Source organism: Cyprinodon tularosa, unplaced genomic scaffold, assembly GCF_016077235.1.
Source record: "Cyprinodon tularosa strain WSP-4 unplaced genomic scaffold, ASM1607723v1 ctg958, whole genome shotgun sequence".
In the NCBI taxonomy this organism is placed as follows: Eukaryota; Metazoa; Chordata; class Actinopteri; order Cyprinodontiformes; family Cyprinodontidae; genus Cyprinodon; species Cyprinodon tularosa.
The window spans coordinates 255,001-381,495 of NW_024039738.1; the positions used below are offsets into that span (position 1 = coordinate 255,001).

The 126,495-nt window shown below is 45.2% G+C and overlaps 3 protein-coding genes and 3 long non-coding RNA genes across 12 annotated transcripts in view; 4 read left to right on the forward strand and 2 right to left on the reverse strand.

Moving 5' to 3' along the window:
* slc4a2a (solute carrier family 4 member 2a) overlaps positions 1 to 19,793 on the forward strand; it is a 33,310-nt gene extending 13,517 nt beyond the window's left edge. For all 5 annotated transcript variants that reach the window (XM_038275422.1, XM_038275421.1, XM_038275423.1 and 2 more), the window contains 13 exons: positions 1 to 9; positions 9,222 to 9,406; positions 9,485 to 9,689; positions 10,510 to 10,713; positions 10,785 to 10,933; positions 15,056 to 15,250; positions 15,328 to 15,537; positions 18,016 to 18,105; positions 18,183 to 18,349; positions 18,720 to 18,973; positions 19,052 to 19,221; positions 19,293 to 19,466; positions 19,562 to 19,793. The exon at positions 1 to 9 is cut by the window's left edge. In XM_038275422.1, the coding sequence (XP_038131350.1) occupies positions 1 to 9; positions 9,222 to 9,406; positions 9,485 to 9,689; positions 10,510 to 10,713; positions 10,785 to 10,933; positions 15,056 to 15,250; positions 15,328 to 15,537; positions 18,016 to 18,105; positions 18,183 to 18,349; positions 18,720 to 18,973; positions 19,052 to 19,221; positions 19,293 to 19,466; positions 19,562 to 19,642 (2,093 nt within the window). In that variant the 3' untranslated portion in view covers positions 19,643 to 19,793. The remainder of the gene's footprint in view (positions 10 to 9,221; positions 9,407 to 9,484; positions 9,690 to 10,509; positions 10,714 to 10,784; positions 10,934 to 15,055; positions 15,251 to 15,327; positions 15,538 to 18,015; positions 18,106 to 18,182; positions 18,350 to 18,719; positions 18,974 to 19,051; positions 19,222 to 19,292; positions 19,467 to 19,561) is intronic.
* Positions 19,794 to 27,645: 7,852 nt separating this feature from the next.
* Positions 27,646 to 42,951, reverse strand: LOC119776813 (zinc finger protein OZF-like). Its single transcript, XM_038275431.1, has 2 exons — positions 42,678 to 42,951; positions 27,646 to 28,883 (listed from the first exon to the last, which is right to left on the reverse strand). Exons 1-2 carry the CDS (start codon positions 42,739 to 42,741, stop codon positions 27,667 to 27,669), a joined length of 1,281 nt encoding a protein of 426 aa, XP_038131359.1. The 5' UTR covers positions 42,742 to 42,951; the 3' UTR covers positions 27,646 to 27,666.
* Positions 42,952 to 51,351: 8,400 nt separating this feature from the next.
* Positions 51,352 to 81,487, reverse strand: LOC119776812 (gastrula zinc finger protein XlCGF57.1-like). Its single transcript, XM_038275430.1, has 3 exons — positions 81,205 to 81,487; positions 73,926 to 74,101; positions 51,352 to 52,910 (listed from the first exon to the last, which is right to left on the reverse strand). The coding sequence occupies exons 1-3, from the start codon at positions 81,266 to 81,268 to the stop codon at positions 51,744 to 51,746; spliced, it is 1,407 nt and encodes a 468-aa protein (XP_038131358.1). The 5' UTR covers positions 81,269 to 81,487; the 3' UTR covers positions 51,352 to 51,743.
* A 16,136-nt stretch (positions 81,488 to 97,623) lies between these two features.
* Positions 97,624 to 101,326, forward strand: LOC119776814. 3 transcript variants are annotated; one of them, XR_005279832.1, is made up of 3 exons: positions 100,331 to 100,531; positions 100,673 to 100,908; positions 100,997 to 101,326. It is a non-coding gene; the product is annotated as an uncharacterized LOC119776814 (long non-coding RNA). The 3 variants fall into 3 exon arrangements; XR_005279830.1 differs by lacking the exons at positions 100,331 to 100,531; positions 100,673 to 100,908 and adding an exon at positions 97,624 to 97,690; XR_005279831.1 differs by having other exon boundaries at positions 100,331 to 100,908.
* Positions 98,875 to 99,643, forward strand: LOC119776816. Its single transcript, XR_005279834.1, has 3 exons — positions 98,875 to 99,063; positions 99,221 to 99,494; positions 99,615 to 99,643. It is a non-coding gene; the product is annotated as an uncharacterized LOC119776816 (long non-coding RNA).
* LOC119776815 lies at positions 99,819 to 100,303 on the forward strand. The gene is made up of 3 exons (XR_005279833.1): positions 99,819 to 99,996; positions 100,116 to 100,123; positions 100,220 to 100,303. It is a non-coding gene; the product is annotated as an uncharacterized LOC119776815 (long non-coding RNA).
* Positions 101,327 to 126,495: the final 25,169 nt, after the last annotated feature.

Here is a 126,495-nt window from a genome sequence, read left to right on the forward strand (position 1 = left end):
TCCTTGTGGGTAAGAACTGGATCACAGCAACCTCCCCAGTAGGGGTGGGAAATATGCTATTTAATCAGATATTATTGGGACTGTCATATAATTTTTATTAACATAAGAACCAATCAGCTCCAAGTCAAAAAGATTTCAGTTAAAAACTTTTAAACTAAAAACTAGTGAAACTCAACTACTGTGAACAAAGAGGGAAAAAATGGTCGAAAACCAGAATCAATGAAATGCTGCAATGACATCACAGTTCAGCTGGATTTATGTTTGAGAACTAAAGATTATCTGGAAAAATGTAAGATGTTTTAAAAGCAATTCACAGTGCAAAAAAAAAATTATCAGGAACCAATTCAATTCTATTCAGTTTATTTCTATAGCTCCAATTCACATCATGTCATCTCAGGTCACTTTATAGATCCAGATCAACCAGATCATCCAGTCAGATTGATTCAAAGTTTTCTATCTAAGGAAAACCAGCTGATTGCATCGACTCATTGACTCTTCAGCAATCCCTCACACTAAGCATGCTTGTAGCGACAGTGGAGAGGAAAAACTCCCTTTGAACAGGAAGAAACCTCCAGCAGAACCAGGCTCAGTGTGAGCGGCCATCTGCTGAGGCCCACTGGGGTTCAAGGAGACAGAAGCAGACATAGAAAAAGAAGCATAGATACAAAAGGCAACTGTCAACCAGCTGCACAGGCGGCCCCGTCCAGGAAACACACAGCCAAGCATATTAGTGTTTAAAGCCTAAATGAACCACAGCTTGTTTTAGCATGTTAACATGGTGTACCATTTGGCTCAAGCCTTTAGCATTTGGTTAGAAGCTGAAAACACATGAAAATAGAACAAATCAAGACACAAATAATTTAGCAAGAAACTCCCTGGAATGTTCCAGATCTGTGCGGCTCACCTCCGTCTGTAAGGCTCCAGTTTTCTCAGTCTCAGCAGCAGCAGTGGTGTTTCTGGCAGCCATCTTAGATTCAGTCTTCAGGACAAAAACTGTTATTAGTCTCAGTTGCATTTTAGTCATTAGATATGTGACAGTTTTAGGCAGTTTTATAGTTTTATGTTGCAATAAAACGTGAACCTTGACAATTTGGAATAACAAGCAGATTCTTTCCCAGACTGACAGCTCTATCCTAGATGCTACAATATCTGGGTATAGAATGCTGCCATGCAGATCATCATTACTGTTGGAAAGAAAACTTTGATTTATAGAATTCAAATAAACTTTTTATGAATTAATTCCTTACTTTATAAAAACGCATCCTATTGGTTAATATAGCAGATCTAGTTGAATGCATCCTATTGGTTAATATAGCAGATCTAGTTGAACGCATCCTATTGGTTAATATAGCAGATCTAGTTGAATGCATCCTATTGGTTAATATAGCAGATCTAGTTGAACGCATCCTATTGGTTAATATAGCAGATCTAGTTGAACGCATCCTATTGGTTAATATAGCAGATCTAGTTGAACGCATCCTATTGGTTAATATAGCAGATCTAGTTGAACGCATCCTATTGGTTAATATAGCAGATCTAGTTGAACGCATCCTATTGGTTAATATAGCAGATCTAGTTGAACGCATCCTATTGGTTAATATAGCAGATCTAGTTGAACGCATCCTATTGGTTAATATAGCAGATCTAGTTGAACGCATCCTATTGGTTAATATAGCAGATCTAGTTGAACGCATCCTATTGGTTAATATAGCAGATCTAGTTGAACGCATCCTATTGGTTAATATAGCAGATCTAGTTGAACGCATCCTATTGGTTAATATAGCAGATCTAGTTGAACGCATCCTATTGGTTAATATAGCAGATCTAGTTGAACGCATCCTATTGGTTAATATAGCAGATCTAGTTGAACGCATCCTATCGGTTAATATAGCAGATCTAGTTGAACGCATCCTATCGGTTAATATAGCAGATCTAGTTGAACGCATCCTATTGGTTAATATAGCAGATCTAGTTGAACGCATCCTATTGGTTAATATAGCAGATCTAGTTGAACGCATCCTATTGGTTAATATAGCAGATCTAGTTGAACGCATCCTATTGGTTAATATAGCAGATCTAGTTGAACGCATCCTATCGGTTAATATAGCAGATCTAGTTGAACGCATCCTATTGGTTAATATAGCAGATCTAGTTGAACGCATCCTATTGGTTAATATAGCAGATCTAGTTGAACGCATCCTATTGGTTAATATAGCAGATCTAGTTGAACGCATCCTATTGGTTAATATAGCAGATCTAGTTGAACGCATCCTATCGGTTAATATAGCAGATCTAGTTGAACGCATCCTATTGGTTAATATAGCAGATCTAGTTGAACGCATCCTATTGGTTAATATAGCAGATCTAGTTGAACGCATCCTATTGGTTAATATAGCAGATCTAGTTGAACGCATCCTATCGGTTAATATAGCAGATCTAGTTGAATGCATCCTATTGGTTAATATAGCAGATCTAGTTGAACGCATCCTATCGGTTAATATAGCAGACAGATAAAATGTCCAATAAAGGAATGATTTTATCATCAAAGGTTTCCATCCCAAAGCAAACACTTCCTGATCTACTATGAATTCTGCATTAAACACAGATCTATAAAATCTGCATTAAAAATCCAAAAAAGTAAAAAACAAAAACATTTTTCTTTCTACTTTGGTGATTTTAGCTTTATTCTGAGAATTAACCCCTCGGTTCCTGCTAAGGGGTCAAAGCAGATTTAAATTCTCAGGGTTTGATATAAAACATACAGAGAGAACCTTCATAATTAGCTTGTATTGCCATGGAAACCCAGACCTAAACTGAATGAATATGCCAAGTAAAATGTTTAAACATTTAAAGGAAACAGAGAAAAAAAATACAAGGAAACATTGACATCATATTTAAATAGAAACAAAAACAATGATATAGAAATATTCAAAGATCTATGAACCTTTTCATCTGGATCTTTATCCAGAAATAAACAATTCAATTCAATTCAATTCAATTCAGTTTATTTATATAGCGCCAAATTCACAACACATGTCATCTCAGGTCACTTTCCAGTTCAACCAGATCATCCAGTCAAATTGATACAAAGTTTTCTATCTAAGGAAAACCAGCTGATTGCATCGACTCATTGACTCTTCAGCAATCCCTCACACTAAGCATGCTTGTAGCGACAGTGGAGAGGAAAAACTCCCTTTGAACAGGAAGAAACCTCCAGCAGAACCAGGCTCAGTGTGAGCGGCCATCTGCTGAGGCCCACTGGGGTTCAAGGAGACAGAAGCAGACATAGAAAAAGAAGCATAGATACAAAAGGCAACTGTCAACCAGCTCCACAGGCGGCCCCGTCCAGGAAACACACAGCCAGGCAGACGAGCTCCGAGCCAGCTCCCATGTCAGAGGATGAAGAGAGCACATCCAGTTAGTCACAGTCAGAGAAACAGGACTACACTGGAAAACAGGCCAAGCTCCAACATCTAGAAACAAAGGTGTTGATGGCAGCAGCACAGCTGATATTTCTCTCCAGGATGGAGTCACAGCCAAACAGGAACAGACCAGATGAAGCTACTATGAGAAAAAGCAGAGAGAGCAGAACGTTAGAGATTGAACTAACAGATTCTGCAGAGTGGGAGAATAGAGATAGAATGAAGCAGAATGATGAAAAAGGGGTCCCTATGTCCTCCAGCAGCCTAAGCCTATAGCAGCAGAACTATAGAGATAGAATGAAGCAGAATGATGAAAAAGGGGTCCCTATGTCCTCCAGCAGTCTAAGCCTATAGCAGCAGAACTATAGAGATAGCTCAGGATAACCTGAGCCACTCTAACTAGAAGCTTTATCAAAAAGGAAAGTTTTAAGCCTAGCCTTAAAAGTAGACAGGGTGTCTGCCTCACGGACTAAAACTGGTAGTTGGTTCCACAGGAGAGGAGCCTGAGAACTAAAAGATCTGCCTCCCATTCTACTTTTAGAAGTTCTAGGAACCACTAGTAAACCTGCAGATTGAGAGCAAAGTGCTCTGTTAGGAACATAAGGAACAATCAGATCTCTGATATCAGAGGCCATGGAGAAAGACTTCCGCACGGCTCCGAAGCGATTCTGGTCTGCCATCCGGCGTCTCAGGAGGGGGAAGCGGTGCAGCACCAACACTGTTTATAGTGGGGATGGTGTGCTGCTGACCTCGACTCGGGACGTTGTGGGTCGGTGGGTGGAATACTTCGAAGACCTCCTCAATCCCACCAACATGTCTTCCATTGAGGAAGCTAGGCCTGGGGACTCTGGGCTGGGCTCTCCAATCTCTGTGGGCGAGGTCGCCGAGGTGGTTAAAAAGCTCCTCGGTGGCAGGGCCCCGGGGGTGGATGAGGTCCGCCCGGAGTTCCTCAAGGTCCTGGATGTTGTGGGGTTGTGTTGGCTGACACGACTCTTCAACATTGCATGGACATCGGGGGCAGTCCCCCTGGATTGGCAGACTGGGGTGGTGGTCCCCCTATTCAAAAAGGGGGACCGGAGGGTGTGCTCCAATTACAGGGGAGTCACACTCTTAAGCCTCCCCGGCAAGGTCTATTCGGGGGTGCTGGAGAGGAGGGTCCGTCGGATAGTCGAACCTCGGATTCAGGAAGAGCAGTGTGGTTTCCGTCCTGGTCGTGGAACGCTGGACCAGCTCTACACCCTCAGCAGGGTCCTGGAGGGTGCATGGGAGTTTGCCCAACCAGTCTACATGTGCTTTGTGGACTTGGAGAAGGCGTTCGACTGTGTCCCTCGGGGGGCCCTGTGGGGGGTTCTACGGGAGTACGGGGTGCCGGGCCCTTTGATACGGGCTGTCAGGTCCCTGTATGACCGGTGTCAGAGTCTGGTCCGCATTGCCGGAAGTAAGTCGGGCTCGTTTCCAGTGAGAGTTGGACTCCGCCAGGGCCGCCCTTTGTCACCGATTCTGTTCATTACCTTCATGGACAGAATTTCTAGGCGCAGCCAAGGTGTTGAGGGGATCCGTTTTGGTGGCCTTAGGATTGCGTCTCTGCTTTTTGCAGATGATGTGGTCCTGTTGGCTTCATCAAGTCGTGATCTGCAGCTCTCGCTGGATCGGTTCGCAGCCGAGTGTGAAGCGGCCGGGATGGGGATCAGTGCCTCCAAATCCGAGGCCATGGTCTTGAGCCGGAAAAGGGTAGAGTGCCTTCTCCGGGTCAGGGGGGGTGTCCTGCCCCAAGTGGAGGAGTTTAAGTATCTTGGGATCTTGTTCACGAATGAGGGAAGAAGGGAGCGGGAGATCGACAGGCGGATTGGTGCAGCGTCTGCCGTGAAGCGGGCGCTGTACCGGTCCGTCGTGGTGAAGAGAGAGCTGAGTCAAAAAGCGAAGCTCTCGATTTACCGGTCGATCTACGTTCCTACCCTCATCTATGGTCATGAACTCTGGGTCATGACCGAAAGAACGAGATCGCGGATACAAGCGGCCGAAATGGGTTCCCTCCGTAGGGTGGCTGGGCTCTCCCTTAGAGATAGGGTGAGAAGCTCGGTCATCCGGGAGGGACTCGGAGTAGAGCCGCTGCTCCTCCACGTCGAGAGGAGCCAGTTGAGGTGGCTTGGGCATCTGTTTAGGATGCCTCCTGGACGCCTCCCTGGTGAGGTGTTCCGGGCACGTCCCACCGGGGGGAGGCCCCGGGGAAGACCCAGGACACGCTGGAGAGACTATGTTTCTCGGCTGGCCTGGGAACGCCTTGGGGTTCCTCCTGAAGAGCTGGAAGAAGTGGCTGGGGAGAGGGAAGTCTAGGCCTCCCTTCTTAAGCTGCTGCCCCCGCGACCCGACCCCGGATAAGCGGAGGAAGATGGATGGATGGATGGATGGATATCAGATGGAGCTTGGCCATTTAAGGCTTTATATGTGAGAAGGAGGATTTTAGATTCTATTCTGGATTTAACAGGAAGCCAATGAAGAGAAGCCAGGATAGGAGAGATATGATCTCTCTTTTTCATTTTCATCAGAACTCTGGCTGCAGCATTTTGGATCAGCTGAAGGCTTTTAACTACAGTTTGTGGACTTCCTGATAGTAAAGAATTACAATAGTCCAGCCTTGAAGTAACAAATGCATGGACTAGTTTCTCAGCATCACCCCTGGACAGGAGATTGCTCATTTTTGCAATGTTCCTCAGATGAAAGAAGGAAATTCTAGAAACCTCTTTGATATGGGATTTAAATGACAGGTCCTGATCAAAAACAACACCAAGATTTTTTACTTTATTATCTGAAATCAGTTTAATCCCATCCAAATGAAGTGACTGACTAATCAGCTTCTTTTTCAGAGACTCTGGTCCAAAGACTATAACTTCTGTTTTGTCTGCATTCAGAAGCAGAAAGTTAAGAGTCATCCAGGTTTTTCTGTCTTCAGACATGCCTGTAATCTATGTAATGGGTTAGCTTCATCTGGATTATAGACAGATATAGCTGGGTATCATCAGCATAACAGTGGAAATTAATCCCATGCTGTCTAATAATTCTACCAATTGGGAGCATGTATAAAGTAAAGAGAATTGGTCCTAGCACTGATCCCTGTGGTACTCCACAGGTAACCTTTGAGCGTGTTGAAGATCTATCATTAACATGAACAAACTGAATTCGATCAGATAGATAAGATTTAAACCATTCTAGAGCTGTTCCTTTAATTCCAACAAAATATTCAAGTCTTTCTAAAAGAATATTCTGATCAACTGGATCAAATGCAGCACTGAGATCCAACAGGACGAGCACAGATACAAGTCCATTATCTGAGGCCATGAGAATATCATTAGTGACTTTCACCAGAGCTGTTTCAGTGCTATGATGAGCTCTAAAGCCAGACTGAAACTCTTCAAAAAGTTCATTATGGTGGAAGTGATCGCAAACTTGTTTGGCAACTACTTTCTCAAGAATTTTGGATAAGAAAGGAAGATTGGATATAGGTCTATAATTGACCAAGTCATCTGGGTCAAGAGACGGTTTCTTAAGCAGAGGTTTAATTCCAGCAACCTTAAAAGCTTTAGGTACATATCCCTGTAACAGAGATAGATTAATCACATCTAAAATGGAGGAGGAGATCAAAGGGAATACCTCCTTAAATAACCTGGTTGGAACTGGATCTAACATACAAGTTGAAGGCTTAGATGAAGACAATAATTTTGCTAATTCAGAAAGTTCAACTGGATCAAAGCAGTCTAAACCCGGTTCAGATTCCATGACTACCTCAGGTACAATCGCGGATAGAGGAGTGCTTATGATCTTATTTTTAATAAGATCAATCTTATTTATAAAGAATCCCATAAAATCATTGCTGCTAAGAGCAGGTGGAATGGACGGTTCAACAGAGCTATGGCTCTGGGTGAGTTTGGCAACTGGATTAAAAAGAAATCTAGGATTATTCTTATTCTCCTCTATTAATGAGGAGAAGTATGCTGCTCTTGCTTTACAAAGGGTCCTCTTATACAGCAGTAAACCATTTTTCCAGACTAGGAAGGACTCCCGCAGGCCTGTGGAGCGATATTTTCTCTCCAGTTTCCTAGCATTTTGCTTCAAAGTACGCAGCTCTGCATTAAACCAAGGAGCAAGCTTTCTATTTTTAACGGTTTTCATTTTCAAAGGAGCTGCGTTGTCTAAGGCAATATGCAGAGAACTAGCAACCCCATCAACAAAATCATCAACCTGTGAAGGGGAATAAGCTAAGCTTTAGCACTCTGCAGCACTGCTCAGTGACACAGAGGAGAGAGAAAGTGAAGCAGATTCTTTAAAATTTATAACTGCACTATCTGATAAAGATCTACTAAAATGTAACCTTCTTTTGGGGGAGGAGAACTCTGTTAAAGTAATCCGGAAGGTTATTAGAAAGTGGTCAGAGAGGACAGGGTTGTGAGGAAATACTGTTATTTCTTCACATTCTATGCCGTATGTCAGCACAAGATCCAAAGTATGAAGATGAGAATGTGTGGGACTATTCACATTTTGAACAAAGCCAATAGTGTCTAAGATAGCATTAAAGGCTGCTCTTAAGCTATCGCCTTCAATGTCAGCATGGATGTTAAAATCTCCCACTATGATGACCCTGTCAGTATTTAATACCAAATCAGAAAGGAACTCTGAAAACTCATCTAAAAATTCAGAGTAAGGACCTGGTGGACGATACAAACAGAAAGCAATGAAATATTTTATATAATTTAGGGATTCCTTTGGTAGAAATGAAAGAATGTTTAGCATCTCCTCCTGTGAGCTGGAAGAAATCAAATCTTGATAGTTAGACTAAGGGATTCTTTAGGCTTGGCAGAGGATGATCAGCCACATCTAGTTTATTAAGTAGCGAGAGCAGGAAGAGCCGTACTGCTGAGAGCGAACCATCAGAGCGGAGCGTAAAGCGCAGACTCTGAGCTAAGCTACGCAAAGACGCAGTTCTGCACAGCTGGAAGATCAGAGTTAGTCAGAGTTCAGCGCGCCGTACCGGATCATTCCGGATTATTTTCTCCCTGCTGCTGCCAGGATCCATCTGAGGTCATGCAGAATGAGCAGCGCTGCAGGCAGGTGGGGGCGTGGCCAAACAGGACGCAGCGGCACGGCTGATACTGCTTAGCACCTTAGCAGTGGTTTAAAGTGCACCATGATGCACTTTAAACCGCTTACAGACCAGGGAGCTGGTGTGGACAGAATTAACTAGAAGGAGCTAAGGAGGAAGGAAAGGACACTAGGGGGCAGCAGAGAATAACAGAGAATAACCAGGGGTAACAGGATAACTTAAATGAGGCTAAAGGGGAATAAAACTAATGACTACAAAATAAGGAACGACCAAGGGAAAAGTAGAGGATAAGAAAAGGAAATGGAGATAAAAGGAAAACATGACGTAAAGATATGAGAGAGAAGAACTGAAACTAGAACACTAGACAGAAATGTTGAAGAGAAAAGCAGGGAAAAAATGAACAAAGGAAACTGGAGAACCCAAAGAATAAAAACAGAAACAAAAGATCCAGAATTGTCAGACCATGACAGTCTGTTTGCTGCGATTAGTTTACGATGATCCAGTTAGCTTTGGTCAGTCTGGAGTTCTGGGCCCTTGGCATGGCGCCATGATGGTGTCTCTCCTTCTAACCATCCTGAGCTGTGATGTCTGAGTGACCTTTGACCTTTGATGTGTCTCAGCTCCCTCCCAGGACCTGGTTCCTGTGCAGAGCATGCGGATCATGTCCTGCATGCCGTTAATTTCTCCCTGTGCTGTGACTGCAGGCGCGGTGGGCTTCCTGGACCAGCCCTCTGTGGTGTTTGTGCGTCTGCAGGAGGCGGTTCTGTTGGACTCCGTTTTGGAGGTTTCCATCCCAGTCAGGTTCTTCTTCTTGCTGCTGGGCCCACCTGCTGCCAACGTTGATTACCGCCAGATCGGGCGCTCCATTTCCACGCTGATGTCAGACAAGGTGCGCTCCTGCTCCCAGACGCCTCATTCTGCTGCCGTTAAAGTCCAGTAGGTAACATTTGCTGCTTCTGTGTTGCAGCACTTCTCTGAGGCAGCGTACCAAGCAGAGAGCCAGCAGGATCTGCTGACGGCCATCAACCGTTTCCTAGAGCGTAGCGTGGTTCTCCCCCCATCTGAGGTCAACAGCGATGAGCTGCTTCCCTCTGTCCCTCGGGTCCAAAGAGGAGAGAACGATCAGAGCAGCAAAGTCCAGGAGAAGCAGATCTGCTTACAGCAGGACAAAAGTGAGTCTCAGTCTCAATGAATGCATGAATCTGTGGTGGTTTTTAAACCCCTCAGAGGGAGTCTGGCAGTCCTCAGAGCTCCATAAACCTGAGGATGAATGGGTTCAGAACCACTGAGTCTGGTTGGCGCCGTTTGAAGCTGGTTTGTGCTTTAGAGGCAGTCGTGATGTAAATGAGCGTATCGTCAGCGTATTGGTCAAACATCCTTTTCAGCATATTGGTGAAACATCATTTTCAGCGTATTGGTGAAACATCATATTCAGCGTATTGGTGAAACATCATATTCAGCGTATTGGTGAAACATCATTTTCAGCGTATTGGTGAAACATCATATTCAGCGTATTGGTGAAACATCATTTTCAGCGTATTGGTGAAACATCATATTCAGCGTATTGGTGAAACATCATTTTCAGCGTATTGGTGAAACATCATTTTCAGCGTATTGGTGAAACATCATATTCAGCGTATTGGTGAAACATCATTTTCAGCGTATTGGTGAAACATCATTTTCAGCGTATTGGTGAAACATCATTTTCAGCGTATTGGTGAAACATCATTTTCAGCGTATTGGTGAAACATCATTTTCAGCGTATTGGTGAAACATCATATTCAGCGTATTGGTGAAACATCATTTTCAGCGTATTGGTGAAACATCATTTTCAGCGTATTGGTGAAACATCATATTCAGCGTATTGGTGAAACATCATTTTCAGCGTATTGGTGAAACATCATTTTCAGCGTATTGGTGAAACATCATTTTCAGCGTATTGGTGAAACATCATTTTCAGCCTGGTGACCTCGTGCTGATGTTCTCTCTCAGACTCTCTGGTTCCGCTGAAGTCCAGTGAAGCTCCGCTGAAGCGTTCGGGTCGTCTCTTTGGAGGTCTGATCACTGATGTGACACGGCGATACCCTCAGTACCTGAGTGACATCCGGGACGCTCTGAACCCTCAGTGCATGGCGGCCATCATCTTCATCTACTTTGCTGCCTTATCTCCTGCCATCACCTTCGGCGGCCTGCTGGGTGAGTGACACGGGCGGGGCAGGTGAAAGGAAGCCGGCTGGGACACCTCTGACCTCTGTCCTGTGATCCAGGTGAAAAGACGGAGGGTCTGATCGGTGTGTCGGAGTTGATTGTTGCCACGGCGATGCAGGGCATCGTGTTCAGCGTGCTGGGAGCTCAGCCTCTGCTGGTGATCGGCTTCTCTGGACCGCTGCTGGTTTTTGAAGAAGCTTTCTACACAGTAAGGAAGTGTTTGCATGCACCGTAAGCCCCGCCCCACATAGCCCCGCCCCCACATAGAATACCTCACACCAATTCAACAACACAAAGAGTTCCCGCCAAAGTCAGGTTTTCATAGCTCCTCAGGTCGCTTTACACGGCATCTGGCGCCGCCCCCTCTGATTAGCCGGCAGTTCTGCAGAGAATGCCGCCATCTTAACCGCTGCCTCTGCATGGCGGCGCAGAGGGAGCAGATCCTTCTGTTTCCATTGGACGCCTGAGCCAGGCTGCACTAAAGAGACAGAAAACCCACCAACAGAACTCCCGGTGGAGGCCAGGACCCCCTAGGGCAGGGTAACCAATTAAAAATCAGACGGGTCTGAATAAATAAACATCAGCCAGTAAAGGTCTGCAGACATTTTTCATTATTGTTGATTCTGTTCATGGTGGAGAATCCTGCTTCACAGCAGCAGGTTGAGCCAAACATCCTCTAAATGTTCAGGCTCCGCTCCGGTCCGGCCAGGTCAGGATCCTCTAATCGCACCAAACAGGAGAAAGAACGGCGAGAAGATCCGGTTTGTCAAATTAAAATAGTAACAACAGATCAGTAATTAGAGCATAATTCTTCTATATTTAAATAAACTAACCGCGTTTATTTCAAAGATTGGATGCAAACTATTGGTCCTTCAACAGACCAGGAAGCAGATTTCTCATCTCCATCAGAAACTGAACATCTGCTGGATGCTGATGGGGATTATTTAATCTGTCAGATTAAATTAAGCCTTCATTCCTGCATGTTTTGCTCCTATTAATTTAATGATAATATGGCGCATGCTCTCCTGGAGCTCTGAGGATCAGTCAGAGCGCAGTGATACGGGAGGAACAGCGGAGGCTGGAGGCTTTGCTTTGCAGGAGATCTGGATGCTGCGGGGCGGAGCTGAGCGCTGGGGGGTGGGGTGCTGCGGGGTGGGGTGCTGCAGGGCGGAGCGCTGCAAGGTGGGGTGCTGTGGGGTGGAGGATGTGAGATTTCGGGGTAACAGGAGAAGCGGCGCAAGTGATGTTCAGACACTGTCCTCAGACAACATGCAGTAATTTATAAATGTTTTAAATCCGGTTGGGTCCGGATCAGCCAGCAGGTGGATCCGGATCCGCTAACCCGTGACCTTTGACCTGGGGTGTCGCCACATCCTCTATTTACACACTAGTGATGCGATGTCTGAGGTATAATGAAAACCAAAATAGATCATGAAATGTTCCCACCTGGATGGACTCCAGTTAGCAGCAGATCACCTCAGATCACTCTATAGATCTAGATCAACCAGATCATTCAGTCAGGTTAAAGATTCAAAGTTTCTGTCAGACTAAATCCTGATGGTTGAAATAAATAAATGTAATGAAATTGGGAAATGGAATTATAATCCAACATTAAATCGTTTAATCTCATGACATTTCTGCAGTTTCTCCATGTTGCGTTTCTATCCTCTGAGGATGTGAAGAGGATGAGTTTAGATCTGTTCCAGATACTGAGGCTCCCTAAAGGCCTCCAGCTCAACCTGAACCCCTCTGGCTGTCAGACAGGAAAGATGTAGAGCAGAGAAATCAGGACAGTTACAAGGTTTAATGTCATCTTACAGTCCTATTCTATTCAGTTTATTTCTATTTCTATGGTGCCAATTTACAACACATGTCCACTGCCAGCAGAGATGGCAAAAGTACTCACTTTCCGTACTTGAGTAAAAGTACAGATACTTGTGTTAAAAAATACTCTGGTAAAAGTGGAAGTACTGATTAAACTTCTTTACTCAAGTAAAAGTAACAAAGTACAGGCTTGTAAATTTCTTAAAGCTACAGTGTGTAATAATTACAGGGATATACAGTCAGAAATGTAATATATTATACATAACTACCGTAAATTCTCTAATATAGGCCCGGGCCTTTATTTCACTCAAGTGCATCGCGGTTCAGGCCTTTATTGGATAGAGGCCAGTATTAGAGACAGGCCTCTATTGCTATTTGAGCAAAACAGACTACCAGTGGAATGAATAAAAATGAGATTTTGTGTCTATTTGAACCTATAAAACACTAGGTTCATTTATTGAAAAAGTACAGTTACCATGTCTCGCTTGGTTTGAAGTAAAAAAAAAATATATAAAAATCCTCCAATTCTGTTTAATTCTCCTCCTCAGTTTCCTCCTCCTCTTCATCTCTCCCTTTATTCTCCTCATCACTCGCGCTGCTCCTCCTGTTCTGCTGCGTGTCTGTTCTCTTCATCGCGCAGACGGGCAGCAGCAGGGCTTGTCGTTCAGCTGCGCAGGGCTGTGGTACTTGTATGTTACTTACTACCACAAGTATAATGTTGAGGTATGCCCAGAAAAAACGTTTATAGCCCCGGCCTGTATGAGAGACCGGCCATTATTTACCTCCTCTGACAGCGAGACCGGCCATTATTAGAGACCCGGCCGCTATTGGAATACAGGCCAATATTAGAGAATTTACGGTATTATACATAACTATGTTATTTATCATCATCTACGAGCTCAGCCTCTTAACCTTAATATCTGCGTTGCCTTAGAATTCGTTATTTATAATTACATAGGAGCGGGTCTCGCAGCCATGGAGGCAGACATCTTTGCGCTACGGCAGCGCAGAGCCAACAAACTAACGATTGCGAGATCTCCCATTACGATAACACGCTGCGTGATGATGCTGTTCCTCTCCAGTATACTTATTCAGCAACGTCCCTGACGTTTCACAGGTAATCATTCAGTGATTTTCTGTAAAATAATTTTCTGGATATATACCTCGGTTACTTCTCTCCGGCTCCTTTGGAGATCTTCAAGCCTTTCCTCCTCTGCTCTAGTCACCCCGCTGGCACCCCTCCCTCGCCTGGCCCTGGCTGCACACCCACCCCGGCCTCTCTGCCCTCTTCCTCGCCCTCTTCCTCTCCCTCTTCCTCGCCTTGTAACCCCCGTGCCACAAACAAGACTTGGACTCTGTAAACGGGAAATATATATTGTTCATGTTGCTGTGGTCTGCAGTCTGGACGTTAGATGTAGCTGAAAATTACACACTGTAGCTTTAAAGTATAAAAGTAAAAGTAGGAACCACTTTTTTCCTGCCGTTGCCTACATTTTAAATGGATGTCTGCCAATAGGACTAGATCTCCGTTGTGTTCATTTTCAATCATCTCGTCGTCCATGCTACTATGCTAACGCCACCGCCACCAAGCTGCAATGATTTGCCGTTTCCAAGATGAATCTGTCGATTCATCTTGGAAAACTTGGAAACCCCTTTGATGGAGGAGGAAGAGGCTGGATTGGTTCATCACCCAAGCTGAAGTCAGCCAGCTGGTCAGAGAACGGAGTCAGGGGCCTCTTCACTGGGGGCCATCCAGTCCAATCAGAGCAGGGCTGCCCTCTGGTAGCGGATATGTAGCTGAGGACCAGAGGGGGTCTGGTTCAGGGACCGGTGGATCTCCACCCTCCCACTCTAGATGATGTGGTTCCCTCCGGCAGACCTTCAGCTGGGAGGTTCACAGCTGAGAGTGAATCAGCTCCTCCAGCTCTGGTTCTGGTTCTGGACCAGAAAAAGGAAGAGAAGACTTCCATTCTCCAGTAGCCTGGGCTCCATCAGTTAGGAGAGACTGGAGGTGGGGATCTTTAGACGGTCTATAGACGCATCTATAGATGCGTCTATAGACGGCTCTATAGACGCATCTATAGACGGCTCTATAGACGCATCTATAGACGGTCCATAGACTGATCTATAGATGGACCCATAGATGGACCCATAGACGGTCTATCGACGGACCCATAGATGGCTCTATAGACGGGCACGAACACGATCAGATCAATCAGATAATCTCACGTCTCTTTATAGATCCACATCAATCAGATAACCTCAGTTCACTTTATAGATCCAGATTAATCAGCTTATCTCAGGTCTCTTTATAGATTCAGATCCAAGATTCTCTCCTACTGGATGAGCAGGTATAGATGGTAGATATTGACTCTTCAGCAATCCCTCCCTCTGAGCATGCATGCAGCGACAGTAGAGAGGAAAAACAGGAAGAAACATCCATCAGAGCCTGTTTTGGTCTGCAGAGTAGGTTTTAATGACCAGTCTCTGTGTTCCTATGTTTCAGTTTTGCAAAGACAATGAGATAGAGTACCTGACCGGCCGCGTCTGGATCGGCTTCTGGCTGGTGCTAATCGTCATCATCACTGTGGCCCTGGAGGGAAGCATCCTGGTTCGATTTGTTTCTCGCTTCACTCAGGAGATCTTCTCCTTCCTCATCTCCCTCATCTTCATCTATGAGACCTTTGCCAAACTGGTGAAGGTGAGTTCAGGGACCTGCAGGTCAAGAATGGCTAAAGCTCTGATCCCCTCCATCACTTCTTCTCTCTTCTCTTTTAGATTTTTAAGGAGCACCCACTCCAGACCTGTTTCCATGGAAACGGCACCTCATCTCCTCTTCTATGCAACCACTCCATGACTGTGGGGGGTCCCAGTAAAACCAGTGGGGAGCCCAACACCGCGCTGCTGTCACTGGTCCTCATGGCGGGAACATATTTCATTGCCTTCTACCTGAGGAAGTTCAAGAACAGCTCCTTCTTCCCAGGAAGGGTCAGTACCTACCTGGACAGAACCAGGTCCAAACGGACGCCTGTAGAGCCCAACACCTGATTTAGTCTCAAGCAGCCCCACAGTAGCTCCTAAATGTTCAAACAAGTTCTGATAACGTGATTAGTGGTGAGATGAGGGGCCTAAAGTCCTCAACCAGAACCAGAAACTGATGGCTCAGTTCAGACACCTGGGTCAGACATGGTGTCCCCCAGGAGCAGCAGGTCCAGCTTCCTGTTCAGAGACCCTCTGAGTTCTGAAGAATTTCCTTCCTTTAAGGCTGGTTAGGGTCCAGGAACAGTATGCACCAGTATGGACCAGTTGGGACTAGTTAGGAACAGTATGGACCAGTTGGGACTAGTTAGGAATAGTATTCACCAGTTGGGACTAGTTTGGATCAGTATGGACTAGTTGGGACTAGTTAGGAATAGTATGGACCAGTTGGGACTAGTTAGGAATAGTATTCACCAGTTGGGACTAGTTTGGACCAGTATGGACTAGTTGGGACTAGTTAGGAATAGTATGGACCAGTTGGGACTAGTTAGGAATAGTATGGACCAGTTGGGACTAGTTAGGAATAGTATTCACCAGTTGGGACTAGTTTGGATCAGTATGGACTAGTTGGGACTAGTTAGGAATAGTATTCACCAGTTGGGACTAGTTTGGATCAGTATGGACTAGTTGGGACTAGTTAGGAATAGTATGGACCAGTTGGGACTAGTTAGGAATAGTATTCACCAGTTGGGACTAGTTTGGATCAGTATTCACCAGTTGGGACTAGTTGGGATCAGACTCAGCTGTTGACATCATTCAGGTCCATCAGTGAACATGACTGTTCTCTTGACCCGGTCTAAAGACCTTGAACCATGTGGGCCAGTCAGAGGAACCATGTGGGCCAGTCGGGGGAACCATGTGGGCCAGTCAGAGGAACCATGTGGGCCAGTCAGAGGAACCATGTGGGCCAGTCAGAGGAACCATGTGGGCCAGTCAGAGGAACCATGTGGGCCAGTCAGGGGAACCATGTGGGCCAGTCAGAGGAACCATGTGGGCCAGTCAGGGGAACCATGTGGGCCAGTCAGAGGAACCATGTGGGCCAGTCAGAGGAACCATGTGGGCCAGTCAGGGGAACCATGTGGGCCAGTCAGGGGAACCATGTGGGCCAGTCAGAGGAACCATGTGGGCCAGTCAGGGGAACCATGTGGGCCAGTCAGGGGAACCATGTGGGCCAGTCAGAGGAACCATGTGGGCCAGTCAGAGGAACCATGTGGGCCAGTCAGAGGAACCATGTGGGCCAGTCAGAGGAACCATGTGGGCCAGTCAGGGGAACCATGTGGGCCAGTCGGGGGAACCATGTGGGCCAGTCAGAGGAACCATGTGGGCCAGTCAGAGGAACCATGTGGGCCAGTCAGAGGAACCATGTGGGCCAGTCAGGGGAACCATGTGGGCCAGTCAGAGGAACCATGTGGGCCAGTCAGGGGAACCATGTGGGCCAGTCAGGGGAACCATGTGGGCCAGTCAGAGGAACCATGTGGGCCAGTCAGAGGAACCATGTGGGCCAGTCAGAGGAACCATGTGGGCCAGTCAGAGGAACCATGTGGGCCAGTCAGGGGAACCATGTGGGCCAGTCGGGGGAACCATGTGGGCCAGTCAGGGGAACCATGTGGGCCAGTCAGAGGAACCATGTGGGCCAGTCAGGGGAACCATGTGGGCCAGTCAGAGGAACCATGTGGGCCAGTCAGAGGAACCATGTGGGCCAGTCAGAGGAACCATGTGGGCCAGTCAGGGGAACCATGTGGGCCAGTCAGGGGAACCATGTGGGCCAGTCAGGGGAACCATGTGGGCCAGTCAGGGGAACCATGTGGGCCAGTCAGAGGAACCATGTGGGCCAGTCAGAGGAACCATGTGGGCCAGTCAGAGGAACCATGTGGGCCAGTCAGAGGAACCATGTGGGCCAGTCAGGGGAACCATGTGGGCCAGTCAGAGGAACCATGTGGGCCAGTCAGGGGAACCATGTGGGCCAGTCGGGGGAACCATGTGGGCCAGTCAGGGGAACCATGTGGGCCAGTCGGGGGAACCATGTGGGCCAGTCGGGGGAACCATGTGGGCCAGTCGGGGGAACCATGTTGGCCAGTCAGGGGAACCATGTGGGCCAGTTAGGGGAACCATGTGGGCCAGTCAGGGGAACCATGTGGGCCAGTCAGGGGAACCATGTGGGCCAGTCAGGGGAACCATGTGGGCCAGTCAGAGGAACCATGTGGGCCAGTCAGGGGAACCATGTGGGCCAGTCAGGGGAACCATGTGGGCCAGTCAGGGGAACCATGTGGGCCAGTCAGGGGAACCATGTGGGCCAGTCAGAGGAACCATGTGGGCCAGTCGGGGGAACCATGTGGGCCAGTCAGGGGAACCATGTGGGCCAGTCAGGGGAACCAGGCGGTTCTTCACCACTGGTTCTGCTGAGCATTAATGTCTGTTCTGTTTCAGATCCGGAGAATCATCGGAGACTTTGGCGTTCCCATTGCCATCCTCATCATGGTTCTTGTGGACTACAGCGTGGAGGACACCTACACCCAGGTGAGTGGAGCTGGTCGTCATCCCTGGTTCTGAGGCCGGTTCTCCTGCTGATCCGCCTTGTACCTGCTGGTCCCCAGAAACTCAACGTTCCCAGTGGGTTCTCGGTGTCCAGTCCAGAGAAGCGGGGCTGGATCATCTCTCCACTCGGTTCTGACGGACAGTTCCCAGTTTGGATGATGGGAGCCAGCATCCTGCCGGCGGTTCTGGTCTTCATCCTCCTCTTCATGGAGTCCCAGATCACAGCGTACTGAACTTCCCTTCCCTCAGATAAACACGCTGCCAGTACCTGGACCAAAACCAACAGCCCCAGTAAAGGTTCTGACCCAAAGCTACTGTCCATTTAAAACCTGCCTTTAAACCAGTTTTAGAACTGATCAATCTGGACCGGGACGGTTCTTTGCAGTACTGTGGTTCTGTGAGATTTGGATCTAAATCCAGGTCTTGATTTTACTCTGAAATTTTACTCTTGGTCTTTTTAAGGAAAAGCAGCTTCTGTTCTAAGTCTTTTTGAGTTGACTTGGGTCTTAACTGGGTTCTGGACTCTTGGTTTTGGTCTGGGGGTGAGTGGAGGTCTTTTACGGATGTTCTTCTGTTTGGGGTCTTTTTGCCTTCAGGCTGATCGTCAGTAAAAAGGAGCGGATGCTGGTGAAGGGAACCGGCTTCCATCTGGACCTGCTGATCATTGTGGTGGTGGGCGGAGTCTCTGCCCTCTTTGGTCTGCCGTGGTTGTCTGCCGCCACGGTTCGCTCTGTTACCCACACAAACGCCCTGACTGTCATGAGCAAATCCGTTGACCCTGGAGACAAGCCTCGGGTGCAGGAGGTCAAGGAGCAGAGGGTGACTGGGTTTTTGGTGGCGGTTTTAGTGGGTAAGGCGGTGTCCGGGTGCTGGCTGTCGGGTCGCCTACGGCGTGCTGTAAATTCCTAACAGGTCTCTGCTCCGTCAGGTCTGTCCATCGTTATCGGGGACGTTCTACGCCAGATCCCGCTGGCGGTTCTGTTCGGTATCTTCCTCTACATGGGGGTGATGTCCCTGAATGGGATCCAGCTGACGGAGCGACTCATCCTGCTGCTGATGCCACCAAAGTACCACCCGGACCACAGCTATGTGCGGAAGGTATGACCCGGTCTCAGCGAGTCTGGGTCTCTGCTCATTCTGGAACTGAGCCGTTTCTCTCCCTCTACCAGGTGAAGACTCTGAGGATGCACCTGTTCACCCTGGTCCAGCTGATCTGCCTGTCTCTGCTGTGGGTTGTCATGGCGACGGCAGCGGCGCTGGCTTTCCCCTTCATGCTGCTGCTGACCATCCCCCTCAGGATGCTGCTGCTCCCCCGCCTCTTCAGCCCCAGAGAGCTACTGAGTGTGAGTACCCCCCCCCCCCCCTTCCCCACCCCCTCCCCCCCCACGGCCCTCTATGGACCGGTACCGCCCTCTGACCTCTGACCTCTGACCCACAGCTGGATGCTGAGGATGCAGAGCCCCATCTGGAGGAGAAGGAGGGTCAGGACGAGTACTCTCACCTGCAGATGCCTGTATGAGCAGCTGCTGAGTGAACTGGATCAGAACCAGACCATCTGGACCTCATAAAGGCTGCTTCTTTCATCTGGTTAATGCTCCTGTAATATTTCTCTGTAAAGATCCAAAATGACCAGAACCTTCAGCTCTGAGTAAAACTGACTCCATCATAAACGTCTCTGTCTTTTATTTGGACTCATGTTGCTCCAGAATCTGCATTTTAATAATAATCCAGGTTCTTCTCCAGATGAACCGGGTCGAGTGGTTTCTCACCTCCTCTTACTGCAGAGAGACTCACATTTGGACATTAAACCCGACTCCCACTGGGTTCTAGCTCAAACCATTCAGGGTTGTGACCTCTGACCCTGCACAGAGTTCCTTTGGTTGGACAGGGTTTCTGTCTCCTGTTGAAGGTGACTGGTCACCGATGGCTCCCGCCCTCACAGAGTGATGCCTCTGGATCACATAAAGGCTAAAGGCCTGGTTATCGTCCCGCAGCAGAATGTCACAGTTAGCATGTCGAAGGTATGATGCAGATATTTTTGATTTATGCCCAATATTGAAGCGTGGTCTGCGCTCTGTTATTCCACGCCACAACGCCAGAGGGCCAATCAGGAACTAGCTAGGATTGTGGGTGTCCGTGTGTCGGTTTGATGAGCTTGTTCAGCGTCTACAACCCCTCATCCAACGTAGAAGACACACAGTTCCCCCCTGAGTGTTTCCCAAAGACCGGCCGTGGTGCTGCGTGTTTGGTCTTCGGGTGCAAACCAGCAGACCGTCGATCAGAGCTACAAACTAGCGTCCTGCACGGTGTCTGGGATAGAGTCCGAGGTGAGCCAGGCGCTGTGGACGGCACTACAGCCAGAGTTTCTGCCATTAGGGACCAAACAGGAAACAGTGTATAGCGGAATGAGAACTGACCAATCAGAAGCCTCCTGTCTGCGATCACCTACAGTTTTGGAGAGGTGCAACAGAGTGTCTGTGGAAGGATAGTGGGCTTACCTTCGTTACCTGAGATGCTTAAAGCAGCCTTATTAATGAGTGTAAAACCTCATTAATAATGTTCATTATTAATGAAGTTTTATTAAAGATAACCTTTATTTTAACCTATAATTTAGTTTGTTGCAATGATTTTACAGTTTGAAGAAATAGAAAATGACACCACATGCCAACCGTCACCAGGATGAGCATGACAAGGACGGGCTGTATATACTGCATGCATCATCTAGGTAGTAAACAATGGATTACTGCTTGAGAGTTCTTTACTGTCACAGGTAGGAGCTTCAGTGTTCGGGCCGGGATGATTTAAACACACTGAAATTAGGACCGGTATCACAGATTACCAGCCTGGACTGATGGAGGCCCTCCCCCGAAATCCCACATCCTCCGTCACCGCCCCGCCCACGTACGTCATGCGGAGTGCTTGTCTGTCATGTTAATCAATGACAACTGTTCCACATCCACCGCTACTCCTCCGCACGTCTCCCTCAGGTCCCCAACCAGGAAGCAGATTTCTCATTAAAATATCTATTTTATAACGAGGGACTTAAAATTTAATCAAACCAAGACAGAAGATACTTCTTATTGCAGGAATGGATGAAGAGATGCTGAGTTTGGGAGTAGAGAACAAACAAAGTTCATTAAAAAAAGCACAAAAATCTACAACAGAATATTTGGGCAGAAACTGAACATCTGCTGGATGATGGTAGGATTTTTTTAATATGTCATAGTAAATTAAACGTTCACAGGGTTTATTCAGGAATGAGTGACTCTAATTTAATGCTATTAGAAATGATTTTAACGCCATCAACAAGAACCATGAACACAAGTTATTACATGAAATATGAAGGAGCTGTAAGCGCAGTTCCATGACTCCTGTATGTATGTAAACACACACACACACACACACACACACACACACACACACACATATACATATATTTATATTCTCTAGCCTTTTCTTCGCCTCAAGCTTCCTTTCCGAACATACGGCTTTATGATCAACTGCAATTAGTTCCACGCAAATTAATCGCGATATAATATATCTGATGAAATAGTTTTTTGTAAAACATTTTTAATAAAGAATTATAAACGCCACGATAAACATATTTCATAAATTTTAGTGCCAATTAAGGCCTTAAGTAAAAAAAATTATTTAATGACTTTTAATGATTTTTAATGATCCGCGGAAACCCTGGTTCATTTCTGCATGTTCTGCTGCTTTGAATTTAATAAAATCACCAACTCTCTTGTTGTGATTTTATGTTCTTTTCTATTCCCAGCCCGCTGGGAATTTATGTTTCTGATACTTTATGATGTTTATTGCCCTCCCCTGTAGGGGTGGTAAAATATCTTATTTAATCAGATATTATTTCAGCTGTTATATACTGTTTATGACACACAGTCCTACTAACTGTGTGTTAGAACAATAAATGAAAGAGTGATTCGAGCACTAATCATGGTCAAACAGTTATTTCTGCACATTAATGGAATAAATTCACCACAACTTCTGTTCAAAATATAAGATTTTATTAACAAAAATCATTCAGCTCCAAGTCAAACGTATTTCAGTTTAACACTCTCAACTAAGACTAGTAAAACTCAACTAAACTAAACTAACTACTATGTACAAAGATGAAGGGAAAAACGGTTGAAAACCAGATTACAGTTTAAGATGGATTCTGTGTTTGGAACCAAAGCTTATCTGGAAGACTTGCCTGTGGAGGCCTTTGCTGAAACGGGGGTTGTTGCAGAGATTCCACAGCTGATTCCACATCATCCTGTCAAGATGAAATTTGGACACTGGTTCCCAATGTCCAAAAACTATGATCATGGCATATGGCACAACACTCTCCTTAAACTCCGAGGAGGTGGGAGAGTAGCAGGACAGGAGGAACAGCGGAGGCTGTAGGCTCTGCGCCGGTGGTCTGGAGAGCAGCGGTGATGGAGGATGAGGGATTCTGGGGTTAGTCCTTGGCTGATCCGGGTTCAAATCCAGCCTGTGGTCCTTTGCTGCATGTCTCCCTCTCTCATCCCCCTTTCCTGTCAGCCTACTGTCAGAAAAACGAGCCACTAGTGCCGTAAAACAACAAAAACTGTCAGTTTGAAAATTAATTAAACTTATAAATAAAAACCTTTGTTTGGATTCCAGATAATTATTGAATACTAAACAACCCCAACGTTAAACCTGATGAAGTGTACTGTGTTTTTGGTCCACTAGGGGGCGTGTTAGAGCAGCTGGGTGGGCACTGAATGTCCTGGGACCAGCTGGGTTCATGCTGGAACTTTTTCCCACCTTATAATAATCTGACATCCCAGCAAAAACCGACCGAAATTCATTTAGAAATATCAAATTAGAAATGAAAATGTGTTAGCAGAAAAACATTTAGATTTCAGGGCTGCATGTTTTCTCTCAACAATCGTTGAAACGGTGGCTGCTTGTGAGACGTGACTAAAAACTACAAGCTTTTGGTTTTTATGCTCAGCTCTGCAAAAACTAATTAGTTTGAATTCAGTTTTAATTGGGAAACATTAAAGCATAAAGCTGCCAACACCTTTACCTTAACAAGGAAAGAAAAAAGAGGAAAATAAAGTTATGTAAAATGTTTCCCGCTCATCTCTGATGATGGCGGATTCCTTAGAGACGGCCGAACATTTTAGATCGGAAGTTAAGCTGTAAAATAAAACATTTCAGTTAGACAATTAAAATCAAGGAAGTGGATAATCTCTATTAGAATTTAATCAAAGCCTGATTCATTTCCCTTCCTTCCAGATAAAACCAAACTCATTAGGAAGGTAAATGTTCAAAGTTTAGCTGAATTTTTGCTGACAGAGGGATGCTTCCCCCTGCTGTATGCAGGGTGTCATTACTTTATCCTCTCCTCTGCTGTCCAATCTCTTTATTGAACAACAATCAGAAACTCTTTGATAACAGAATTAGAGTAGTTATGTTTTTTTTTTTTTATTGTTTTTTGAAGAGCTGCCAGATTTCTAAAACTCTCAGATTCTTTCTTAGAAACCAGACAAGTTTACTCTCATTCCTGGAAGTTTATCCCATCGTTTGATCCCATGAAGAAGGAATCTACGTTAACTTCTCTTATAAAAGTTGCTTCTGGTCATTTCTTCTCTGGATGTTCAGATTGTGCGCTGAAGCTAACGGCTCTGTGCTGAAGCTAACGGCTCTGCGCTGAAGCTAACGGTTCTGCGCTGAAGCTAACGGCTCTGTGCTGAAGCTAACGGCTCTGTGCTGAAGCTAACGGCTCTGTGCTGTAGCTAACGGCTCTGTGCTGAAGCTAACAGCTCTGCGCTGAAGCTAACGGCTCTGTGCTGAAGCTAACGGCTCTGTGCTGAAGCTAACGGCTCTGCGCTGAAGCTAACGGCTCTGTCCTGAAGCTAAAGGCTCTGCGCTGAAGCTAACGGCTCTGTGCTGAAGCTAACGGCTCTGTCCTGAAGCTAACGGCTCTGTGCTGAAGCTAACGGCTCTGTGCTGAAGCTAACGGCTCTGCGCTGAAGCTAACGGCTCTGTCCTGAAGCTAAAGGCTCTGTGCTGAAGCTAACGGCTCTGTGCTGAAGCTAACGGCTCTGCGCTGAAGCTAACGGCTCTGTCCTGAAGCTAAAGGCTCTGTGCTGAAGCTAACGGCTCTGTGCTGAAGCTAACGGCTCTGCGCTGAAGCTAACGTCTCTGTGCTGAAGCTAACAGCTCTGTGCTGAAGCTAACGGCTCTGCGCTGAAGCTAACGGCTCTGTGCTGAAGCTAACGGCTCTGTTCTGAAGCTAACGGCTCTGTGCTGAAGCTAACGGCTCTGCGCTGAAGCTAACGGCTCTGTGCGCTGAAGCTAACGGCTCTGTGCTGAAGCTAACGGCTCTCTGCTGAAGCTAACGGCTCTCTGCTGAAGCTAACGGCTCTGCACTGAAGCTAACGGCTCTGCGCTGAAGCTAACGGCTCTGTGCACTGAAGCTAACGGCTCTGTGCTGAAGCTAACGGCTCTGCGCTGAAGCTAACAGCTCTGTGCTGAAGCTAACGGCTCTGCGCTGAAGCTAACGGTTCTGCGCTGAAGCTAACGGCTCTGTGCTGAAGCTAACGGCTCTGTGCTGAAGCTAACGGCTCTGTGCTGCGTCTGAGGCCAGGCGCCTCTACAGTCACATCAGGAATAGTTAAACACCAGGTAAAACACAATCCCTCACACCAATCATGCTTGTAGCGACAGTGGAGAGGAAAAACTCCCTTTGAACAGGAAGAAACCTCCAGCAGAACCAGGCTCAGTGTGAGCGGCCATCTGCTGAGGCCCACTGGGGTTCAAGGAGACAGAAGCAGATGCAGAACATCAATGAAATACGTTCTTTGGCGCTCAGTAATATAGTAATATGTAGATCTATACATCCAGAATGTTTATTCTAGATGTGAAGGATGTCATTTCGTTTGAAATGGTCATTTGGACAAAGATATCAGGGATACATGTTTTGTTAAACTAATGAATATCAAACTGCTTGCCATAGAGTGCTGTGACCGCGATACGTTGCAGAATTATTTCTATAATGGTCGTAGATCAATGCATCTATTTAGGTGACATCATCTGGCAGCAGGTGAGGAATGAAAATGTTCTAATAAATAGAACCTGTTCATCATCTCATGGGTTCTTTAACACAGTAAACACTGAGTGGCTGTTTGCAGCCGCTCTGGATGTTATCATCCTGATAAATGGTCGTTCTTAGACAGGTTTTAGTGGTTAGTATACCTTCCATATAATTATATAAAAATAAAATGATCCTCATCTCACTCATATTAAATATCATCAGTAATCTCCTCTCCTGTCGCTGAGCTGTAAAATCCTCTCCCTATACGCCGATCATTCTTTAATAAGATCCTCGTCAAACAGACATGCAGTGTTTGTTTTTAAACCTCATGTGTCTAACGGACCTAGAGAATGATTTACACATTTTTAAACACCAAACTCTGCCTAAAATCAGACTAAATCAGGAACTAAAGCAGCGTGATCGGCTGTAAGCAGAGCGGAGACAGAGGACACTGAGTTTACTGAAGGAAACCTGCTGCTGACCAGGTTAGCTCTGGGAGGATGTTACTATGGCAACAGAGGATGAGGAAAAGTCAGAGTTTCCCTGATTTCTGGATAAGAAAACGTAGATTTTCCAGTAAACCTGCTTGATGGAACGGACCCTGCCTGGTCTGGAGTGGATCAGCAGGTCCTGCAGGAGGAAAGCAGACAGTGGGATTATATTATCAGCAGATTTAATCAGAATATTTCCTTCATTTAGATCCAGGATGTTACACACGTGCTTCCTTTATGTTATGAGCCGTGCATTTTAAGTGAGGATTATTATTTATATATTTATATAAATTATATATTTATATTATATATAAATATATATATAATAATTTATATATAATTAGATTGTCCCTCTTATGGTCGCTGCTTATTCAATGTTTATAGACTAATAAAACAATTTATAACAAAGATCTGGGAAATAATGTGAAAATGTTTACACTATGCGTGTGAAGCATCAACCGGTTGACCTTTGACCTTTTAGGACTAGTTATCTTAGATCAGGGACTTGAGTTCCTGACCTGCTTCAGCGTTCACTTTAAAGGGGAACACTGTTTTTTTCCATCGGTTCCTTGATTTTCCATTATTCCATCATGTTCTACTCTCCCATCTGAGTTTAGTGTCATTTGGAGCCGTTCTGAAGATATTCCGTTAGGTTATATCCAAGTAACGTCTTCCTATGGGCAACGACTTGAAGGCACAAACTAAACTGTTCATCATTTATTCTTTATGGTACGCCAGCATTCAGAACATGGAGGCCAATCACTGGCCCCCAGACATCCACCGTTAGATTTTTATATTTCTTTAAAACAAAGCGGCGTGTTTATGACGTCATCGGCGTGCTGGACTGTAGTAGTGCCAGGCAGCCCGGGCCACAGGCAGCTACGCTCTACCCCTTCTATTCATTCTAGCTCATCTGAATCGTTCATCTGGAGAGCGAGATCATCTGTGGTAGCAGCACTAGACATCTTCCAGGCATGAGAGGAAAACTAGCAGCAGTTCAGCTACAGGATGAAGGAACGGTAGCCGGCGCACGCTGATGATGTCATACACGCGCCGCTTTTATTTAAACTAAATCTGAAATGATTCAATTAACCAAACATTGGAAATAAGATCTGAAGGCAGGTTCCTTTATCAACCTTTGAACATTTTAATCCCATTAAAAATATGAATTAGAGATAAATATCAGAGAAAACATGGAAAAAATAGAAATGATGTTCCAGAAGGTTTTTATTGCTGCCCAGTTCATTAGTCAAGACATGATTACAGTATGAAAAAAATACCCAGCAAAAAATAGTGCAATCATAAAAAAATGGTGTAAAAAACATTCAACAGCTTCCTGTAATCATGTCAGGTAAATAAAACGTGTAGCAGAGAACGAGTTCTGGGAAATTACACCAGAACAAGTCTTTAAAAAGCAGAGATATTAAACTTTAAAGAAGCATCAGACTCTTTAAAAATGTTAATCCTAAAGGTTTTTAATAAGTCAAAGTTTGTTTTAAACTGATCTGTAATTTCAACCTTAAATCAAATGAAACTAAAATCTTTAATCTAAATTAGTTTTTCAAACATGTTTCAGTGATTTAGGGCTTCAGGTTAACAGTGAACTACAGACTCCAGTTCTTCTCTTTGTTTAAATATTTACCAGGTTTACAATATCAGACCTTATCTGTTCTAGTTTCCATGGAAACAGTCAACCGCTGCCCTTTAACCTGTGACTTTCTCATTGTCACATTAGGTAGACATGGAAAAGGTCTCCTATTCCTTCCTGTGGTGTCTAACAGTGTTTTTCACCCCACACTGCCCTGTACCTTATTCAGATGATTGTGTTTCATCAGTTATCAGGTGTGTGAAAGCTGGAAACATCTAAGACGCGCAGGGCGGTGAGCCCAGAGAGCAGAAATGGAAAGCACTGGTCTAACATCTCCGAGTTCTCATCTTTTTTTAAATATAACTCGTTCCACATGCTTTGCATAAAAAACATTTCTAACCGTGAGCCGTCATGTGAGAGGAAAGATTACTTTTACGAGTAAAACTTTTACCACAGATTTTACAGGAGAAAGGTTTTTCCCCGGTGTGAGTTCGGATGTGTCGATCAAGACTGCTTTTCTTAGTGAAATTTTTTCCACAGGACAGACATTTAAAAGGTTTCTCACCTGTGTGAGTTGCCATATGTATATTTAATAAAGCTCTTCTTTTGAACATTTTTCCACAGGTCTTACATGAAAAAGGTCTTTCATCTGAGTGAGTTGTCCTGTGTTGAGTCAAACTACCCTTTTCAGTAAAACTTTTACCGCAAATCGTACAAGAAAAGAGCTTCTCCCCTGTGTGAATTCTAATGTGTCTGCTGAGAACAGATTTCTGAGCAAAGCTTTTTCCACAGAACAGACATTTAAAGGGTTTCTCCCCTGTGTGTGTTCTCATGTGGTCGGTCAAGCTGCCTTTTTCAGAAAAACTTTTTTCACAAATCTTACAGGAGAACGGCTTCTCACCAGAGTGAGTTCTCCTGTGTTTGTCAAGATTAGTTTTGTTAGTAAAGCTTTTTCCACACAACGGACATCCAAACGGCTTCTCCCCTGAGTGAGTTCTCATATGTTCATTCAAAACATCTTTTCTTTTAAACATTTTTCCGCAGGTCTTACAGGAAAAAGGCCTTTCACCAGAATGAGATGTCATGTGATGAGTCAAGTTACGTTTTTCAGTAAAACTTTTACCACAGATTTTACAGGAGAAAGGTTTCTGCCCAGTGTGAGTTCTGATGTGTGTATCAAGATAAGATTTCTGCATAAAGCTTTTCCCACAGGACAGACACTCATAAATCTTTCGTCCTTTGAATGTTTTCTGACATCTCTGATTCTGTTTGGATCCTTCATCTGATCCGGAGTCTTTAGGATTCATTTCTTCTGGTTCCTGGTCCTGAAGGCCACTAAAGTCCTGACAGATGACTTGGTTCCTGATTGGTTCAATGTGGTCCCTTTCTGTCATAAAGGTCTCTCCTTCCTCCTGCTTGAGGAGCAGCTGCTCCTCCTGCTCACTGATGGGGAGCTCCATGGTTTCCTCTTTAGTCCAGGGATCTTCTGGCTTTAGCTGCTCTTCTTTCATCTGCAGAGGTTCTGGTTCCTCTTGGTCCAAACTGGAATTCCTCTCCTGTTTCCAGAGCTGCTGCTCAGAGAAATCCTCCTCTTTTCCAACCTGCAGGAGGTCTGGAAAGACAAACACAGGAGAAAGACGTAATGTTACTGCAGACTCACCACCGCTCAGTGAAAATGTTTTAAATTAATGTGTAAATCAAATATGTGTAATCATATTACAGATAGTCTAGATGCAACTATTTGTGTCTCTGTAGCATCAAGCTACATCTATAGCTAAGCATCTATAGCTAACTTTAGCATGCTACTGGACAGTAAACAAGCTATGCTCTAGCAAGACTTTTTATTTGTGCAGTGTCAGTACTAGCCGACAGGGAGGGGGAGGAAGCGGTAGGGCCAGCTGTAGGGGCAGCACTGGGGCCAGTGGCATCAGGTGGTTCCTACCTATGGTTCCTAGGCTAGTGTCTCCAGGTAGCCTGATGAGGGCAGCGTTAGTATCAGGTGGTTCCTACCTATGGTTCCTAGGCTAGTGTCTCCAGGTAGCCTGATGAGGGCAGCATTAGTATCAGGTGGTTCCTACCTATGGTTCCTAGGCTAGTGTCTCCAGGTAGCCTGATGAGGGCAGCGTTAGTATCAGGTGGTTCCTACCTATGGTTCCTAGGCTAGTGTCTCCAGGTAGCCTGATGAGGGCAGCATTAGTATCAGGTGGTTCCTACCTATGGTTCCTAGGCTAGTGTCTCCAGGTAGCCTGATGAGGGCAGCGTTAGTATCAGGTGGTTCCTACCTATGGTTCCTAGGCTAGTGTCTCCAGGTAGCCTGATGAGGGCAGCGTTAGTATCAGGTGGTTCCTACCTATGGTTCCTAGGCTAGTGTCTCCAGGTTGCCTGATGAGGGCAGCGTTAGTATCAGGTGGTTCCTACCTATGGTTCCTAGGCTAGTGTCTCCAGGTTGCCTGATGAGGGCAGCGTTAGTATCAGGTGGTTCCTACCAATGGTTCCTAGGCTAGTGTCTCCAGGTAGCCTGATGAGGGCAGCGTTAGTATCAGGTGGTTCCTACCTATGGTTCCTAGGCTAGTGTCTCCAGGTAGCCTGATGAGAGCAGCGTTAGTATCAGGTGGTTCCTACCTATGGTTCCTAGGCTAGTATCTCCAGGTAGCCTGATGAGGGCAGCGTTAGTATCAGGTGGTTCCTACCTATGGTTCCTAGGCTAGTGTCTCCAGGTAGCCTGATGAGGGCAGCGTTAGTATCAGGTGGTTCCTACCTATGGTTCCTAGGCTAGTGTCTCCAGGTAGCCTGATGAGGGCAGCATTAGTATCAGGTGGTTCCTACCTATGGTTCCTAGGCTAGTGTCTCCAGGTAGCCTGATGAGGGCAGCGTTAGTATCAGGTGGTTCCTACCTATGGTTCCTAGGCTAGTGTCTCCAGGTTGCCTGATGAGGGCAGCGTTAGTATCAGGTGGTTCCTACCTATGGTTCCTAGGCTAGTGTCTCCAGGTTGCCTGATGAGGGCAGCGTTAGTATCAGGTGGTTCCTACCAATGGTTCCTAGGCTAGTGTCTCCAGGTAGCCTGATGAGGGCAGCGTTAGTATCAGGTGGTTCCTACCTATGGTTCCTAGGCTAGTGTCTCCAGGTAGCCTGATGAGAGCAGCGTTAGTATCAGGTGGTTCCTACCTATGGTTCCTAGGCTAGTATCTCCAGGTAGCCTGATGAGGGCAGCGTTAGTATCAGGTGGTTCCTACCTATGGTTCCTAGGCTAGTGTCTCCAGGTTGCCTGATGAGGGCAGCGTTAGTATCAGGTGGTTCCTACCTATGGTTCCTAGGCTAGTGTCTCCAGGTAGCCTGATGAGGGCAGCGTTAGTATCAGGTGGTTCCTACCTATGGTTCCTAGGCTAGTGTCTCCAGGTAGCCTGATGAGAGCAGCGTTAGTATCAGGTGGTTCCTACCTATGGTTCCTAGGCTAGTGTCTCCAGGTAGCCTGATGAGGGCAGCGTTAGTATCAGGTGGTTCCTACCTATGGTTCCTAGGCTAGTGTCTCCAGGTAGCCTGATGAGGGCAGCGTTAGTATCAGGTGGTTCCTACCTATGGTTCCTAGGCTAGTGTCTCCAGGTAGCCTGATGAGGGCAGCGTTAGTATCAGGTGGTTCCTACCTATGGTTCCTAGGCTAGTGTCTCCAGGTAGCCTGATGAGGGCAGCGTTAGTATCAGGTGGTTCCTACCTATGGTTCCTAGGCTAGTGTCTCCAGGTTGCCTGATGAGGGCAGCGTTAGTATCAGGTGGTTCCTACCTATGGTTCCTAGGCTAGTGTCTCCAGGTTGCCTGATGAGGGCAGCGTTAGTATCAGGTGGTTCCTACCTATGGTTCCTAGGCTAGTGTCTCCAGGTAGCCTGATGAGGGCAGCGTTAGTATCAGGTGGTTCCTACCTATGGTTCCTAGGCTAGTGTCTCCAGGTAGCCTGATGAGGGCAGCGTTAGTATCAGGTGGTTCCTACCTATGGTTCCTAGGCTAGTGTCTCCAGGTAGCCTGATGAGGGCAGCGTTAGTATCAGGTGGTTCCTACCTATGGTTCCTAGGCTAGTGTCTCCAGGTAGCCTGATGAGGGCAGCATTAGTATCAGGTGGTTCCTACCTATGGTTCCTAGGCTAGTGTCTCCAGGTAGCCTGATGAGGGCAGCGTTAGTATCAGGTGGTTCCTACCTATGGTTCCTAGGCTAGTGTCTCCAGGTAGCCTGATGAGGGCAGCGTTAGTATCAGGTGGTTCCTACCTATGGTTCCTAGGCTAGTGTCTCCAGGTAGCCTGATGAGGGCAGCGTTAGTATCAGGTGGTTCCTACCTATGGTTCCTAGGCTAGTGTCTCCAGGTAGCCTGATGAGGGCAGCGTTAGTATCAGGTGGTTCCTACCTATGGTTCCTAGGCTAGTGTCTCCAGGTAGCCTGATGAGGGCAGCGTTAGTATCAGGTGGTTCCTACCTATGGTTCCTAGGCTAGTGTCTCCAGGTAGCCTGATGAGGGCGGCGTTAGTATCAGGTGGTTCCTACCTATGGTTCCTAAGCTAGTGTCTCCAGGTAGCCTGATGAGGGCAGCGTTAGTATCAGGTGGTTCCTACCTATGGTTCCTAGGTTAGTGTCTCCAGGTAGCCTGATGAGGGCAGCGTTAGTATCAGGTGGTTCCTACCTATGGTTCCTAGGCTAGTGTCTCCAGGTAGCCTGATGAGGGCGGCGTTAGTATCAGGCGGTTCCTACCTATGGTTCCTAGGCTAGTGTCTCCAGGTAGCCTGATGAGGGCGGCGTTAGTATCAGGTGGTTCCTACCTATGGTTCCTAGGCTAGTGTCTCCAGGTAGCCTGATGAGGGCAGCGTTAGTATCAGGTGGTTCCTACCTATGGTTCCTAGGCTAGTGTCTCCAGGTAGCCTGATGAGGGCAGCGTTAGTATCAGGTGGTTCCTACCTATGGTTCCTAGGCTAGTGTCTCCAGGTAGCCTGATGAGGGCAGCGTTAGTATCAGGTGGTTCCTACCTATGGTTCCTAGGCTAGTGTCTCCAGGTAGCCTGATGAGGGCAGCGTTAGTATCAGGTGGTTCCTACCTATGGTTCCTAGGCTAGTGTCTCCAGGTAGCCTGATGAGGGCAGCGTTAGTATCAGGTGGTTCCTACCTATGGTTCCTAGGCTAGTGTCTCCAGGTAGCCTGATGAGGGCAGCGTTAGTATCAGGTGGTTCCTACCTATGGTTCCTAGGCTAGTGTCTCCAGGTAGCCTGATGAGGGCAGCGTTAGTATCAGGTGGTTCCTACCTATGGTTCCTAGGCTAGTGTCTCCAGGTAGCCTGATGAGGGCAGCGTTAGTATCAGGTGGTTCCTACCTATGGTTCCTAGGCTAGTGTCTCCAGGTAGCCTGATGAGGGCAGCGTTAGTATCAGGTGGTTCCTACCTATGGTTCCTAGGCTAGTGTCTCCAGGTAGCCTGATGAGGGCAGCGTTAGTATCAGGTGGTTCCTACCTATGGTTCCTAGGCTAGTGTCTCCAGGTAGCCTGATGAGGGCAGCGTTAGTATCAGGTGGTTCCTACCTATGGTTCCTAGGCTAGTGTCTCCAGGTAGCCTGATGAGGGCAGCGTTAGTATCAGGTGGTTCCTACCTATGGTTCCTAGGCTAGTGTCTCCAGGTAGCCTGATGAGGGCAGCGTTAGTATCAGGTGGTTCCTACCTATGGTTCCTAGGCTAGTGTCTCCAGGTAGCCTGATGAGGGCAGCGTTAGTATCAGGTGGTTCCTACCTATGGTTCCTAGGCTAGTGTCTCCAGGTAGCCTGATGAGGGCAGCGTTAGTATCAGGTGGTTCCTACCTATGGTTCCTAGGCTAGTGTCTCCAGGTAGCCTGATGAGGGCAGCGTTAGTATCAGGTGGTTCCTACCTATGGTTCCTAGGCTAGTGTCTCCAGGTAGCCTGATGAGGGCAGCGTTAGTATCAGGTGGTTCCTACCTATGGTTCCTAGGCTAGTGTCTCCAGGTAGCCTGATGAGGGCAGCGTTAGTATCAGGTGGTTCCTACCTATGGTTCCTAGGCTAGTGTCTCCAGGTAGCCTGATGAGGGCAGCGTTAGTATCAGGTGGTTCCTACCTATGGTTCCTAGGCTAGTGTCTCCAGGTAGCCTGATGAGGGCAGCGTTAGTATCAGGTGGTTCCTACCTATGGTTCCTAGGCTAGTGTCTCCAGGTAGCCTGATGAGGGCAGCGTTAGTATCAGGTGGTTCCTACCTATGGTTCCTAGGCTAGTGTCTCCAGGTAGCCTGATGAGGGCAGCGTTAGTATCAGGTGGTTCCTACCTATGGTTCCTAGGCTAGTGTCTCCAGGTAGCCTGATGAGGGCAGCGTTAGTATCAGGTGGTTCCTACCTATGGTTCCTAGGCTAGTGTCTCCAGGTAGCCTGATGAGGGCAGCGTTAGTATCAGGTGGTTCCTACCTATGGTTCCTAGGCTAGTGTCTCCAGGTAGCCTGATGAGGGCAGCGTTAGTATCAGGTGGTTCCTACCTATGGTTCCTAGGCTAGTGTCTCCAGGTAGCCTGATGAGGGCAGCGTTAGTATCAGGTGGTTCCTACCTATGGTTCCTAGGCTAGTGTCTCCAGGTAGCCTGATGAGGGCAGCGTTAGTATCAGGTGGTTCCTACCTATGGTTCCTAGGCTAGTGTCTCCAGGTAGCCTGATGAGGGCAGCGTTAGTATCAGGTGGTTCCTACCTATGGTTCCTAGGCTAGTGTCTCCAGGTAGCCTGATGAGGGCAGCGTTAGTATCAGGTGGTTCCTACCTATGGTTCCTAGGCTAGTGTCTCCAGGTAGCCTGATGAGGGCAGCGTTAGTATCAGGTGGTTCCTACCTATGGTTCCTAGGCTAGTGTCTCCAGGTAGCCTGATGAGGGCAGCGTTAGTATCAGGTGGTTCCTACCTATGGTTCCTAGGCTAGTGTCTCCAGGTAGCCTGATGAGGGCAGCGTTAGTATCAGGTGGTTCCTACCTATGGTTCCTAGGCTAGTGTCTCCAGGTAGCCTGATGAGGGCAGCGTTAGTATCAGGTGGTTCCTACCTATGGTTCCTAGGCTAGTGTCTCCAGGTAGCCTGATGAGGGCAGCGTTAGTATCAGGTGGTTCCTACCTATGGTTCCTAGGCTAGTGTCTCCAGGTAGCCTGATGAGGGCAGCGTTAGTATCAGGTGGTTCCTACCTATGGTTCCTAGGCTAGTGTCTCCAGGTAGCCTGATGAGGGCAGCGTTAGTATCAGGTGGTTCCTACCTATGGTTCCTAGGCTAGTGTCTCCAGGTAGCCTGATGAGGGCAGCGTTAGTATCAGGTGGTTCCTACCTATGGTTCCTAGGCTAGTGTCTCCAGGTAGCCTGATGAGGGCAGCGTTAGTATCAGGTGGTTCCTACCTATGGTTCCTAGGCTAGTGTCTCCAGGTAGCCTGATGAGGGCAGCGTTAGTATCAGGTGGTTCCTACCTATGGTTCCTAGGCTAGTGTCTCCAGGTAGCCTGATGAGGGCAGCGTTAGTATCAGGTGGTTCCTACCTATGGTTCCTAGGCTAGTGTCTCCAGGTAGCCTGATGAGGGCAGCGTTAGTATCAGGTGGTTCCTACCTATGGTTCCTAGGCTAGTGTCTCCAGGTAGCCTGATGAGGGCAGCGTTAGTATCAGGTGGTTCCTACCTATGGTTCCTAGGCTAGTGTCTCCAGGTAGCCTGATGAGGGCAGCGTTAGTATCAGGTGGTTCCTACCTATGGTTCCTAGGCTAGTGTCTCCAGGTAGCCTGATGAGGGCAGCGTTAGTATCAGGTGGTTCCTACCTATGGTTCCTAGGCTAGTGTCTCCAGGTAGCCTGATGAGGGCAGCGTTAGTATCAGGTGGTTCCTACCTATGGTTCCTAGGCTAGTGTCTCCAGGTAGCCTGATGAGGGCAGCGTTAGTATCAGGTGGTTCCTACCTATGGTTCCTAGGCTAGTGTCTCCAGGTAGCCTGATGAGGGCAGCGTTAGTATCAGGTGGTTCCTACCTATGGTTCCTAGGCTAGTGTCTCCAGGTAGCCTGATGAGGGCAGCGTTAGTATCAGGTGGTTCCTACCTATGGTTCCTAGGCTAGTGTCTCCAGGTAGCCTGATGAGGGCAGCGTTAGTATCAGGTGGTTCCTACCTATGGTTCCTAGGCTAGTGTCTCCAGGTAGCCTGATGAGGGCAGCGTTAGTATCAGGTGGTTCCTACCTATGGTTCCTAGGCTAGTGTCTCCAGGTAGCCTGATGAGGGCAGCGTTAGTATCAGGTGGTTCCTACCTATGGTTCCTAGGCTAGTGTCTCCAGGTAGCCTGATGAGGGCAGCGTTAGTATCAGGTGGTTCCTACCTATGGTTCCTAGGCTAGTGTCTCCAGGTAGCCTGATGAGGGCAGCGTTAGTATCAGGTGGTTCCTACCTATGGTTCCTAGGCTAGTGTCTCCAGGTAGCCTGATGAGGGCAGCGTTAGTATCAGGTGGTTCCTACCTATGGTTCCTAGGCTAGTGTCTCCAGGTAGCCTGATGAGGGCAGCGTTAGTATCAGGTGGTTCCTACCTATGGTTCCTAGGCTAGTGTCTCCAGGTAGCCTGATGAGGGCAGCGTTAGTATCAGGTGGTTCCTACCTATGGTTCCTAGGCTAGTGTCTCCAGGTAGCCTGATGAGGGCAGCGTTAGTATCAGGTGGTTCCTACCTATGGTTCCTAGGCTAGTGTCTCCAGGTAGCCTGATGAGGGCAGCGTTAGTATCAGGTGGTTCCTACCTATGGTTCCTAGGCTAGTGTCTCCAGGTAGCCTGATGAGGGCAGCGTTAGTATCAGGTGGTTCCTACCTATGGTTCCTAGGCTAGTGTCTCCAGGTAGCCTGATGAGGGCAGCGTTAGTATCAGGTGGTTCCTACCTATGGTTCCTAGGCTAGTGTCTCCAGGTAGCCTGATGAGGGCAGCGTTAGTATCAGGTGGTTCCTACCTATGGTTCCTAGGCTAGTGTCTCCAGGTAGCCTGATGAGGGCAGCGTTAGTATCAGGTGGTTCCTACCTATGGTTCCTAGGCTAGTGTCTCCAGGTAGCCTGATGAGGGCAGCGTTAGTATCAGGTGGTTCCTACCTATGGTTCCTAGGCTAGTGTCTCCAGGTAGCCTGATGAGGGCAGCGTTAGTATCAGGTGGTTCCTACCTATGGTTCCTAGGCTAGTGTCTCCAGGTAGCCTGATGAGGGCAGCGTTAGTATCAGGTGGTTCCTACCTATGGTTCCTAGGCTAGTGTCTCCAGGTAGCCTGATGAGGGCAGCGTTAGTATCAGGTGGTTCCTACCTATGGTTCCTAGGCTAGTGTCTCCAGGTAGCCTGATGAGGGCAGCGTTAGTATCAGGTGGTTCCTACCTATGGTTCCTAGGCTAGTGTCTCCAGGTAGCCTGATGAGGGCAGCGTTAGTATCAGGTGGTTCCTACCTATGGTTCCTAGGCTAGTGTCTCCAGGTAGCCTGATGAGGGCAGCGTTAGTATCAGGTGGTTCCTACCTATGGTTCCTAGGCTAGTGTCTCCAGGTAGCCTGATGAGGGCAGCGTTAGTATCAGGTGGTTCCTACCTATGGTTCCTAGGCTAGTGTCTCCAGGTAGCCTGATGAGGGCAGCGTTAGTATCAGGTGGTTCCTACCTATGGTTCCTAGGCTAGTGTCTCCAGGTAGCCTGATGAGGGCAGCGTTAGTATCAGGTGGTTCCTACCTATGGTTCCTAGGCTAGTGTCTCCAGGTAGCCTGATGAGGGCAGCGTTAGTATCAGGTGGTTCCTACCTATGGTTCCTAGGCTAGTGTCTCCAGGTAGCCTGATGAGGGCAGCGTTAGTATCAGGTGGTTCCTACCTATGGTTCCTAGGCTAGTGTCTCCAGGTAGCCTGATGAGGGCAGCGTTAGTATCAGGTGGTTCCTACCTATGGTTCCTAGGCTAGTGTCTCCAGGTAGCCTGATGAGGGCAGCGTTAGTATCAGGTGGTTCCTACCTATGGTTCCTAGGCTAGTGTCTCCAGGTAGCCTGATGAGGGCAGCGTTAGTATCAGGTGGTTCCTACCTATGGTTCCTAGGCTAGTGTCTCCAGGTAGCCTGATGAGGGCAGCGTTAGTATCAGGTGGTTCCTACCTATGGTTCCTAGGCTAGTGTCTCCAGGTAGCCTGATGAGGGCAGCGTTAGTATCAGGTGGTTCCTACCTATGGTTCCTAGGCTAGTGTCTCCAGGTAGCCTGATGAGGGCAGCGTTAGTATCAGGTGGTTCCTACCTATGGTTCCTAGGCTAGTGTCTCCAGGTAGCCTGATGAGGGCAGCGTTAGTATCAGGTGGTTCCTACCTATGGTTCCTAGGCTAGTGTCTCCAGGTAGCCTGATGAGGGCAGCGTTAGTATCAGGTGGTTCCTACCTATGGTTCCTAGGCTAGTGTCTCCAGGTAGCCTGATGAGGGCAGCGTTAGTATCAGGTGGTTCCTACCTATGGTTCCTAGGCTAGTGTCTCCAGGTAGCCTGATGAGGGCAGCGTTAGTATCAGGTGGTTCCTACCTATGGTTCCTAGGCTAGTGTCTCCAGGTAGCCTGATGAGGGCAGCGTTAGTATCAGGTGGTTCCTACCTATGGTTCCTAGGCTAGTGTCTCCAGGTAGCCTGATGAGGGCAGCGTTAGTATCAGGTGGTTCCTACCTATGGTTCCTAGGCTAGTGTCTCCAGGTAGCCTGATGAGGGCAGCGTTAGTATCAGGTGGTTCCTACCTATGGTTCCTAGGCTAGTGTCTCCAGGTAGCCTGATGAGGGCAGCGTTAGTATCAGGTGGTTCCTACCTATGGTTCCTAGGCTAGTGTCTCCAGGTAGCCTGATGAGGGCAGCGTTAGTATCAGGTGGTTCCTACCTATGGTTCCTAGGCTAGTGTCTCCAGGTAGCCTGATGAGGGCAGCGTTAGTATCAGGTGGTTCCTACCTATGGTTCCTAGGCTAGTGTCTCCAGGTAGCCTGATGAGGGCAGCGTTAGTATCAGGTGGTTCCTACCTATGGTTCCTAGGCTAGTGTCTCCAGGTAGCCTGATGAGGGCAGCGTTAGTATCAGGTGGTTCCTACCTATGGTTCCTAGGCTAGTGTCTCCAGGTAGCCTGATGAGGGCAGCGTTAGTATCAGGTGGTTCCTACCTATGGTTCCTAGGCTAGTGTCTCCAGGTAGCCTGATGAGGGCAGCGTTAGTATCAGGTGGTTCCTACCTATGGTTCCTAGGCTAGTGTCTCCAGGTAGCCTGATGAGGGCAGCGTTAGTATCAGGTGGTTCCTACCTATGGTTCCTAGGCTAGTGTCTCCAGGTAGCCTGATGAGGGCAGCGTTAGTATCAGGTGGTTCCTACCTATGGTTCCTAGGCTAGTGTCTCCAGGTAGCCTGATGAGGGCAGCGTTAGTATCAGGTGGTTCCTACCTATGGTTCCTAGGCTAGTGTCTCCAGGTAGCCTGATGAGGGCAGCGTTAGTATCAGGTGGTTCCTACCTATGGTTCCTAGGCTAGTGTCTCCAGGTAGCCTGATGAGGGCAGCGTTAGTATCAGGTGGTTCCTACCTATGGTTCCTAGGCTAGTGTCTCCAGGTAGCCTGATGAGGGCAGCGTTAGTATCAGGTGGTTCCTACCTATGGTTCCTAGGCTAGTGTCTCCAGGTAGCCTGATGAGGGCAGCGTTAGTATCAGGTGGTTCCTACCTATGGTTCCTAGGCTAGTGTCTCCAGGTAGCCTGATGAGGGCAGCGTTAGTATCAGGTGGTTCCTACCTATGGTTCCTAGGCTAGTGTCTCCAGGTAGCCTGATGAGGGCAGCGTTAGTATCAGGTGGTTCCTACCTATGGTTCCTAGGCTAGTGTCTCCAGGTAGCCTGATGAGGGCAGCGTTAGTATCAGGTGGTTCCTACCTATGGTTCCTAGGCTAGTGTCTCCAGGTAGCCTGATGAGGGCAGCGTTAGTATCAGGTGGTTCCTACCTATGGTTCCTAGGCTAGTGTCTCCAGGTAGCCTGATGAGGGCAGCGTTAGTATCAGGTGGTTCCTACCTATGGTTCCTAGGCTAGTGTCTCCAGGTAGCCTGATGAGGGCAGCGTTAGTATCAGGTGGTTCCTACCTATGGTTCCTAGGCTAGTGTCTCCAGGTAGCCTGATGAGGGCAGCGTTAGTATCAGGTGGTTCCTACCTATGGTTCCTAGGCTAGTGTCTCCAGGTAGCCTGATGAGGGCAGCGTTAGTATCAGGTGGTTCCTACCTATGGTTCCTAGGCTAGTGTCTCCAGGTAGCCTGATGAGGGCAGCGTTAGTATCAGGTGGTTCCTACCTATGGTTCCTAGGCTAGTGTCTCCAGGTAGCCTGATGAGGGCAGCGTTAGTATCAGGTGGTTCCTACCTATGGTTCCTAGGCTAGTGTCTCCAGGTAGCCTGATGAGGGCAGCGTTAGTATCAGGTGGTTCCTACCTATGGTTCCTAGGCTAGTGTCTCCAGGTAGCCTGATGAGGGCAGCGTTAGTATCAGGTGGTTCCTACCTATGGTTCCTAGGCTAGTGTCTCCAGGTAGCCTGATGAGGGCAGCGTTAGTATCAGGTGGTTCCTACCTATGGTTCCTAGGCTAGTGTCTCCAGGTAGCCTGATGAGGGCAGCGTTAGTATCAGGTGGTTCCTACCTATGGTTCCTAGGCTAGTGTCTCCAGGTAGCCTGATGAGGGCAGCGTTAGTATCAGGTGGTTCCTACCTATGGTTCCTAGGCTAGTGTCTCCAGGTAGCCTGATGAGGGCAGCGTTAGTATCAGGTGGTTCCTACCTATGGTTCCTAGGCTAGTGTCTCCAGGTAGCCTGATGAGGGCAGCGTTAGTATCAGGTGGTTCCTACCTATGGTTCCTAGGCTAGTGTCTCCAGGTAGCCTGATGAGGGCAGCGTTAGTATCAGGTGGTTCCTACCTATGGTTCCTAGGCTAGTGTCTCCAGGTAGCCTGATGAGGGCAGCGTTAGTATCAGGTGGTTCCTACCTATGGTTCCTAGGCTAGTGTCTCCAGGTAGCCTGATGAGGGCAGCGTTAGTATCAGGTGGTTCCTACCTATGGTTCCTAGGCTAGTGTCTCCAGGTAGCCTGATGAGGGCAGCGTTAGTATCAGGTGGTTCCTACCTATGGTTCCTAGGCTAGTGTCTCCAGGTAGCCTGATGAGGGCAGCGTTAGTATCAGGTGGTTCCTACCTATGGTTCCTAGGCTAGTGTCTCCAGGTAGCCTGATGAGGGCAGCGTTAGTATCAGGTGGTTCCTACCTATGGTTCCTAGGCTAGTGTCTCCAGGTAGCCTGATGAGGGCAGCGTTAGTATCAGGTGGTTCCTACCTATGGTTCCTAGGCTAGTGTCTCCAGGTAGCCTGATGAGGGCAGCGTTAGTATCAGGTGGTTCCTACCTATGGTTCCTAGGCTAGTGTCTCCAGGTAGCCTGATGAGGGCAGCGTTAGTATCAGGTGGTTCCTACCTATGGTTCCTAGGCTAGTGTCTCCAGGTAGCCTGATGAGGGCAGCGTTAGTATCAGGTGGTTCCTACCTATGGTTCCTAGGCTAGTGTCTCCAGGTAGCCTGATGAGGGCAGCGTTAGTATCAGGTGGTTCCTACCTATGGTTCCTAGGCTAGTGTCTCCAGGTAGCCTGATGAGGGCAGCGTTAGTATCAGGTGGTTCCTACCTATGGTTCCTAGGCTAGTGTCTCCAGGTAGCCTGATGAGGGCAGCGTTAGTATCAGGTGGTTCCTACCTATGGTTCCTAGGCTAGTGTCTCCAGGTAGCCTGATGAGGGCAGCGTTAGTATCAGGTGGTTCCTACCTATGGTTCCTAGGCTAGTGTCTCCAGGTAGCCTGATGAGGGCAGCGTTAGTATCAGGTGGTTCCTACCTATGGTTCCTAGGCTAGTGTCTCCAGGTAGCCTGATGAGGGCAGCGTTAGTATCAGGTGGTTCCTACCTATGGTTCCTAGGCTAGTGTCTCCAGGTAGCCTGATGAGGGCAGCGTTAGTATCAGGTGGTTCCTACCTATGGTTCCTAGGCTAGTGTCTCCAGGTAGCCTGATGAGGGCAGCGTTAGTATCAGGTGGTTCCTACCTATGGTTCCTAGGCTAGTGTCTCCAGGTAGCCTGATGAGGGCAGCGTTAGTATCAGGTGGTTCCTACCTATGGTTCCTAGGCTAGTGTCTCCAGGTAGCCTGATGAGGGCAGCGTTAGTATCAGGTGGTTCCTACCTATGGTTCCTAGGCTAGTGTCTCCAGGTAGCCTGATGAGGGCAGCGTTAGTATCAGGTGGTTCCTACCTATGGTTCCTAGGCTAGTGTCTCCAGGTAGCCTGATGAGGGCAGCGTTAGTATCAGGTGGTTCCTACCTATGGTTCCTAGGCTAGTGTCTCCAGGTAGCCTGATGAGGGCAGCGTTAGTATCAGGTGGTTCCTACCTATGGTTCCTAGGCTAGTGTCTCCAGGTAGCCTGATGAGGGCAGCGTTAGTATCAGGTGGTTCCTACCTATGGTTCCTAGGCTAGTGTCTCCAGGTAGCCTGATGAGGGCAGCGTTAGTATCAGGTGGTTCCTACCTATGGTTCCTAGGCTAGTGTCTCCAGGTAGCCTGATGAGGGCAGCGTTAGTATCAGGTGGTTCCTACCTATGGTTCCTAGGCTAGTGTCTCCAGGTAGCCTGATGAGGGCAGCGTTAGTATCAGGTGGTTCCTACCTATGGTTCCTAGGCTAGTGTCTCCAGGTAGCCTGATGAGGGCAGCGTTAGTATCAGGTGGTTCCTACCTATGGTTCCTAGGCTAGTGTCTCCAGGTAGCCTGATGAGGGCAGCGTTAGTATCAGGTGGTTCCTACCTATGGTTCCTAGGCTAGTGTCTCCAGGTAGCCTGATGAGGGCAGCGTTAGTATCAGGTGGTTCCTACCTATGGTTCCTAGGCTAGTGTCTCCAGGTAGCCTGATGAGGGCAGCGTTAGTATCAGGTGGTTCCTACCTATGGTTCCTAGGCTAGTGTCTCCAGGTAGCCTGATGAGGGCAGCGTTAGTATCAGGTGGTTCCTACCTATGGTTCCTAGGCTAGTGTCTCCAGGTAGCCTGATGAGGGCAGCGTTAGTATCAGGTGGTTCCTACCTATGGTTCCTAGGCTAGTGTCTCCAGGTAGCCTGATGAGGGCAGCGTTAGTATCAGGTGGTTCCTACCTATGGTTCCTAGGCTAGTGTCTCCAGGTAGCCTGATGAGGGCAGCGTTAGTATCAGGTGGTTCCTACCTATGGTTCCTAGGCTAGTGTCTCCAGGTAGCCTGATGAGGGCAGCGTTAGTATCAGGTGGTTCCTACCTATGGTTCCTAGGCTAGTGTCTCCAGGTAGCCTGATGAGGGCAGCGTTAGTATCAGGTGGTTCCTACCTATGGTTCCTAGGCTAGTGTCTCCAGGTAGCCTGATGAGGGCAGCGTTAGTATCAGGTGGTTCCTACCTATCCGGTGTAAGATGATCTGGGGGATCCTGGTGAAATCCAGCAGTCTGTGCTGATCATCCATCTTCTCCTCCTCGATCTGATCTAATCTTCCTTTAAACTCTGGGAATGTTTCTCCAGCAGGAGTTAACTGCTCGCTGACAAACTCTCCTTCCAGCTGGACTCAACACATTCTCACTGCAAACACTCACACATTAGCAGCCTCTCTGCTAGCACACGGAAGCTAAAGCTAATGCTAACAGTCCGGCTTCTTGTTGTTTTCTTCTTCTTTGGTGGAGGTTAATGGCGGTCGGGAAACAATTTAAAGTTCTCATTACCGCCACCTGTCGGTATGGACTCTGGAAATAAATGATCGTACTCTAACCAATATATTTATCTTTCTTATATCAATAATATAACAATCAAATATTATTTATTTATTTAATATAATCACTATTTAATATTAACAATATAATTTATGTTTTATTCTTAATAATGAATATATCCTCTTACTGTCTATTATGTGTATATCAATTTTATTTAAAATTCTCTCCTATCTATATTAATGAAAACTTTACCAGTTTACTATCAAACAGCTTTAGTTCTTTTTAACAACCTTCTAACTTTATTTTCCAAACTAACTTCTTTGATTCCCAGAAACGTTTCATCTCATTGATGCTGATATTGTTTTCTGCTCTGAGCAGAGATTAGAAATAAAATCAGTTTCTCTACTGTTGGAGTGAAATTATCTTCTCTTTCTTCTTTATTCTGATCTTGGTTCATGTCTCCTTCCTTTGCCCTTGAACTTTCTTCCCTGCTTCTGCGGAGCTTCTAGTTGTTGTAGTTCTATCCTGTTGTATTTCTGTGCTGGCCCTGCTGCCATCATTTCTTCTTCTAGGTTTTAATAAAGTCTCTGGATGCTGTTAACAAAGCCTCCAGTAATGTTTCTCTCTAATTAATCTAAATCCTGGTTAATTGGTATTCCTGTTATTACTCCTCTCATTGTTTTATTCTCTCCTATGACTTTTAGATCTACCACCTCAGTGTTTAACATCCACGCTTTGATTCTTTGCTTCTCATTATTAAAAATTACCAGAACGTTTCCATCAATCAAATCCTTCTTGATTTAACTTCCACAATTTTCTTAATTATTTCTCTTGAAATCAAAATCGGGCTGAAATGACTGTTTATCACTGAATCCAAATATTATTTTTATTTCTTCTCTATCACCCTTCCTTCTCACATCGAACCCCAGTGGGCCTCAGCAGATGGCCGCTCACACTGAGCCTGGTTCTGCTGGAGGTTTCTTCCTGTTCAAAGGGAGTTTTTCCTCTCCACTGTCGCTACAAGCATGCTTAGTGTGAGGGATTGCTGAAGAGTCAATGAGTCGATGCAATCAGCTGGTTTTCCTTAGATAGAAAACTTTGAATCAATCTGACTGGATGATCTGGTTGTTCTGGATCTAGAAAGTGACCTGAGATGACATGATGTGAATTGGAGCTATAGAAATACACTGAATAGAATTGAATCTCTTTGAGCTGCTTTCTGACAATTCCCGTTTATTTCCTTCATTCTCAGACCAACTTTCTCCTCTTCTATTCCTCTATCTCCCTCTTTGCTATTTGAATCTGTGGTCCATCCTTCCTCATCCTCATCTTCCTCACCTCCCTGACCCGCCATGTTGTTCCGTCCAGCAGGTAAACAGACTGACAGTCTGTCAGCCAGTCTATCAGTCAGTCTGTCAGCCAGTCTATCAGCCAGTCTGTCAGCCAGTCTATCAGCCAGTCAGTCAGCCAGTCTATCAGCCAGTCAGTCAGCCAGTCTATCAGCCAGTCAGTCAGCCAGTCTATCAGCCAGTCAGTCAGCCAGTCTATCAGTCAGTCTGTCAGCCAGTCTATCAGTCAGTCTGTCAGCCAGTCTATCAGTCAGTCTGTCAGCCAGTCTATCAGCCAGTCTGTCAGCCAGTCTATCAGTCAGTCTGTCAGCCAGTCTATCAGCCAGTCAGTCAGCCAGTCTATCAGCCAGTCAGTCAGCCAGTCTATCAGCCAGTCAGTCAGCCAGTCTATCAGCCAGTCAGTCAGCCAGTCTATCAGTCAGTCTGTCAGCCAGTCTATCAGCCAGTCAGTCAGCCAGTCTATCAGTCAGTCTGTCAGCCAGTCTATCAGCCAGTCTGTCAGCCAGTCTATCAGCCAGTCTGTCAGCCAGTCTATCAGCCAGTCAGTCAGCCAGTCTATCAGCCAGTCAGTCAGCCAGTCTATCAGCCAGTCAGTCAGTCAGTCTATCAGCCTGTCAGTCAGTCTGTCTCTAAGTCCAGCTCAGCAGCAGCAGCTCTTCCTCCTTGCTTTCTTCAATCACTCTGCTATCGACCGTCTTCTTCTCCTTTATTGTTGGATAACAAACAGCTTCATTTCGCCCCCTGAGTGTGCAACTTCTCAGTCTTTGCTAACTAGATTCTTTTTGTTTTAAATTGTCTAATGTAATTATATAAATTAATACGGAGCCCCTCTGGTGACATGGGCAGAATTCTTTTTTAAAGACGTTAAGGAGTGGCCACGAAGATAGATAAGTTGTGGCTACGTGTTACTAAGGCGTGGCCACAACTTACTAAGGCGTGGCCATGCATTTCAAATACTGTTACCATACATTGAAATAGCAGAGCCAGTTTCAGAGAGGAAAGGTAATTGTGTGCTAAATAGATTGAGTATGGTGTCTTGTGAGAAACTCATGCAGTGGGATCTGTGGTCTTTATTCAATGGGGGGGTCATTCTTATTTAAGGAAACGCGTGTTTTGGCACATTGTGGCATCATGTCTGACACCATTGTGGACTTCTGAAGGTTCCTACACACTGAGCCTAAACGTTTCGGGTCGAGCGACAGGATTTCCATATGAGTCGGTTTCAACACTGGAGCTACGTGATGCTCGCAAACTCTGAGAGGCCACAGAGGCAATCCTAGTGACGCAATACTCACCGTTTTACACAAAATGAAAAACCACAACTTAACAACGCAACGAATCAGACGCACACACAATGACAATCGAACATAAAGAGATGTCCCTTTCCTCACTGCAGGATTGTCTCGGTAACTTTTCTGACCCACATGCAGAAAAGACCCCCACAGGAGCTGTTTGCTTTTAGAAAAAAGGTTAATAAGAAAGTAACCGGTTACTCTAATGAGGACTTTAGGAGAAGGGGCCAGGAGGCATGCAGGAGTCACAGTTATTACTGCAAGGAGGCATGCAGGAGTCACAGTTATTACTGCAAGGAGGCATGCAGGAGGCATGCAGGAGTCACAGTTATTACTGCAAGGAGGCATGCAGGAGTCACAGTTATTACTGCAAGGAGGCATGCAGGAGTCACAGTTATTACTGCAAGGAGGCATGCAGGAGTCACAGTTATTACTGCAAGGAGGCATGCAGGAGGCATGCAGGAGTCACAGTTATTACTGCAAGGAGGCATGCAGGAGTCACAGTTATTACTGCAAGGAGGCATGCAGGAGTCACAGTTATTACTGCAAGGAGGCATGCAGGAGTCACAGTTATTACTGCAAGGAGGCATGCAGGAGTCACAGTTATTACTGCAAGGAGGCATGCAGGAGTCACAGTTATTACTGCAAGGAGGCATGCAGGAGTCACAGTTATTACTGCAAGGAGGCATGCAGGAGTCACAGTTATTACTGCAAGGAGGCATGCAGGAGTCACAGTTATTACTGCAAGGAGGCATGCAGGAGTCACAGTTATTAATGCAAGGAGGCATGCAGGAGTCACAGTTATTACTGCAAGGAGGCATGCAGGAGTCACAGTTATTACTGCAAGGAGGCATGCAGGAGTCACAGTTATTACTGCAAGGAGGCATGCAGGAGTCACAGTTATTACTGCAAGGAGGCATGCAGGAGTCACAGTTATTACTGCAAGGAGGCATGCAGGAGTCACAGTTATTACTGCAAGGAGGCATGCAGGAGTCACAGTTATTACTGCAAGGAGGCATGCAGGAGTCACAGTTATTACTGCAAGGAGGCATGCAGGAGTCACAGTTATTACTGCAAGGAGGCATGCAGGAGTCACAGTTATTACTGCAAGGAGGCATGCAGGAGTCACAGTTATTACTGCAAGGAGGCATGCAGGAGTCACAGTTATTACTGCAAGGAGGCATGCAGGAGTCACAGTTATTACTGCAAGGAGGCATGCAGGAGTCACAGTTATTACTGCAAGGAGGCATGCAGGAGTCACAGTTATTACTGCAAGGAGGCATGCAGGAGTCACAGTTATTACTGCAAGGAGGCATGCAGGAGTCACAGTTATTACTGCAAGGAGCATGCAGGAGTCACAGTTATTACTGCAAGGAGGCATGCAGGAGTCACAGTTATTACTGCAAGGAGGCATGCAGGAGTCACAGTTATTACTGCAAGGAGGCATGCAGGAGTCACAGTTATTACTGCAAGGAGGCATGCAGGAGTCACAGTTATTACTGCATTATGCTGCAGTGCAGACCTGCACAGCAGCATAGACTTTCTGTTAATAAGGCTGCTCCTTCTTGGCTAGCAGTATGACATCAGAATAACGCATTAATAAAGAGAAAGCAAAACTGCATTTAGAGTTCAAAGTAGATATGAGCAACTAGATTCCCCTGAAATAGATCAAAACATGGGAAATCTAAAAATAGTCAACATTTAGATTATATTATCCTTCTTCCTGAGGTTCCTGGTGCTCAGCTGTTATTATCAACATTCTCTCACTATTATTATTATTTTCTATCCATGTTAAAGGAAGTTTCTTTCCGTCTGTGAGATATTTAGGATCTGAGCTGCATGTAACAGTAGCTCATGACTGTTAGCTGACTGTGTGCAGTGTGCATGCATGCTACTTGCTGTGTATTTCAAATCCTGGGGGGGGGGGGGGGTGGGGGGGGGGTGTATTCGTTGTATTTTATCTTTGTTTGTTTTTATCTGGAGGACATTTACTGTAGAAGAATAAATAACCCTTTTGGATTTAATGAGAGACATTTCATCCCAGCGCTGCGTGTCCCGTGACATCATCAATGACCCCTCACCCCCCCACCATGGACTGTTCTCCCTGCTGCCCTCTGGGAAGAGGCTTCACAGCATTCAATGCAGGACCAGCAGGTTCTGCAGCAGCTTCTTCCCCACCGCCATCAGGCTGATGAACTGCTGGGTAAACTCTGAATCACTCTGATGAAACCAAACCAGCAACACTGCATATTTTCACCGTATATATCAATCCTCTGAACTTCTACATTAATGCATTTTTTGCACCATGTTTTTCTCCCAAACTGTTTACCTTTATGGATGGAAATGTTCATTTACTGTCTGAAAGCGCCACTAAACCATATTTCTTTATGTGTACACTCTGTGTTTTCAGTCCTCTCTCTCTCCTAATTATGCTGCCATTTCCATTACAGTAATATATACTCTCATTTATGTTTATGTACAAACTAACACTGATTTTTCCCCACTTCTCTATAGACTGTCACCTCTCTACTCATGTTTGTATTTTATTTAACTCTCTTCTTTGTCTTCATTCCATCTCTTCTGCCAGATTTCTTCTTCTTTCCTTTTCATTGTGGATTCCCCTCCCCTTTCCCAGGAGGAATGATCTTCACCTCCTCCTGCAGTGACACCCAGCAAAGCTGTACATCTGCTCCACCAGAGGAAATCTAAACACATAGATCCTATAAGTTCATTCCCTCTAGATTCCTTTAGACTGAATACTTTCTATTACTGCCTTGAATCTGTAAACACCCCCCAGCCTGACCTCCTCCACCCACAGCTGACTAATAATGACTGCCACAATCTCTGCTGTTAAAACACAGGAATTATCTGATATATATATATATATATATATATATATATATATATATATATATATATATATATATATATATATATATATATATATATATCCCTATTCTTTATATTATTAGAGCCATATTTGTTATTCTCCAAGTTACTATATTAACTATTCAATTCTATTCAGTTTATTTCTATAGCTCCAATTCACATCATGCCATCTCAGGTCACTTTCCAGTTCACCAGATCATCCAGTCAGATTGATTCAAAGTTTTCTATCTAAGGAAAACCAGCTGATTGCATCGACTCATTGACTCTTCAGCAATCCCTCACACTAAGCATGCTTGTAGCGACAGTGGAGAGGAAAAACTCCCTTTGAACAGGAGTGGCCTCCACGTCCCTCTATGACCTCCCTACAACACCTGGCCTTCTCCCGATGAGGAGGACGATGTCCTCCGTGACCGCCTGCCCCTCCCCACCCCACCCCGTCCCGCTCCAGACCGCCTGCTCAAAGCAAAGCCTCCAGCCTCCGCTGTTCCTCCCGTTCTGCTCCTCTCAGACTCCCTCTGAGCTCCAGGAGAACATGCTTTATATTATCATTAAATATATAGGAGCAGAACATGCGGAAATGACAGATTAAATAATCCCCATCAGCATCCAGCAGATGTTCGTTTTCTGCCAGATATTTTCCTATAGTCGTGGGCTGTATTAACAGAGATAACCAGGATCATCCGCGGTTCAGATGAACTGTTTGTTCTCTGCTTCCAATCTCAGCCTCTCTTCATCCAGCCTGACGTCACGTTTGCTCAGAAGATGTCAGATTTGCTCTCAGAAGCCGTTTAACTGGATTTGATTAAACTTTTAAGCCTCTCAATATAAAACAAATATTCTGTAGATGAGAGATCTGCTTCCTGGTCTGTTGAAGAACTGATAGTTTGCTTCCAATAATTTCATTAAACGGTTTTAGGGAATATATTATGCTCTAATTTGTATTTACTGATCCAGTTTTACTATATTTTAATTTGACAAACCGGATCTCCTTAACGTTCTTCTTCCTGTTTGGTGAGATTGGAATTGCTGATCTTGACCTGGCCTGTGTAGGAACCAGATCTGCTCGGGGCCCCGCCCCTTCTTATGATGTCATCACATGGCATCTCTACTCGGACAAACTCTATCGCACCTGTTTCCTAAGGATCAACATATTATTCCTTATATTTACTATTATTTTACATTTAATCAGTGATCTAAAGTAGCTGAAAACAGAAAACAATCATCGTCCGTCTGGAAGGAAACACTGACTGAGCTCTATTTAATGAGGAGACACTAAAAGTCTGTTTATTTTATCCTTTTTATTAAGATCTGAGGTCAGAGGACAAATGGAACATCTTAGAAAATGACTTTAGAGATTTTAGACAAACATTTATTCTACTTGTAGAAAACAAACAGTTGTTGTTGACAGGAAGTTAAAAGGAGTGTAGCTTAATGTGGCTAACTGAGCGAGCTAACAGAGGCTAACCTGTTAGCTACTGCTAGCGCTCCTCAGCTCTTTATATCACAGTCTAACATGCCTTCATCCTGCAAGAACTGCTGAGCCCCTCCAGCCTCAGCAGCAGCTGGCCGCACCACTGGGGGTGCGTTCAAGAAGCAAACAGTGATGGAAAACATTCACCACAACTTCCAGTTAAAATAGAAGACTTTATTAACTAAGCATTATGTTTACATTTCCAGGACAACCAGGACTAAACCAGTCAGACTAAACCAGTCAGACTAAACCAGTCAGACTAAACCAGTCAGACTAAACCAGTCAGACTAAACCAATGAGACTAAACCAGTGAGACTAAACCAGTCAGACTAAACCAGTCAGACTAAACCAGTCAGACTAAACCAGTCAGACTAAACCAATGAGACTAAACCAGTGAGACTAAACCAGTCAGACTAAACCAGTCAGACTAAACCAGTCAAACTAAACCAGTGAGACTAAACCAGTGAGACTAAACCAGTCAGACTAAACCAGTCAGACTAAACCAGTGAGACTAAACCAGTGAGACTAAACCCGTCAGACTAAACCAGTCAGACTAAACCAGTCAAACTAAACCAGTGAGACTAAACCAGTGAGACTAAACCAGTCAGACTAAACCAGTGAGACTAAACCAGTCAGACTAAACCAGTCAGACTAAACCAGTCAGACTAAACCAGTGAGACTAAACCAGTCAGACTAAACCAGTGAGACTAAACCAGTCAGACTAAACCAGTCAGACTAAACCAGTCAGACTAAACCAGTACGAACACAGATGGAAGGCAAAGAGTTTAAATCCATTTAATCCTGTTTATCCTTTGAAATGATTTTTTCACCAGTCAGTGAATCAGAGGTAAAGAAAACATTTCATTCGATGTTATTTAAGCTACCGTGTCGCCTGCTGCTGAAGATCCTCAGTCATTCAGGTCAGTCGCTCCAAAAAAGGTCAACAGTTTGAAGACGTTTCTCTTCCCATCCAGGAAGCTTCTTCTGTTCAGAATGTCTGTGAGAATTACAGCGATTTCCTGATAGAAATTATATTTCTGGATGTTATTTATCATCGTCTGTGAACTGAAAGTCTTTCTGTTGCCTTAGAAACGGCATTTACAGTTGCATAGGAGCGGCTCTCACATTTAGGGAGGCAGACACCTACGGCAGCACAGAGCGGACAAACTAGTGACTGCAGAGATCGCCTCCATCACAGCGTACAATCTATACCCTACACAGAATAATAGCATCAAATAAACAGAATGGAATGGAAACAGAAGCCATGCTGTACCTCTGTTACTAGGCATGGCTGTAAATGACACGTAGCGTTAAATGACACGTAGCGTTAAATGACACGTAGCGTTAAATGACACGTAGCGTTAAATGACACGTAGCTTTAAATGACACACCGTAGCTTTAAATGATCCATCATTCAGCATTTACATCAAGATCTTTCATTTTCTGATTGTTCCTGAGCGAATGGGAACAGAGATCCAATCCATTGGAATTCAGATCGTTATTCCTAAACGTACATACTATAAAAATACAATAAGAACCTAAAAGAAAATCTCTAAAAAAAAACACAAATAAATGTTACATATCAAGGCACAAAGTAAACGGTTCAACATTTGAGTCCGATCGGTTTCCGATGTCAGCGATACGCTCAGCCCAGGCATTGGAACAACCTGGATCTCTAATTTGATCGGATTCATTCAACATGTGACGCCTGGAGAAGGAAGCTCCAGAACAGCTTCTCACCAATCTGAAGAAGAGACGTATTACTGAATCTCTCTCCACTGGGAAGAGTTTTTCTTTGCGTGGTTCCTCGTGTGTTTGCTGAATGAAGCTCTTGTTTTGAACCTGTTCCCACAGGTGTTACAGGAGAAAGGCCTTTCATCTGAGTGAGTCGTCATATGTTCAGCCAAACCAGATTTCTGAGTGAAACTTTTCCCACAGAGCGTGCAGGCAAACGGCTTCTCACCGGTGTGGATTCTGGCATGTCGATCAAGGTTAGCTTTATGAGTGAAGCTTTTTCCACAAGACGGACATTTGAAAGGCCTCTCACCTGTGTGAGTTTTCAGGTGTTTATTCAGTAAAGCTTTTATTTTAAAGGAATTTCCACAGATCATACAAGAAAAAGGTCTTTCGTCTGAGTGAGTTTTAATGTGTTCATTCAAATGACCTTTCTGAGCGAAACCTTTTCCACAAACGGTGCAGGAGAACGGCCTCCCGTCTGTGTGAACACTGATGTGTTTATTAAAATCAGATTTGCTAATAAAGCTTATTCCACAGTACAAACATTTAAAAGGCTTCTCCCCCGTGTGAATTACCATGTGTCTGTTTAAAAAGGTTCTTCTTTTGAAGGTTTTCCCACAGCTCTCACAGGAAAAGGGTCTTTCATCCGAGTGAGTGGTCAAGTGAGAATTCAATTTAGCTTTTTTGGAAAAACTTCTGCCACAAACGGTGCAGGAGAACGGCTTCTCCCCTGTGTGAGATCTGATGTGATGAACCAGATTGTATTTATTAGTGAATCCTTTCCCGCAGGAAAGGCATTCATAGATCTTCTCCTTTGTGTGAGTTCTCATGTGTTCGTTGAAATGATTTCTTCCCTTTAACGTTTTTCCACAGATTTTACAGAAGTAATGCCTTTCATCCGTGTGGTTTCTCATGTGATAAGACAAACTACATTTCTGAGAAAAAGTTTTGTTACAAATGGAACAGGAGAAGGGCTTCTCTCCTGTGTGAGTTCTGATGTGTCTGTCAAGAATAGATTCATAGTGAAAGCTTTTCCCACAGGTCAGACATTCATAAATCTTCCCACCTGAGTGACTTTTCACATAAACCATCAAAAGGCCTTTTTTTAGAAAGCTTTCTCCATAAGTCAGACATGGGAACGGTTTCTCTTCCACGTCTCCATCCTCCTGCTTGAGAAGCAGCTGCTCCTCCTGCTCAGTGATGGGGAGCTCCATGGTTTCCTCTTTAGTCCAGGGATCTTCTGGCTTTAGCTGCTCTTCTTTCATCTGCAGAGGTTCTGGTTCCTCTTGGTCCAAACTGGAATTCCTCTCCTGTTTCCAGAGCTGCTGCTCAGAGAAATCCTCCTCTTTTCCAACCTGCAGGAGGTCTGGAAAGACAAACACAGGAGAAAGACTTTATATTACTAAAGCATAACATCCTTTGATTTATTGTATAAATGATTTAGTTTTATATAGAAACGTCTAAGCAAATGATAGCAGAGGAACCAGAGTGGATGAGCCAATCCAAGAAGCTTCCAGTGATTGAAATACAGAGAAGGAGCCATGCAGAGAAAACCAAACATGTTCATTTTAATCCTGTTTATTAGCTTGGCTGGAATCACTGGAGGCATTGCTTGTGCATCTTTTCAAGGCTGCCATTGGCTGCTAAGGCGAATGACATCACTTCCTGTTTTGGTTGTTGTTCCTTGGTGCTTCTCAGGCTCTCTCCTTTTGGTCAATTCACCAACTTACTCCAAGTGTCCAGAAGTACTTTGAAAACCAGCTTCTACTGCTGAACTTTTCTGGTAGGAAGGAGTAGCTAGCCCAGGCTAGCGCTACACACACACACACACCCATGGGGGTGTGTGTATATATAGATATATATACAGAAGTTATTTAACAAATTAGCAGTGTTGCACAGACAGACAGCTCCCACATTAGGGTCACCTCAGCACTGAGGAATGGAGAAGACGAGCTGGACAATCAGTTTCCTCTCCTGGACTGAATGAAGACACTCGGGGTCTAATAAGCAAATGTGAAACATGTCAGACATTTAGAAAGAAAGAGAGCAAAGAACCATTGATAATATCTGATATTCCAGCATCAGCATGGCTGGAGGTGGGAATGGATTGGTTTCATTTTAAAGGTAAAGACTATTTAGTGATTATTATTCTGACTCTTTGGGGCTGCCTCTGTTAGCTATGAGGTCATTAACTGGGTCATAGCGCGTGCTAAACCAATCTTTGCAGGGCATTATGGTGACTGACAGTGGACCATGGTTAAGTTACAGAGAACAGCAGAAGTTTGCAGAACGGGAGATTTGAAGCAGGTAACATCATGAAGCTGAATGGAAAAGCAGAGAAAGGAGTTCATGTTCTAAAGCAGAAAGCAGCAGATGGTAACTCTGACCCGTATTTAGCTTTATTAAGGTGCATTTTCACCTGCCGAACCTTTGATGAGTCACAAGACCCACAAAACTCTGCACCTGGTTCATTACTGGAAAAGACATGGTCAAAGGTGGAGTAAAGAGAAGATGGAAGGAGTTCTGAGATGAAATCATCTCCGTCACGAGAACAGAGCAATGAATAAATGTAAAGAACAGGACAACAGAAGCACAGTCTGTGAGAGACCTGGCTGATGAGATCCATGAACAGAGACTGATCATTATCTACACGTTTATAACTCTGAGTTTTATTCATTCAGACCTCAGAGCTGCAAGGCAGACGGGTCTAAGAGAGAGAATCTATTCTAGAAAATAAATACTTCTCATAACATCCAGACTGTTTCTCAGGGATTATTCCATCACTGTCTGTGTTTTGGGTAACGTTTCTGCAGGGCTGAGCTCCACGCTGAGAGACAGGGCTGCTGGTGTCTTCTTCTCTGTTTACTTTGCAAAGTTAAATAAAATGCCCACTGAATGAAATCCATCAATCTCTATTTATTTGACTTTTTCCAGCAAACACTGAACATCAGATGAACCACTGATCTCGGGAGCGGGGTGGCCCCTCCTCCACCTCTTCATCCAGTTAGCTCCCACGGAGCTGCAGCTGCGCTGCATATAGCACCATTACAGGAGCATCCTGACATTCAGGCAGCCAGGTTTCAGTTAACAGAGCAAGATGAGGGTCCATTAGAAAATCATTGATTGGAAATCATTTTCTGACACATCTAATGGTCCATACAGTCAGTTAATGGCTGGTGGTCAGACCAGCATACCCATAGTCAATCCCTTTAGTTCAGAATGAAAACTGCCTCAGCAGGCATGTATACCTTTAGTCCTTTACAAAAAATAACTATTTACTTACTTTTTGGTGTTTTTTGAAGCGTATGTCGATCTGACCTTAAATTGTTTTTTTGTATATGACTAAAGGGAAACACGTCCACTGAGGAAGCTTAAAGTCGTAGAGAAGCGGCTGTTCCAACCGTTACATTTCTGAATTCTCCTGATTGGTGCCCAACTTTACACCAGTGAATAAAGTGAATGTGATTGGTCGATTATCAAGGGGGCGGGATTGTTGTGGCGGAAGGTTCGCAAGCAGGTTTGGTTGTGGCTGGTTTGTGGGAAGCATCATGCTAACCAGTTAGCATCTTAGTGCTAGCAGGTTCCCAATGGGAAATTCCATTGGGACCAAGTAGCACTAAATTGGTGACTTAGAAACGACGCTGTCAAGGAACGCTATGGACAGCGGAAACATGCAAGAGGAGGAGAGTTTAGTGTCGGAGGTCGTGGATGAGTCTCCTCCGTCATCCATTTTTTATTTAGAGGAGGAAAGCGGGGACGAAGATGTTGTGGAAGAGGACGCCAGGGCGGCAGAAGCTTGGTTTGGTGTAGAAGGCTTCCAGCCGTACATGTTTGAGCCCTTGCCTCGCAACGCTGCCAGTTCTGTTAGCTCTACGCCTGCCGAAGACACAGACGTCCATCCCCGTGAACACTGGGACGCAACTCAATGGGAAAGGAAAGGATTCTGGTTTCAACCGTTGCGTATATTAGCTGCGACATATGAATCAAGATGCTATGACCGAAAACATTTGATTGACAGATGACCGTTGATATATGATTGGATGAATTTAGGTGTTCAGGCTGACGTAGAACTAACTGGCCTGCAGAAGATAACGGAAAAAAAAGATTTTAATGATCTAAACAGCTGAATGGTCATCCTGAATGATGTAATGCCCTCTGAGCTAGATAGGTGGCGCATGTGCTTTATATAACAGCCTAGTGTTGAACATACAGATGTATAGTGCAGTATGAACACAGTTGTGTACGCCTGTAATACGAGTTTCCAGGTTGATTAGATAAACCCCGCCCCCTTCAAGTACCCATGTGTTTATTGAGGAACCCACAACACAATATAGTCATTTTCTAACTTTCTAACTATTTTTTGTGCAAAACTAAAGGAATGCTGGAATCCCAACAGGAAATATCCCTACGTCATTCAGGTTTAAATCCAAGAGCGGAAAGGAAATCGGTCTGTTTCCTTGGGTTTCGCCGCCTATCTGCAGGAGGATGCCTTTGCCCTCCATAGCCGTAAGAATCCTTCCTGGCTTTTTAAAAGCCCATCAAGGTCCTCTGCTGCAGCATCAGACTGATCTAACCCCCCCCTCCTTCCCCGGGCTGCTAGTCTCAAAGTAAAACCCATCCACTTTTCCATTTGACGCTTTAATGAGGTGCAGCTGTCGGGTGAAAGAGAGAAATGTTGATCTGATGCTGATGTTTAAGCTGTGCTGGTTAGAAGAAATCTGCTCTAATGGCTGAAATATGATGCTGGGAAAGCTGAGGGAGACATTCCTTCTTTTCTTTCCTTCTCTGCTCTAAGGTTAGTTCATAGTGAACGTGGTTGAAAACAATCTATTGTTACACTCTGACCCCCCTCCCTGTTTGCTGAATGAGCTTCTGCTGCTGCTGTTAATGCATTTTAGCCATTTGAAGCTGAATGTATTTATGTTGTTTTAATTGCACTGTTATCATCACACCTGCTGCTGTTCTAACAGACATTATTGAGAGTATTAACATCTGGCCTATCCTGGACAATCTCAGACGCCAGTTAAATGGACTCTTAGGGTTTGATTCTTTTTGTTTCTTAAAACTAGTCATTAAATCTACCACGCCTTTATGTTCTAATAGCATGTAGTGTTTGGATAGATGTTAGATCCTGAATTATTAGAATAAATAACATTCTACTAACTGGTAGTGGTTTGTGATTCATATATACGTAGGGCTGGGTACCGGTTCCTGAACGATACTTTTTTCGATACCAGTTTTATAATATCAATTCGAAGAAAAAGAAAATTACACAACATAATAACGTACAAATCTTGAGTTTTATTTTAAGCTGATTTTTCCGTTTACATTTTTCCTCTTTTTTTTTCAGTGAAGAAGAACAGCTGCAAACAAGTCAGTGTCTAATATTCACTGTTACATTGTGAGGACCTTTTTACTCAGCAGTTTTCCTTTAGAAAAATGAACATGTCTGCTTTCTCAGGAGACAAACGAGCCCGTTGAATGGGATCCTACTGACAGCGACCCGCTGGGATGGGGGGGTCTGAGCGGCTCCCACAGAAATATTGGAAGGCAGGATGAACTGACTGCACTGATTAAGTTTTCAGGTGGATTTTCTCACTTAAAAAGATAACAAAACTACTTTATTCCCACTGATCACAGCAAATATAGCTGCAAGGCAGAGAAAGGATAGAGTAGCTCCGCCCAACGCGCGTCAGAGCTACTTTTCGACCGCGCAGCCAGAGCAGCAAAGCTGCTTCAGCCGCGCATCAGAAGCTGGTAGAAGCAGCAAAAAGGAAGCAGCAGACGTGATTTTGCTGCTCCTGCTGCGTCCAGTTTGAAAGCAGCATGATTCACTCCGCTCTGGCTTTGCTCCGCCCACGGGCTGCTGAGAGGAGGATGGTGGCGCCGGCTGTGGTCCGCTCTTCTTGCAGTCAAACACCGAGCAACTTTCTGCTCTAAAATTGTTTCCGTGCACGATGTATTGCATTTCGCACTATTAGCATCAGTCTTAATAAAGTGAAGCCGCACTTTTGACCTGGGGGGCATTTTAAAGGGGTTCCACGACGCTGCAACCAGTTCACAACAGATACACATGAACCCTGGCTGTAGGCGGGACCACCTGTGGATTTTTCCTGGATGACGCAATCACGTTAAGTGTCACAGCCAATCACCGAAACTTGGTACCGAAAGACGAGGCATGTTTGATACTCTGTAGAACCGAAGCATTTCAGTCGGTACCATAAAAGAACCGAAGTTCGGTACCCAGCCCTCTATATACGGATGGTTTATCACTCATTTCCAGGGGCGGATCTAGACAAATATTTATGGGGTGGCGAGGGGGGCAGGAATTTTTTAGGGGTGGCAACATATGGCATTTGTTTACACTGAATTTAATCACAGTTATCACAGTTTGGTGAGAATAATATGTACAGTAATAGCGTTTCATGTGAAACAGTTCATATTAATAATACATCATTAATAATACATCGTACAATGTGATCTCACTTAATAGGAGATAGAAGAATGATAACACTACTTCTAGAGGGGCTTTATCACAGGTATTAAGGTAAGACACAGGTGCTGAGGTGCAGATGTGTGAGATTGACTGTCAGAGAGGCAGCTTTGCAGCATTTGACCAAGAAGAAACTATAGAAAGAAAAAGTTCCCCATCATAGATCTATGGACTGAGCTGTACTAAAGTGAGCAGAACTACACAGTAGAAATAAATGGGTCAAGGCACCCGAACAAGGTACCAGACATCCATGTATTGTTTACTCTGAACACACATTTACCCCATTTGTTCCTCAGTAACTACATACAGCAGTTATAGAAACATGAAAGGGACATTTCATGCATGTAGATCTGCTGTAGGTAGAGCTGTATATGGAGGACCAACTCCGCCATATTTAAAAATAAATACAGAAATAAATAAATGCTCAATAAATAAACATACAATTAATTGCCACCAAAAATACAATCAACAAATAAATGTAATTAGATATTATATTATAATGGCAGGCAGAAATGTGAAAAGGGCAGGCAGAAAGAAATAGCGGCGAAGAAATAACTAGGGTAAAAAAATACAAAGGAAGAATAAAACAGACAAAAATATGATAACATGCACATAAATAAATACTTAAAAATATAAGTAATTAAAAAATGAAGTTGAAGATAATAAATGACAAAAAAATAAATAAGGTAAATATAGAGGCTAAGCCAAAGCTTTAAGCCCCTGAGGTGGTACACCAGGGTAAAGTTGACACGCCGATTACTTAGCCGCTTAATTGAAATGAGAGCCGTCCTTGATGTTAGTGCAGGTAATCCATTTATTTCCATGACTCGGCAATGTTGACAATAACACCGCATACATTGTTTCTGCGATCCGCATAGCTCTCACTTCTGTATCGGTAGTATTGCTTTGCGTTGCGTTGCGGTCAAAAACTGTTTCCCCCTTTCGGGTGGAACACACCTGTCCTCATCAACACCGGATCATACTTATATAGACAGCTGACAGATCATGTGACCCAAACCATTTGGAATACAGAAATTCATAATCTGCTCCTACACACCGGCCCCTAATTGTTATGGCAGGCAGACGTAACAATTATATGCAATAACAATAGGAGCAAATGAATACATAACTGTTGATTTACACCCCCTGTATCAAACAAAGTTTGGTAATAGGTCTTTCAATGATATTGTTCTTTGTCTGCAGTTTTACAGATCGCACCATGCCTTTTTTATCAGAAAAAACCGATATTACTTTAGCAAGAGGCCAGGAGCCATGTGGGGCAGATGAATCCATGATGACGACGACATCTCCAGATTTCAAATTTTGCTTCTGTTGATTCCACTTCTGTCTTTCTTGCAATAGGGGCAAATACTCCTTGATCCAGCGTTTCCAAAATAAATCTGAGATGTATTGAACTTGTCTCCAACGACGCTTCACATACATATCTGACGGTTCAAACAGCCCAGGTGGTAAGGCAGGTTTTCCTTTTAGTAGCAGTAGATGATTTGGTGTGAGAGGTTCCAAGTCATTTGGCTCATCTGATAGCCTTGTTATTGGACGATCATTCAATATGGCCTCTATTTCACACATAACAGTATGAAGTCCATCGTCATCCAATCGTTGCTGTCTTAAAACGGAGTTGAGGATGCGCCTAACAAGGCGTATCATACGTTCCCAGACTCCACCATGATGGGATCCTGCTGGTGGATTGAAACTCCATTCAACTCCAGATGGCGTAAGAGCATCTTGAATCCGTTTATGATCCAATGAAGCGAGAGCTTGCCTCAACTCCCGTTCGGCTCCAACAAAATTTGTCCCATTGTCCGACCTGATGTGAACAGCTTGACCCCCTCTGCTGATAAAACGACGTATTGCATTAATGCAGGCATCTGTTTCGAGGGAGTTTGCTACTTCCAAGTGTATTGCTCTGCTCGTCATACAGGTGAATATCACACCATATCGTTTGCATTGTTTTCTGCCTTGCTTGATTTCAACAGGTCCAAAATAATCCACTCCAACATTTGTAAATGGAGGCAAATCAGGAACAAGTCTCTCTTTTGGAAGATCCGCCATCTTCTGCTCCAAAGCTCTCCCATTAAAACGTCTGCAATTGCGGCATTCAGATATGATTTTTCTCACTGCTGCATTTGCATTGGTGATCCAATATTTCCTCCTAAGAGTTGACAGAGTATGGTTTCGTCCACTGTGTCCCAACAACTGATGAATATGTTTAAGAATGAGCCTGGAGATATGCTGATCTTTAGAGAGAATAAGAGGGTGTTTTTCTTCCATGGGCATTGCTCCTTTACTTAACCTTCCTCCAACTCTCAACAGCCCATTATCCAACATAGGGTCCAGTTTATAGATGGAACTCTGTTTGCTTACTGTTCCAGTCTTGGACAGCAAGCAGGAAATTTCATTTTCGAACCTCTGCTGCTGACAATAGCGTACAATGGCCAACTCAGCTTCCAACAGATCCTTGGGCTTTAAGGCGTTGCCCTTTGATGTCACTGCAGCCTTTTTTCCTTTCACTTGCCCATTATTAAGATCAGGGTCTTTCAAATGAGCTGTTTGTCGAATGAGCTGCAACAAATGGGTTTTCAGTCTGAGAAACCAGGCAACAGAAATCTTGAGTTTCCTCCATTCGGAAAAGTAGTTAATAAGAAAATCAGTGGGCTTAATTGAATCAGTGACAGCACAGTTCACAAGAGCATCCCTTTTGAGCTCTGGATCATTGGAGTCCATCTTGTTATCAACAGGATTCTCTGGCCAGAATCCCTCAGGCTTCCAAAGAAAGCTGGGGCCCTCAATCCAAATGTGGTTAGTCAGAAAACGGGTCGGTTTGATTCCCCTTGATGCAGCATCGGCTGGGTTGTCATTGGAACCAACATGCCTCCATTGGGAAGGGCTTGAAATCTCTCTTATTGTTGAGATCCGATTTGCCACAAAGGTTTGGAAACGTTTATCCTCATTGTTGATGTATTTCAGAACTGATGTACTGTCCGTCCAAAACACAGATTCATCCAGCTGCATTTGAAGCTCTGCCTTTAGCATCACGTCCACTCTGGCAGCCAAAACTGCGGCTGTAAGTTCCAGTCTTGGGATCGTCACAGTTTTTAAAGGCGCTACTCTGGCCTTTCCTAGTAAGAAAGCTACATTAATATGATCCTTGTTGTCTTTCAACCGGATGTATGTTACAGTTCCATAGCCATCTTTACTGGCATCAGCGAAATGATGTAACTGGCAGTATTTGAGGTTCCCAAAATCTTTTGGTTTCATACATCTTGCTACTTTGAATGAAGCCAGTAACTTGACCTCCTGCAACCACTGTTCCCACCGTTTTAAAATATCCAGTGGGATGACATCATCCCATCCACAGCTCCTCCTACAGAGCTCTTGCTGCATCATCTTAGCAGGTAGGATGGCTGGAGACAGAAAACCCAAAGGATCGTATACTGAACTGGTGATGGACAGCATGCCACGTCTAGTTGGAGACTGACGTTTCATCTCCATCTTAAATCTGAAGGAGTCTGACTCAACACACCACAGTAGACCTAAAGCTCTTTCAGCTGGGAGGTCATCGCGATCCAAATTGAGCTCTTTTAAATCCTTTGCCCAGTGTTCTTCTGGGATAGACTGCAACACTGCTCGACTGTTACTGATCCATTTCTCCAACTGAAATCCACCTCTTTTACAGAGAGCATTTAGTTCATTCACCATTTTTATGGCCTCTTCCTCTGAACCCAAACTCATCAGGCAGTCATCAACATAAAAGTTTTGCTTGACAGCAAGAACAGCTTGATCAGAAAAATCATCTTTGTTGTCATCTGCAGTTTTCTTTAGCGCATAGCTAGCGCAACTTGGAGAGGAAACGGCTCCAAACAAGTGCACAGTCATTCTGTAGACTTTCAGTTCTCTGCTGATGTCTCCTTCTGGCCACCAGAGAAAGCGCAGAAAGTCTCTGTCTTGTTCTGCAACCTTCACCTGATGGAACATGGCCTGAATGTCACCCATAAATGCTACAGTCTCCTGCCTGAAGTGAAGGAGTACTCCAAGCAAGGAGCTGGTAAGGTTCGGTCCTTGTAGCAGTTCTTTATTTAATGATGTTCCTTGATAAGTGGCTCCACAATCAAACACCACTCTTAACGAACCTTTTTTTGGGTGAAAAACACCATGGTGAGGAATGTACCATACTTTCCCAACTGTACCTTTCAACTGTTGATCTGGTACTTGCTCGGCATAACCCTTTTTAATGACATCCTGGAGGCAACTTGAATATTCCTCATGAAGTCGAGAGTCATTTATAAACCTCCTTCTTAATCCAAGTATCCTCTGCTTGGCTACAGAGTAGCTATTTGGTAGCATAGCATCTGTGTTCTTAAAGGGCAGTTTAAGACAATATTTCTTATCCTGTAAAGTTGAAGAGGATTCCATGATTTCCATAAAACGAATGTCTTCTCTTGACATTTCACTTTTCTCTGAGGTTTTTTCATTGAAGTCATGGTCATACTGATTGTTGAGCAGGAACTCCAAGTTAGATACAGAGATCTTGTTCACTAGAGCAGAACGCGGCTTCACTTCAGTGCTGCTGTTATTTCCATCTTCATTCAATGGACCATTTATCACCCAGCCCAACACTGTCCTTAGAGCATATGGGCCCTCTCCACAACTGTTGACCACTTCCCAAGGCTCTAATATCTTGGGAGCGTTGGTTCCTATCAACAAGTCAACATTGGCCTTTATGGTGGGGATTTGAACCTTTGACAAATAGGGCCATCTTTCTATTTCTGCAGCAGTAACAATATTATCTGAAGTGACTGGCATTTGCTTCTGCGTAAGGACTTCTGGCAGAGGATAAAAGTTGTTTCCATTCAACCCTGATACCTCAATGCCAGACAATGAATAAGCAGTAACAACCTTTTCCTGCCCCATTGTTTTTAAGAGAAAGTTAGTCCTTTTCCCTGTGATGTTTAATCTTTGCATAAGCTGTTCTGAACAAAATGTAGCTGTACTACCAGGATCTAAAAGAGCGTATGTCTGTAGGACATTCACTCCCTTGGCTGACTTTACTTGCACTGGAATGATTGACAGAATACAGCGACTCTTTCCGGACCCTGTATGTCCACATGTCTGGGGAAGAGTTGATGGTTTAACTCCTGTTGGCTCTTTTATTGGTTCAGGCTCAGAATTTGCCTTTGGAATATGCAACACAGTTGGGTGTAGTTGATCACAAATTTCACAGATTAAACGTTTATTACAATCTCTGCTGATGTGACCAGTACACAAGCATCCAAAACAAATCCCTTTGTCCTTCAAAAGATGGATTTTCTCTCTGTGTTTCTTGTTTTTGAACTGTTGGCATTTATTTATAAGGTGAGCACATGAACAACAATGACAGTATGGCTTTTGTGTCTTTGATCCATCTTCAGAATAATCCACTGATGTTGCTGTGGTAGAAAAACTACTCCCTTTACTTCTGATCCTTGACTGTAGCTTGAAGCTGCTGGAAGACCTCAGGCCAGCTGTATGTTGTGGTCCATACACTTCAATGTCACCAAAAATTGGATCAGACAGGATCCTCACATGTTTCTCCAGAAATACAACCAGATCAATAAAATGAGCTCTGTGGTCATATGATTCCAAAATATCATGAGCAACAGCTCTCCATCTCTCTCTGAGTTTGTATGGGAGCTTGGAAAGGACCATTTTCATGTTATTTGGCATATCCAACTCCTGCATATAATGAAGTTCTTCTATCACATTGCAACATCCTCGTAGAAACAAAGCATAAGCTTGTAGAGCTTTAACATCCTCTGATTTTATTGATGGCCAGTTCAGAGCTTTGTTTATATAAGCAGTTGCTATTTTGTATTCATTTCCAAAATGGTCCAGCAGAAGACCTTTTGCTACAATGTAGCCACGTTCAGGATCCATATGTTGGCAGCTGCGGACCAGTTCCTTAGGCTGTCCTGCAGTGAATTGCTCCAAATAATACAGTCAGCTTTACTGGCTTTGTTTTCCACTCCATGTTCAAACGCTTTAATGAAAGCTTTATATTGAAATGGATCTCCTTCAAACACTGGAATGTCTCGTGGTGGTAAAGACAGTAGACGCTGTTGATGCACAAGTGCAGCAGTTATTTCATTTTGCTTATGCACAATAGTGACAACATCTCCATTTTGAACTTGATCGGTTTGATGACTTATTCTTTGTCTGGTTTGATTTTCACAAGACGTTTTTACATCATGTTGTAAAACATATGATTTTTTAAAGTCCATTTGATCATGTGCATCAAAATGCTGCTTGCTCACAGAACTTTTCATTTCAGTCCGTTTTGGTCGCACATCCATTGTTTCCAGTTTGGTTGGTGTTGGTACTGCATTTCTTTGCTGCATCACTTTGCATGCTGCAGGATAATAATCCTTTGCCATGGCATTAAGAGTTTTATCTGATGTGAGTTTCATTTTTTGCCTTTCAAAATAAGAGTTCATTCCGTCAGTTGGTGCACGGGAAAGACACTGTTCATCAGAAGCCTGCAAAACTGCCAACTTTGCAGTAGACGCAGCTAGCTCAGTTTCTAGCTCAAGCTGTTCTTTTTTCCTTTTTATCAGTTGCTCCTGTTCCTCCAGTGCATGACGTTCCTTCAAAACAGCCATTCTTGCAACCAGTGCAGCGCGCTCTGCTGCAGCTTTTATTTGTGCAGAGGAAGTTGTACTTGACCGATTGCTGGTAACACTTTTACTATAATGTTTACACACATTAGAAACACTATCATTAGGCCTAATATCATCGTTATCCAACCCATCATGATTAATATCAGCACCAATATTTAAATGACCAACACTTTCATTTTTAAGTTCATCATCTTCTTTTGATTTAACCCACCTTTTCACCTTTTCAGCAAATTCATCAGTGAACAACATTTTTGCTTTAAACCATATTTCATGTTTTTCTTTCTCCTCAACCGGCAATAAATTCATTAATGAATCATGTATGCATCTTATTTCAACACACAAGTCAATGTAACCATCAAGAAACGTTCGAACTTCTGATACCAAACCATTTTGCATCAACTCTTGTATCTTTTCCTTTAAATTGCTAGCTTTATTTAGATTAGCCTTTCTATCAGCTTGCAACCGATCTAACCGATTGGCAATTGCTTTAGCAGAAAGTTTAACCACTCGTTTGCCCATTTGTGTGTCACAACTGCTGGTCAGAAAGTCCTGTTTGTCAGCAGTAGATGGCGCACTAGCACCTGCTGGTAAATCCACGTCCGCTATGCAATCCTCCATAATAAAAGTCCGTCAGTCAATAGATTGCAACCAGTTAATTGATACAAAGTTCCTCCACTTCAGCAACCAATGCATTGGATTTATGCCATTATGTGTGCACACGTTTAGATTTAGATTCAGATGGCCATCTTACTAATTGTAGCGCTACACATACCTATTTGATGCGTGCATTTCAAATCCAGCAACGAGGAAATCCCAGGTGTCCTCCTGAACGCCGATCCTGTCCGACGTCACCCCAGGCTGCAGATGAGCTGATGCCAATCAGCTGACGCTCCGTTCCCAACACACAGGCTCCATCTGCGTCCCTCGTCGTAGACAAACGCCATCTAAAGTTCCTTCTCCACGATCAGTTCTTTTCATAAACAGTTTTTGACTTTTGTATAGAGGCTAAGCCAAAGCTTTAAGCCCCTGAGGTGGTACACCAGGGTAAAGTTGACACGCCGATTACTTAGCCGCTTAATTGAAATGAGAGCCGTCCTTGATGTTAGTGCAGGTAATCCATTTATTTCCATGACTCGGCAATGTTGACAATAACACCGCATACATTGTTTCTGCGATCCGCATAGCTCTCACTTCTGTATCGGTAGTATTGCTTTGCGTTGCGTTGCGGTCAAAAACTGTTTCCCCCTTTCGGGTGGAACACACCTGTCCTCATCAACACCGGATCATACTTATGTAGACAGCTGACAGATCATGTGACCCAAACCATTTGGAATACAGAAATTCATAATCTGCTCCTACAGTAAATATTAAAAAGGCAAAGAAATAAAGAAGCCAATTAAAAGAGTTATATACCTTTATGACTAGCTGTAAAATTTAATTTCTACTTACATTTATTTGTTGTTTGTATTTTTGGTGGCAATTAATTGTATGCTTATTTATTTATTGAGCATTTATTTATTTCTGTATTTATTTTTAAATATGGCAGAGTTGGTCCTCCATACTGCTGTATCAACAAATCAACAAAAAGGCGGGTTCTGTTTGTTACATCAAAATCTCCACAAATCTGAAAAGAAGCAACATAAAAATACATTTTGCTTGTGAGTAGGTTCATACGGGTCATTTCTGGATAGTTTCATATTATTTATACAAAAAAAGAAACAACAACACTGCTTCATATTAAGCAGGATTCACACCAGTATCACATTTTAACTTTTAACACTTTTGGTTTTATTAAAGGAAATATCAGATTTTCTCAGGTGCCAAAACAAAATGTAGCAGCTCTGTAAAGGTTCACCAGAGATCATAACATAAAGTTAACATGACTATAACAGCTGAATGCAGTGATTTCTATGTTGCTCAGCAAAACGCTTCACAACTTTATCTAGATCCAATGTCTTTTTGCGTTTTGATTTGAGTTCAACCAAACTTGATCGTCTCTTTTCTGTCATAGTTGACCGCAAATATGTCTTAATGAGCCTGAGACGTCAGGCCTAACTAACATCATAGTTAGAGAAATAACGTTCTGCAACCTGATTTTATTCATCTGTAAATCAGCATTGCAGCTATGCTAGCAACATTGTGCTTTCATTATGATTTCATTTCTCCATAGATAGTTAATCAGTTTTTACCTGTTTCATCCCGTGTCTCCTCTCCCCATCACCCCTGGCTCCCTCGCTTTGCCCCATTCGGTTTTCAAAACAATCAGTCTCAGTCGCTCTCTGTCATCTTGTGCTGCATTCACTGCAGTCCGACATTGGAAATTAGCGGTCGTAATTCTCAAATTATCCATAATTTATAAGCCTCACCACCCCTACCGCCAACTGGGGTGGCAGCTGGGGTGGCAAGGCTGTCATTTAGGGGGGCATTTGCCCCCCTATGCCACCCCAGTAGATCCGCCTATGCTCAGGTCAGATCCATCCCCTTTTTTTGGTGTGAATAAACAGAGATAAAAGGTTGTTTATTGATAATGAATAGCTCTGCTGATAACCCAGCCTGGGTCACTAGATGGTGGAGACCTGGACTTTAACAGCCGGTCCAGGAACCCTCCAGAGGTGAAACTCCAATCCCTGGTTAGTAAGCAGATTAAAGCTATAATTATTCAACTAAGAACACTAAATTGATTTTGAATAAGTTAAATAATTAACTAGTTAATCAGTTATTCATTATCTGCAGGATATCATTTTGCACAGCAAGACTTTGATGGAATCGTAGACCAGTTAAGATCTTCCTCCGCCTGTCTGGATGTTTTAACCACAGCTTTCATAAAGAATGTTTTGGTAATTTAACTCGGATGATTCATTGAATTTGGAACAAAATGATTTTGAAGCAATTCTTCCAGAGCAGGCTGCTACTGCAGAACTACAGGCTGATCTGAAACCTGCCCTGAAACCAGCTGGATTCCTCCAAATAAAACCTTTATAACAAAGACGCCTGCAGGTCAGCCTTCAGGGCTGGCCACGGCACGGAGACCCTCAGGGGCATTAGCACCGCACGGAGACCCTCAGGGGCATCAGCGCCGCACGGAGACCCTCAGGGGCATCAGCGCCGCACGGAGACCCTCAGGGGCATCAGCATCATCAGCACCGCACGGAGACCCTCAGGGGCATCAGCACCGCACGGAGACCCTCAGGGGCATCAGCGCCGCACGGAGACCCTCAGAGGCATCAGCACCATCAGCACCGCACGGAGACCCTCAGTGGCATCAGCACCATCAGCACCGCACGGAGACCCTCAGAGGCATCAGCACCATCAGCACTGCACGGAGACCCTCAGAGGCATCAGCACCATCAGCACTGCACGGAGACCCTCAGAGGCATCAGCACCATCAGCACTGCACGGAGACCCTCAGAGGCATCAGCACCATCAGCACTGCACGGAGACCCTCAGAGGCATCAGCACCATCAGCACCGCACAGAGACCCTCAGAGGCATCAGCACCATCAGCACCGCACGGAGACCCTCAGAGGCATCAGCACCATCAGCACCGCACGGAGACCCTCAGTGGCATCAGCACCATCAGCACCGCACGGAGACCCTCAGAGGCATCAGCACCATCAGCACTGCACGGAGACCCTCAGAGGCATCAGCACCATCAGCACTGCACGGAGACCCTCAGAGGCATCAGCACCATCAGCACTGCACGGAGACCCTCAGAGGCATCAGCACCATCAGCACCGCACGGAGACCCTCAGAGGCATCAGCACCATCAGCACTGCACGGAGACCCTCAGGGGCATCAGCACCATCAGCACCGCACAGAGACCCTCAGGGGCATCAGCACCATCAGCACCGCACGGAGACCCTCAGGGGCATCAGCACCATCAGCACTGCACGGAGACCCTCAGTGGCATCAGCACCGCACACAGACCCTCAGAGGCATCAGCACCGCACACAGACCCTCAGAGGCATCAGCACCGCACGGAGACCCTCAGTGGCATCAGCACCGCACACAGACCCTCAGAGGCATCAGCACCGCACGGAGACCCTCAGAGGCATCAGCACCGCACACAGACCCTCAGAGGCATCAGCACCGCACGGAGACCCTCAGAGGCATCAGCACCATCAGCACTGCACGGAGACCCTCAGTGGCATCAGCACCGCACACAGACCCTCAGGGGCATCAGCACTGCACGGAGACCCTCAGAGGCATCAGCACCGCACGGAGACCCTCAGAGGCATCAGCACCATCAGCACTGCACGTAAACCCTCAGGGGCATCAGCACCATCAGCACCGCACGGAGACCCTCAGAGGCATCAGCACCATCAGCACTGCACGGAGACCCTCAGGGGCATCAGCACCATCAGCACTGCACGGAGACCCTCAGTGGCATCAGCACCGCACGGAGACCCTCAGAGGCATCAGCACCATCAGCACTGCACGGAGACCCTCAGAGGCATCAGCACCGCACGGAGACCCTCAGAGGCATCAGCACCATCAGCACTGCACGTAAACCCTCAGGGGCATCAGCACCATCAGCACCGCACGGAGACCCTCAGAGGCATCAGCACCATCAGCACTGCACGGAGACCCTCAGAGGCATCAGCACCATCAGCACCGCACGGAGACCCTCAGGGGCATCAGCACCATCAGCACTGCACGGAGACCCTCAGTGGCATCAGCACCATCAGCACCGCACGGAGACCCTCAGAGGCATCAGCACCATCAGCACCGCACGGAGACCCTCAGAGGCATCAGCACCATCAGCACTGCACGGAGACCCTCAGAGGCATCAGCACCATCAGCACTGCACGGAGACCCTCAGAGGCATCAGCACCATCAGCACTGCACGGAGACCCTCAGAGGCATCAGCACCATCAGCACCGCACAGAGACCCTCAGAGGCATCAGCACCATCAGCACCGCACGGAGACCCTCAGTGGCATCAGCACCATCAGCACCGCACGGAGACCCTCAGAGGCATCAGCACCATCAGCACTGCACGGAGACCCTCAGAGGCATCAGCACCATCAGCACTGCACGGAGACCCTCAGAGGCATCAGCACCATCAGCACTGCACGGAGACCCTCAGAGGCATCAGCACCATCAGCACTGCACGGAGACCCTCAGAGGCATCAGCACCATCAGCACTGCACGGAGACCCTCAGGGGCATCAGCACCATCAGCACCGCACAGAGAACCTCAGGGGCATCAGCACCATCAGCACCGCACGGAGACCCTCAGGGGCATCAGCACCATCAGCACTGCACGGAGACCCTCAGTGGCATCAGCACCGCACACAGACCCTCAGAGGCATCAGCACCGCACACAGACCCTCAGAGGCATCAGCACCGCACGGAGACCCTCAGTGGCATCAGCACCGCACACAGACCCTCAGAGGCATCAGCACCGCACGGAGACCCTCAGAGGCATCAGCACCGCACACAGACCCTCAGAGGCATCAGCACCGCACGGAGACCCTCAGAGGCATCAGCACCATCAGCACTGCACGGAGACCCTCAGTGGCATCAGCACCGCACACAGACCCTCAGGGGCATCAGCACTGCACGGAGACCCTCAGAGGCATCAGCACCGCACGGAGACCCTCAGAGGCATCAGCACCATCAGCACTGCACGTAAACCCTCAGGGGCATCAGCACCATCAGCACCGCACGGAGACCCTCAGAGGCATCAGCACCATCAGCACTGCACGGAGACCCTCAGGGGCATCAGCACCATCAGCACTGCACGGAGACCCTCAGGGGCATCAGCACCATCAGCACCGCACAGAGACCCTCAGAGGCATCAGCACCATCAGCACCGCACGGAGACCCTCAGAGGCATCAGCACCATCAGCACCGCACACAGACCCTCAGAGGCATCAGCACCATCAGCACCGCACGGAGACCCTCAGTGACATCAGCACCACACACAGACCCTCAGAGGCATCAGCACCATCAGCACTGCACGTAGACCCTCAGGGGCATCAGCACCATCAGCACCGCACGGAGACCCTCAGGGGCATCAGCACCATCAGCACTGCACGGAGACCCTCAGGGGCATCAGCACCATCAGCACCGCACGGAGACCCTCAGGGGCATCAGCACCATCAGCACCGCACGGAGACCCTCAGGGGCATCAGCACCATCAGCACTGCACGGAGACCCTCAGTGGCATCAGCACCGCACAGAGACCCTCAGTGGCATCAGCACCGCACACAGACCCTCAGAGGCATCAGCACCGCACGGAGACCCTCAGAGGCATCAGCACCATCAGCACTGCACGGAGACCCTCAGGGGCATCAGCACCATCAGCACTGCACGGAGACCCTCAGGGGCATCAGCACCATCAGCAACGCACAGAGACCCTCAGGGGCATCAGCACCATCAGCACCGCACGGAGACCCTCAGGGGCATCAGCACCATCAGCACCGCACGGAGACCCTCAGGGGCATCAGCACCATCAGCACCACACGGAGACCCTCAGGGGCATCAGCACCATCAGCACCACACGGAGACCCTCAGGGGCATCAGCACCATCAGCACCGCACGGAGACCCTCAGGGGCATCAGCACCGCACGGAGACCCTCAGGGGCATCAGCACCATCAGCACCGCACAGAGACCCTCAGAGGCATCAGCACCATCAGCACCGCACGGAGACCCTCAGGGGCATCAGCACCATCAGCACCGCACGGAGACCCTCAGGGGCATCAGCACCATCAGCACCACACGGAGACCCTCAGGGGCATCAGCACCATCAGCACCGCACAGAGACCCTCAGGGGCATCAGCACCATCAGCACCGCACGGAGACCCTCAGGGGCATCAGCACCATCAGCACTGCACAGAGACCCTCAGGGGCATCAGCACCATCAGCACCGCACAGAGACCCTCAGGGGCATCAGCACCATCAGCACTGCACGGAGACCCTCAGGGGCATCAGCACCATCAGCACCGCACAGAGACCCTCAGAGGCATCAGCACCATCAGCACCGCACAGAGACCCTCAGGGGCATCAGCACCATCAGCACGATACGGAGACCCTCAGGGGCATCAGCACCATCAGCACGATACGGAGACCCTCAGGGGCATCAGCACCATCAGCACCGCATGGAGACCCTCAGTGGCATCAGCACCATCAGCACCGCACAGAGACCCTCAGGGGCATCAGCACCATCAGCACCGCATGGAGACCCTCAGTGGCATCAGCACCATCAGCACCGCACAGAGACCCTCAGGGGCATCAGCACCATCAGCACCGCATGGAGACCCTCAGTGGCATCAGCACCATCAGCACCGCACAGAGACCCTCAGTGGCATCAGCACCATCAGCACCGCACAGAGACCCTCAGGGGCATCAGCACCATCAGCACTGCACGGAGACCCTCAGGGGCATCAGCACCATCAGCACCGCACAGAGACCCTCAGGGGCATCAGCACCATCAGCACGATACGGAGACCCTCAGGGGCATCAGCACCATCAGCACGATACGGAGACCCTCAGGGGCATCAGCACCATCAGCACGATACGGAGACCCTCAGGGGCATCAGCACCATCAGCACCGCACGGAGACCATCAGTGGCATCAGTGCAGACTGTAGAAGAGCCGCAGTGCTGCTATCAGTGGACTTTAGTGCAGCTTTAGACGCTGCTGATCAGTTAACACCTTCTGGTCAATAACTGGTTTAAATCCTGTTCTTCTCGCATCAGTAGGCATCTTTACATCAGAGACCACAGAAATCTCCTTCCCAAGGGGACAGCTTATGGCTCCGCCTACAGGCCATAAAACAGCCAATCCGATTTTATGTCCGATCCAACAGAAATCGAACTCTGCACCTATTGCACATTATCGGGCATCAATGCTGCTGAACGTTTAACTTTTAGCCTTTTAAGTGTTCATCTCATTTCTATTTTCAATAACGCATTTTTTGCACAAATGCCTATTTGCACTGAACCACTGCAACTTGCACACTGTCTCTTATCCTCTGCACTGTTCACACTTTGACCACTGCTGCACTTTTTGTATTTTTGTATAACTTGTGCCATTTGAAATATCAATGCAACGTTCATAAGCTGTATGTAACGCAATTTCGTTCTGTATGCACTCTCTGCATAAAAAATGACAAATAAAGAAGTCTAAGTCTAAGTCTAAAATGGTGCCTCAGAGGTGTTGGTGTTTAGTGCTGATTGACAGTCAATGGGGAGGGTTTCCTGCAGGGGGCAGCGTAGCTCTGAGATAGAGACCAGGTCTGTTTTAGTGAGACTGCGCAACAATTCAGCAGCAATTTCCTGGGTCTGACAGGAAGAGAGGCGCGGTTACAAAGTAAAACACAAAATACTAAATGAAATCTGTTAATCTGACGGTGAAAGCTTGGAGTCACACACGGCGTTAATAGTGAGAGAGGAAGACGGCAGCGATGGAGGACCACCAAGCTTTAATGTTTAGATGTTTTTATCAATGAAATGCATTTGAAGGTTGAAGTTTTTTACGGTCATTAAAAACACTGATATGAAAACAACTGGAATAATTTTTCTAACAGCAGCACTGCAGAAAAGCTCATCCGTCTCACCGCATATCATGTAGTCTCTATTCACGCAAAACGCCGTATGGACAGGTTAGCATTTTGAGGCTACATTACATCCATAAATAAAAACTGTGAAAAATGCATTTTTAATGTGTGATGGATGTAATAGTTTTCACTTAGCAACCTCATTTTATTTTATTTTAACTGTGGAACATTAACCTGATCCTGAACATTATTAAACGTTTTCTATGATAAAGAAATCTGACAGAAAAATGTGATTTAATTTCTGAATATGAGCGGATATTTGGCAGATATAAACTGAATGGATTCAGCAGGATCTTCCTGTTGCTGATGTTTGCTCTGATTTGTTCTAGTGATGCTTTAGGGACCCTGAGAGAGGAGGAGGTCTACGACCCGACAGACGAACACTCATCAGGGATCAGTTAGACTGGAGTTAAAGATCGGCCTTAAAAAGCCTGAATCAGTTCATCTCTAACCTCCAGCCTCCTGCTGCTCCTCCTGCTCACTGATGGGGAGCTCCATGGTTTCCTCTTTAGTCCAGGGATCTTCTGGCTTTAGCTGCTCTTCTTTCATCTGCAGAGGTTCTGGTTCCTCTTGGTCCAAACTGGAATTCCTCTCCTGTTTCCAGAGCTGCTGCTCAGAGAAATCCTCCTCTTTTCCAACCTGCAGGAGGTCTGGAAAGACAAACACAGGAGAAAGACGTAATGTTGGAGGTTAGAGGAAGGAACTAATGCAAATAAAGATCATAAAGCCTTAAAAGTTTTAAATCTGATTAAACTACTTAAATACAGATTCAACTTTTAAATTGCAGCCTTTAAATCTAAAAGGGAAGGAGTTAATCCTGTGATTCAATGAGTCTGAATTATTTACATATAAGCTGGTGAGGATCGTCAGTCATCCCAGAACAGGTCCGCGGGGTGGGGGGGTGGGGGGGGGGTGGGGGGGTGGTGGGGGTTGGGTTGGTTAGCCTGTAACACCAGCTAACCGTCTATGAAGGGGGGTCATTAGCGGTGATTACTGGCCTGGATGAACAGGAGAGACGTTTTGTCCCCTGCATTAGGATGGGGACAGCAGGTACTTTGTCCATTAGGTGTAGAGGACAAAGGACCTCACCTAACGACCCCCCCTTTCATTGCAGACTAACTCACAGACGGCCCATCCTGAGGGGCGGGGCCGTTCTTCTGGTTCTATCTGAATGTTTTCTAACCTAAAGCGAAGCTTTGGTTTTTGGTCCAGCTATGGAGCCTGGAACTCCACACTATTCCTGACATCTTGAATTGGAAAAGCTTCCTGGAAACATGGAAACAAAGTCCACTGGATTGTTTTTACTTTTGGAAAATCTTGAAATAACTAAAAACATTTATTTTCTGTGATAATTTGAAAACTTTGATTAAAAATATTAATTTAACAACTAATAAAAAGTCCAGTTTTCTCTCTAGAAGCAATCAGGGTCTCCTGGCCTCATCAGGTGGTTCCTACCTATGGTTCCTAGGCTAGTGTCTCCAGGTAGCCTGATGAGGGCAGCGTTAGTATCAGGTGGTTCCTACCTATGGTTCCTAGGCTAGTGTCTCCAGGTAGCCTGATGAGGGCAGCGTTAGTATCAGGTGGTTCCTACCTATGGTTCCTAGGCTAGTGTCTCCAGGTAGCCTGATGAGGGCAGCGTTAGTATCAGGTGGTTCCTACCTATGGTTCCTAGGCTAGTGTCTCCAGGTAGCCTGATGAGGGCAGCGTTAGTATCAGGTGGTTCCTACCTATGGTTCCTAGGCTAGTGTCTCCAGGTAGCCTGATGAGGGCAGCGTTAGTATCAGGGGGTTCCTACCTATGGTTCCTAGGCTAGTGTCTCCAGGTAGCCTGATGAGGGCAGCGTTAGTATCAGGTGGTTCCTACCTATGGTTCCTAGGCTAGTGTCTCCAGGTAGCCTGATGAGGGCAGCGTTAGTATCAGGTGGTTCCTACCTATGGTTCCTAGGCTAGTGTCTCCAGGTAGCCTGATGAGGGCAGCGTTAGTATCAGGTGGTTCCTACCTATGGTTCCTAGGCTAGTGTCTCCAGGTAGCCTGATGAGGGCAGCGTTAGTATCAGGTGGTTCCTACCTATGGTTCCTAGGCTAGTGTCTCCAGGTAGCCTGATGAGGGCAGCGTTAGTATCAGGTGGTTCCTACCTATGGTTCCTAGGCTAGTGTCTCCAGGTAGCCTGATGAGGGCAGCGTTAGTATCAGGTGGTTCCTACCTATGGTTCCTAGGCTAGTGTCTCCAGGTAGCCTGATGAGGGCAGCGTTAGTATCAGGTGGTTCCTACCTATGGTTCCTAGGCTAGTGTCTCCAGGTAGCCTGATGAGGGCGGCGTTAGCATCAGGTGGTTCCTACCTATGGTTCCTAGGCTAGTGTCTCCAGGTAGCCTGATGAGGGCGGCGTTAGTATCAGGTGGTTCCTACCTATGGTTCCTAGGCTAGTGTCTCCAGGTAGCCTGATGAGGGCTGCGTTAGTATCAGGTGGTTCCTACCTATGGTTCCTAGGCTAGTGTCTCCAGGTAGCCTGATGAGGGCGGCGTTAGTATCAGGTGGTTCCTACCTATGGTTCCTAGGCTAGTGTCTCCAGGTAGCCTGATGAGGGCTGCGTTAGTATCAGGTGGTTCCTACCTATGGTTCCTAGGCTAGTGTCTCCAGGTAGCCTGATGAGGGCAGCGTTAGTATCAGGTGGTTCCTACCTATGGTTCCTAGGCTAGTGTCTCCAGGTAGCCTGATGAGGGCAGCGTTAGTATCAGGTGGTTCCTACCTATGGTTCCTAGGCTAGTCTCTCCAGGTAGGCTGATGAGGGCAGCGTTAGTATCAGGTGGTTCTTACCTATGGTTCCTAGGCTAGTGTCTCCAGGTAGCCTGATGAGGGCAGCGTTAGTATCAGGTGGTTCCTACCTATGGTTCCTAGGCTAGTGTCTCCAGGTAGCCTGATGAGGGCAGCGTTAGTATCAGGTGGTTCCTACCTATGGTTCCTAGGCTAGTGTCTCCAGGTAGCCTGATGAGGGCAGCGTTAGTATCAGGTGGTTCCTACCTATGGTTCCTAGGCTAGTGTCTCCAGGTAGCCTGATGAGGGCAGCGTTAGTATCAGGTGGTTCCTACCTATGGTTCCTAGGCTAGTGTCTCCAGGTAGCCTGATGAGGGCAGCGTTAGTATCAGGTGGTTCCTACCTATGGTTCCTAGGCTAGTCTCTCCAGGTAGCCTGATGAGGGCAGCGTTAGTATCAGGTGGTTCCTACCTATGGTTCCTAGGCTAGTGTCTCCAGGTAGCCTGATGAGGGCAGCGTTAGTATCAGGTGGTTCCTACCTATGGTTCCTAGGCTAGTGTCTCCAGGTAGCCTGATGAGGGCAGCGTTAGTATCAGGTGGTTCCTACCTATGGTTCCTAGGCTAGTGTCTCCAGGTAGCCTGATGAGGGCAGCGTTAGTATCAGGTGGTTCTTACCTATGGTTCCTAGGCTAGTGTCTCCAGGTAGCCTGATGAGGGCAGCGTTAGTATCAGGTGGTTCCTACCTATGGTTCCTAGGCTAGTGTCTCCAGGTAGCCTGATGAGGGCAGCGTTAGTATCAGGTGGTTCCTACCTATGGTTCCTAGGCTAGTGTCTCCAGGTAGCCTGATGAGGGCAGCGTTAGTATCAGGTGGTTCCTACCTATGGTTCCTAGGCTAGTGTCTCCAGGTAGCCTGATGAGGGCGGCGTTAGTATCAGGTGGTTCCTACCTATGGTTCCTAGGCTAGTGTCTCCAGGTAGCCTGATGAGGGCAGCGTTAGTATCAGGTGGTTCCTACCTATGGTTCCTAGGCTAGTGTCTCCAGGTAGCCTGATGAGGGCAGCGTTAGTATCAGGTGGTTCCTACCTATGGTTCCTAGGCTAGTGTCTCCAGGTAGCCTGATGAGGGCAGCGTTAGTATCAGGTGGTTCCTACCTATGGTTCCTAGGCTAGTGTCTCCAGGTAGCCTGATGAGGGGAGCGTTAGTATCAGGTGGTTCCTACCTATGGTTCCTAGGCTAGTGTCTCCAGGTAGCCTGATGAGGGCAGCGTTAGTATCAGGTGGTTCCTACCTATGGTTCCTAGGCTAGTGTCTCCAGGTAGCCTGATGAGGGCAGCGTTAGTATCAGGTGGTTCCTACCTATGGTTCCTAGGCTAGTGTCTCCAGGTAGCCTGATGAGGGCAGCGTTAGTATCAGGTGGTTCCTACCTATGGTTCCTAGGCTAGTGTCTCCAGGTAGCCTGATGAGGGCAGCGTTAGTATCAGGTGGTTCCTACCTATGGTTCCTAGGCTAGTGTCTCCAGGTAGCCTGATGAGGGCAGCGTTAGTATCAGGTGGTTCCTACCTATGGTTCCTAGGCTAGTGTCTCCAGGTAGCCTGATGAGGGCAGCGTTAGTATCAGGTGGTTCCTACCTATGGTTCCTAGGCTAGTGTCTCCAGGTAGCCTGATGAGGGCAGCGTTAGTATCAGGTGGTTCCTACCTATGGTTCCTAGGCTAGTGTCTCCAGGTAGCCTGATGAGGGCAGCGTTAGTATCAGGTGGTTCCTACCTATGGTTCCTAGGCTAGTCTCTCCAGGTAGGCTGATGAGGACAGCGTTAGTATCAGGTGGTTCTTACCTATGGTTCCTAGGCTAGTGTCTCCAGGTAGCCTGATGAGGGCAGCGTTAGTATCAGGTGGTTCCTACCTATGGTTCCTAGGCTAGTGTCTCCAGGTAGCCTGATGAGGGCAGCGTTAGTATCAGGTGGTATCTACCTATGGTTCCTAGGCTAGTGTCTCCAGGTAGCCTGATGAGGGCAGCGTTAGTATCAGGTGGTTCCTACCTATGGTTCCTAGGCTAGTGTCTCCAGGTAGCCTGATGAGGGCAGCGTTAGTATCAGGTGGTTCCTACCTATGGTTCCTAGGCTAGTGTCTCCAGGTAGCCTGATGAGGGCAGCGTTAGTATCAGGTGGTTCCTACCTATGGTTCCTAGGCTAGTCTCTCCAGGTAGCCTGATGAGGGCAGCGTTAGTATCAGGTGGTTCCTACCTATGGTTCCTAGGCTAGTGTCTCCAGGTAGCCTGATGAGGGCAGCGTTAGTATCAGGTGGTTCCTACCTATGGTTCCTAGGCTAGTGTCTCCAGGTAGCCTGATGAGGGCAGCGTTAGTATCAGGTGGTTCCTACCTATGGTTCCTAGGCTAGTGTCTCCAGGTAGCCTGATGAGGGCAGCGTTAGTATCAGGTGGTTCCTACCTATGGTTCCTAGGCTAGTGTCTCCAGGTAGCCTGATGAGGGCAGCGTTAGTATCAGGTGGTTCCTACCTATGGTTCCTAGGCTAGTGTCTCCAGGTAGCCTGATGAGGGCAGCGTTAGTATCAGGTGGTTCCTACCTATGGTTCCTAGGCTAGTGTCTCCAGGTAGCCTGATGAGGGCAGCGTTAGTATCAGGTGGTTCCTACCTATGGTTCCTAGGCTAGTGTCTCCAGGTAGCCTGATGAGGGCGGCGTTAGTATCAGGTGGTTCCTAGGCTAGTGTCTCCAGGTAGCCTGATGAGGGCAGCGTTAGTATCAGGTGGTTCCTACCTATGGTTCCTAGGCTAGTGTCTCCAGGTAGCCTGATGAGGGCAGCGTTAGTATCAGGTGGTTCCTACCTATGGTTCCTAGGCTAGTGTCTCCAGGTAGCCTGATGAGGGCAGCGTTAGTATCAGGTGGTTCCTACCTATGGTTCCTAGGCTAGTGTCTCCAGGTAGCCTGATGAGGGCAGCGTTAGTATCAGGTGGTTCCTACCTATGGTTCCTAGGCTAGTGTCTCCAGGTAGCCTGATGAGGGCAGCGTTAGTATCAGGTGGTTCCTACCTATGGTTCCTAGGCTAGTGTCTCCAGGTAGCCTGATGAGGGCAGCGTTAGTATCAGGTGGTTCCTACCTATGGTTCCTAGGCTAGTGTCTCCAGGTAGCCTGATGAGGGCAGCGTTAGTATCAGGTGGTTCCTACCTATGGTTCCTAGGCTAGTGTCTCCAGGTAGCCTGATGAGGGCAGCGTTAGTATCAGGTGGTTCCTACCTATGGTTCCTAGGCTAGTGTCTCCAGGTAGCCTGATGAGGGCAGCGTTAGTATCAGGTGGTTCCTACCTATGGTTCCTAGGCTAGTGTCTCCAGGTAGCCTGATGAGGGCAGCGTTAGTATCAGGTGGTTCCTACCTATGGTTCCTAGGCTAGTGTCTCCAGGTAGCCTGATGAGGGCAGCGTTAGTATCAGGTGGTTCCTACCTATGGTTCCTAGGCTAGTGTCTCCAGGTAGCCTGATGAGGGCAGCGTTAGTATCAGGTGGTTCCTACCTATGGTTCCTAGGCTAGTGTCTCCAGGTAGCCTGATGAGGGCAGCGTTAGTATCAGGTGGTTCCTACCTATGGTTCCTAGGCTAGTCTCTCCAGGTAGGCTGATGAGGACAGCGTTAGTATCAGGTGGTTCTTACCTATGGTTCCTAGGCTAGTGTCTCCAGGTAGCCTGATGAGGGCAGCGTTAGTATCAGGTGGTTCCTACCTATGGTTCCTAGGCTAGTGTCTCCAGGTAGCCTGATGAGGGCAGCGTTAGTATCAGGTGGTTCCTACCTATGGTTCCTAGGCTAGTGTCTCCAGGTAGCCTGATGAGGGCAGCGTTAGTATCAGGTGGTTCCTACCTATGGTTCCTAGGCTAGTGTCTCCAGGTAGCCTGATGAGGGCAGCGTTAGTATCAGGTGGTTCCTACCTATGGTTCCTAGGCTAGTGTCTCCAGGTAGCCTGATGAGGGCAGCGTTAGTATCAGGTGGTTCCTACCTATGGTTCCTAGGCTAGTGTCTCCAGGTAGCCTGATGAGGGCAGCGTTAGTATCAGGTGGTTCCTACCTATGGTTCCTAGGCTAGTGTCTCCAGGTAGCCTGATGAGGGCAGCGTTAGTATCAGGTGGTTCCTACCTATGGTTCCTAGGCTAGTGTCTCCAGGTAGCCTGATGAGGGCAGCGTTAGTATCAGGTGGTTCCTACCTATGGTTCCTAGGCTAGTGTCTCCAGGTAGCCTGATGAGGGCAGCGTTAGTATCAGGTGGTTCCTACCTATGGTTCCTAGGCTAGTGTCTCCAGGTAGCCTGATGAGGGCAGCGTTAGTATCAGGTGGTTCCTACCTATGGTTCCTAGGCTAGTGTCTCCAGGTAGCCTGATGAGGGCAGCGTTAGTATCAGGTGGTTCCTACCTATGGTTCCTAGGCTAGTGTCTCCAGGTAGCCTGATGAGGGCAGCGTTAGTATCAGGTGGTTCCTACCTATGGTTCCTAGGCTATGTCCCCTTTCCAGGTAGCCTTATGGGGGGCAGCGTTATATCAGGGGTTTCCTACCTATGGTTCCTAGGCTGTTCTCCGGGAGCCTGATGAGGGAAAGCGTTAGTATCAGGGGTTCCTACCTATGGTTCCTAGGCTAGTGTCTCAGGTACCCTGATGAGGGCAGCGTTAGTACAGGTGTTCCTCCCTATGGGGTTTTCCTAGGCTAGTGTCCTCCAGGTAGCCTTGATGGGGGCAGCGTTAGTATCAGGGGTTCCTCCCTATGGTTCCTAGGCTAGTGTCTCCAGGAGCCTGATGGGGGCAGCGTTAGTACAGGTGTTCCTCCCTATGGTTCCTACTAGTGTCTCCAGGTAGCCTGTGAGGGCAGCGTTAGATCGGGTGGTTTACCTAGGGTTCCTAGGCTATGTCTCCAGTCCTGATGGGGGCAGCGTTAGTACAGGTGGTTCCTACCTATGGTTCCTGGCTAGTGTCTCCGGTAGCCTGATGGGGGCAGCGTTAGTATCAGGTGGTTCCTACCTATCCGGTGTAAGATGATCTGGGGGATCCTGGTGAAATCCAGCAGTCTGTGCTGATCATCCATCTTCTCCTCCTCGATCTGATCTAATCTTCCTTTAAACTCTGGGAATGTTTCTCCAGCAGGAGTTAACTGCTCGCTGACAAACTCTCCTTCCAGCTGGACTCAACACATTCTCACTGCAAACACTCACACATTAGCAGCCTCTCTGCTAGCACACGGAAGCTAATGCTAACAGCTGCACAGTCAGTCCTTTCTTTTATTTTCCTCCTTCTGCTTCTTCTTCTTCTTCTTAACGCAGCAAACATCTCACTGCTGCCACCTTCTGGATTAAGTCAGTATTTCATAATCCAGTCCGACTGGAGGAGTTTTCCAGAACATTTCAATTTATAAAATTGATTCTACATTTATGTTTATATGTGAGAGCATTAATTTAGTTTTATTAAAAGCAGATTAATATAGATGGTAGACTGGCAACTGATCTAATTTTGATATTTCAGATTCACAAATGGAGATTTTCCTCATCTTTAACTTTTCCCATATATATATATATATATATATATATATATATATATATATATATATATATATATATATATATATATATATATATATATATATATATATATATATATGTATATATATATATATATATATATATATATATATATATATATATATATATATATATATATATATATATATATATATATATATATATATATATATATATATATATATATATATATATATATATATATATATATATATATATATATATATATATATTTTTTTTTTATCCCTTGGAATACATCAGACATCTCGGTCCAGAAGAGTGCAGTTCTAGGAACAGCAGAGATACTGGCAGAACCCTGAAGCTCCCAGGCCTCTGGTAGAGGACCCCAGCTTGGAGGGAAAAGGGGGGAGACCGCCTGCAGTGGGTGAGGAAGAGTTTTTATTTTCATGTATCTTTGATGTATGTAGGCCCGCCCTGCGATGGACTGGCGTCCTGTCCAGGGTGGACCCCGCCTCTCGCCCATAGACAGCTGGAGAGAGACACCAGAACCCCTCGCCACCCCACTTAGGACAAGCGTGTCAGATAATGGATGGATGGATCTGGGGGCCCAGACAGGATCCACACCTTGTTGCTGCATCAGCTGCTTTCTCTCCATGAAAGCTGGTAGAACAAACATCCTGCAGCTGCTGAAGATCAGGAGCCATCCTGAATGGCTGAGAGCCAAACTGCACTGAATGCTCACATATAAAGAGGATAAAGAGGCAGTGAGAACAGCGCGTGGCAACTTAAACCGTGCCATCAGGAGAGTCAACCCAAGGAAGGCCCCAGGGCCTGATGACATACCTGGGCAGGTGTATAAGGAGTGGTCAGATCAGCTGGCTGGTGTCCTCACAGACATTTTTAACACCTGGATGGACCAATCCATAGTGCCAGCATGCTTCCAGTCTGCCTCCATTATTCCAGTCCCAAAGAAGCCTCAGGTCGCCTCCCTCAATGATTAGCGGCCTGTCGCTCTGACTCCCATCATGATGAAGTGCTTCCAAAGGCTGGTTAAAGAACACATCGTCTCCAGTCTGCCGCCAACATTCCACCCGTTCCAGTTCGCCTACCGACGGAACCGCTCCACTGAGGACGCCATCTCTGCTGCTCTCCACCTGAGCCTGGCACACCTGGAGGAGAAGAACACCCACCATGGATGCTGTTCCTGGACTTCAGCTTTTAGCACCATCAGCCAATGATCAATGATCCCTCATTTCTGAAACCATCTCATATGTTTAGGAGCAACAATGCAGGGACACAAAGGAGACAGGAAAAGGAGAGGATAGTGCAGCTGGGCTAGAGGCAGGAAGGCAGAGTGAGGGAGAGACAGGAGTGGAGCAACAGGTAGAGTAAGTCATACCAGTAGATTCTTCATTAGAGTCCACAAAAAAAGTTGAAAAATTAAATCTTTTGCTTGTAGTAAATGTAGTTCAGTGGCGTTGAGTGACACTGTAACTTTTCCTTCTAGGGAGTTGAGACTAGGGACACAGCTGAGAGACTCTGAGTCAGTGGACAGAGAACAGAGCCAAATCAGCCAAAATTCATAGACCCTGAAGCTCTAGCCAACAGAACTTTACATTTCCAAGAAAAGTGGTAGAAGGAATTTCCCTGGCTGCATTATGATGCAGTGAAAAAGGGCATTTTGTGTTTTTACTGCATGGCAATTTACCAGGACAAACTCACACCATGTGGTGCAAAATCTGAACCCGCCTTGATCACTCCTGGATTTAAAAATTGGAAAAAAGCATTCCAAAAACTTAAAGCACATGAAAATAGTCACACACATCGTCATGCTGTTTCTGTGACTGCACAAGAAAGTCCTCCTATAAATGCCCCATTATCCAGAACTCAGCAGGGTGGCAATAGGCACTGTCTGGAGGAAAGTGTGAGCTCCATAAAATATTTGGCACGGCAGGGACAAGCTTTGAGAGGGCATGACGATGATGACAGCAACTTGTATCAACTGTTGAAAAATCTGGCAGAAGATGATGCCCTTCTGGCGAAGTGGTTGCTGAGGTCTCAGAAGGAATACCACAGATACTGAATGAAATCTTGTGTTCATGAGCAACCGTATTGTCAGTGAAATAGCAGATACAATCAGAAACCTACCAATTTTTGAGTTTGCAATTATTAAGGATGGAACACAGGACATTTGTGGGAAAGCATCTGTCTGCGTTACATTGACAGTGACATGAAGAGTTTATTGGCATGTACTCAGTTTCTGAAGCAACAGGAAAAGCCTTGCTGCTGTTGTTAAAGATGTGCTGCTCAGATTAAACTTACCAATGCATGGTTTACGAGGTCAAACTAATGATGGAGCAGCCAATAAGTCTGGGAAGCATGCAGGTCTACAGGCACTGATGAAGCAGGAGCAGCCACTAGCACTTTTAGTTCGCTGTGGAGAACACTGCACTAATTGACCTGCACAGAAAGCTTGCTTAGCCTCAGTTCTGATCAGAGACGCATTGGACTGGGTGGACCAGCTTCGAGTTCTTTTCTCTCAGTCAGGGAGGTTTAAGGCCATCCATGCAGCAACAGCACATACAGAGAATCCATCGTGCACTGCAATAAACCCCTCTGCCCACAAGATGGGCAGCACGGAGCAAAGCAATCAGAGATGTTTGGTCACAGTACTGGTCAGTGCTGGCTAGCTTGCAGGAGATGGTTTCTGGTGCCTCAAACACAGCAGCCACTGCTAATGGACTGCTGGGGCAGTTTGGGAAAGGTAAAACAGGGTCTCATCCTTGCTTCACCTGTGATTGATGAGCTTGAATGCCTGAGCATCTCTGAAACCATCGCTGGAATGAGGACTGCTGGGAAAGTTGTTCAGACTTCAGGCTAAAAGAAATCAAGTTTCAACACTCTGTTTGAAAAGGCGAAGGCTGAGGTTCAGTCTTTGGGTTTTAATCACTGTTACAGAGAAGGCCACCCCCCCAAAACGCTTCACTGAAGGAGCTAAGACATCAATGTGCCAAGGATCACTGCACAGGTGAAAGTATTGGATGCTGTAGATGCACAGCTCACTGGGCTATTTAACCAGGAGGACTTGCTGACTTGGAAGAGACACTTCTCAGTGGAACGATTGATGCTGCAGTCATTGGGAAATACCCAGAGTTGAATAGAGGGTTACTTTTACTGCAACTTTCTATGTTTAGACTGAACTACTCCTTTAGCAACAGCGCAGAAGCTGCAGGGATCATCGGTGGACTTCCTGCAGAGGTCTGTAGACTCTTTGGGCCAGTGGAAACTCTGGTCAGGTTGCTTTTGGTAGTCCCAGTTTCCTCCTCTGAGGCAGAGAGAAGTTTCAGTGCACTTCGTAGACTCAAAACGTCCAGTAAACTTGATTTACTGGACAAGAAGTCAATTTGCAAGGCAATTTGTTGCTGCAAATGAAAGACGGAAAAACATTTAGGCTCTTTTGCCTGAGCCAGTGTTTGCCATCCATTTACGTGTCAGACACATTTTTGGCGACTTATAAACGCATGGCTGTAAAGTGCAATTGTTCAGAAGCACAGAGGTGTTGATCTCTACCGAGGGTTATGAGGCCTATAAACAAATGAGACAAAATAAAATCAACAATGCTTGGTAAGCTGAATATATCTTTGCTAACTGCTTTTCCAACAGTTAAAGCTCACTGTAGTCAATGAGATAAAAGCTTGTCTATTAAATGTGTATTTATTGTTGGTAAATATGTCTTCATTTTTTATTTGGATTAATTATTCATACAGTTCAACAAACTGAATAAGCATATTCTGATTGTATTTTCTTGTTTTACTGAATGTTAAAGTGTGAATAATTAATTGACTACATTATCTGTGACGGTTCTTTCATCTCAGAATTAGTTTGATCAAAGAGATGCTTCTATGGTCAGCCAACCTATATAAATTCATGTTTGACCATTATTGCAAGTTTGACTAAATAAAACATATCAAACTTGTGTGGCCTACTGAACTGTTTTTAATTTTAAACTGAAATATTAGATTTTCTAGTGTGATGCAGACACTAAATATGAAGAGCTGAAGCCCTGAAAGACGCCTCCCTTTGCTCAATAAGACTCCAGTCATTTTGTTTGGTCATCTGCTCTCATCTTATCAACAAATGCATTATGTACATTTTAAATGCATTATTTTTGCAAGACACATTTATAAAGGAATAAAGTAAAAGATTAAATAGCCTTTTTTTAAGTAGCGTACTTAAGATATGTTTCTGTTGAATATTTACGAATCTCAGATTTCCAACATGTGTCCCCCCCAATTGTAAACATGTCCTACGCCCTTGGCCACAGCCAATGCATTGAACTGGTTGCATCCAATCGCTGATCAAGGCAGCCAGACCAACATAGTTGAGCCCAGATCTGCTTTGTGGAAAACTCTGCACAGAGCTCCGTGTGTCATTGTTACCAAACTTCACAAAGCCTTAACTTCAGGAATAGAATGACTGCATGCTCTTTGCTCTTTGAATCCATTTCCATGCCTGTTGTGATGTAAACTTTATCCATCATGTATGGGTAACTAATGCATAGTGCTTTCCAGGTATCAGTAGGAGCGGTTCCCCATGGTTTCTAACTGAACAGTCGTGGGTGAAGCATGCAGGTTGGAGTCCGGCTGAGACAGTTTGATTTTTCCCTTTCTATTCTCTCTCGTCTATAACCAAGCCCGTTTCTTAGTTTCTTTTTATTTTGAGATTACATAACTGTAGCCTTCTTCTCTGTTGTTGTTGATCCATCTCCATTCATTATTTAATGTAAAAATATTTCACATTGACATCCATTAATGTAAGCTGCCATCCACCTTAGTTTGCCTTGGGATGAATAACAGAACTCTGATTAATGATGAATGTGTCTCTATAATCTGCAATGATCCAATGTGTGCAATGGTTGTTCAGTGGTTACAGCGGTCATTCTGCTGGTAATTTAAACCCCCCCCCATAGACACCTACTCACTGATGTCTCTCTCTCTCTGTCTGTATTCCACTCCACTTTCTTTTCTTTTCTTTTCTCGTTGTCAGGTTCATGTCTTTGTGCAGTTTTTTGGGGGTAGAAATGCTGATGTTTTTGGCTGCGCTTTCACAGGAATGTGCAGCCTGCTGACAGTTATTTTAACCTGTAGATGGCGCCAAACTAGTGATGGCAGAGGCCCCAGTAGGAAAGTTCAGTCTAACTGTTCATTGCCCCAATGGAAGGAAGACATTGCAACATATAGATAATTATCAATAACTGTTTATGGATGATAGAAAAATGAGCAACTTTAAAACAATGAAATATGGAACATGTGGAGGATATTAGAAAAGGTTTGGGAAATATGTTTAGGTTTTTGCTACTGTAGCAATAAATGGAGTTTTGTCAATTATGATTTATGTATTTAATGATGAAGATGACTTCAGTGTTTACTGTGTTCTAGCTATGCTGTGACGGTGTTCAAACAGTGCTCACTCAGGCTGGTAGTTTTGAGTAATTATTTTTCTTCACATCACAGCAGTGTTCTTTCAGTCTACCATTCTGTCAGTCTGCAGATGGCGCCACATAGGCTACCGGCAGAGCAGCAACCAGGTTGCTGTAGAGATTCAACATAGACAAGGTGTATCTCTTTTTCAAGAGAGATTTAATAGTATTAGCTGTTGCTCCATGCTGTAGAAAGCATTATGAGCTTGGGAACATGTTAGTCATAAGTAGGAAACATACAGAAAATAAGTCAGACAACACAAGTGTCCACTTTCTACTCATTCTATTAGCACAATGACATGTAGAAGCTTCACCATTAACTGCACACATAAACAGACACAATAAACTACTAGCCCACACTGCCTGACAAAGGCAAAGTGCAGCAACTACATGTCTTATTAAATTTGAGTTTAGACTGAAAATGGTCTTCCTTAATCCTCCTTTGTGTCCGCTTTCCAGATATTTATGTCCGATTTGCAGTAACTACAATATCCAACCTAATACCCAGACTTTGAATGCAATGTAGGCGTAGTTACAGCACTTTGCCATTGTGTGGCAGTATATAGCAGGCTATCCTCTACTACAGATAACTTACATATCAAAACATTTGAAGTGCACTTCATAACTCAGTAAGAGGCTTGAAAAGAAGGTTGGTTAGCAGCATAGAAGTGACAGTGAAAGTGATCTTCTCCATTAAGCAGATCAATAGTGCCAATATGACAGTTTTCACTGTCTTGCAATCTTATAGATTAAATGACCTTATATGAGTTTCTGATTGGTTGACATAACAGTGGGTGCAAACCCAACATTTCATGATATAAACCTACCTTAAGCTCAAGTCATTAGCTGCGTTAGAGGTAGAATTGGCATTGCCAGTGTTTGTGCAAGAAACAAAGACGATGCTCTTTTTTAGGCTGAGAAGAAGCAATTTTGCCTCGAAACATCATTCTTTTTAATTTTTGTAAGAGAATTAGAAAACATATTCTCCTTTACTCAAACCTTGTCAAGTCAGTCATGGTCAACTGTGACATTTATGACTCAATAGCAGCTTATAAACTCCCAGTATTGGCAATAAGTTCAAACTTAAGGTAATGATTATTTGCCATAAAAGCATTATAGAAATAGAGTGTCTCAGACTGCATTTCAGTGTCCCTCGCACATTCAACAATATAACAATCCAGAAGAAAGAAAACCAGCAGAGCACATCAGTATCAGAGAGTGGCACTTCTGCACACATTGAGAAGTGAATCAGTTTTACGGCAAACAGGCACATTCTGCAAAATAAGCTGGAGAGGTGGGAAGGCCAGGTAGTGGAGTAGCTATGGGGTGCTAGTGCATATTCCAGTGGCAGATGGCTGGTGGGTATGAGATCTTTGGTTTACAATTATTATAAATACACTTTTAATAAAAGCATAACATGTCCATAGCAGAACCAGGCAGCATTTTAAGGACATTCCTTGCTGTGGCTTAGTTAGAACACAGGAGATATTTCCATCAGGCCTATTTAAAGCTGGAGATCAAGTTCAACACCAAGAAATTAGCAATTAGTGACAGTCTGAATGGTCTCTACCATAGCGACTGTTCTAACCTTCTCGATGAAGACATGTCTTTACTGTTTTTTCCAGTTTAAAGTCAGCTTTAAGTTCTTACTCCAGACTAAAGGAGACAGACAAAACTGGCACATAACAAACTGAGAGCTGTGTCATTACAAAGTGCATTTTAGTTAAATTGCCAGAATGAATTTTATGTAATTAGAATCAGGGGACAAACAACCACAGAATAAAATTCCTTTAGATGTGGTAGCATCAGGAAGGAAAGAGTCAACTGCACTCCTCACAGTGAGTCCATAACCCAGTGAGTGAGACCAGTGTTGAAATTAAAGGTATTATCAGATGTCTACACAGGGATCATCACAAGCACAATGTTACAAACAAAGCCTTAGCATGGGCATTTATCAAGGTGCACATGCAAAATACATATCAGTGTTAAATTTGCATCCTCTACCCCATTTGAGCCATGACAGGCAAATCCCAGGGTGTCCATGAGATTTTGGGTTTGACAAACAATCCATAAAAAGGATTGCATAGAGCTATATACAATACATACAATAGAGATGAGTCCTTCATCAGAGCTGGAGCAGGTTTCAGGGCTTATGAGTTCACTAGTCGCCTTAGAGTCTTTTCTCAACGAGTTGGTTGGGGTGAGGAAGCAATGGCAGACCACTGCTCCCCAGGCGCCGTACAATGGCAGACCACTGCTCCCCAGGCGCCGTACAATGGCAGACCACTGCTCCCCAGGCGCCGTACAATGGCAGACCACTGCTCCCCAGGCGCCGTACAATGGCAGACCACTGCTCCCCAGGTGCCGTACAATGGCAGACCACTGCTCCCCAGGCGCCGTACAATGGCAGACCACTGCTCCCCAGGCGCCGTACAATGGCAGACCACTGCTCCCCAGGCGCCGTACAATGGCAGACCACTGCTCCCCAGGCGCCAGGCGCCGTACAATGGCAGACCACTGCTCCCCAGGCGCCGTACAATGGCAGACCACTGCTCCCCAGGCGCCGTACAATGGCAGACCACTGCTCCCCAGGCGCCGTACAATGGCAGACCACTGCTCCCCAGGCGCCGTACAATGGCAGACCACTGCTCCCCAGGCGCCGTACAATGGCAGGCCACTGCTCCCCAGGCGCCGTACAATGGCAGGCCACTGCTCCCCAGGCGCCGTACAATGGCAGACCACTGCTCCCCAGGCGCCGTACAATGGCAGACCACTGCTCCCCAGGCGCCGTACAATGGCAGACCACTGCTCCCCAGGCGCCGTACAATGGCAGACCACTGCTCCCCAGGCGCCGTACAATGGCAGACCACTGCTCCCCAGGTGCCGTACAATGGCAGGCCACTGCTCCCCAGGCGCCGTACAATGGCAGACCACTGCTCCCCAGGCGCCGTACAATGGCAGACCACTGCTCCCCAGGCGCCGTACAATGGCAGACCACTGCTCCCCAGGCGCCGTACAATGGCAGGCCACTGCTCCCCAGGCGCCGTACAATGGCAGGCCACTGCTCCCCAGGTGCCGTACAATGGCAGGCCACTGCTCCCCAGGCGCCGTACAATGGCAGACCACTGCTCCCCAGGCGCCGTACAATGGCAGACCACTGCTCCCCAGGCGCCAGGCGCCGTACAATGGCAGACCACTGCTCCCCAGGCGCCGTACAATGGCAGACCACTGCTCCCCAGGCGCCGTACAATGGCAGACCACTGCTCCCCAGGCGCCGTACAATGGCAGACCACTGCTCCCCAGGCGCCGTACAATGGCAGACCACTGCTCCCCAGGCGCCGTACAATGGCAGACCACTGCTCCCCAGGCGCCGTACAATGGCAGACCACTGCTCCCCAGGCGCCGTACAATGGCAGACCACTGCTCCCCAGGCGCCGTACAATGGCAGACCACTGCTCCCCAGGCGCCGTACAATGGCAGACCACTGCTCCCCAGGCGCCGTACAATGGCAGACCACTGCTCCCCAGGCGCCGTACAATGGCAGACCACTGCTCCCCAGGCGCCGTACAATGGCAGACCACTGCTCCCCAGGCGCCGTACAATGGCAGACCACTGCTCCCCAGGCGCCGTACAATGGCAGACCACTGCTCCCCAGGCGCCGTACAATGGCAGACCACTGCTCCCCAGGCGCCGTACAATGGCAGACCACTGCTCCCCAGGCGCCGTACAATGGCAGACCACTGCTCCCCAGGCGCCGTACAATGGCAGACCACTGCTCCCCAGGCGCCGTACAATGGCAGACCACTGCTCCCCAGGCGCCGTACAATGGCAGACCACTGCTCCCCAGGCGCCGTACAATGGCAGACCACTGCTCCCCAGGCGCCGTACAATGGCAGGCCACTGCTCCCCAGGCGCCGTACAATGGCAGACCACTGCTCCCCAGGCGCCGTACAATGGCAGACCACTGCTCCCCAGGCGCCGTACAATGGCAGACCACTGCTCCCCAGGCGCCGTACAATGGCAGGCCACTGCTCCCCAGGCGCCGTACAATGGCAGGCCACTGCTCCCCAGGTGCCGTACAATGGCAGGCCACTGCTCCCCAGGCGCCGTACAATGGCAGACCACTGCTCCCCAGGCGCCGTACAATGGCAGACCACTGCTCCCCAGGCGCCAGGCGCCGTACAATGGCAGACCACTGCTCCCCAGGCGCCGTACAATGGCAGACCACTGCTCCCCAGGCGCCGTACAATGGCAGACCACTGCTCCCCAGGCGCCGTACAATGGCAGACCACTGCTCCCCAGGCGCCGTACAATGGCAGGCCACTGCTCCCCAGGCGCCGTACAATGGCAGACCACTGCTCCCCAGGCGCCGTACAATGGCAGACCACTGCTCCCCAGGCGCCGTACAATGGCAGACCACTGCTCCCCAGGCGCCGTACAATGGCAGACCACTGCTCCCCAGGTGCCGTACAATGGCAGACCACTGCTCCCCAGGCGCCGTACAATGGCAGACCACTGCTCCCCAGGCGCCGTACAATGGCAGACCACTGCTCCCCAGGTGCCGTACAATGGCAGACCACTGCTCCCCAGGCGCCGTACAATGGCAGACCACTGCTCCCCAGGCGCCGTACAATGGCAGACCACTGCTCCCCAGGCGCCGTACAATGGCAGACCACTGCTCCCCAGGCGCCGTACAATGGCAGACCACTGCTCCCCAGGCGCCGTACAATGGCAGACCACTGCTCCCCAGGCGCCGTACAATGGCAGACCACTGCTCCCCAGGCGCCGTACAATGGCAGACCACTGCTCCCCAGGCGCCGTACAATGGCAGACCACTGCTCCCCAGGCGCCAGGCGCCGTACAATGGCAGACCACTGCTCCCCAGGCGCCGTACAATGGCAGACCACTGCTCCCAAAGGGGATGTGTTAAATGCAGAGTTAAATTCATGCTCTGTACTTCTGACAGTGTAATGACAATAAAACGCTGAAATTAAAAATTTCAAGAACTATTTACAATGGGGGTGAGTCCTTACTCAGAGTTTAGGGTGGGGGGCCAGGGGCCGTGAGGGTCACTAGATCCCTAGTTCTTCCTCAACGGGTGGGTTGGGTGGGGAACTGGGGTACTTATATTAAACTTTTTAAAATGTTTTGTCCATGTGGTCCATTCATTGTTTGTTTTTAAATAAATTGTTGCAAAATTCTAATCACTCATTAAAACCTTCTTCATACCTTAAGAGATAATGTTCCACTTTAATTAAAAACACCAGTATTTACGCATTGAAATGTATGTTGCTATTCCAATGCTTTATCTCAGTTATCGGGAACATAGGATTGGCGTTTTGTCCTCATCACTGTTAGGTTTATTATTTATACATCATGTGCATTGTTACTCTGTTAGTCAGATAGACAGAGTAGAAGGCCTTCCTTCACATGGTGGACGTCACTGTGTGTATGGAGGCCATCTAACCAGGACAGCCTTTGTGTCTTTTAAAGATACAGAGGATAAGGACACATCTTGGAGCCGGACTGATAAAGGAGAGCTATGTGTAATCCTGGGGTAAAGAGGCACGATGCATGAAGGTCAGGGCATGGATGGCGTGTCAGTTTATGATACGGACAGCCGAGCTTCCACCTGATGCAACACATAGACTCATGAGGTATAAGAAGCAGGAGGAGACGACCTTTTTCGGGGCTCAATCTTTGCTCGATCTTTGCCGGACGCTCGCTGGCGTTGTTTGAGCCCACAGCTGTGCCGACCCTAAGCCATTTCTCTGTCCTGTAACAGCCTGACCTGGAATAAACTCTGTTACTTCTTTTCTCCTGTTTTATAGTCCTTTTTTATCTGGTTTTACCCAGTTTGAGTTAAAGGCACACTATGCAACATTTTTCAGTTAATTAATGTGTTCCATAACGTTATGGATGATTAAATGAGTCATTTCAGGTTGAACAAAGGTATTCTCGGCCGCCCTGGTGGTCTGTGGGGGAAATACCGCACTTGCAACTGCAGGAGCACCGACCCGCACCCACAGGCTCAGAAGTCTCACCAGAGTCAGTCTTGCTTTACGGCGAGAACTGCTACACCCCCCAGTTAAAAGCATGCTCGTTGCTAGCACAGTGGCGATCTTTGTGCAGTTATGCTACGTTCACGCAGCAAAAGCAGCAAAATCGCGTCTGCTGCTTCATTTTTGCTGCTTGTACCAGTTAGTTCTGACGCGCGGCTGAAGCAGCTTTGCTGCTCTGGCTGCAAAAGTGTGTCTGAGGCGCGTTGGGCGGAGCTTCACTATCCTTTCTCTGCCTTGCAGCTATATTTGCTGTGATCAGTGGGAATAAAGTAGTTTTAATATGTTTTTAAGTGAGAAAATACACTTGAAAACGTAATCAGTGCAGTCAGTTCATTCAGATTATTATCCTGCCTTCAATATTTTTTCTGTCGGAGCCGCTCAGACCCCCACATACCAGCGGGGCGCCGACAGTATGGATCCCTTCATCAGCAGCGGTTCACCGCGGCAGCTGGTAGGTGTTTTTCATCTAAATAATCCAAACTGCTTATTCTGCCGGCAGATTTCTGCATTTTAAGTTAATTTAGGCGTCAATAAACTGTTTAAGAGCAGTGATCATCAGCGCTGTGTCTCTCTCCCTGCGTTAAACGCACCCGACGCGCTGCTGCAGCCGCTCAGACGTGCTGCGCCTGCATCTCATAACGCTGCGTTCACACTGGATGTAGCTGGCGCGACAGAAGCAGCGAGTTTACATGCAAAGTCAATGGTTGACGCGCGTCAAGGCGCAGCAAAAGGTCCCGCAGCGCGTTTCGAGCAGCAAGCGCAGCGCGTCTGAGCAGCAGGCGCAGCGCGTCTGAGCAGCTGAAGCAGCGCGTCGGGCGCGTTTTGGCATCTGACGCGCGTGATGCGCCGCAAACGCGCTGCTGCTCGAGATGGAAAAATTGAATTTTTGCTGCTCGACGCGCGCATCAACCAATCAGAGAAGCTGATCTGGGAGCTGGCAGGGAGAGAGACACAGCGCTGATGATCAGAGCGCTATGATCACTCCTCTGAAACAGTTTATTAAAGCATAATTAACTTAAAATATATACATCTGCCGGCAGAATATGTTCGCTTTTATTATTCTGGTGCTGCAGATCTGATTATTTAGATGAAGTCACTGCTGCTAAGCTCAAAACAACCGCGCCTGGCTTGACGGAGAAACCAGGAGAACAGCTGAGCATATTTACGACAGTGCACTTTTACTTTCGCCCTCTGGAGGGAGCCTCGCTGGAAAATCAACACTGGTTGCATAGTGTACCTTTAAGAGTAGTAAATCCCTTGCTCCCAGGAAAGGAACCGGTGGGGAAGTTCTGAGGTGCAGCCGCCTTCATGGGGATCTAACTTCCATATTAACATCACTATTAATTTACCTGATCCATAAATGTATGTTTAACATTAAAGGCAGAAACAGTTAAATATATATATGAAATTGTTCTTCCAGTGAAAAAACATGATGTGTTACAGAGTATTTTGGAATAAATGACAAATATGTGATGGAAATTACATTTGTGCCAGCCGATTTTGGAAATCTGTTAAAAAACAGCAATTTGTCTTAAGAATTCAGTTTATTTTCTTATGAGTCTTCAAACTAGACCAGTTATGCAAACCAATCACATTGTGAGAATCTATAATTTATTATACCTCTTCTCTTCACGTTTGCAAGGCCAATAGTGTTAAAGAATACCCATGTATTCCTGTAAATGCTCATCCATGGTGACATCAGCTGAAACCTTTTGTTAGACCATAATAAAACTATTTCCAGCTGAGGCGGCTGCTGGACGGCGGCATCCTGCCAACTGAAGTGGAATAATCCACAGTGACAAATGTGACCCCTCTACAATTTAAAAATAGGGCGCAAACAGACAACACCTCACTGCTTCTGCAGCTTGGAATTCTGAAATGAAAGTAAAACATTTCAAAGCATTACTGTCTATAAAAAATCAAAAAGTCTGACCCCCAGGCCCCAACTTCAGATAAATACTCTATTGCATGCTGTCTCACTCCCCCTCACAAACGTATATAACATCTGACCTTTGGCCTGATGTACAGGTTAGACCTGTTCAGGCTGCGGAGGCTGTGATTCTCCCCTGGAGTGGTAACCTCCAGTGGCTCCACCTGCAGCTGCCCTCTGACCCTGCACAATGTGAAGTCCTCAGGTAATCCGGATACATTGTCCTGAAGTACCTGACCAAACGTTGCTGCAGTCAGGTCCAGGGGCACCACCACCCTGATGGGCGCCGTGGCGTCTAAGAACAACTGAGAACATGCTGTAGTAAGCTGATGAAGGTTCTCAGTCATCCAGGTCAGAGTCATTCCGTAAAAGTTTAACAAACAATCCACTGGACTTGGTTTCAGAGATCTGAAGACGTTTGGCTTTCCTTCCAGGAAGCTTTCTCAATCCAAATGTCTGGATCCGCAGTGAGTTTCAGGCTGCGCATATCCTCATTGCTATATTACATGACCTTGCACATAGTTTATGCTAGTTTTCAAAATAACTTTCAACAGGGGCGGATTTAGGAAATTTGGGGCCCTAGGCAAAGACAGGCAGGCCTCTGAATTGAGAAGACCACATATAGAACAGACCCATTCTACAGATAGAGAAATGTTAATAGAATAGACTTAGATTATTTGTTCTACCCTTTGTCCTCTCTTCTTGTCCTTTTTCTTGTGGTTTTCTTCTGTGTTCTTTTGTTCCTTTCTCTAGTAGTCTAGGCACAGGCAGGCATGGGGCCGTCTGAAATGAGAAAACACACAACAACAGGTCAATTATACAAATGGACATTTTAAGAGAATTAACATGCATTGTTTTACCTTTTATCCCTCTCTTCCTCTCCTTTTTTCATATATATATTGTTGAACCATACTGGAACCTGAAATATCCTCCTTAGTTTTCTTTTAAAACAGCAAATTTAAATCCATGTCAATAGCAGGTAAAAGAGATGGATGAGGCAATGATCTAATAACTGTTTTACTGAAGTTTATTTGAGATAATTCCAGATATTTTATAGTACTATCTTCTGTCCATCAAATGGTTAGGACTGTTGACCAAATAACTGTAAGAGTTGTTTGATTTTCCTGATTGTGTTTTTATTTATTTTTCATTTAACAGGATGTAGTATTTGGAACGAATGCTTACATATTAATGAACTGTAAAACATCTGAACCTGAAAGGGAGAAATTAAGAGTAGTTGAAAGGACAGGCCAAGAATGGAGTCTTAAAGGATTATTGGGAAATAAAGGAAATATAAAGGATATTTATAGATTAAGGAAAGCATTATTTAGTTATCTTCAGAATACAAAATTAAAAAATAGAATTTAATAGATGTAAAACAATGTTGCTACACACTCATGAACAGTAGGTGGCGGTATGCCCCTTAAAGTTGCTTGCGATCCGCCATGATAGAAAAGAAGAAGAAGAAGGAAGGAATGCTTTCATTGGATGAAAAGAAGCTGAGCGTGATTGGCTGATGGTTTGCTTCATTTACATACATTGATGAAGCTGCGAGCGCAGAGAGTCGAGCGGAGAAACAGCCGAGCGCACAGCTGCGTGAAGCTGACACCCCACCCACGTCAAAAAACTCTGCAAATAGACTGAATGGTTAGTGCAACGTTAGTGCAGATTTCTGCAGAAAAAAATATTGTTTGTGCTACTTTTGTTTAAGAGATATTAAAGATTATTTTTTAGGTCATCCAGTGGTCACCATCCCCCCATTAAACTCCAATTTGATCCAAAGTGGTCTCCTTTTTTAGTGCTTCGTTTGTGCTGATTTGTGCAGTTAAAACGGTCATTTGTGCTATTTTACTTTTTAAGATATAATAAATTAAAATTTAGGCCGGTGACGTCACCACCCCCCTATTAGAGAGCTGCGGAAGTGAACAAGTCAGCAGCAAAGCAAAGGAGTGTCGTCTAAGTTAGTTTGAGTCACCTATGCATGTCAGTGGATGTTTCAAGTGTGTAACTGATGACATGTAAGTTTATTATGCCTTGTGTGATGTAAACTTTCCTTATATAACCTCTGTTTAACTGTGTTGTTTTGTAGCTACAGCTTTAGTTTTGTAGCTGCAGCTTTAGTTTTGTAGCTGCAGCTTTAGTAGTACTAACTAACTGTTTATAGTCAATGTTGTTCATTTTATGGGCTTAGCCTGAACGTTTAAGTTTATATTACATGTTTTGTTATTCAGTCTTTATGCACAGTGATACAGAGTTTATAATCCTGTTTGACTATCATCTTGTTGAGTTAAGTTTTTTGGGCTAGATTGACCACTAGGTGTCAGCAGGCTAAATTATATTTCTTTATGGTGAATGTTATTTCATGCCTGATTACTTACTTTATGCTTACTGATTATCACTGATATTTAGTATGATATTATTTGTGTTTTTCTTTAGACCAACTTCAAGATCCTTGCATCTACTACCTGTATACCTTAGCCCTCCAATAAAGCTGCACTCTGTAAGTATTTTGACCGACCTTCCAGGCAGACTTCAGTGCACCTGAACCTCATTTATAACTCTTCTAGTTTTCTTCAGTACATATTTTGATGTATTTCTACTGATAAAGCAGTGACATTATTATGAAGCTGTGTCGTTTACCATCACCAGCAGGTTCAAAACAAACTGTATCTGTGTCTTACATAGAACATCCATGTTGGCTCTTTTTCATTTATCAACAATAACCTTGGAATGAAAAGTTTTATTAAGATTTGCAGCCCAGTAATACTGTATGTGCAGACTGCTACGTTTTTAATATAAAGTTTATGCTGAGCTCATTAAATAAAAAACAAATTGCTCTACATTGTTAGTAATTTCTAATTCTTTAATTAAGCCAATATATTAATTGTTGGACAATATTTCCCACTCCATGCATGAAGCTAGTAATGAACTGGAGAGGACCTTCAGCCTAATTGAACCTTTAGCTTGAACAGACAAAATTTTTTGGATATTGTTCCTTACAGATGCTGTTTTGCTTTATAGTCTAACCACAGTGCTGTATTTTGTTATAGTTTACTACTAGCATGTAAACTGTAATTAGCTTATTTTTTGGTGCAGAAACACCAAAAAGGAGTAATAATAATAATAATACATTTTATTTAGCAGCGCCTTTCTTGACACTCATAGTCACTTTACAAATAATACAAAAGATAAATAAAAAGAGAGATGAAAATACAATAATGTAATGAAGTATGACTTCTAAAATCAACTATAACAAAGTGCCCTTGAATATGTAATAAACCTTTTACTTTCAAAGAAGAACAAACACTTCTGATTTGGAAAACGAACTTTATGTTAACATTTGAACATTTTGATAAAAGAAAACGCCTTTTTAAAACTGCAATATGGTCCTAACAACTGGGAACTCTTCTGGGCTTCTCAAAACTGACCTCCTAAGTATATTTCTTCACAGCATTCAATCTGCTGTGTATAACAAAGCATGTGGTTGTATTTTAGTATTTTCAGGCACTGTCTTCACTACCTTTGCCAGATCATCATAAAGTTCCCACATACATGGAGCTCACATACATGGAGACCGTGTTTGGTTGAGCTGGCCTTGAAAGCGATCACTCCTTTTAAGGTCAGTGTCTTTCCTTGGAGAGCCACAACAGAGGGAAATTCACACAAAGGAAATTCAGTTGTGTTTGCAAGGTCAGTATCAATCCATGCTATTTCTCCAACGCTGTAGCTGTGAGTAACTCTTCCAGCACAGAGCATTTTTCCTGAAGGAGTGGCTTCTGTTTTGAATTCAGCTGGACACTCTGATTCATCCTGCAGTGGGCGTAGGCAGGGAGACTCTGGTAAAGAGAGCCCGTTTTCTACTGCAATGTCAAGGTGAGAAATGCCAGAGTCCACCAGGACAGAGAATTCAGGAGAAAGAAATGGGACTTCCCTTGTGATTCCTTTATTTAGCTGGCAGTACGGTGAAGAGCAGTGCTTTGAGAGGTAAACACTTGAAACATTCCTCATTGTTTTTCCAATTATCGTACAGATGTTGCACTGGGCATCGATTTGGTAGGCGCCAGACCTCAACTGGACTTTCTCAAACATTGTACAAAGTAGCTGTGCTCTCTCCGAATATATCCTTTGGGTCACACCCTCTGTAACAATGGCTTTAACCAGCTGCAAGATGGGGTTGTCACCGTCATTCCTGACAACATTCTGAAATCCTGTGCTGTCACAGAAACCACAACATAAGCACTGACAGAAAGCATCAAATGCACATGTGTTCAGCACAGAGATTGCTGACTTCCCAACTCTAATTGGTAGGTGCAGGTTTCCATTTTTTATTTGTCCCACTTTCACTCTTTCTCCCCCAAATGATGGGTCTGCATGGAGCCATTCAGTGCAGGAAGTGAGATATGAAGTTAGCTTTCTTTTTTTAGGGGGAAGAATTTGTCCCTTCCAGTTTTCCATCACATCTTCATCTGCTGGAGGAATGTCTGTGGTTTTGTCGGATTCCTCAGGGGTAAGAGTCAGATCTTCTCTTGGCTTCAGCACTGTGGTTAGTCGTGGATGCAGATGTTTTATCTGTTACTTTTGTTAATCCAGTCGTTTCCTCGTCATTTTTTGCTTTTGCAGAACAAATCCTCATATTTCCTTCTATGAAGGAAAGATGACGGGAAATGAAGCGATCAACTCGAATAGGCAAGTTGTCGTGTTTAAAAAGTCCATGTTTTATATTTTTGAACTCTGCTTCAACAGTGGCTGAGCTTGCTGTGAGGCTGGTGCTTTTGAAGAGGGGGACCATAACTCCTGTCCAAAGTGGTAAGTAACTTGCAAGTCTTATTATGTGTGGAACAATCTCAGGTAGGAAATGGATGTTATCCCTATCCCCATTGGCTGCAGCGAGTGACCTGCTCTCCTCACATATGTTTGACACCCAGTCTCTTAGGTCAGTCTGGATCTCATCAAAAGGATCCCCTTGATGCATTTCCTCTGTGTCTTCAGCTGGAATGTTGAAAGAGTCTTCTGTGATCTGTGCTTTCAGGTATTTTTTACACCTCTCTGATTCCAGAGGGACTCCAGAACTGTCATCTCCCTCTGCTTCGCTGAGAGCCACAACAGTGATGGCATGTATTAGCTGTTTTGCATGGTCTAAGCACTGTGACTGAAGCAGCTTTGCTATTGCCCTGACAAAGAAGTCTTTCACACGGTGTGACTTGTTTTTAAGGCAGCTCCACTGGCAGATCATCTTTATGCAGTGTGCCACATCCACCCTGATGAAACAAGGAGGAAGTTTCCCAGACCGGTTCCCAAGTAGCACACGGAAGCACTCATTAATGTATGTCTTCAGATCAGGGTAAGGAGTGAAAGCCTTCACCAGAGCACCTAGAATAGCCAGAGAAAAGTCACTCACGGCTTCTTTTGGTATAGCAGCACCTGTCCGAAGCCATTCTGTCAGCCATGTTGCAATAGCATTAATGTCGTGTCTCTCTGACAGCATTTGCACTACCGGGACTGAACAATTCTCCCCTGTCAGAACCCCTTGATATAGGAAGATGTGGCCAGATGTACCATTTGGTCTCACCAGTCTTCTCACAACTGAACCTGTTGCATCAAAGCAAACTACTGAGGGGCATTTTTTGGACAATGCTTTATACAGATGGAGCTGAGTTGGACTCCAATAGTGGCAGAAGAACTTATCTAGACCAATGTCTCTTATACTACCACTGTGAGGTGAGCTATATTTTGACAACTGCAAAGACAGAATTGGATCTTTGTCACCTAATTCTAAATCTTTTCTCTCCTGCTTTGCTTTTCGTAGGGTCGCCAAATTTGGGAGGTGACTTGGTTCAGGATCTCCAATATCCATCAATTCCGATGCCTTCGCTGACCTCCATACAGCCGGCTCCATCCTGCCCTCACACAGCTCTTTTGAAATCTGTGCACGAAGCTTTCCAGACATGAACCTCTTGGAACGACCAGTGTGCAGGGAGATATCAGTGTCTTCGATGGAACACTCCAGAATCATTGGGCTGTTGACTATTGGTTCTCTGGCACATGTCATTTTAACGTGGCCCTGACACTCTTTACAGAAGCCCTTGATATCGATGTAATTGTTTGTGACAGTTGGATAAACCTTTGCTCTCTGGAACACAAATGTACATGTACTTTTAATTTTTTCCCATATCAGATGGTTAATTACATGACTCCAAGTGCCTGGTTTCAAAATCATATATTCCCTTTTGCCAGATGATGAAAATTTGTCATTATATTGTACTTTCTCTGGTACAAATTTGATCCATTCCTCAAAAGGGACTTCAATCTGAAAACATGAGGAGCTGTCTACTCCTGAAGAAATAGAGCCAGAGTCAAATCCCATGTCCACTCTGCTCTCAGGATCACTTTCCGCCTCATTGATCTCCAAACATGACCAGATGTTATGTCTGTTTAACTTTACAAAAGTGTACACAGCTTTTGGAGACATCTTGTTTTCCAGCTGCTGACTTAATTCAGTCCAAATAGCAGCAGCAGGAGTGGCTATTTTGCCATTTAGAAAGATGGCCTCTTTTGAATTGCAGACAACTGCAAAAAGGGAATCCCTGTCTACTGATGGCTGTCGAGGCATCTAGTTGAAGGATAAAAAGAATTTGATTAGCATTAATACAAATATTCTGACATATAGAATTCTGCTACAACTAAAAACTTCAGTTTAAATTACTGTTCTTCCCTAAATCAATATGCCTTTTATGCTTAATTGTAATTATAGTCTGTTTTTTGGTTATTGCACATATAGCATTTTTATGACTTGTTAACTTTCATTTAAAGTATTAGTTCAACTTTAAAAATGTGCCTTAGCCCTGTGGAGTCTACAGATGTGCCTAATCATAGATAACTGTATGCTTTAATAAATTTAAAAAATCTGGAATTAAAATGTAATTGAATTTTGGATTTACAGAAATCTGTCTGCTTTGTATTAAATTAAATATCGGATACCCTGGCCAACTTAGCTAAAAATAACGTAGTTGCTGTTGATCGTGTCACGTTTGTTACTAAAACCTTATTTGTTGCTAACATTTACTGCCATGTGGCTGCTAGCCCTGTATGTATGGCATTCAACAATGCATCTCCCATTATTTATTATCTTACCTTGCTCTAAAATCACGTTTGACGGATGTTGACGTTTGAAGGATTTCACTTTTATTGATATATATATGATCTAATTTGATTCTTTCTACGCACAGTTCACTGACTCACTAGGTGGCGTCACTCCCTGTAAAGTCGTGTGGGGACTTCCAATTTGCCAAACGGTCAATGCTGTTTTAATAACTCCTACATTTAATGTCATAAGTTACAAATTAAAGCTTGATGCATTTTATTAAAGCATTAAGAAGTTGGTTAATTGAAATGACACTCAATTGCCTACGTGCTGTGCACTTCTAACTTCATCCTTCTGGCGCATCTCAGTTATTTTTTTAAACCAGTTTGCTGCTCAATGTGCGGAAAATAAGGGTCAACAATGTGAATACGACTATCAAAACCACCTTAAAAGAAATCGCAGTTACAATATTAGAATAATAATAATGGAATATAAGTAACAGGTAAAAGATTTGTAGAAGTTATAAGTATATAACTGTTGCAGAATGTGAGGATTTGATCATGTGCAGGCTCAGGATGGTGTGTCCCCCTCTCCATTTGTGAGACAACAATATTGCATTTCTGTGGAGAAAGGTTAATATATTGGTGGCTTTGTTGACATTGCTATATAAAGCAAAGTTCTTTAAATGAGGCACAATAAATCTTGCTGCAATCAATCTTTATTAGGGAATACAAAACAATATAAAACACATTTTACAATAACAGCTAAAACAACTTGCAATATAAAACAAATATATGAAATTAACTGCTTTCTTGAGAACAGTGGTTAGACCAAACGGTGCATCTGGCCACATCTTCTTCCACCAAGGCGTTCTGACAGCGGACCACAACTGCTGTTGTTGAATAACTACTTTCCTTTCCAGCATGGGGCAACCAAGCCACTGTAGAAAATAAGCATTCTTATAACAGTGGAAAGTACAAAAAAAATAAAATAACAATAAAAACACGTTTCCCTAGAGATCTTTGGCAATTAGCATGAATATATAAATAATCTAATAAGAAGGGGACAAACAGGCTCGGTAATCTTCATAATAATGACACTGATTTATCAGTAGAAACATTTTAAAAAGACTTCCCTTCTTTCCAGTTTTGGCAGTGAGATATAATTTACTTTAGTCCCAGACTAAATTACTGACAAGAATTTACAGGATAAAAAGCGGCCTGAAACAAAAACAGCAGCAGGTGAAATTAGTTGTAGATGTGTAATAAATGTAGTCGGTTGTGATCATCACCTGCAAGTATAGAGAATATAGTTTGAATCGGACATGCAAGCAGCACAAATGTTGGTTTTAACGGCACAAATCAGCACAAACGAAGCACTAAAAAATGAGACCACTTTGGATCAAATCGGAGCTTGATGGGGGGATGGTGATGTCATCAGCCAAAAAAATTAAAATGATTATATCTTAAAAACTAAAACAGCACAAATGACCGTTTTAACTGCACAAATCAGCACAAATGAAGCACTAAAAAATGAGACCACTTTGGTTCAAATTGGAGTTTAATGGGGGGATGGTGACCACTGGATGACCTAAAAAATAATCTTTAATATCTCTTAAACAAAAGTAGCACAAACAATATTTTTTTCTGCACAAATCTGCACTAACGTTGCACTAACCATTCAGTCTATTTGCAGAGTTTTTTGACGTGGGTGGGGTGTCAGCTTCACGCAGCTTGTGTAGAGAGGGTTTTTCAGAGTTGAGCGCGCGCCAGACCGGTTTTGCCCACGCGCACATGTTGTCTCACTGCGCGCTCGGATTGATTCCTGCACGCTCAAACCGATGGCACAAATATCTCTCCATAAGATTTCAGCTATTCGCGGGTTACTGCCGCTGCTGCTGCTGCTCGCCGCTGCCGCAGTGAAGAAGCCGAAGTCAGTCATTTTCGGTAACTTTGAAAGCAGCTTCCTACTTTCATTCTTCTTTCTCCTCTTTTCAGCACCGCTAGGGTAACTTCTTTTCATCTTTCTTTCCTTTCCTTTCTTTTCTCTTCTCCACTCGTATCGTCTCTTCGCGCCGTTTGTTTTCAAATAGTTTGCTGTCGTCTGTTTGGACCTTTCTGCCCATGCGCAGCAAATGGACTGAACCAATGTAGTGGACACTGTAGGGGGGGCCCCGAGACACACCTAATATTATCAGCGTTCTGATGGCATTTTAGCGAAAGGATTTTTATCAAAAACATAATTAATGTGCAGAAATAAGTAATAGCTCTATTAACCATACATGGAAAAGGAGTTTTAGGGGCCCCCAGGAACTCGGGGCCCTAGGCAACTGCCTAGTTTTGCCTAATGGTAAATCCACCCCTGCCTTCAGCAATGCACTACACATAACAATGACTTCCTAAATGATTTAATGACTTTGTTGTTCCAGATCTTAATGAAATATTCAGAGAGGAGAAGACAGGATAGATTTCTATTTATCTCCCAATGGATAAATTCACTTTGGCTCATTAGTAATCGGGTATTTAAGGTTCATTATAACTGTTCAGAGTCTGAATACTTCAGCAGTATGGTGCAGTAAAGTGAAATTCTAACTACACCTTTATGTTGGATTTTAAGCCATGTTAGTCACGTATGATTTCCCTTTTGAAAGTTAAAATGTCAACAAGACCAAAACCTGACAGAAACCTAATTTTGCGAACTATTGCAGAATAGAAACTGTATTTTCTTAAGAAATATTTCTAAAAAACTGCAGTATTCCCAAAATAAACTTTGTTAACATTGTCAGAGAAAGATATCAGACATGTGTTTCTTCAGCCACTGATGAAGAGCTGCTGGGGGAAAAACTAAATTCTGCAGAGTAATTAACCTTCAGCGAAGACATGGAACCATAATTTGTTTTACGAAACAATAAAGAGTTTCTCTCAAGAGTGATGTAAGAAACTTTGGTAGAATTAGAAAGATATTGGGCTCATCAGGATCAATAACTGCTCAGCCGATCATTTCTTCTTCCAAACTGACATCTCACTGCAACCACAGCAAGGCAGACAGTGAACTGCAACTATAGATCCGCTAAACACCCCCCCCCCCCCCCCCCACTGCACTGTGATCAGACTACAGCTCTCATTTTGGTAAATTGTGCATAACTATGTGTTTTTTTTAAATGTCATTATTATAAATATATAATGGCCAATAACTGCAGAGTAGATCACTGTAGGGCAATCAAATGTGTTGCACACATTGATCATCTCATCTGGAGCATACAGCATACCTGCATCTTTGGGGATTTTTTGGTTGTTATTATAAGCATATAATTGCCAACAGCTACACTAAAGATCATTGCAGTGCCACCAAACTTGTTGCACCCACAGATAACTGGATCTGTATCATAGTAGAACTCTTTATATGGGAAGATGAGCCTTTGATATTTCTAATATCTCTACGTAAGGCAAAGACAGGCAGGGGCCCTCTGAATGGAGAAGACATCAAACAGCCCCATTCTCCAGATAGATAAATGTTAATAGAATAGACATCCATTATCTGTTCTAGGTTGTGTCCCTCTCTTCTTGTCCCTTTTCTTCTTGTTTTCCTCTCTATGTTTTGTACTCAGCTGACTTTTCATGCTGTCTCTAAAGGAATGAAAGATTTTTTCCAAGCACTAAGCTCACTTAGCTGATTGCTCCTTCCTGTGTTTCCAAAAAGGCCAAAGTAAATAACCCAGTCCTTCTTTTCACTGTAGACAAGCCATGATCTGCTTATCTGTTCTCCATTTTTCATTTGGATGAAATAATAGCTGCATGAATCATGACAGCAGACAAGATAGAGGAGAGCAGGAGGCGGGGTTACCAATCTACTCGCTCTGGAGAGCAGGAGGCGGGGTTACCAATCTACTCGCTCTGGAGAGCAGGAGGCGGGGTTGTGGTCTATGTGACTTGTAGGGCCTGATGGAACCTGTATTGAAAGGGGTTGGATCAGGTATAGAACAAACACCACAGGCTGTCTGGCCAGAATAGTAGAAGGATGTACAATAAGTCAGACACACACAGATGTACAGCAAGTAGAGATGGGAAACTGGCTTTATGTCAGAGAGGTTTTGAAAGCACAGATGAGTAAAACAGTGGATGCTAGGACCCTGATACGTGAAAGACAATAGAAAGATGCTGGAGCTTGGCCTGTTTTTCAGTGTAGTCCTGTTTCTCTGACTGTGACTAACTGGATGTGCTCTCTTCATCCTCTGACATGGGAGCTGGCTCGGAGCTCATCTGCCTGGCTGTGTGTTTCCTGGACGGAACCACTTCTTTTTAAACAAGTAAAGTCGCTCGTGATTGGTTGGCATATATATATATTTACATATAAATTTACATATATATATTTACATATAAATTTACATATATATATTTATTCATATATATATATTTATTCATTCATATTTTTATTCATTCATATGGTGTGTATTTATGTTATCCTACACTACTACACAATTATTATGCTACCATCAAGGACATGAATGAATTTATACAGGAAATGAAGATTTGCCAGGAAGCTGTTTATGCAAAGAAAGAGCTTTATTGAAACACACACAACTATATACAACGCGTATCCAAACACATGCGTTTCTAAAAATTACAACTCCGTGAACGGTCCGTTTGCTTCCTCGGGGTTGGAGGTAACTGGCAGCATTCCCTCCGAGGCAGGTCCGATGTGCAGACGCCTACTGTGCGTGGCCCTGTACTTCAGCATCGCTTCTAACCGGGACTGCAGCTTAACACAGAGTTCAGTGAGATCCGGCCTACGAAATGGCGGCGACCGTACAATCCATCCAGAGACACCGCCAACGACGCCATCTTCTTCGTCGGACATGAGGCCGACGGTGGCGGACTTCCAGAGTTCCACTTCCTCATCTGCTAGCACACTCTGCCTCGCTTTCAGCAGCTGAAAAAAAAAAAACAATGAATCAGCGCACTGCGTATGGACACAACACATCTATTAATGCACCTGAAAAATAGTCACCAAATAAAGTCTTACCCTCTTTCTTCTGGCCCGACTCCGAGCAGATAGCCTGGCAGCCTCCGCACGCAGCGTGTTGGCTGGCTGCATATATCTGAAGCTCCTGCGTACCGTCTGAAAATACGTCTTACAGGCAGCTGGAAAACAATTAAATGAGAGTGATATGAATAAAAAATCAAACGCAAGTCACAGTAACAAGGAAGGAGAAAACATTAAAACAAGTCACTTACACACAATGTCGTCTTTATCAACATCGTGCAAATCTGGACTTGCTGATATGGCTCCGAGCAAATAGGAGGTCTGTGAAAACAAAATGTACAGCTATGATCGGTATCCATCCGTATCCATTGCCTTTTACCGCAGAATGAAAGCATATTCTTTAAATCTTACCCTTGCTCCGGTTCATAGCGCCTGCAATTAGTCTCCGAGTTGTGAAGACGGCGTACTGCTACCTGTAAATCACAAAAAATACACTTTAATAAAGCTTGTTCTAGCAAGGCTACTATTAGCCGCTATTAGCCGTAGCTTTGGCTAGGCTGCTTTTAGCTTAGCAGGCAGTAATCGAACATATATTTACCGCTAGCATCTCTTCTTTGAGTTCGTCTTGTTCGATGCAGAGTCGCCATCGCGTCCAAGAGGAGTTTTACCCCGAAATCCAGAAGCTCCTGACCGCCTGCACAAAGCAAAGCATACATCCTCCACTGTGGCTGCAGAGCTCCGCTCTGAGTTTCTTGGAGATCGTACAGAGCATGCGCGAGATGAACCAGGGTTTCCGCGGATCAATATAAATAATTAAAAAATCATTCTTTTTTTTTTTTTTTATCAAGGCCTTAATTGGCACTAAAATTATTTAAATATGTTTATCGAAGTATTTATAATTCTTTAATAAAAAATGCTTATAAAAACAATTTCGTCAGATATATTATATCGCTCCAGGCGGAGAAAAAGCTAGAGGATATATATATACGTATATATGTGTGTGTGTGTGTTTACATACATACAGGAGTCATGGAACTCTGCTTGCAGCTCCTTCATATTTCATGTACACTAATAACTTGTGTACATGGTTCTTGTTGATGGCATTAAAATCATTTCTAATAGCATTAAAATAGCATTAAATTAGAGTCACTCATTCCTGTATGAACCCTGTGAGCGCTTAATTTAATATGACATATTAAAAAAATCCCACCATCATCCAGCATATGTTCAGTTTCTGCCCAAATATATATATATATTTTTGTAGATTTTTGTAACGGGGATAAGGATAATTCAAAACTGCTTTTTTTGAATGAACTTGTTCACTACTTCCAAACTCAGCATCTCTTTTCATTCCTGTAATAAGAGGTTTCCTTGAATGGATTTGATTAAAGTTTAAGTCCCTCGGTATAAAATAAATATTTTGATGGAGATGAGAAATCTGCTTCCTCGTTGGTGAATAACCAATAGTTTGTCCTGACTGAGAACCTTCATCAGCAACCAATAGTTTGGATCCAATCATTTAAATAAACGGTGTTAATTTTTTTTTTTTATATATAAGAATTGTGCTATAATTTCACGTCACCGATCTGTTGCTGCTATATTTTAATTTGACGAACCGGAATTTGTTGATGTTCTTTTTCCTGTTTGGTGCAATTGCAATTGCGGATCTTGACCTGGCCGGACCGTATGACCACAGTGTACCAATCTTCTGATGGCTACTTCCAACAGGATAATGCGCCATGTTATAAAGTGAATCATCTCAGACTCATTTCTTGAAACTTTTCCACTTAAGTAATTGTGAATTGAGCATATTGACAGACAACATTTTATTTTTTATCTTAAATGCAATTTTTTTTTTTTTATAATTACTGCTCTAAATGTATTGCTCTGTCGGCTAAAGATCTGTTTTGGTCTCTATACTTTAATTAAATAAATCAATTCAAGCTAAAATGTAAGAGGCTATACTGAGCCTGATCTCTTTGTATTCTTACCTTTCAGAAAAATGTCACTTGGAGTAAAACCCCCCTGCAACCCTGGTTTGCATTTGTATAGCTCACAGCATGTTCATTTACATGTTAAAGCCTCCCCTAGAATTCCATGGGGGGGAGGCATGGGGGGAACACTGCCTAAGAAATTCCACGTCAATTTCTGACAATTTCCGGGAGTTTTCGGCGAAGCCTGCAAATTGTCGTAAACTGCCGCTAACCTGAAGTTCCACGACAATCTACAGTGCAGCATATTGACGAAAATCCCACTTTTCATGCAGTGCTAGTAGCCCATCCAGCTAGTGAGTGATGGGCTGGCTGCTGAAGAACAGTGTGTAATCATCCTAGCAGGCTGACTGTTGGTGGCCCACCAGGCTCAGGGCACATTTGGGCCTACACAGATATTTAAAAAGAAAAAGAATTAAGAGCAGGTGGAAATGTATTTATCAATAAATAAAAAACCAAACATGTCAGTAGGCCTAGTGTTCTATCAATGTAGGCCAATATACTCCAAACTGACTCACAGACCATGACCATGGTTGTGATAGGGGCTGCTGAGTGGAAAAAATTGATTAATTTTATTTTATATGAAATGAAGATACACAATCACGAGTCCAGGAGATAGAGCGGACATTTGTTCATACTGATAACTGAAGGATATGCTAAAGTAGGGTGACCAAACGTCCGTATTTCCCGGGACATATCCATATTTCACGTCCTGTCCCGGGCGTCCCGGGTTTTTAGAAAGTGAGGAAATGTCCTGATTTCACTGCGCACGACGCTCCGTGTGACGTAATCCCTGAGCCGCGTCAGTGCGGGCAGCCCTGCTCTTAATCAGAGGCTCTGTTCGAAAACATGGGCTGCATCCTCCAAGGACGCGGTCTACCTAGACTGGATCCTCCAAGGACGCGGTCTACCTAGACTGGATCCTTCGAAGTCCTTGAAAATAAGGAGACCGGAAGAGTTTTGGCTGTAAATTCGAACAGGTCCACCCTTCGGCGGGTTTTACTGCTGTATGCTCTGTTGCTTAGCAACCGTGAAAGTTGACACGCAAAGCAGGAAAAGAATGAATACCGAGGTTTTCAAAACTGTTTGTTTATTTATTTAAAAAAAAGTTAAAGTGAACAAAGACTACACTCACAAGAATCCAGAGTGGAATAAAGGTTCCAACCACCGGCAGCAGGAACAAATCAAATCAAATGTAATGATAGAAACCTTAGTCAGTTAAATAACCTGCTGCTGTCATTCTGCACATCTCTGATGTTGCTGCTATTTTCAAATATCCATCACTGTAAAAATGTCCATAGCTGCATATTGGTTATTTATTCCACAGTTTTATATTGTTAAAACACTTTACAGGATTTTATTGTTTATATTTTAACTCTTCCCTATTATGTTATTCTTATACATTTTTCTAAGGTCCTCATCTGTGTGACTATTTTCAATAATCTTTCTGCTGCTGTAAATCTGCCCATTGTGGGACAATAAAGGGATTTTCTATTCTATTCTATAAAAGGGGTAGAAAGATATAAGTAAATCTAAACAATGTATTTATAAAAAAATATATCTGCAAAATCTCTAATATTCAACAACAAAAAATACTTAGTTAAGCATATTGTGCAAAACAACAATAAAAATTTTTAACTCCTATCAGGTTTATAGTCCCCACCCTGCAGATCTATTAGAATCTGTCCTTAAATTCCAGCCAAACCCATTTACACAGTAACAGATAAAAACCTTTAGATAAACCAAACATTACCGCCACATATCTGACTCTATAACAATTAAAACAACTAGTAACAAGTAACATTTCCTCTCATCACGGAGCAAATCCCGATGATGAGACATTTGTTCTTTCAATCAATTCAGTGGCAGAGAAGATGGACAAGCTGGTCGATTCATTCATCAGGAGGTGGCTGGGCCTTCCAAGATGCTGTTTGGGAGGAATATGCTGCAGCTTCCACTGCGGGCTATCAGCCAGGTGAACAACCCCCCCTCTAATGACCGACCTTTCACAATCACAGACAGGTTTCATGTACCACAGGGTAACAATGGAACCAAACGACAGCTTCAATTTGCATGTGGCCAAGCAATACCATGCCTTTTTCTATATAAAGCAGCAAACTCACTGCGGATCCAGACATTTTGAATTGAGAAAGCTTCCTGGAAGCGAAACGTCTTCAAACCTCGGAAACAAAGTCCAGTGGATTCTTTTCTAAACTTCTACGGAAAGAAGAAGAAGAGGCTTTCTTCAAACGGTGTTCAGGATAAACTCAGCAAAAGGTATTCTTACTTTCTTCTTATTATTTTTTTACATATCGCGAACAGGCCTCGCCAAAGCAGAGGAAGAGTGTTTTTATTTACGACTTGAAATTTAAAACAAGGTTAGAAGAAATATGTCAATCATTGCTGGTGAAACACTTTGAAAACCCTGTCGATATTCAAGCTCATTGTCCATTGATTTTTCAGTCACGTTTCGTTTTATACAAAAGCTATCGCTTTACATAAAACGTAGTTTTACAAGTGTATCACCTGCCATGTGCACGTTAAACTGTTTGCTAGTTACATCTCTGGAACTGTTATAGCTACAGGTCTGAAATGTTCTGCAATCGTAGCTGACATGATGTAGAACAAATATAATACTATAAAATCCACCTTTTCTCTATAATGTCTTCATTACTGCTGTTCCAATAAGACCTATCATTTCTGAGAATAAAAAACAGCATCTTTGAGCCAGGTTTGAACTGATGCAGCTTGGTCTGTGTTCTAGTTACCTGATCTTAATTTATATATTCAGAAAGTTGAGGGTGTTAGCTTTAAAATAATATATTGCACATGTAATATGGGCTTACAGTTCCTACATTATTTGCTTTTCCATTGGGGTATGCAGAATAGGCGAGGATTACCCAAAATGAGGTGGATATTAAGAGGTTAACTAAACTTTGGGCATAAACTGAGCTTGAGAATTAGAGTAGCGCTAAAATCTATAAGCCAGGAGATCTCTTCATTTTCAGTAGAGCATGAGAGGAACACATTCACGACTGCTACAGCACGCAGGATTACTGCTCTCTATTCAAATGCTGCAACTGCTGGTACTAACTTGAAGAAACACTTGGCAAAGAAGTTGTTAAAGAAAAATGATTATTTTTAGACTTTAATACACTTAATCTTATGGCATGTGTAAAAGGTATGTTGTATACTCTCCTTGTGAACATATTTCTTATTTTGAACAAGTTCTCAGTTTGTTCTTGAGAATTTATGGTGAGGCCCCCCGCATTCCACAAGCTGTCTGTGAAAGCTTATCTTGTGTTTTATGACTTTAAGAATTCTAGATGCCAGGACAAGCTTTCCGCCTTTTCTTGTTAAAACAAAGAAGCAAATGACCCCAGATGTTTGCAGTAAATTAGGTGAAGCTCTAGGCAGTGTCAGAGATGGCTTCTGGTTGGAGGACCGAGGGCCAGCCCTTTTTGAATGGATTAGATACAAGAGGATAAAGCTTTCTAAATAGAAGAAAAAGATCAGATTTTGCTCTTGCAAACTCTCCAAAGATGTCTTGTACGTCTTTGCTTTATTTCCTTCTCTCCATTCATGTCAGGTAATGGAATGTATGTCTCTGTTGTTCTGCAGTTTCTGGTGTAGGTTTGTGCATTGTCTTATTTCTAAGTGTATGCATTGTCTTATATTGGATTAAACTCTGTAATTCTGTGATGTCAACACGCCTTGCTGATTTTCATAGTGACCACACGCAGCTCGCCGGGTGGACCTGGGGAAGGGAAGAATCAAAAGCCAACCTTTTTCCAAAGTTAACTATGTTAGAATATTTTCTTCCTTTACAATTGGGGGCTCGTGCCGGTTTTGGAGTCTCGGCGGGCGGCTGTTTGGTCCTGATTGATCCGTCTCGGCCCGACGCTTCGGTGTGGTAAGACAGTATTTGATTATTTTTTAGTTGTCTGAAGCGCCGTGTGTCGTCGGACCTGGGCTGATTTGCTGTGTGCGGCCTCACAGAATTCAGAAGCTGCAGAGGTAGATAGGATCCCTACTAAAAGAGTCGGTTGTTTAAGGATTTGAATAAATACACATTACAGGGAACTGTGGCTAGTTCAAACAGAGCCTTTACGTTAACTCTGACTTAAGCTGGGTTTTTTAAAAGAAGGTTTTATTGATTGATTAATTAATTAATTGATTAATTAATAAAGATTAATTTATTCTTTACCCTGAGGAACAATGCCTGGGCCTCTAAAAAAGAATTTCGGGTGTCTGTGTATTAATTAGCAGGGGCTTGTATCAGCCCGGAGATTTCGACTCATCTCCAGTGGACTTATAATTATTTGGGTTAATTGGATCGAGTTGTTTCACTCGTGGAATAAGGACTAATAGCAGGTTGGATCACCTTTCTTTGGCACCCTTAATCGGGTTGCTTAGAGCATAAAGGACTGAGAATACTAAATTTAGCAGGTTGAATCACCTTAAAGGACTGATAGCAGGTTGAATCACCTTGAAGGACTGAGAAGTTGTAATGAGAATAAAAGGGATTTGTAAAATTGAAATTGGACAATTAAAAGATGCGTCATACATTCCTTTAGCCGGCACCTGACATTTTCTTTTCTTTTCTGTCTTTTCTTGACTGAACTACAACGTTGTCTGTGTTTCTGTGTTTTGTATGTTTCTTAGTGTTTGTGTGCGTGCTTGGCTGCGGGTTGATTTATGGCTGTGTCTGTCTTCCCCCGTTATACTGTAGCCTATGTCCCACCACGCGCTGCTGTCTATTCGTCTGTCTGTGTCTGAATTGTGCTGAGATTGTGCGGAAGTGATTTGTGTTTCAAGATTGTGTTCTGAAATATTGTTAAATATTTTTGCTGGATGTTGTATTACTAACTTTCTGTTAAAATGTGCTTCTGTGGGACAGAGGTGTCTCCGTTTTGGATACAAGTTGTGTTTCACAGCAGGGGGACTGATTGACCCCCCTTATTTGCATTTTGGGAGTGCTTCAGTTCTGTGCTATTTCCAGCTCACGCTTTCAGGATTCTTGGATTTTGATGTGAATTACTTTTAGAACTGTGTTTTGTGTTGAAATGAAAAGTACAAAATAACAGATTTACAGATGTTTTTACTTTCTCAGCGGGTGAAATGTGTGGCATCAGTTCCAGGCTGGAGCACTGGAATGATCCAATTGTTTTTTTATAATACTGTAACATTGACAATCACTTCAATTTCTAGGTTTCCTGACAGGATGGAACACCCTCACTGATTGTAACAAGAGAACAAAAATGAGAACATATGGATGTTTTTCTGCTTAACAGTGTTTTCTACACTGTTAATGTAGGACATGTTGAAACACTAATGAATGACTTTGTTTCTTGTAGGACGATCTTCGTGTGCAGCCCATTTCGCATATTACATGACCACATGAACGGTTTTTGGGTTTTCCTACAGGGGGTCTAGGTAGCCATTTAATAACAGTGGGCTATCATGAAATACGGTTGTGTGTATAATATGGAGTTTTTACAAAAGGTTCACTCAAAACTGAACAATATTGGACCTATTGGATAATTGTTATTTTTTTCAACCATGGTGTTATAATAATTGTGTTTAAGACTTTCACAGGACGAATTTTGGTTTGAAATCTGGGGTAACATCCTGCATCTTTCTTACAATGTGTTGATGAGTCTGCTTGAGTGTGAATGAGAGTGAACGTGTAGGCAGATGGCCTTTGATGGGTTTTAGGATGGTCTGTGTAAATATGACCTCAGTTTAGTGTGTAGCTGTGTGATATTTTTCTTATTTTAAACTATTTAGGTACACTGAAGGTTTTGTTTCATAAATACGTTTTTATTACTGCTTTAAGGGACAATTTTAAGGTAATGACGATTTCATATTTTGGTGTCACAATCTGATTGAAGCTGAATCATCTGCTTGTGCAGTGAAATTAATATGAAACGAGAATTCAGCCTTGGCTTAAAGCAGATAGATGTAGTTATTAGGAAATTGTGTTATCCACTTTGACTAACAACACTAACAGACTAACCTAAATTCTAACTAAATAAACTTGGTTTATATTTTTTACGGGTAACTGATTGGACATGTTGAAATTTTAGCATAATGGGGGAAAGTTCTTCCATTTTTGTTTTTCCACCTCTAAATTGTTTTTCTTTGGGAAATAAGAAAACACAGGGGGATGTTATAAAGATAAGATATTACAGATGGAACTAGAAATTTACATCATCTCAGTCTAGTTTGAATACTAGATGGGATATTTGGAGAAATGGTGGAACATCTTATGATATTTTGGTTTTTCAGCTAATTATTATATAACAGTGACATAGATTCCAAATTGTTTTCAAAATGATAATTTTATTATATCAACAGGGGGAGAAGCAGAAGTAGACCCTAATTCCTGGTAAATTTTTGGATATGGTTAATGGTAAATTAGTTAATCAATAATTTTGATTTTTTTTTTTCATTCAACAATAGTGAATTATGGATTTCTTTAATGTAGAGTCATATGGCCTTCCTGCTTGGCTAAAATATGGTGTATGTGATATAGAAGCTTCTACTAAATTAGATTTGATCATCTCAAATTGAACGGTTTCAAATAACATCTATGCCATGTATATTTACATTTAAAATTGTTGATAGATTTCTGCGTCACTGCTGACTTTGATTATATACAGTTGGGTGTAAATTGTTAATTTTGAGGAAAATTTTGGTTAAAACTGCTATGGAATTCAGATAAAATGTAAAGGATTTCTGAAATTTTAAAATAGGACTTTGCCTTGAAGCGTGGGACAATGATAAGGATGTTTGGTATTTAGTAGAACAATATGCAATTCATAATTATTTGACTAAGGGCAATTCCATCACAACTTTTATAAGTATCAGTACTTGGACATTCTAGAGTTTGTTCTAATTCTTTAATGAGTTTGTGAGGTTGTGATTTTAGAATTTGTAGTTGATATTTGGCACAAGCAGAGTGAATGTCATCGAGGTATTGACGTTTATTGATTTTGAACAGTAAGTGTCATTATTTTCTTAATTCTGGCACATCTGATCATGGACTATTTTAACAGATTTCTATGTTTATTCTTTTTGCAGTTCAGGATTTGGGGCAGTTGGCCGTTTGTGCTATAACAACAACAAATCTAGAGCCACACGGGAGGATGCATCACAAGATAAATTTTATTTATAGTAGTGAAAGTAACAAAATGTGGCAAATATAAGTTTTGCTTTTTAATTACTTTGTATTATTTTTTCTCTGGCAGTTCTCCTTCCTTCTGACTTGATGGCAATCTTGGGGGAAGGGTCTTTTAAGCTCAGAGATCATGGGACGATGTATTTGAAGGGATCTTCTTGATTACCGCATCAGGCCACTGTTGTTGCTGAACAAAGATGCTGAATTAGGCCCATCTTCTGCTGGACTGTTGTATGAAAGCCGAACGCTGTTGAGCGATTACGAAGGTCAGTGAAAGCGAACTGTTCTCCTGCTGTACATGATGATGCTGCACGTGATTGCAAAGTGCTGCTCATAGGACCTGGCAACAGATGTCTCCTTTGACTGTTGCTTTTCATGCCTGGCTGAAAACAAAAGGGACTCAAGCGTTATCTGGGGGAGTCTTCTATGGCTGGGAATCAGCAGTGAGTCGGGACCACAAAGATCATAGCCTTTTGTCCAAACCCGGACGGGGGTTTCAGTAGATGACTGGTCTGCTGGTTTCTATGTCCTGCTCTGTCGACCACGAAAGGCTGACCAAAGTTCATCAAAGTCTGTATCCAGATGTTTCTGCACTGCTGGAATGACTGCTACTCTGGACACCTTCTGATTCAGCAGATAAAGAATTGGGGCATGGCAAGTCGCTCAGCGGTGGTCCTGTTGTGTGTTCTCATGTTTGATCCTGGATTCTCACCTCTGATCATGTGACCTGGGCGCCAAAGCCCACTCCTGGGGTTCCCTTCAGTCTGCAGGTTGGAGACGAAATGGGTGCCAACACAACTTGGTAGTGGTGAATAAGTTCTTTTCTTTAACTTTTTGTAGTGTGTGATGCCATTGTTCTCTTCTTATTTTAGATATAGCACTGAGGCGCCCTGTTTTCTTAACGTCCTGCAGCCCTGCAGTGTAAAGGTGTTGGGAACAACCCCATCTCCTGGGGTCAGAGGTTATACAATGCAGTTGGGGGTTGGTGTGCACCAACTGTTACGACACTGCATTCCTCCATGATTCACTCTGTTTGTCTCACAAAATGCTAGTGTGTCTTTTTCCTTTCCTGCCTGAAAAGAATGGGCAGGGACTAACGATTGCAATTACATTTTTTTTTAACTATAGCTGAATTGCATTGTGTGTTACGCTTCATCTACTAAGGAAGATGATCTAAATTTTATTTACACAGTACAGTGGCTACCATTCAGTAAAACTAAATTTAAATTTAAATGGAATTTGAAATTAAGGTGTTAAAGTGGATTGATGGGTGTCTATTGAGCTAACTGAGCTAAAGACACCAAGTTCTGTGTTGATTTCATAAATTTAATCAAACATTAGAATTCTTTGATTGAGGTGTGCAGATTGTAACAGCATCTGGGACACCATGTTTGAATTGCATCCAACTGTGCTACATGAGGCTAAAGTTAGTGGTGATAGCGGATTTCATCTCAATGAGTTGTATAGGATTTTTATTGTATTCTATGACAGAACATTTGTTCTGTTATAGAAACAGGGGGACATGAATGGAATTGATCTGATAGGCAAATTTTTAGTTTGGATCTCTCTTTACTTTTCGGAAAAAGAGGTTATTGAAGTTAAATCAAAATACATTAAATGTTTTACGGTGTATTAGCAGCATTAAAGATGAGCTAACTATTTGGATATGAAATAAGTAAAAGGTATAAATTGAATATACTAAACAAAATATTGACTATCAAATAATTTACATAAAATAGTGTTTCTTAAACTAAGGAAGGTGATTGTTGGATTGTTGCATCTCTATTCATATGTTTTAAAATAAGTTGTTTAACTAAGACATCCAGGAAGGTCTAAACTAAAGATTTACATCATTTAATAAATTTAGCTGTGTCGAATCTCTCTCCAAAACTGAAAAGGCATTGATAATTGATAAACAATATAAAAAGGGTAATACATTATTCAATTAAATATTTTATAAATAGGTTTTCAAAAGAATAAATGGATCAAAGGTAAAAATGGTTGAAATTTTTGGGGATTTAAACTATGATTGGAATAAAGTAGGTCATTTTTATATTTAGTGACAAGGTTAACTATACTCATGTAAAGCAGGCTGATCATTTTTAAGGTTTAAAAAATAGAAAATATGATGATTGAAATTAAATTGGTCTAAATTGGAGATTTACAAATTAACAATTGTGGAACTGCTTCTAAAATACAGTTAAGTTTTGGGTTCAACGTGATAGGAAACATTTATTTCTCATGTAAGCCTTATATAAAAAGGGGGTCAAAGGATTGTTAAAATACAGCTCCAAAGTAGTAGATTTATAATACAAAAGGAAGACAGTGAAGCTGTCATAAAGTGTAGGATCAATTATTAACCAATCAACAGGGTTCTCTCCATATGAGCTCCAGACAGGACGGATGTTTCCAGGACCTGCTACCCGCATTCCAGGATGGAAAGGTAAGCTTGCACATTTATCTCATAAAGATTTCTTCAATGAGTTACAGGTCCTGGCAGCGGAATTTACAAAATATCAGACAACAGAGGAACGTCCAGGCTCGGGATCAGTTCGGAAAATCGACTGGGTGCGCCTGACGGTCATCAAAGGAAAATGGTCTGAACCTCGCTTCGCCAGACCATACCGAGTCGTGGAGAGGACATCTCATGCTGTCCGTCTACAAGGGAAAGGAGACACGTGGTTCCATTGGAATCAGCTGAGGAGCCACAACTCACGCTGCAGGGCATACAGGAGAATCTACAGTCTCAACCTGCGGTCGAGGAGTGTCTGAGGACACATCACAGCGCGGAGGAGGATCTGCATTTCCGGGCAGAAGTCTGCCAAAACCACTTCATTTTCCTGAATTACAAGGCTTAAAAGGCCCAGACAGGCACAATAATCCTGTTCCGGTGTCCTTCCATTGAGAAAAGGAGATTGCACCCTCTCCTTAAACTCACTGTTAAATGGGCATAATACTCCAATTTTCAGTGAGCAACGGACACTCAGGTGAAAACCTGAGGTTTACAACCGAGGAGGAACACGTGAAGGATCCAGCTACAAGATCATCATTAACTTATCTTCTTTTTATTGCGTGTTTTCGTTTTTTGCGAACTCTTTAAGAACATTCGTTTCTTTTTGCGCGTATTTTTGGATCGTTTCCTGACGAAGAATTCATATTCATTTTTGAAAGACTATCAAAGGAGCATAGAGACGAACTCTAACTTCTTATTGTTGAATTGTGAAAAAAAAGAAAAAAAAGGTCTTTTGTAATTTTTATGAGTTTATGATGTATTTTTTTATGTTGTTATTGTTTTGTATTGACAAATTGTATTTTTTGTGGCGAGTATTGTCTTTTAAGTCTGCTGAGCATTTTTTAGTAATTTCAAGATATCTTACTCTGGTGTTCTAATTTTATACTTGGGCTGATATTTCTATTGTGTGTTTTCTTCTATTGACATAACTGAGTTTTATGATTTTTCATGTTTGATAAGTGAAATGTATTTTTAGTTTAGTTTTTACTGGTTAAAATTTTGTGGTTCATCAGGTGAGTATTAAATTGTTGGACAGCGCAAGATACATTTGATAAGTTTAGATTATGGAGTTCAGCTTCGGACACATGACCTGGCAGTGGAACTAGGAGGTGCTGTTTAAAAAGGGGACTGTTATATAATTGGGCTAATGTTTTAGTTTTTTAGTATACTAAATAGTTTTTTGGTTCCTCTATTAGAAGGCTTAATCATTTTATTTGTGAGGTCTGTATGTCTCAGACCTCAAAACGGGGACTGTTAAAGAAAAATGATTATTTTTAGACTTTAATACACTTAATCGTATGGCATGTGTAAAAGGTATGTTGTATACTCTCCTTGTGAACATATTTCTTATTTTGAACAAGTTCTCAGTTTGTTCCTGAGAATTTATGGTGAGGCCCCCCGCATTCCACAAGCTGTCTGTGGAAGCTTATCTTGTGTTTTATGACCCTAAGAATTTTAGATGCCAGGACAAGCTTTCCGCTTTTTCTTGTTAAAACAAAGAAGTAAATGACCCCAGATGTTTGCAGTAAATAAGGGGAAGCTCCAGGCAGTGTCAGAGATGGCTTTTGGTTGGAGGACCGAGGGCCAGCCCTTTTTGAATGGATTAGATACAAGAGGATAAAGCTTTCTAAATAGAAGAAAAAGATCAGATTTTGCTCTTGCAAACTCTCCAAAGATGTCTTGTACGTCTTTGCTTTATTTCCTTCTCTCCATTCATGTCAGGTAATGGAAGGTATGTCTCTGTTGTTCTGCAGTTTCTGGTGTAGGTTTGTGCATTGTCTTATTTCTAAGTGTATGCATTGTCTTATATTGGATTAAACTCTGTAATTCTGTGATGTCAACACGCCTTGCTGATTTTCATAGTGACCACACGCAGCTCGCCGGGTGGACCTGGGGAAGGGAAGAATCAGAAGCCAACCTTTTTCCAAAGTTAACTATGTTAGAATATTTTCTTCCTTTACAAAGTGTGTCATTGAACTATGCACTCTCAACCAAGTCCCATACTACTGAGTGCTACACCGCGAAACACATCAGAAACCCATCATGTCAGACAAGACGCCAGTAGTGTCATTAAAAAAGGTGGAAAATTGCTTTTGCCTGGTCATAATGAGCACTGTGTGTGTGGTGGGTTGGATGGAGGTGAAAAATCATATCAACATAACCGCAGCGAGAATTTGTTGCATAAATTCTGGTAGTGAACTACTAATAAGAGTAGGCACACATATTATACCTAAGTTAAAAATTACACATTGATGCAAATATGATGTCCAGACAGTGAAGTGGGTGAAAAGCTGTTTGTGTCAGGGCCCTGACATTTTACAGTCCAAGATGTCTACAGCAGAACTGAATGGATTGCAACTCTAAGTGCTGTTACTCTATTTAAACTGAAATTATGACCCTCAGCTTCCATTAGAAAGCCTGTAGGGTTGAAGCCAATCAGGGTTAGCAGGTGACGCTACGTACCTCAATTTCAAATTAGAGAATGGGTCTGATATGAACAGTCTTTCATGTTTTGGACACGTATCATGTCTTTAACATTTGACATGTTGACATAGTTAAGTTCAATTATTACTTGCTATGTATGACAAGCATATAACTATGTTTATCCTTCCATTAGGTCAACTGCCCCTCGCCTGCTCCCCCCCCCCCCCACACACACACACACAGAGGCTTCACCTGTATTATTGTGTAGTGTCAGGCTGAACAGTTCTGAATTCAAACGGTTCCATCATTTCCATGTCATACTGGATTTGCTATGACATTGCAGTCAAGTTGAGGAATGAGGTTGATCTGCACACATTCAGGCTCTGTTTCCAATAAACTATGAAGGCATAAATACTAATTAAGTTTGACCGGCCCATTTGGCATTATATCAGTCTCACATAGTCACTGAAAGTTTTTACATATATAGGGAGAATAACTCACTGTGCACATGCACTATGCTCAGGTGTTATTGTGTGTCACTGTGAGGGGGGGGTGAATCCACAGTGCCTTCTTTGGGTTCACTTTTCAGTGTTATTGTAGAATATGATACTAATTTTTCTTTCACTGCCGAGGTGGTGGTGAGCCCATATGCCACGCCTGGGGATTAGACAGGCAATAGCCTAGGGGGGAGATCTGCTTAGTTAACATTGGGAGGCATTTGTCTATTTTATTTTTCACTCCTAAGAGTGGCGTTGGCAGGCTTCTGATGAGGTCAATACTATGCCATGCATTTGTCCCAGTTAATACAACTTTTTTTTTGCCTATATTCCGAGGTTGGAGATAATTCACAGGAGCATCCAGTGGGCGGGGGGGAATTAGCTCAATGTTCCAGATGCTGACGGGATTCTCAATGACCGAAGCGACTTGATAGAAGAAGTCAGAATGACTGCTCACAGTCAAGGAGGACAAGGTGATGTATCATTTTCTGATGTGATCACAGAAATGTTGTAGAAACTAGTTTATCTTAAAGGTGCATTTTGTAAAATTTTAGTATTTCATTTACAGGATTCTGCGTTCTACGTGCGTCTGTGCGTTCTACGTGTGTCTGTGCGTTCTACGTGTGTCTGTGCGTTCTACGTGTGTCTGTGCGTTCTACGTGTGTCTGTGCGTTCTACGCGTGTCTGTGCGTTCTACGTGTGTCTGTGCGTTCTACGTGTGTCTGTGCGTTCTACGTGCGTCTGTGCGTTCTACGTGTGTCTGTGCGTTCTACGTGCGTCTGTGCGTTCTACGTGTGTCTGTGCGTTCTACGTGTGTCTGTGCGTTCTACGTGCGTTCTACGTGTGTCTGTGCGTTCTACGTGTGTCTGTGCGTTCTACGTGTGTCTGTGCGTTCTACGTGCGTCTGTGCGTTCTACGTGTGTCTGTGCGTTCTACGTGTGTCTGTGCGTTCTACGTGTGTCTGTGCGTTCTACACGTGTCTGTGCGTTCTACGTGTGTCTGTGCGTTCTACGTGTGTCTGTGCGTTCTACGTGTGTCTGTGCGTTCTACGTGCGTTCTACGTGTGTCTGTGCGTTCTACGTGTGTCTGTGCGTTCTACGTGTGTCTGTGCGTTCTACGTGCGTTCTACGTGTGTCTGTGCGTTCTACGTGTGTCTGTGCGTTCTACGTGTGTCTGTGCGTTCTACGTGCGTTCTACGTGTGTCTGTGCGTTCTACGTGTGTCTGTGCGTTCTACGTGTGTCTGTGCGTTCTACGTGTGTCTGTGCGTTCTACGTGTGTCTGTGCGTTCTACGTGTGTCTGTGCGTTCTACGTGTGTCTGTGCGTTCTACACGTGTCTGTGCGTTCTACGTGTGTCTGTGCGTTCTACGTGTGTCTGTGCGTTCTACGTGTGTCTGTGCGTTCTACGTGTGTCTGTGCGTTCTACGTGTGTCTGTGCGTTCTACACGTGTCTGTGCGTTCTACACGTGTCTTTGCGTTCTACGTGTGTCTGTGCGTTCTACGTGTGTCTGTGCGTTCTACGTGTGTCTGTGCGTTCTACACGTGTCTGTGCGTTCTACACGTGTCTGTGCGTTCTACGTGTGTCTTTGCGTTCTACGTGTGTCTGTGCGTTCTACGTGTGTCTGTGCGTTCTACGTGTGTCTGTGCGTTCTACACGTGTCTGTGCGTTCTACGTGTGTCTTTGCGTTCTACGTGCGTTCTACGTGTGTCTGTGCGTTCTACGTGTGTCTGTGCGTTCTACGTGTGTCTGTGCGTTCTACATGTGTCTGTGCGTTCTACGTGTGTCTGTGCGTTCTACGTGTGCCTGTGCGTTCTACGTGTGTCTGTGCGTTCTACGTGTGTCTGTGCGTTCTACACGTGTCTGTGCGTTCTACGTGTGCCTGTGCGTTCTACGTGTGTCTGTGCGTTCTACGTGTGTCTGTGCGTTCTACGCGTGTCTGTGCGTTCTACGCGTGTCTGTGCGTTCTACGCGTGTCTGTGCGTTCTACGTGTGTCTGTGCGTTCTACGTGTGTCTGTGCGTTCTACGTGTGTCTGTGCGTTCTACGCGTGTCTGTGCGTTCTACGTGTGTCTGTGCGTTCTACACGTGTCTGTGCGTTCTACGTGTGTCTTTGCGTTCTACGTGCGTTCTACGTGTGTCTGTGCGTTCTACGTGTGTCTGTGCGTTCTACGTGTGTCTGTGCGTTCTACATGTGTCTGTGCGTTCTACGTGTGTCTGTGCGTTCTACGTGTGCCTGTGCGTTCTACGTGTGTCTGTGCGTTCTACGTGTGTCTGTGCGTTCTACACGTGTCTGTGCGTTCTACGTGTGCCTGTGCGTTCTACGTGTGTCTGTGCGTTCTACGTGTGTCTGTGCGTTCTACGCGTGTCTGTGCGTTCTACGCGTGTCTGTGCGTTCTACGCGTGTCTGTGCGTTCTACGTGTGTCTGTGCGTTCTACGTGTGTCTGTGCGTTCTACGTGTGTCTGTGCGTTCTACGCGTGTCTGTGCGTTCTACGCGTGTCTGTGCGTTCTACGCGTGTCTGTGCGTTCTACGTGTGTCTGTGCGTTCTACGTGTGTCTGTGCGTTCTACGTGTGTCTGTGCGTTCTACATGTGTCTGTGCGTTCTACGTGTGTCTGTGCGTTCTACGTGTGTCTGTGCATTCTACGTGTGTCTGTGCGTTCTACATGTGTCTGTGCGTTCTACGTGTGTCTGTGCGTTCTACGTGTGTCTGTGCGTTCTACGTGTGTCTGTGCGTTCTACATGTGTCTGTGCGTTCTACGTGTGTCTGTGCGTTCTACATGTGTCTGTGCGTTCTACGTGTGTCTGTGCGTACCGCTCAACGACGTTTGAGGCAAGTGGCTATACAACGCTGAGTTTACTGTGTCCTATAGTCTTTTGTTTTACTGTATGAGAATAAATGTTAAACATTAAAGCAGAAGTGACCTCATCTGCTTATTGAATATTTAAGAAAACTTGCAGTGCAAAATATGTCTTTATGAGTAAACAAATGGGAAAGTTTCAAAGTGTTTCTCAGTCAAAACTTAAACTTTTCATCTAGTAGCTCCAATATTGTCTCCATGTATAAAAAAAATAATAGAAAATCTTTTCAAATTTAACCTTCAACAAATAGCATGTTATGCAAAACATTACTCAGTAAATGGTTAATGTTTAATACATACCTAGAGATTAAATAAAACGTAGAATCTGTTCTATGTAAAACACTGGATTGATCGGACAGCTGTTTATTGGCTCTGTTAGAAAGAGCACTCAGGTAAAACGCTTTTAACACCAAAAAGCTACGTAAGTCTACGCACTAAACAGCTGCTTCAATCAACACTACACCTTTTTTGATTTTCACATATTTCTATCTCAAAGCGTTATTCATGAAAGTCCATATCCTTTTCTTCTCAGTATTTCCTTTACTTAGATTTATTAGTGTCAGAATTATTCCCATAGATGAACCTAATAACTAAGCAGATGTGAGCCACTACTGTTTTCAGGACCAGATTAAATAGCTGTTTCACTCTCTGGTGAATTTAACATTCATTTTAAAGTAGTTTATTTAAGTACATATGATTATCTTTAGTTTTCTCCCAGATACTTGCTACACATAATTTGGCTGTACTGTTAAAATAGGCAATGCTAAAACGTAGACGAAACACCCTGTATTCTCATATTTTAATGGGACTTAACTACATATAAGAAATTTATGAAAATTTGGTGGACTGTTTCTTTAAGAAACTTTCAATGAAAATAGTCAGATGTACTATAATGACTTAACATGAACAAGTGTATGTGTACTAAATCTCACGTGAAATTGGATTTACTATGTGAATCAGCATGAAAACATGTTTATGTCATACTGTGGTCTAGGTGCAGGTCTGTTTTCTTCCTCCCTCTCCTCTGCAGGGCTGGACGGGCAGGTGCGTTCCATCAGAGCTAATTACCAGTCTTCATAAGGAGCTGATACCAGGTGGAGGGCGTCAGCAGTGTTGGGAAAGTTCTCTTTCTACGTGAACTAGTTCAAAGTTCAGTTCACACATTTTAAAATGAACTAGTTCAGTTCATAGTTCATAATTCAAAATTTTGAACTAAGTTCACAGTTCCAAAAAATGAACTAGTTCATAGTTCTTTTTTTTTTTCATATATTGCTCAATTACACCATAGCCTACTGTAGAACCACAGACAGCAATTATTTTATCAGTTGTAACTCTGAAACTGTGCGTCAGATTTCATCTTCATATCCAGTTTTGAATCCTTATCCAACCAGGGTTTACATTAGCATTGAGGGGACAGCATTTCCCCATTGTTGCTTTAACGCTTTGTTGCTGTCCATTCACTTCACACTAGTAGCAGCTGCAGCTTTCACCCCTACAGTATATTCTCAGAAACATCAGGAAAAATGTGCTGCTTGAATGGTCTTTTTTATGAGGAATTATTAAAAGAAAAACAGGAAAGTAGTCTTTAAGGCGCAAATGTTGTTTTTTTTATTTTAATATTTTTTCTATTTGAAATTTCATTTCAGTACATACTAAAAAGGAATCCTGGAAAATTATACCAGGCAGGTTTAAGTGCAGATTGTTTTACTGAAAGCCGGCGGGCAAAGTTTGCAGAGAAATGTCAGATTGTTGCCATCATCCTACCGACCACCGGTC

Excerpts from the sequence above, each read along its gene's own strand:
- LOC119776813 (XM_038275431.1), bottom strand. The coding sequence starts at position 42,741 with ATGGATGATCAGCACAGACTGCTGGATTTCACCAGGATCCCCCAGATC. Across the intron at positions 28,884-42,677 it reads GATCATCTTACACCGGATAG|ACCTCCTGCAGGTTGGAAAA; the intron begins GTAGGAACCACC and ends TTGTCTTTCCAG.
- LOC119776812 (XM_038275430.1), bottom strand. The coding sequence starts at position 81,268 with ATGGATGATCAGCACAGACTGCTGGATTTCACCAGGATCCCCCAGATC. Across the intron at positions 74,102-81,204 it reads GATCATCTTACACCGGATAG|ACCTCCTGCAGGTTGGAAAA; the intron begins GTAGGAACCACC and ends TTGTCTTTCCAG. Across the intron at positions 52,911-73,925 it reads AGCTCCCCATCAGTGAGCAG|GAGGAGCAGCTGCTTCTCAA; the intron begins GAGGAGCAGCAG and ends ATCACTGAGCAG.